Source organism: Misgurnus anguillicaudatus, unplaced genomic scaffold (genome assembly GCF_027580225.2).
Source record: "Misgurnus anguillicaudatus unplaced genomic scaffold, ASM2758022v2 HiC_scaffold_29, whole genome shotgun sequence".
Taxonomy (NCBI): domain Eukaryota; kingdom Metazoa; phylum Chordata; class Actinopteri; order Cypriniformes; family Cobitidae; genus Misgurnus; species Misgurnus anguillicaudatus.
The window spans coordinates 5,524,571-5,668,749 of NW_027395279.1; the positions used below are offsets into that span (position 1 = coordinate 5,524,571).

Consider the following 144,179-nt stretch of genomic DNA (forward strand, 5'->3'; position numbering starts at 1 on the left):
CTGTACCCCATATTGTATGCCATAAGCGGATGGGACAGACTGGCTTCTACCCCGCACCCCCCCTGGCATGCCTTCCCTTTCCCAACGAAGTGCTTCGCTGCGAACATCAAACAGAGTAGCGGTAGGTTGACGACGGACTAACTGTTTAAGCTCACGTCGGAGAGCACCATCACTAACATATTCAACAAACTGATCGCGCAACAGAACTTCCGAATTAGGCATACCATGAGGTGACTGACTTCTTATCCTCTCAAGAAGATTCATAAGAGCCAAGGAGAATTCCACTAAGGTCTCCCCATCCTGCTGTCTTCTGGAAAAGAAAGACTCCTGAAGGGCTACATACGACTTAGTACATCCATATAATTCATGTAAAATCTGAATAATTCGCTTTGGATCCTCCCTTTCGTTCTCTGATCGATATCGAATTTCTTCCCTAGCCTCTCCCTCCAAATGATCAAACAAAAAGAATGCTTGATCAGCAATAGAAAGGTGGCGGAGGCGCATACAAGCCTGAGCCTCCTCCACCCACTCATCAATCCCAATACCAGATCTACCACTGAATTTTGGACACCTCCGATCTCGAGGAATAAAAACAAGACGCTCCGCTGCCGAAGCACTGGCACCCACAAGTGGAGGCTCTGTGACTGCGGAAACTGGAGGGTTAGATGGACCTGGCTGTGGTTCAGGCACATGCTCCTGCCGCAGCTTTTCATTATCTGCTTTCAATTGGGCTACTAAATCACGCAACTCACGTAATTCGTCCTCCATTGTTATAAGCAAAAACAAACTTACCACCGATAGAGCACGCCAATTCAGCAAACAATGTGTGCTGGGATTCCAATACGAGACTGTCACTGTCTGGTTCCTACAGAAACAAAACAAACAAAACAAAAAAACCTACATACACCACAATACTCACGTCTCTGTACTCAAACTCAGAGGACCCTGCCGACTATACGCCAAAATGTGACGTGAGGGTATAACTTAGAACAAAAAGACAGATTTAATATTTGAACTCCAACTACGCCACCCCAGGACTTGCACCAGGGGAAATGCTAATAACACCCAGAAGGGTGGGAAAGCACACAGGTTCACTCCTCGTTTAAACAAAGAAAGAGTAGAGAGACGTGAGTACAATACAAAAATAGTTTTATTACTTAATCTCATTAAAATAAGCAGTTAATCATATAAGTTGTCACTCTACTTCAATTCACGGCAACCACACTGCAAACACACAAAACTGAAAGTTAAAGAAAAATAAATTAAGCAGAGCTGAGGTTCCCAACAGGATAGGGGGGTTCTTAATCTCGACTTGGGTCCACATAGACACACACGCACGCACACACACACCACGGTGCACTCAAATGAAATAAATCACACACTTCGTGTTAAACAGCACACAATGAAAAAGGAAAACCACCACCGGAAAGTTCCATCCACCCGTTGGGACCCCAGCTCCTGCAACAGATGGAAAACTGGATTAATACAGGATTAAATAATACTACAAAATATTACCAGTCAGCCTTAGCTGAAAGAAAAAAAAGAAATATCAAATGAAATGAAATTAAACTAACGACATCTTACATAATCAAAACAAATTCACAAGACCAAACACAAGTCATAACAGAATTGCAATGGTTGTACAATAAGTAAACCATTAACCGGTCACGTATGACCCAGTTCACTGGAGCAGAGAGTAAACAACAACAGTATAATACCAAAACACTTTAAAGAATAAAAAGGAGTAAATAACTAATCCATTGAATCCTATCAAAAACAATAACAAAATCAAAATAAACAAAACTAGAGAGGGTAAACAAAAGGAAACGCAATGCGTTACAGCAAAACAAACAAAAACCCAATAGAGAGGCTGCTAGTCGTCCCCCTACGCGTCAAGAAGACGCCATAGCTCTAATTTAGTAAGAAAGGGGGCAAGACACAGCTGAACCAGACAGTTTACGGTACTCGTTGTGTTGCGTGGAGAAGACCGTGATGCTTTTACGGCAATGCGAACGCCAGATCACAAACTCGGAATCACAACAAAGTGACACAGAGAACAAAAAGGGAGAATCCTAAAAACGAGCATAATGTTATCAAACCGCGATGGACGACATACAATAATGTTTAAATGTTTTAATAACAAACACTTACCAACCGATGGTATGATAAACATAACCTGCTACAGGCATGGGTTCAGCACAGCCTTATCAGCCGCCGGCAACTAGGGTACAAGAGACCACACATACGCATTTCATATTAGCACAAAATGCTACCCCACCCCGTCTATACCACAGCATGTTTAACAAACGTACCTGAGGGTGAGCAGTCGTAATATCCACTTAAACAGCGCAACCAGGGCACCACACACACAGGGCAAGAGACACGCTAAAAGCAACAACCGAGGTGTTTTAAATCCAAGCACGGAAAGTACGAGCTGCTAGCGTAAACACACAACAAACACTTACCCGTTGCTATTATCAACACGCACCAAGCGGAACATCGGACATGACGCATAACATACCGCAGCCAATCGATGCTTAAGAAGGGGCAGCCCCTCCCTGATAGGTGGCTTCAGGTGTCACTCACCGTTCGCCTAATCCGGTTACACTGGGAACAATATTCTCAGAAGACGAAGCACTGCTACTTGGGCAGAGTGATTAGCTCAATCTGACTTTACATTCACACAGGGCGTAAGCGTTAACGCTTCCCATTCACTTTTAATGGGTGACGTCATGCGTTGCTCGCTGTAGAAGTTGAACATTTCTCAACTTTTCAAGCGGCAAAGTGTGCGTCAGCCAATCAGATTGTCTTATGCAAATATCCTAGGCAGAGCCAGCCAATTAAGTTTATGGTAGACCGGAGCATGTGTTGCGGCCACGGTGATTGTCTTTTAGCCACGTTTCAGACAAGCTTTTCGTCATGCGTTAACGCTTCTGTCTCGTGTGATTGTATGGTGAGCGAACTCTCTGCTCCTTACCATGGGGCTTCTCAGGTGCTGCGAGCAATCACTCCACCCAAGTTCCTTTAACATGAAGCCATTCCTTTAACATGAAGTATTTCATGCCAAAGCCCATGATTTTAAATGTGAGGTAAGAAAAAGTTGCTATGCAATAGAAAATTAATTGAACATCGGCAAACATCGGGATCTTTTTATTTATTTTAACCAGGTGAAATGGAGTATGGCATATCAGGATGGTACTGGATTAACACTAGGAGAGGAGGTGGAACAGTGCAATGCCTTCCTCTCTAGGATTCCAGTGACCACAAAACACATTTCAAAAGCAGGTAAAACAACTGCACTAGCAGGTGTAATACTCCACTAGTTATATAATAAATAGGGGGAATATGTTGACATCATATTTTCTGTTTGCAGGACGCGCAGACATGCTGACTCTCATGGCCATGCACTGACATCAGCAAACGTTTAACAATTTAGCCATCTCAAATACTCTGCGATATCAGAAGGTAATGACGTCAGTAGAGTTTGTTTTAGATGTTTTAAATTGTGTGTTAGCAGTGTTTGAAGCTGTGCATTAAACATTTGTTTTTTGCTATCTGTGATTGTCTAATTGATGACAAACAATGACTCTTCTGACCAGCAAACATTTTGTTGCCTTATAGGGGCAGCCCTAATAAATATACTGTACACAACAATGATGTCTGTTTATTAAGTTTCTGATTAAAGTTATTGTGTTCCTCTTTTAAGATTCGCCAAGCAAGAGACTGTTACCTACAAGTTTTGTCGGGAGCCGAGAACATCAACTTCTTGTACAGTGCTTCAGCTGATGAGTACGACAGTGACTTTGACTTTCTGGTGATGGTCTGTAATCCACAAGACTGTGTTCCCTTCCATTATTCTGGACAAAGATTTCTAACTGTCAATATAAAGCAATTAATAAAATCTACTTTTCATAACCTTATGTAGCCTCTTTATTCACATAATAGACATGTACTGTATACATGTACAATATGCTTCTACAACTAGTCAGTGGTGGAAATTAAGTGCAATAATTACAGTGAGCGGGGCACAAACAAACATGGGATTGATTGTAACACAGCTACATATTTTTATACAGGGCCAGACAATCTGTGCTTCTGGTCTTTTTTCTAACAGAAGATGAATTTGTTTAATATATTAAACAAAGAGTGTTTTGGAGGCATGGAAGTAAGTGTTTTATGGTTTTTCAATTTCTGAGTTGGGTGTGTAAGTCACCAAATCCAACCTTATATTATTTGAATCACTAAAACATTTCAGCAACTCCTAGTAACTGATAGCTGGGATTGAAAACATTTTTACACAGCGGGGTTAGTCTTAATTGTGCGGCTCTTTTAAAAAATCTATTTGCATTGATGCATAATACAATTATGGTTAGATGAAGGATCATGGATGGATAGATATCCACACATTCATCTATTATAGGCATATACATAATAAACAACATCAACCTTTAGTATATAGACAGAATTGTATTTTATGATTTGTTTAAACTATTTTTAGCAGGTGTTACATCAAACCCTCTGTTTGATAAAATAAACCCCACCTATGGGGTAATGTGAGATGTGTGTGTTAAATGTGCAAAGAAATGATTAATCTAAATTTTAATATCTTTTAAATGATAAAGCCAAAAGTGCTTGGATGTCCCCAACTCTCAACCACTGTATTACATTAGAGATTTTCGGTATTTCTTCTCATCCGACTTTCTATTAATATTCCACTGCCATTAAGATTGGGAAAAACTTCACATGCGAAAGTTTATAAAATATTGATAAAAACAAAATGCCTCGGAAGAAACGTCATCTGCATGCAAAGTCATGTTCAAACATTTATTTTTTTATAAATAAATATTTATAAAAGAGTTTTCAACTGTTCACAGCTTTTATCAAGGTATTTTTGGGTTGTGTGTAATTGTGACTGCATTTCTTACAATGTTCATACCTTATACCAACCAAACGATTACTAATTGGCAGATTGATTCATAATGAAACTCATCATAGCTAAATAATTACACAACCTCAGCTAATCACCTCAACTACACCAACAAATAATCTTGGACGAGTAATAAAAATCTAAGAATAATTGACAGAGGGAAATGGGATGTTTGAACAGCTGGTGGCTGAGAATAAAATATTCTTTAGTTGAATTGTAGTGTGCTGTATAAAAATGGAATCCTGAAAATCATTATGATATGGACTCATTATTTTCAAAATTAGAATTAAATTTATTAAATGTATCTTTGTCACATGATGTTACAACAATTCCTATGTTAATGACATTTGTGACAATAATGCAGTAGTATTGTCTTTTATATTGTGATTGTTTGCATTGCATGATTTTTATGACTTGCCTGACTTATCTGTTGACTTTGTTTCTGTATTTCTGTATTCTGATTACATAGTCTCACAATATCAGCAAAAGTTAACACAATCAAGATATAAATTTGGAAAATGTGGGAAATAAAAATATTGTTCAGATAAAAATGTTACTCAGCACAGATTGTTATCCATGATAAAGAGGGTACATCTGTGTAGGGTTACTGTCCTCCCTTTCCCAGGGGCCCAGTAACAGCCCATGGAAATGCAAAAATAATGCACATTTCAAATGGCTGTAAAGCAAAGTCTGATTAGTGTGAGGATTTGCAGAACAGATGAACCCAAATGCAGACGATGTCGGGGAAAACAGAAAGACTTTATTTTTAGACACTAACAAAACAAAACCCACGAGGGGGTACACAACATGAAACACTAAACTGACAGATAACTTCACAACTTGACTGGGTAACTAGACTCTGAAAGACGTGGAACACGAGAACACGACACAACACAATGATCCTGCACAGAACTAAAGATACACTGACATTAAATAGAATAAACCAAACAAGATAACGAGCGGGGAACAGGTGATGGGAATAAGTGATAATTAACAATAAGTAGGAGGACGAGGGAGCGGGGACAAATGACAAGACACCGGAGGTACATGCCCAAACACAAAAACAAGGCATGAACCTCCACACAAGGCCAGGGACTGCCAGAACTCTGCCACCATGACAAAATACAAATTTAACAAGACTTCAAGGCAGAGTCCTGACAATTAGTTTATTAAAGAGAAAAATTGTTAGGACAACATTTTTTGATATGTTTACTAAATAATGTTGAACAGAGATTTCTGACATGCACGGAAAGCTGTTTAAAAAAGCATTTAAAAAAGTAATCACAATAAAATACCAAATTTCATTCTAACTCTTAAATATGCCATAGGGGTTTGTAAGATGAACATATTTACATGCCATTTTGTTCATTAAAGATTGCATGTATTTAGTTTCATTACTAAACGTGTTTAAACTACATTGCCCATAAGCCATTGTCATTCTATCGATGGGACGGGGAAACATGGCGCTGAAAATTGTAGTTCACAGAAGGGTGTAGTACACTATAGGGTTAGGGTTGGGATCTCGATAAACGGGTAATCTCTTTTAACATAGCAATACCTAACAACAACTGACAGTATAACTAACGTCCTAACCACAGCAAAACAAAGTTTGCAAAACGGATCACTTATTAATTTTGAATTATAGTTAGTCCAATCACAGCGTGTACTGCTAACGGTGTAAATCACTGTAGGTACGATTATGAATGTGTATATTTATTATACACGCACAAACACACACTTCAACGAAACGGGAAAAAAGGTTTTCTCAGTAATCTAAGCAAATAATTGGTTTCATTGATATAAACCTGAATGTAACTAATATTACATACTTGTTGCAGATCTATATACTGTATATGAAATAAATAATACAATATTTCAAAATGTTTCACGTTTGTTTACAAAATAAAATTAAGTTATTGTAGCATGCAGGCTGATATAAAAAGATGCTTTCTGTATAGCCAAATATAAAATTTGTTTGAATATGACTAAATTTTATTATTTTACTCTGAATAAATGTAAGTAAATAACACATTTTTAATAACAATTATAAATGTTAAAGTTACTCTTATCTAATAATTGGACATTTCAATCAGGACTGCAACATTTAAGAGGGATTTAAATAGCTTTGGGAGTTTTTGTGGTACTTATTCCTGGCTGGCATATCATAGTTCAAGTAGACTTACCTGTACTAAAACTGCACTCCAAAAATCTTTAAATATAATGCCTTTGGGAATTTCATTATGACAAACAGCACTAACTCTCTACCTTATGATCTTGCATGTTCATGACAAATAGTTTTTAAAAAGACAAAAAAACAAAAAACACTAAAAGAGACTGGGTACTGTGCAAAAACTTTAATAAAGAACAGCAAGCAAAGACAATCAAAAACAATTGAAAGGTGCTTGATAATAAAAAGGTGTAGGCCGTCATGCTGAAAGCTGGTTGGGATGTGGGACTTGTGTTGGAATTCGCTGGCGGTCTCCCATGTGTCATCCCAGGTTTTGCCACTGTAATATCAAAGTGCAGATAATGTCATTAGAACACATAGTACAAATGTGAGGTACTTGTACTTAACTGGCAGATTTTTCTCCACATTTTCTGGCGTCTGTTGTTAAAGTAGTAGTTACTTTTAATTAAAATATCCATACAGTTCTTTTATATTAAAAGCCATCACTGCTGAAAAAAAACAGCATAGACAAGCATCATTTCCATGCTGGTCTATGCTGGTGGTCACCAGCAAACCAGCACCAAAACAAAACATATGTGGGTCTAAATTACCATGATCTATATGTAATGTACAGATGTGAGTTTATAAATTTTTATTTATGTAGCTTCAATGTGTGAAATGAATAAACAGTGCCAATAAACAGCTGTTTAAATTGTAGTCAGCTGAGGCTTGGACCCGAAAAAATGTATTCCTTACGTCACAAGTTAACAAGCGGAGTACATTTTCATGAATGGAAACTGAAATTTAAAGCAACAAACAAAAATCTCTGATATTCCATGACTGACTTTCAATGTCTGTAAAAGACCTATAAAATTCCATAATATTCCAGAAATTCCATGAACCGTGAGAACCCTGACTGTATCCACTTCAATCACAAATTCCAAGATGTTAACAGAATATTCTAAATAGAGATAAGGTAGATCAATCTCTCATTTATCTAAAAAATTCTGGAATAGTCTTTCAAGCATTCCACATTCAGGCTCACTCTCTGTTTAAATCCAGACTAACATCAAAGGTTGATTTACTGCCAGGATGTCCAGGGAACTTTATCTTACAACCGACATCACTGCCTACACTGTATTGGTTATGGAATGGACTAATTTGCATTGCAATGGAATAAATGTAACAAGATAATAAAACATAACTTACCACACAGAGCACGGTCACCAGTGAACTTTCAATTCAGCTTTCCCCTACACACACAACACACACACACACACACACACACACACACGCACGCACGCACGCACGCACACAAAAGTAATGATTATTTTAACTCTTTAAGCAATTACTGGATATTATCTTTGAAAGGTCAGAATCAGTCACAGAGACAAGCAGCACTCAGCTTAATAAATAATATTTTACCTTATTTATCAATTCCCCAGTTATTTTATCGACAACCTGAAATGATGAAGAGACAAGTACATGTTAATAAGACATGAATGCCATGCTTTGTAACAATCACATGAGTCCATATTTATGTCAAATGATATACAGTTCTTTCCAGTGGTGTCAAATGAATTTGTGCTTGTTTTTGTCAATCAACCAAAATTTATTGGGTTGGTATTCCCAAAGACCTCTTAGCTTAAGTCAGGAATTTATATTGACCACAGCCCTTGGACAATGGCCTCTAAAACACTGTGAACTGGCTAACAATTACCTGGTTAGGTAAATTAATTCAATATACATGAAGATAGATTTGATTAGGAGCAAATTGTGGAGGAAGATGTAACAGGAAAAAAGTTACCCTTTATTCCAGGGTTCCCAAAATCTTACCCTGGAGGGCCGGAGCACTACAGAGTTTAGGTCCAACCCTAATAAATTTTACCCACCTGTGATTTTCCAGTGATCATGAAGACCTTGATCAGGTGTGTTTGATCAGGGTTGGAGCTAAACTCTGCAGTGCTCCGGCCCTCCAGGGTTAGATTTGGGGAACCCTTTATGGTATAGTTTGAAGCCATGGTATAGTTTGAAGAGGTAGATGTCTTTGTATTCCTCTTTCTCTGTGGCAAAGACGTGTCAGTGAGCATGTCAGAGGAGGTGGGGAAGAAAGTGGAGGAAAATAGTTGTAAAAGTAATAGGAGCAAGAGAGGTTGGAGAGAGTCTAGAGGACAGAGGAACAAGATTTAATGCAAATACAGCCTCAGACTCCTTGTTGAGATTCTCCGGCCGTTCCATGACGATGCTCTCCGGCAGCTCCATGGCGAGGCTCTCCGGCAGGTCCTTTTTTTCCCGTTTCCCAGTAAATACAATTGACTTGTATCCGACAGCCTCAAGTTTCCGCACCTGAAATGAAAAAGTAAATGAGCTGTAACCATAAAAGATTATTTTATAAAACATATGACTTTTGAACTGTAACCTTATTTTCGAAGATGTTTTTGAACAATTATTGTGTTTTTTGTTCACTAGCACTATGAAAGGTTTTACTGGATGGATGTGTGGATAAAGATCATGAGTGCACGTGTGCCACATACAACATTATGTTTTGTAGAGATTTACTGTGTTTGTATCAGCTATTATGGCAACCCCTAACTGTAAAAATTATACCGGTCTTCCTGAATTTCATAACAAACATTAAAAAGACAAAGTCAAAACAGCACACTTGTGTCCCTTGCAATACGATACCATAAAGATGGCGGCACAAACATTTACATCAAAAATAAGGTGGATATAATCAATGGTTAATTCCAGACTCATTCTACCATTGACATCATAACTTTCTTAATACTTGACAGCGAACACAACTTATTGATACTCTTCAACACAATTTAGGTAAATATGGATTCTTCCATGTATGAAATAAGCCTATGTTTGTAAAAGCCAGACCATATTGGTTAGGGATGCAATACCGGCCTCGATACCACATTTTCTAAAGTACTCGTTAAAAGTCCCCCGATACCATGGATCGATACCACGGTCTGAGAAATGTCTATATTTGAGCAGCGTGTAAGGGGTTAATGCCTCGTGTGTTGTCCAAAGAGGCAGAGTTTACAACAAACTGTAAAACTAGTCCCTTGTTGTAAATTTAAATCATGTTTTTTTTTATTATTAAGTACTCAGTATCGGTATCAGCAAGTACTGAAATGCAAATACTCATACTCATATTCCTAAAAAGTGGTATCGGTGCATCCCTAGTGCTAGTCTTATATTATGTGAAAAACATGCGCACTTCATTTAAAATATGAACACTTTCACTTACTGCAATACAGGCAGAATTAATTATACGCCCAGCATTTCTGCTTTTAAGGACAGATTTCTCCCACTGGCTATCCAGTGACTTGACTTTTTTTGGTGGACAAGCTTGCAAAGCAGACATGGAAAGTTTTCCTGCTTACCAGATATGGGCCTTGTCATGACTAAATATGCACAAAAATATGCACAAATACAAACAGATAGACAAAGATGACCAGACAAAACAAATACAAAGGTAAACATACTAAAAGAGAATTATACAGGGAGCTACAGAGAGACCAAAAAGTACACTACACTAGAGCACAGACAGGTTAAAAAGACAGACATGGCTCTTAAAAGTGCCTTTATTGTGTGTGTGTGTGTGTGTGTGTGTGTGTGTGTGTGTGTGTGTGTGTGTGTGTGTGTGTGTGTGTGTGTGTGTGTGTGTGTGTGTGTGTGTGTGTGTGTGTGTGTTGTAGAAGCTAAAGAGCAAGCAAATTTGAAGGACCTGATGAGAGAGAAAAAAAACTTTTCAGATTAATACATATTACATTTTCACAAGTATTCTTCATCAGTCTTGTAAAACGGGAAGTTTTGCAATTTGCACCCATTTGGTTGGTTTTGGGTTGTAGGCTACTATGTGCAATAAAAAGGGTTTGGGCAGGTGGAATTTTTAAATTATTAGGGAAAGGACAGAAATGGAAAATAATTTTACAGTTGCAATGTAAATTGTAGGTTCCTATGTAATCTCTGAAAGAGCAATTAAATTATTCATAATTTCATATTAAAACATGATTCCCAATAATGGTGCTGTTATGAATTAAGTTGACTTGTTTTATTATAGATCATATCTGACCGTTTATTGTATAATTTTGTGTGGATTTTAAATAATTACTTGGCTGGAAAACAAACCAATCTGGCAAAACTGTTCTTCGTCTGATCATGTTGGCTAAAATTGGTTTAATAGTTGCGAGCTAGTGTAATATAGGTAACATATCACTACTGAAATCTTGCATTTCCCTGAATCTTGCATGATTAGTTACCTTATTTGCGACAGAATGAATTATAGCTAATTTTGCTATTAGCAGCACCTACTGCATATGGTGCAACAAAGTTTATTTTTAATGACTTCTATTATTTACCATCCTAAGATTGCTACCGTATACATTATAATGTTCCAAACACAACTTATTGTTACGATTAAACATTTTTTTGCTGTGTAAATGTAAGAATTACCTTCATCTCAACTTCCGAGTTGAAATAGCCATGGACCTTCGTCTCATTCGATGACGTCACGGTTATTACAGGACTTTAAATAAACAAATTAATAATTAAACAACTTATTAATTAATCGAACACAAGTAAAATGTATATTTAGATCTATATTTATTAACATCAACGATCATTTGATAAAAATTATTTAACACCCAGCATGCATCACGTCTAATAAAGCACTACATGATCAGAAAACGCTTAAAATACTTAATCTCACGCGCCGTGGAGCGTTGTTAAACTCACCTCTGAATGTTGTCTTACGTGCAGTTAAACGCTGTTTTAATAAAACTCCTCTCTGAATGTTATTTTACCCACATTTGAGCGTTCTTAAACTCACCGCTGAATGCTATTGATCCTGCAGTTGACCTCACCGGAAACAGCTGTTGACTGCGAGGGACTTTTAACATTAAAAAACAGTTGAAAATGACCAGATAAATATTGACTTGCGCTGGCATAGATCGTTAATCGTTGCCGATTCCTATTTATTCTTATGTATTGCAGTCTTGATAAGATTTTGTTAATAAATGTTGATTAAACAGCTTCCCTACTGCAGCCCGACTGGCAGAAAAAATCGTGCTATATGCACGAAAGATGCATCCAATTGAAATACATTAGTTTAAAAAACGTGCTGGAATTACGAAAATAACGAAATAAACGTGTTCCTGGCACGAATAAATAGATTAAATTACGTGACCAAATCACGAAATGCCGTGAGACTGGGTTGACATTAAGACTGTTAGAAATACTCTTTATAACTTTATATAATTCATACAATTACAATACAGCTTGAAGTTCACACTGGGCAGTGATTCTTGTCTTCAGTCTTGTGTCATTAATTAAACTTTATGTTAAGTGTAATTCACACACATTTATCACTCTACACTGTAAATATGTTTAACACAGTTTTTAAATATAGACATAAAACACATAAAAACATCAATGTTATTTTAATAAATAATAAGCTAAATGTTTATGTATCTGAATTACTGTCAAATTAAATTAAATTAAATACAGGTGATTATAATGTGATTATTTATTAATATTTCATTAATCAAAAATGTTTTTATATTAACAATAAATTAATAAAATAAATAACCAACAGACAAAATTACCATTTTTTATTCTCCTCTCTTCCCTCTGTAGTCTCTCTTCCTCAATCTGTTTCTTTCTCTGTAATCTCTCTTCCTCAATCTGTTTCTTTCTCTGTAGTCTCTCTTCTTCTCTCTGTTTCTTTCTCTGTAGTCTCTCTTCTTCTCTCTGTTTCTTTCTCTGTAGTCTCTCTTCTTCTCTCTGTTTCTTTCTCTGTAGTCTCTCTTCTTCTCTCTGTTTTTTTCTCTGTAGTCCTGAAGAGAAAAAACATTCAACAGATATAATTATTACAGGAATAATAACTACAGACATCCAACATTTTTTTATAAAGATAATTTTCTGGTTTGAATTTGATTTGTCCACTTGACACTGTGATGTCTTTACAGGATAATGTAAAAAGTACAGTTCACACAGCACAGATCATAAAACTGTCTGAAAAATATAAAGTCTTGATTTTTAAGCACCACAGTATGAGAAGTGAAATCTCAGATCACGGTGTGTTCAGTTGAAGATGAAATAAATCTAAACCTGAAAAACTTCACACTGAACTCCACTAACTGATGAGATGTTCAATGTTGACAAAAACAAAATTTCTTTAAATCTAACTAACCTTAGGACACACTATATACAATACATACATTATAATAAATATAACAAAACAAACATGAATGTTACCTCTGTGTCTATAGATGAACACAGCGATCAATATTACAGCGATCACACTGAGCACAGATCCAACAGAAATCAAGATCACTGATGACCTCAAAGAGTTAAACATTTTACCTGTAAAACAAAACTCTCTTTATCTAATATCATTGATTATATTCACTTGAATTATGAATATGTTCATATATTACTGCATCAAATCATCATGATAGAAAATAAACAACATACTCAGAATCAGTGTTTGTGTACTTACTTGATGTAATAATCTCAGTCTCCATCATGTGATGTCTCAGTTTGACTCTACAGTGATATTTACTGTCTCTGTTATATACAGTGATCATGTGTTTCACTCTGAATCCATCTGTCTCTCTCTGTGTGTCTGTAGTTTCAGATGTCAAAGTGACTCCTTCACTGTCCAGCCACACAAGTTCAGGTTCAGGGTTCCAACCTTTAGATTCACACTGAAGATGAAGTCCACCAGAAACATCAAATCCATCTACAGTGATGAGTGGAGGACTTCCTACAGCTATACACAACAAGCATGAAAAAAAACATTAATTTAGTGATTATTTTCTGCCTATGAGCTTTTTCTTTTGAACTAAAACCAATACTGAACATCACTTATAAGAAAAATAAATCTGGTTCAATTTTAGTTTTCAATGGTTTGCTCACCTTCAACTCTGAGATCAACAGTGATGTCATCACTCCAGGATTTATACTCAATAAAACACTTATAGAGTCCTTCATCAGAGACTTTAACTCTTGAGAGTTTGAGTGATGTGTTTCCTTTCTGTAGTTCATCTTTAAACACTTCAGTTCTTCCTCTGTACGACTGAAGCTGATTTGTGTTTTTATCTTCATGATCTTCATAGAGATGAACTACTGAGTCTTTGAGATCAAGTCTAAACCACTCGACTCTCATGTTTACAGCACTGATGTTGGGTTTGAGAGAACAGGGCAGAATCACATCTTCACCAGATACAGCGAGGAGAGGAGCAACAGGTCCAACGACAACAAGCTGATCTGTAAGAGACAGAAAATATGTCTTCTGTTTTAGGTGATTTTATCATGTTAAAATTGTTTCTAAAGAAAAATTTTGCAACAAATTAATAGCATATCAATGACCATTATTACAATAACTCAGTTGTTTCCTGTCAGTCTTAGAAATGTAACTGGCAACTTTGGGATTACAAGCCAGATTCTCTAACAACTAAGCCACAACTTCCCCCCATGAGTTTGTTATAATGTGTGAATATTTACCTGCTGTTGAATCTGTGATTCCAATAATAAACATCAGAGTCACACAAATGAACTCCATCACTCCAAAACACAGCTTCTCAAAAACATGACAAAACAAAAAACAAATGTTTATGGACAAACACAAATTTAATCTTAATACCTATAATCACATTTTCTTACAATAAAACAGATTAAAGGTGCCAAAGAATGCATTGAAATAATCTGTTAAATTGTTCTCTGATATTTACACAGAAGGTATGTGGCTTCATTTATTGCAAAAATGATCCAGAAAAGGTTTAACATGTCCATTTACAACCCTAGGATTTCTCATTTGAATAAAATGGTCCATTATTGCCCTATTTGGAAGGGTCATGAATAATAATTTTGAGCTCTGCTCTGACCCAGATAGCAAAAAATATCCGCATGGCTTCTTTTTGCCGCCAGCCCCAAGCTGTCGGCTATAGGTGCCTCTTGCTGGCGGGGATGAAACGTTTGCCGCCGAATACGTCACTCCCATTTGTTGCCCGACTGCTTCATTTTCTCTGGCGGTTGCCTCCGTCTAAAGGACCGCGGCAGGCTGGCGGCAAGCCGCTTTGAATCTTCTCAAAATCGACCATATAAGTTAGAGTGTTACTGACAGCATTTTAACTACCTTTCACATTTGAAGTGGTTATAAAATCATAATAACCTATATGTGAATTATATCATATAGGATAGTTGTTTTGCTCCAAAGCAAAGATATGTAAGTAATGTTTATACCAGTGTGTTTTCAGGTTAGTTTCCTTTTTTACACCCTGAGTTCAAGCATGTTTTACATGCATCTTAAGCCATTATGGTTTATAACAGATTCTTGAAGGTTTAGGAAATGACATTTAAATTACTTTGAAACTCTGAAGCGATTATACAGAAACATGTAAAATATATCGAATTATATTATGCATGCACTTAGGTGAACATTTTTACATGTCTTTGATTTATGCACTTGACTGGAAATTTCGTTTATGTCTTGTCTTTCATTATTTTCCAAAATCGGTTTTAATTTATTTTACCTTTTACATGTACAAGGATTATTTTGCAATTGCGACATGTACAAATTAATGTTTAAAAAAGTGTTAAAGCACAAACAGAGAAGTACCGCCACCGGTTGACAGGGACAGCACCAAAAAAAGACGGAAGATGAATTATAAACCGGAAGATACTGAGTCCTGGCTGAGATGACTCGTCACATGTTTTCAGTGTTTGAAGGAAGGATCAAGATACAGATTTAAGACAAAAGTCATCAATTACGATCGTTTAAGTAAGTACATGTTTCATTTTTGTGTAATGCAATATTATGTTTATTTTTTACATTGTTTTTGTTTATCTTTTTAAAATCTCTAGTCATCTTTGTTCTTGCCTAACTAGTCGAGTTAAATTACAGTAGCGTTGTTTACAAAGTTGCAGCTAGTACTATTAACTTTCTGAAATAGCTACTTAGTTTCTTCCAGGCGTTGAATTTTGAAGATATGCAAGTTATTTTTATACGAGTGTGTTTTCAGTTAGTTTCCTTTTTTAACACCCTGAACTCAAGCATGTTCTACATGCATCTAACTACAGTACCCAAAGTTTTACATCTAAAAAGACTAAGTTTAACTTTTGGTGTTTTCTTACAAAAGTAACAATGTATATAAGTTGTTTAAAGTACTTTGTTTGTCTGAACAATAATGCTGCTAATCTACTAGCTAAAGTGGCTAGCAAGTGTTAGTGAACACATGCTGTTTTGCCTTTGTTACAGTACATACACAATGTTTTTAGTAAGACTATGTGGGTGATTCTCACGAAACCATTGAAACACCACTGCACTAATGATTTTAGCTATAAAATGTGTAATATAGTAATAATAAAAAGCATCAGAATTAACACAATACTGTGTTCTACCTTGCACAATGTGTGATTTTAACATAAGAATTTACAATTTGTCAATTTTATCTAATTTTCTGCTTAAATTCTCCTTACCGCAATGCGTCCGGCTATGTTTGAACATGCGTTATGTTGTAATTTAAACAAATTAACACAAAAATATTTAGAAAAATATAGCTGCAAGCAGCGATGCCGGGGTCAAGCTAAAAAGGGCACAGAATGAAGTATTGGTTGATGACCGTCATGATTTAAGATTTAAGAAGTTTTCAGTAGATTAAGGCAAATATAGCCATTTTTCAAATCTTGAGTGCTGTGTAGAAACAATGGGTTTTGCCTCAGGTCATGTTTGTGATGACACCCACCAAATTTAATATACATATGATTAAGCAATGTTGAGATATAGCCTCAAATGACTTGACCACTAGGGGGCACTGCACTAAAACAATAGATGGTGCCTCAGGTCACGATTGTGAAGACACCCACCAAATTTGGTGTACATACGATTAAGCAATGTGGAGATATAGCCTCAAATGACTTGACCACTAGGGGGCACTGCATCGAAACAACAGATGGTGCCTCAGGTCATGATTGTGATGACACCCACCAAATTGATATACATACAATTAAGCAATGTGGAGATATAGCCTCAAATGACTTGACCACTAGGGGGCACTGCACTAAAACAATAGATGGTTCCTCAGGTCATGATTGTGATGACATCCACCAAATTTGATATACATACGATTAAGCAATGTTGAGATATAGCCTCAAATGACTTGACCACGAGGGGGCACTGCCCCGAAACAACAGATGGTGCCTCAGGTCATGATTGTGATGACACCCACCAAATTGATATACATACAATTAAGCAATGTGGAGATATAGCCTCAAATGACTTGACCACTAGGAGGCACTGCACCGAAACAATAGATGGTGCATCAGGTCATGATTGTGATGACACCCACCAAATTGATATACATACAATTAAGCAATGTTGAAATATAGCCTCAAATGACTTGACCACTGGGGGCACTGCACCGAAACAATATGGTGCCTCAGGTCATGATTGTGATGACAAATCCAAATTTGGTGTACATACGATAAAGTGATCTAGAGATAAAGCCTCAAAACTCTTAACCAGTAGGGGCACTGAAAAGTTTACAAGGGCTTTCAAAAAATGTCACTGATGAACTAGGTGGTGCTGTAACAAAACATTCCATATACCCTCAGTTCATGACATTTACAAGTTGTGAAACATTCACCTATTCATACAGTGTCAGCCACACAAGAGCCATCCAGCTCATCGGGAGCATTTGGGGTTAGATGTCTCACTCATGGACACCTTATCACTTGGTCAGGTGGAGCTGGGGTTTGAATCACCAACCTTCCAATTTGTGGACAACCTACAGTAACCACTGAACCACTGCCAATACACACATCAATGTGCAAAACCTTTGCGAAGATATAGCCTCAAATCCATTTTTGTGCTCGCCATTATATTTGTTGATGTGCTATACAACAACTGACAAAAACTTTTTGTCTAGAGTCTAGATTGTGTGTACCAAATCCAAGCCAATCAAACGAACGCTGTAGGAGGAGTTTTGAAAAAGTTGGTATGCTATGTTATTGAAAATGGCAGACAGAAAACGTTTTGATATCATTTGACTCGGCATGCCTCAAGGAATCTAACAATAGCACTTTCATGAATTTAGACTCAATTTTGCAGTAGATATAAGCAAAAAAAATCACTTTTCAATGACTGTTATGACATATAACTCATGGACATCTTGCCACTTGGTCAGGTGGAGCTGGGGTTTGAACCACCAACCTTCCGATTTGTAGACAACCACCACTAACCCCTGAACCACTGAACCACTGCCAATGTGTAGAACTTTTGCGAAGATATAGCCGCAAATCCATTGCGGCATGCTCATCAACATGCTCAAACTAGGTGGCGCTGTACCAAAACTGTGCACGCACCCTCAGGTCATGACTGCCATCAAAACTACCAAATCTCATGTGAATATGTTTAACTTTGGCGAAGATACTGCCTCAAATCCGTTTGTTCCCAATCTGCGTAAAATTCGTTGACGTGGTGTACGGAAACGGATTGGCGAATCGACACGAATTCCATAACTTTTTGCCATGAGTGTCTCTAGATGCTACACACCCATTCTTTATGCAAATTGGACAAAAGCTCTAGGACGAGTTCGAAAAAGTAGGTTTTACAAACAATTCAAAATATCGAAATAATTAGCATGACGGAAATGATGTCATATGGTGCAATCGAATTGGCATGAGTCAAGGAATCAGAAGAAACAAGAATTGCGTTTCTATGATGTACGGGTCAGCAGTTATAACCAAAAATGTAAGTGAAAATTTGGACTGTTGGTGGCGCTATCGGGTTTGACATAGACACTCCAAATTCGGTGTGGGGACTATTTGGAATGTCCTCTTTGAGTGTGCCAAATTTCATAACTTTCCTACAAAAAAAGTTAAAATTGAAAATGTCCGACCCCCAAAATGGCCGACCGAAAACCTTTTGGTATCGTTTGACTCGGCATGCCTCAAGGAATTTAACAATAGCACTTTTATAATTTTAGACTCAAGTTTGCAGTAGTTATAAGCAAAAATAGCCATTTTTCAAATCTCGTGAACACTAGGTGGCGCTGTGACGAAACTGGGCATGGACCCTCAGGTCGTGACTGCCATCAAAACTACCAAGTTTCGTATGAATACGCTTAACTTTGGTGAAGATACAGCCTCAAATCCGTTTTTTCACGCTCTACGTAAAATTCATTGACGCGTTATACGGTAACGGATTGGTGAATCAACACGAATTCCATAACTTTTTGCTATAGATGCTACACACCCATTCTTTAAGCAAATTGGACAAAAGCTCTAGGACGAGTTCGAAAAAGTAGGTTTTACAAACAATTCAAAATATCGAAATAATTAGCATAACGGAAATGACGTCATATGGTGCAGTCGAATCGCCATGAGCCAAGGAATCAGAAAAAACAAGAATTGCGTTTCTATGACGTACGGGTCAGCAGTTATAACCAAAAATGTAAGTGAAAATTTGGACTGTTGGTGGCGCTATTGGGTTTGACATAGACACTCCAAATTTGGTGTGGTGACTATTTGGAATGTCCTCTATGAGTGTGCCAAATTTCATAACTTTCCTACGTACGGTTCTATGGGCTGCCATAGACGCAATGGCGGAAGAAGAAGAATAATAGATAATAATAATAATAAATATAGCTGCAAGCAGCGATACGGGGCCAAGCACAATCAGCGCAATGAGCTCCTGAAGCACAGCAAGAAAGATACAACTTATCAATCACTCAGGGCGCATTGAGCACCCAAGGTGCATCAAGAACACAAGGCTCAGCAAAGAACCCAAAGCGTAGCAATGACAGAGCAGAACCACCGCAGTGCAGAGCAGCAACAGAAAACATGGCAAAAATAGAACATATGTGAACTACAGACAGGTCAAAAAGAATAGGTGAGAAAGAACAAAACTATAATAGAAGAAATTAACACCTGGCTCAGGTGGGATTCGAACCCATGAACTCAGGATCTCTATGCAAACGACTTAACAGATGCGCTACTCAGTAGACACAGCTCAAGGGGCAGCAGAAAAGAGCTTACATGCCATAAAAAGAATTCAGAAGTTATAAGCAGTTCTATAAGAACTGTTATAGTTTATACCCCTAGGTGGCGCTGTTCTCTGATTTCCTCAGGACGTCATGCCGAAGCTCCCTACCGATTTTTGCGCCGATATATCCGATACTTCAAAAGTTATAGCAATTTATCACAGATTTCAAAATGGCGGACAGGCGGTTCGGTCAATCCCGGCATAATACATATCGGCAGATGCGGCATGAGCCAAGGAATCCGTAGACACCAAGATCATAATTTTCTGATAAACGATTCAGAAGTTATCCGCAAAAATAGCCTTTTTTCCTATCTCATGACCCATAGGTGGCGCTGTCACCAAATTTGGCATGGACCCCCATTTCATGGTCGACATGAAGCGTACCAAATTTCATCTCGATTGATCAAAGAATGACCGAGATACAGCTTCAGAACCAATTTTGCATCAATCTCGTTAAGTTCACGCATTAATTACTTTTGAATAAAGAAAAATATCAAAATTCTGTTCAGTCATTTCTATGCGGCTCACTCCAAAGATCACATGTGCCAAATCTCATAAGAATTTAACCAAATTTGAAGGAGGAGTAGCGAAAAAACGAAATACTGTACATTTCAAAATGGCCGATACTGTAATGGGAGGAGTCTTACTGTAAAGTATCAAATTCAATAAGCGGGATGAGAGCAATCATGTGTACTAAGTAGAATTCTCATAGATCTAATGGATCACCAGTTATAACCATTTGAACATTGAATTTTTGAGATGATGGTGGCGCTATAGAGTTACTGCTAGAGACCCCATTTTTGGCCAAATGACTATTTATGACCACCACTACAACTGTGCCAAATTTCATCATTTTCCTATATACGGTTCATAGGGCTCCCATAGACTCCCATTGGGGAAGCGGAAAAATAATAATAATAAATATAGCTGCAAGCAGCAATTGCGGGGTCAAGCACCTTCAGCGCAATGAGCACCCAAAGCACAGCAAAAACCACACGACGCAGCAAATGCGCAAAGCACAGAAAGCGCGCAATACAGAGCCCGAACCCGAAGCAAAGCAAATGCAGAGCAGGATCACTGCAGTGCGGAGCAACAACAGTAAAGATGGCAAAAATATAACACGTGTGGAAAACCAGACAGGTCGAGAAGAACGTGTTAAAGGAAACGCAAAAGGAAATCTCAATAAGTGAAAGTGAGAGTTGGGATTCGAACCCATGACCTCAGGTTCCCAAAGCATAGCAGTTAACGCATGCGCCACTGAGTAAACGGTTAAACCACTGAGTTGGTGTGTCCAAGCTATAGAATAGAGATATAGAGCTGTAAACATTGATATCCAGCAATTACCAAAAGTGCAGAAATGACAACAGAGAGCACAAATAACTGAAATACAATGTATTGTATGAAAATCAATAAACTTAAGTGAGACAAAAGTTAAGACCGAATATCACTGTACATGGGATTCGAACCCATGACCTCAGGATCTCATGGCATCTGGTTAACCAGATGCGCAACTCAGTTCACACAGCCCAAAGGGCAGCAAAAAACAGCTTAGGTGCTGCAAGGATTGACATATGCCAATCAACACAGATGCAGAACTGACAGTGCAGAGCAGAACTAACAGAAATACAATGTATATGAGAATCAAAAAGATCAAGTGAGATTAAAGAGACAAGAAGATCATTCTGTATAGTAATGCTATACAATGTAACATACAGTCACATTCATTTACTATGACAAATAGACAACGGCACAGGCACAGTCAACTTTGGAGTGGTATTTCTAAGAAAGAGAACAGAATATCAAAAATCTGTTCGGTCATTTCTGTGCGGATTGCTCCAAACATTATACGAGCAGCACCTGGCATAAAATAAACAAAATTTGTAAAAGGAGTAGCGAAAAAATCATGTACCAAATGCTTTACAATAACACATGAACAGAATGTTGGAAAATGACAAACGAGGTATCGTTGCAATCGGCATAAACCAGTGAATACAATTTCACAAAGAAATTAATATCAGACAAAGTATTCAGAAGTTATAAGCAGTTCCATAAGAACTGTTATAGTTTATAACCCCTAGGTGGCGCTGTACTCTGACTTCCCAGGTACCTTCAGGACATCATGTCGAAGCTCCTTACTAATTTTTGCGCGGATATGTCCAATAGTTAAAAAAATATAACAAATTATGTGAAATTTCAAAATGGCGGACAGGCGGTTCGGTCAAACCCGGCATAATACACATCGACAGATGCGGCATGAGGTAAGCAATCCATAGACATCAAGATCATAATTTTCTGACAAACAGTTCAGAAGTTATGGGCAAAAATAGCCTATTTTATTATCTCATGACCCATAGGTGGCGCTGTCACCAAATTTGGCATGGACCCCAAGTTCATGGTCCACATGAAGTGTACCAAATTTCATTTGAATTGATCAAAGAATGACTGAGCTACAGCTTCAGAACCATTTTTGCGTCAACCTCGTTAACTTTGCGCATTTACTACTTTTCAACAAAGATAAATATCAAAATTCTGTTCGGTCATTTCTGTGCGGCTCACTCCAAAGATCCTCTGTGTCAAATCTCATAAGAATTGAACCACATTTGAAGGAGGAGTAGCGAAAAAGCGAATTACTGTACATTTCAAAATGGCCGCTACTGTAATGGGTGGAGTTTTACTGTAAAGTATCAAATTCAATAAGCGGTATGAGAGCAATCACGTGTACTAAGTAGAATTTTCATAGATCAAGCGGATCACCAGTTATAACCATTTGAACATTGAATTTTTGCACTGCTGGTGGCGCTATAGAGTTAGTGCTAGAGACCCCATTTTTGGTCACTTGACTTTTCAGTACCACCTCTACAACTGTGCCAAATTTTATCATTTTCCTATGTACGGTTCATAGGGCTGCCATAGACTCCCATTGCGGAAAAATAATAATAAATATAGCTGCAAGCAGCAACACGGGGTCAAGCACCTTCGGCGCAATGCACACAAAGCACAGCAATTACACAAATCACAGCAGGCACATAAAGCACAGCAAGCTCACAAAGCACAGCAAGCACACAAAGCACAGCAAGCACACAAAGCACAACAAGCACACAAAGCATAGCAAGAACACAAAGCACAGCATTTACACAAATCACAGCCGGCACACAAAGCACAGCAAGCTCACAAAGCACAGCAAGCAAACAAAGCACAGCAAGCAAACAAAGCACAGCAAGCACAGCAATTACACAAATCACAGCAGGCACACAAAGCACAGCAAGCTCACAAAGCACACAAAGCACAGCAAGCACACAAAGCACAGCAAGCACACAAAGCACAGCAAGCTCACAAAGCACAGCAAGAACCACCATAATGCAGAGCAACAACAGCAAACATGGAAAAATAGAACACATGTGAACTACAGACAGGTTGAGAAGAATTGATGAGGAAGAACAAAACGTCATGACTCAGGTGGGATTCGAACCCAGGAACTTAGAATCTAAATGCAATTGGTTAACTAGATGCGCCACTCAGTTGACACAGTTCATGAAGCAGCAGACAAGAGATTAGAGAGCTGAAAGGATTAACATATGTCAATCACCAAAGATGCAGGAAAGACACAGCAGAAGCACCACAATGCAGAGCAACAACAGCAAACATGGAAAAATAGAACACATGTGAACTACAGACAGGTTGAGAAGAATTGATGAGGAAGAACAAAACATCATGACTCAGGTGGGATTCGAACCCAGGAACTTAGAATCTAAATGCAATTGGTTAACTAGGTGCGCCACTCAGTTGACACAGTTCATGAAGCAGCAGACAAGAGATTAGAGAGCTGAAAGGATTAACATGTCAATCACCAAAGATGCAGAATTGACACAGCAGAAGTAGAAATAACAGAAATACAATGTACATTAGTTCAAGTGAAATTGAAGACAAGCAGATCATTATGTATAGTGATGCTATACAATGTAATATACAGTCACATTAATTTATTACTATGACAAATAGACAACGTCACAGGCACGGTAAACTTTAGAGTGGTATTTCTAAGAAAGAGAACAGAATATCAAAAATCTGTTCGGTCACATCTGTGCGGATTGCTCCAAACATTATACGAGCAGAACCTGACATAAAATACACAAAATTTGTAAAAGGAGTAGCGAAAAAATCATTTACCATATGCCTTACAATAACACCTGAACATAATGTTGGAACATGACAAACAAGGTATCGTTGCGATCGGCATAAAACAGTGAATACAATTTCACAAAGAAAATGTATATCAGACAATGTATTCAGAAGTTATAAGAAGTTCAATAAGAACTGTTATAGTTTATAACCCCTAGGTGGCGCTGTACTCTGACTTCCCATGTACCTTCAGGACATCATGTCAAAGCTCCTTACCATTTTTTGCGCGGATATGTCCAATAGTTCAAAAAATATAACTATTTATTTGAAATTTCAAAACGGCGGACAGGCGGTTTGGTCAAACCCGGCATAATTCACATCGACAGATGCGGCATGAGGTAAGCAATCCATAGACATCAAGATCATCATTTTCTGACAAACAGTTCAGAAGTTATGGGCAATAATAGCCTATTTTTCTATCTCATGACCCATAGGTGGCGCTGTCACCAAATTTGGCATGGACCCCAAGTTCATGGTCCACATGAAGTCTACCAAATTTCATTTCAATTGATCAAAGAATGACTGACCTACAGCTTCAGAACCATTTTTGCGTCAACCTCGTTAAGTTTGCGCATTTATTACTTTTGAACAAAGATCAATATCAAAATTCTGTTCGGTCATTTCTATGCGGCTCACTCCAAAGATCATCTGTGCCAAATCTCATAAGAATTGAACCGCATTTGAAGGAGGAGTAGCGAAAAAACGAAATACTGTACATTTCAAAATGGCCGCTACTGTAATGGGTGGAGTCTTACTGTAAAGTATCAAATTCAATAAGCACGATGAGATCAATCACGTGTACTTAGTAGAATTTTCATAGATCAAATGGTTCACCAATTATAACAGTTTGAACATTGATTTTTTGGACTACTGGTGGCGCTATAGAGTTACTGCTAAAGACCCCATTTTTGGTCACATGACTATTTATGACCACCTCTACATCTGTGCCAAATTTCATCATTTTCCTATGTATGGTTCATAGGGCTGCCATAGACTCCCATTGGGGAAAAATAATAATAATAATAATAATACTAACAAAAACAATAGGTGTCTCAGCACCTTCGGTGCTTGACCCCTAATAATACTGACAATTCCAATAGGTGTCTCAGCACCTTCGGTGCTTGACCCCTAAATATAGCTGCAAGCAGCGATACGGGGCCAAGCACCATCAGCGCAATGAGCACCCGAAGCACAGCAAGAAACATACAACGTATCAATCACCCAGGGCGCATTGAGCACCCAAGGTGCATCAAGAACACAAGTCTCAGCAAAGAACCCAAAGCGTAGCAATGACAGAGCAGAACCACCGCAGTGCAGAGCAGCAACAGAAAACATGGCAAAAATAGAACATATGTGAACTACAGACAGGTCAAAAAGAATAGGTGAGAAAGAACAAAACTATAATAGAAGAAATTAACACCCGGCTCAGGTGGGATTCGAACCCATGAACTCAGAATCTCTATGCAAACGACTTAACAGATGCGCCACTCAGTAGACACAGCTCAAGGGGCAGCAGAAAAGAGCTTACATGCCATACAAAGAATTCAGAAGTTATAAGCAGTTCTATAAGAACTGTTATAGTTTATACCCATAGGTGGCGCTGTTCTCTGATTTCCTCAGGACGTCATGCCGAAGCTCCCTACCGATTTTTGCGCCGATATATCCGATACTTCAAAAGTTATAGCAATTTATCACAGATTTCAAAATGGCGGACAGGCGGTTCGGTCAATCCCGGCATAATACATATCGGCAGATGCGGCATGAGCCAAGGAATCCGTAGACACCAAGATCATAATTTTCTGATAAACGATTCAGAAGTTATCCGCAAAAATAGCCTTTTTTCCTATCTCATGACCCATAGGTGGCGCTGTCACCAAATTTGGCATGGACCCCCAGTTCATGGTCGACATGAAGTGTACCAAATTTCATCTCGATTGATCAAAGAATGACCGAGATACAGCTTCAGAACCAATTTTGCGTCAATCTCGTTAAGTTCACGCATTAATTACTTTTGAATAAAGAAAAATATCAAAATTCTGTTCAGTCATTTCTATGCGGCTCACTCCAAAGATCACATGTGCCAAATCTCATAAGAATTGAACCAAATTTGAAGGAGGAGTAGCGAAAAAACGAAATACTGTACATTTCAAAATGGCCGCTACTGTAATGGGTGGAGTCTTACTGTAAGGAATTAAAAACAATAAGCATGAGGAGAGCAATCACGTGTACTAAGTAGAATTCTCATAGAGCAAATGGATCACCAGTTATAACCATTTGAACATTGAATTTTTGAGATGATGGTGGCGCTATAGAGTTACTGCTAGAGACCCCATTTTTGGACAAATGACTATTTATGACCACCACTACAACTGTGCCAAATTTCATCATTTTCCTATATACGGTTCATAGGGCTGCCATAGACTCCCATTGGGGAAGATTAAGATTAAGATTAAGATTAAGATTAAGAAGAATAATAATAATACTAACAGAAACAATAGGTGCCACAGCACCATAGGTGCTTGGCCCCTAAATATAGCTGCAAGCAGCAATTGCGGGGTCAAGCACCTTCAGCGCAATGAGCACCCAAAGCACAGCAAAAACCACACGACGCAGCAAATGTGCAAAGCGCAGAAAGCACGCAATACAGAGCCCGAACCCGAAGCAAAGCAAATGCAGAGCAGGATCACTGCAGTGCGGAGCAACAACAGTAAAGATGGCAAAAATATAACACGTGTGGAAAACCAGACAGGTCGAGAAGAACGTGTTAAAGGAAACGCAAAAGGAAATCTCAATAAGTGAAAGTGAGAGCTGGGATTCAAACCCATGACCTCAGGTTCCCAAAGCATAGCAGTTAACGCATGCGCCACTGAGTAAACGGTTAAACCACTGAGTTGGTTTGTCCAAGCTATAGAATAGAGATATAGAGCTGTAAACATTGATATCCAGCAATTACCAAAAGTGCAGAAATGACAACAGAGAGCACAAATAACTGAAATACAATGTATTGTATGAAAATCACAAAACTTAAGTGAGAAAAAAAAGTTAAGACAAAAACCACTGCACATGGGATTCGAACTCATGAACTCAGGTTCCCAAGGCACAGCAGTTACCGCATACGCCACTGAGTAAACGATTAAACCACTGACTTGGTGTGTCCAACCTATGGAATAGAGATATAGAGCTGTAAACATTTATATCCAGCAATTACCAAAAGTGCAGAAATGACAACAGAGAGCACAAATAACTGAAATACAATGTATTGTATGAAAATCAATAAACTTAAGTGAGAAAAAAGTTAAGACAAAATATTACTGTACATGGGATTCGAACCCATGACCTCAGGATCTCATGGCATCTGGTTAACCAGATGCGCAACTCAGTTAACACAGCCCAAAGGGCAGCAAAAAACAGCTTAGGTGCTGCAAGGATTGACATATGCCAATCAACACAGATGCAGAACTGACAGTGCAGAGCAGAACTAACAGAAATACAATGTATATGAGAATCAAAAAGATCAAGTGAGATTGAAGACAAGAAGATCATTCTGTATAGTAATGCTATACAATGTAACATACAGTCACATTAATTTACTATGACAAATAGACAACGGCACAGGCACAGTCAACTTTGTAGTGGTATTTCTAAGAAAGAGAACAGAATATCAAAAATCTGTTCGGTCATTTCTGTGCGGATTGCTCCAAACATTATACAAGCAGCACCTGGCATAAATAAAACAAAATTTGTAAAAGGAGTAGCGAAAAAATCATGTTCCAAATGCTTTACAATAACACATGAACAGAATGTTGGAAAATGACAAACGAGGTATCGTTGCAATCGGCATAAACCAGTGAATACAATTTCACAAAGAAATTAATATCAGACAAAGTATTCAGAAGTTATAAGCAGTTCCATAAGAACTGTTATAGTTTATAACCCCTAGGTGGCGCTGTACTCTGACTTCCCAGGTACCTTCAGGACATCATGTCGAAGCTCCTTACTAATTTTTGCGCGGATATGTCCAATAGTTAAAAAAATATAACGAATTATGTGAAATTTCAAAATGGCGGACAGGCGGTTCGGTCAAACCCGGCATAATACACATCGACAGATGCGGCATGAGGTAAGCAATCCATAGACATCAAGATCATAATTTTCTGACAAACAGTTCAGAAGTTATGGGCAAAAATAGCCTATTTTATTATCTCATGACCCATAGGTGGCGCTGTCACCAAATTTTGCATGGACCCCAAGTTCATGGTCCACATGAAGTGTACCAAATTTCATTTGAATTGATCAAAGAATGACTGAGCTACAGCTTCAGAACCATTTTTGCGTCAACCTTGTTAACTTTGCGCATTTACTACTTTTGAACAAAGATAAATATCAAAATTCTGTTCGGTCATTTCTGTGCGGCTCACTCCAAAGATCATCTGTGCCAAATCTGATAAGAATTGAACCACATTTGAAGGAGGAGTAGCAAAAAAACGAAATACTGTACATTTCAAAATGGCCGCTACTGTAATGGGTGGAGTTTTACTGTAAAGTATCAAATTCAATAAGTGGGATGAGAGCAATCACGTGTACTAAGTAGAATTTTCATAGATCAAGCGGATCACCAGTTATAACCATTTGAACATTGAATTTTTGCACTGCTGGTGGCGCTATAGAGTTAGTGCTAGAGACCCCATTTTTGGTCACTTGACTTTTCAGTACCACCTCTACAACTGTGCCAAATTTCATCATTTTCCTATGTACGGTTCATAGGGCTGCCATAGACTCCCATTGCGGAAAAATAATAATAATAATACTGACAATTCCAATAGGTGTCTCAGCACCTTCGGTGCTTGACCCCTAATAATAAATATAGCTGCAAGCAGCAATTGCGGGGTCAAGCACCTTCAGCGCAATGAGCACCCAAAGCACAGCAAAAACCACATGACGCAGCAAATGCGCAAAGCGCAGAAAGCGCGCAATACAGAGCCCGAACCCAAAGCAAAGCAAATGCAGAGCAGAACCACTGCAGTGCGGAGCAACAGAAAAGATGGCAAAAATATAACACGTGTGGAAAACCAGACAGGTCGAGAAGAACGTGTTAAAGGGAACACAAAAGGAAATCTCAATAAGTGAAAGTAAGAGCTGGGATTTGAACCCATGACCTCATGTTCCCAAAGCACAGCACTAACCGCATGCCCACTGAGTAAACGATTAAACCACTGAGTTGGTGTGTCCAAGCTATAGAATACAGCTTTACAGCTATAAACATTGATATCCAGCAATTACCAAAAGTGTAGAAATGACAACAGAGAGCACAAATAACTGAAATACAATGTATAGTATGAGAATCACAAAACAAAATACCACTGCACATGGGATTCGAACCCATGACCTCTGAATCTCATGGCATGTGATTAACCAGATGCGCAACTCAGTTAACACAGCTCAAAAGGGAGCAAAAAAACAGCTTAGGTGCTGCAAGGATTGACATGTGCCAATCAACACAGATGCAGAACTGACAGTGCAGAGCAGAACTAACAGAAATACAATGTATATGAGAATCAAAAAGCTCAAGTCAGATTGAAGACAAGAAGATCATTCTGTATAGTAATGCTATACAATGTAATATACAGTCACATTAATTTACTATGACAAAAACACAACATCACAGGCACGGTCAACTTTGGAGTGGTATTTCTAAGAAAGAGAACAGAATATCAAAAATCTGTTCGGTCATTTCTGTGCGGATTGCTGCAAACATTATACGAGCAGTACCTGGCATAAAATAAACAAAATTTGTAAAAGGAGTAGCGAAAAAATCATCTACCATATGCTTTACAATAACACATGAACAGAATGTTGGAAAATGACAAACGAGGCATCGTTGCAATCGGCATAAGCCAGTGAATACACTTTCACAAAGAAATTAATATCAGACAAAGTATTCCGAAGTTATAAGCAGTTCCATAAGAACTGTTATAGTTTATAACCCCTAGGTGGCGCTGTACTCTGACTTCCCAGGTACCTTCAGGACATCATGTCGAAGCTCCTTACTAATTTTTGCGCGAAAATGTCCAATAGTTCAAAAAATATAACAAATTATGTGAAATTTCAAAATGGCGGACAGGCGGTTCGGTCAAACCCGGCATAATACACATCGACAGATGCGGCCTGAGGTAAGCAATCCATAGACATCAAGATCATAATTTTCTGACAAACAGTTCAGAAGTTAGGGGGAAAAATAGCCTATTTTATTATCTCATGACCCATAGGTGGCGCTGTCACCAAATTTTGCATGGACCGCAAGTTCATGGTCCACATGAAGTGTACCAAATTTTATTTCAATTGATCAAAGAATGACCGAGCTACAGCTTCAGAACCATTTTTGCGTCAACCTCGTTAAGTTTGCGCATTTATTACTTTTAAACAAAGATAAATATCAAAATTCTGTTCAGTCATTTCTATGCGGCTCACTCCAAAGATCATCTGTGCCAAATCTCATAAGAATTGAACCACATTTGAAGGAGGAGTAGCGAAAAAACGAAATACTGTACATTTCAAAATGGCCGCTACTGTAATGGGTGGAGTTTTACTGTAAGGTATTAAAAACAACAAGCATGAGGAGAGCAATCACGTGTACTAAGTAGAATTTTCATAGATCAAGCGGATCAACAGTTATAACCATTTGAACATTGAATTTTTGCACTGCTGGTGGCGCTATAGAGTTAGTACTAGAGACCCCATTTTTGGTCACATGACTTTTTAAGACCACCACTACAACTGTGCCAAATTTCATCATTTTCCTATGTACGGTTCATAGGGCTGCCATAGACTCCCATTGGGGAAAAATAATAATAAATATAGCTGCAAGCAGCAATTGCGGGGTCAAGCACCTTCAGCGCAATGAACACCCAAAGCACAGCAAAAACCAAACGACGCAGCAAATGCACAAAGCACAGAAAGCGTGCAATACAGAGCTCGAACCCGAAGCAAAGCAAATGCAGAGCAGAACCACTGCAGTGCGGAGCAACAACAGAAAAGATTTCAAAAATATAACACGTGTGGAAAACCAGACAGGTCGAGAAGAACGTGTTAAAGGGAACACAAAAGGAAATCTCAATAAGTGAAAGTAAGAGCTGGGATTTGAACCCATGACCTCATGTTCCCAAAGCACAGCACTAACCGCATGCGCCACTGAGTAAATGATTAAACCACTGAGTTGGTGTGTCCAAGCTATAGAATACAGCTTTACAGCTATAAACATTGATATCCAGCAATTACCAAAAGTGTAGAAATGATAACAGAGAGCACAAATAACTGAAATACAATGTATAGTATGAAATCACAAAACTTAAGTGAGAAAAAAAGTTAAGACAAAAAACCACTGCATATGGGATTTGAACCCATGAACTCAGGTTCTCAAAGCACAGCACTAACCGCATGCACCACTGAGGAATCATGGGTTGAAAGGCTGTGGAAAAGAGGCTTCAAAACTGCAAACATTGACATGCCAATCACTGAAAGGGCAGAAATAACACAACAAAGCAAAAATAAACAGAAACACAAAGTGTAGGGCAATCAGATAACTTAAATGGCACTGAATTCGTGAAGAACATTTTGTACAAAATGAACAACATGGGCAAATTTTGTCAGATTCTTTTTAATATGACAAAGGGACAGCATGACAGGCACGGTCCGCTTTACAGAGGTATTTCTCAAAAATTTGACACTCAGCAGAAAAATCTGTTCAGTCACGTCTGTGCGGATTGCTCCAAACATTATACAAGCAGAACCTGGCATAAAATAAACAAAATTTGTAAAAGGAGTAGCAAAAAAATCATTTACCATATGCCTTACAATAACACATGAACAGAATGATGGAAAATGACAAACAAGGTATTGTTGCGATCGGCAAAAACCAGTAAATAAAATTTCACAAAGAAAATGTATATCAGACAAAGTATTCTGAAGATATAAGCAGTTCTATAAGAACTGTTATAGTTTATAACCCCTAGATGGCGCTGTACTCTGACTTCCCAGGTACCTTCAGGACATCATGCCGAAGCTCCCTGACTATTTTTGCACGAATATGTCCAATAGTTCAAAAGATATAACAATTTATGATCAATTTCAAAATGGCAGACAGGTGGTGTGGTCAAACCCGACATAATACATATCGACAGATTCGGCATGAGCCAAGGAATCCGTAAACACCAACATCATAATTTTCTGACAAACAATTCAGTAGTTATGGGCAAAAAAAGCCATTTTTCATATCTCATGACCCATAGGTGGCGCTGTCACCAAATTTTGCATGAATCCCAAGTTCATGGTCCACATGAAGTGTACCAAATTTCATTTCAATTGATCAAAGAATGACCGAGCTACAGCTTCAGAACCATTTTTGCGTCAACCTCGTTAAGTTTGCGCATTTATTACTTTTGAACAAAGATAAATATCAAAATTCTGTTCAGTCATTTCTGTGCGGCTCACTCCAAAGTTCACCTGTGCCAGATTTCATAACAATTTAACCAAATTTGAAGGAGGAGTAGCGAATAAACGGAATACTGTACATTTCAAAATGGCCGCTACTGTAATGGGTGGAGTTTTCATGTAAGGTATTAAAAACAATAAGCATGAGGAGAGCAATCACGTGTACTAAGTAGAATTTTCATGGATCAAGCGGATCAGCAGTTATAACCATTTGAACATTGAATTTTTGCACTGCTGGTGGCGCTATAGAGTTAGTACTAGAGACCCCATTTTTGGTCACGTGACTTTTTAAGACCACCACTACAACTGTGCCAAATTTCATCATTTTCCTATGTACGGTTCATAGGGCTGCCATAGACGCCTATGGCTAAGAAGAAGAAGAAACAGCAGAATAATAATAATACTGACAATTCCAATAGGTGTCTCAGCACCTTCGGTGCTTGACCCCTAAATATAGCTGCAAGCAGCGATACGGGGCCAAGCACAATCAGCGCAATGAGCTCCCGAAGCACAGCAAGAAAGATACAACTTATCAATCACTCAGGGCGCATTGAGCACCCAAGGTGCATCAAGAACACAAGGCGCCGCAAAGAACCCATAGCGTAGCAATGACAGAGCAGAACCACCGCAGTGCAGAGCAGCAACAGAAAACATGGCAAAAATAGAACATATGTGAACTACAGACAGGTCGAGACAAATAGGTGGGAAAGAACAAAACTTTAATAGAACAAATTAACACCTGCCTCAGGCAGGATTCGAACCCATGAACTCAGGATCTCAATGCATATGACCTAACAGATACGCCACTCAGTAGACACAGCTCAAGCACTGCATGAAAAGAGGTGTATCCGTACTAGGAAACTCCTGTAAACACCACTGATTTTCGGAAGTATCTACTAGTTCCACTGAGGGTAAACTACTAATTCCACCAAGTTAGGAAACTCCCGTAATGATACCAATTCGGATGTATCTTGCTGAGGGGATATCCCCGTGGAATATGCAGCCATTTGTTGCCATGGCAAGTAATCCCATTGAAGATTTTGGCAGGGGCCACTTTCACACCTACAGAGGTACTGGAATTTCACACCTTTGCACAATTCTAGTGTCCCCATTGGTGTTTAATCTCAACACTGATTGGTTGCTTTTAAAACCCCCTCCCAAAACTCTGACAACTATTGGGACACAACTTTGAAACTTTCCAGTTGAGATGATTTGATTGGTTACACTTTGTTTTAAGCCCAACCCAAGCCCTCATAGCTTAGTGACTTGATTGGTTATTTGCCTGCTATGCAGATAGACTACAACCCCCCCCCCCCAGTATATACTACTATACATCCCCAAAACCCTTAAAAAAAATAAAAACTTGAATTGAGTTTGAAACATTTATTTAAATAATAAAAAAAACTGAATCCACAATTGTCACAATCACAAAATAATATAATACACAAATATTAAAAGTTGCATACATAAACAATACCATTTAAACTCATAAATATACAGACAGAGAAAGAAATATTAGAGTAAAATAAAACAAAATAAAAGCAACAATGAAAACTACATTCAAAGCAGTACAATGTAGTGTAGCAGTGGTGGCTCGTGACTGCTCATCCGAGGGTTGCAAATTCAAAATAAGTGTTCGGAGTGTCATGTGTGTTGCTTGTGTTTTTAAAATATGTAAACCACATGCATCACGTGTTTAGTCAAAACACGTGATTCACATACACTCAGAACACATATTTTGAAATTGGGAACCACACAAATGACGGGCTATATACATGATGTGACAAACTTCGCATCGAGTGCTCACAAAAAAAGTAGTCACCAGCTGCCACTGTAATGTAGTAAATATCTAAATAAAATGAACAACAACTATATTGATCTTGCTCTTAAGAAATCAGTCCTACACTGCAAAAAATGACTTTCTTACATAGTATTTTTGTCTTGTTTTCAGTAGAAATATTATTTAAATTAAAATGCTTTTTCTTGAGGAACAAAATGACCCAAGTCAAATAAGTCTAGTTTTAGACAAAATAAATAAATAAAATACACACACATTAAGTGAATTTGTGCTTAAAACAAGCAAAAATATCTGCCAATAGTGTGAGAAAAAAATCTTAAGTTTTCTTTCATCTTAAAAACTTAATTAAAACACAATTTTCTCACCCCATTGTTAGATATTTTTTCTTGTTTAGGCACAAATTATCTTAAATTGTATATTTTTGTCTAAAAACTAGACATATTTTCTAAGGTTATTTTGCTCATCAAGAAAATACATCTTGATTTAAGAATTTTTAGTTTTTCTACTGAAAACAAGATAAAAAGTGTTAGAAAGTGATTTTTTTGCAGTGTAGAATCAATCACAGAGCTCTGTCTTGGAATTATTCAAACATTTCTCACTGTAATTTCTCACATTTAAGAAAACCGGTTGCATTAAACCATTCAAGTTTTAAAACACATAGATTTGAGTACTGTGAACTTAAACAAATTGAGTCACATGCAGTTAAGCACTTATATTTAAGTTCACACTACCTAAATATAAGTGCATAATTGCACAAGACTTAAGTTCACAGTACTCAAATGTATGTTTTTTAAAACTTAATGGTTTAAGGCAACCGATTTCCTTAAATGGTTTGAGTTAAGTTAACTGCTAAAAGCATATACTTGTCAGCAAAGGTAACGTTGATGCACCCTCATCTGGACAGACATCTCGTTGGAGCCCTTTGGAAATATGAAAGTACATGTAAGTATTTGGCATAATACTAATACACATATACAGATACACACACACGACAAATCAAATGACATAAAGTTGTACATTTTAGAAAGTTTACATTAAACTGTACAAAGATACAACAATATATGATCAAAGAACTTCATAATGTCCATCTTCTTACTAGATTTTCTGTGTTGATGTCCTCAGAGTCTCTGTGTCGTTCTGCAGCTTCATTTCAGTAGGCTACTTCAATATAGTTGTCTATCAAACACAGAATAAAAATAGAATCACATACATCATAACACATCTATTTACTATTTAACCTCTTTGATTTAATAATTTTATTATTAAACTTACATCATTTTGGCCAGATTGCAGTGACATCAATTTCTTCAGTGTCTGGATCAGTCTGATGTTTTAGCTTCCACTGTTACTTCATTATATTTCTCTGTCAAACACAGAATTAAAAATCAATATCACATACATAACACATCTGTTTTACTATTTATTCATTCAATTTTAAAAATCAAACAGGTTAAACTTACATCATCTTTGCCCAGAAACCTCTTCAGCGTCCACAAAGTTGACCACAGTGAACATGACCTCTGTAAACACAAACATGGATAGACTTCATATTTAAAAAGGTGAAGAACAGCAAACATATAACATTAAAATATATTATGACTCCAAGCTTCTTTACAATTAGCATCTAGGTTCTCTCAAAGTGAAGCTGGCTTTGTTACAAATCAATATAAAGCTATTAAAACCGTCTTGAAAAATAAGCAGCATCTACCAGAACTAAAGCAATGAGCTTTTAAACAACAAAAGATCGTCTGTGTATCATTTAAAATAGCAGAGAGACACTTGCTAGCTGCTAACATTTCCAACACACAAGTTACTGTTGCTTTGTTTGTTTTAAGCAAAGAACGTCTCATCTTGGCTTCTTTAAAGTTTTGTTTTTAAAAACTTAAAGTGCAACTTTAAGGTTACATTTTTTTGTGAGATAAATATATAACCTTGTATGAAAGTACCATATGAAAATTAAATGCGAAAGCAAAAAACATTTACAAAACTCTAAGCTCATAAATTTAGTAAAAAAGCTGAAATTTTCTAAGACCGCTCTCAAAATCCCTGTTTTTTTCAACAACGCGTCATATTACGTAGTCAGAGGCGCTCGTCTGACAGGCTCAACATTGGCAGTGCTGCGGTTGTATTCAGCAAAAGCAGTCGCAAATTGATGTGATTCTCCGTAGTTTCAATTTAGCATCGTCATGGTTAATAATTGTGTTAGTGGAGGTTTTTCAAACTCCAGCCTGTCAGGACAATGAGTCCACAGGTTTCTTTTGAAGAATAAAGACCGCGCTATCTTCCGTGTCTGGGTGTGTTTAGCGCAGCACGAGGAAAGAGACGAGAGACGCGACTTCAGTTCACCATGTGCTTCAGAAAAACGCGGTGGTGTATAGCGTTCACGTTAGATCGGAGGATTATCATCCCGGCAATATGATGGAGTTAAACATTGGATGCCGAAGCAAGAACCACGTGAGGCCTGTGTTTTTGCCGCCGCGAGAAAACATGAATCGATCACGGTCCGTCTGAGATGCAGCTCGAAGATAACGTGAACTATGCACAGTAAGTCTTGTTTTTTAAACATTTGCTACTACCAAATCATTTAACATAATGGTTTCATTCAAGTTTCTTATAAATATGGAAATCAACTAACTGATAAGCTTAGATTGCAAATAGTATAACCATCAAATCGAGTTACATTTTATTTACTTTGTTTGCATAGCTAATTCGTAATTCGTTTTTTGTCATGTGGTGTGTTCATGTATGTACCTAAGAAGTGACATGCTGTTATACAATTATATAAAGGTGAATCTGTTTTAATTCTAGTTGTCCAGCTACAGATGAAGATGCTTAGTATGATGAATCATCCTCTGTTGTCATGGACGAACCTGGCGATGTGTTATGGAGGAGGAAAAAACAAAAAAGACTCATCTGATGAGAAACCACTGCAAGAATCTCATCCTGTTCACACAAGTAAGACTTATTCATGTCTGTCAAAGTCAAAAGTAATGTTTTTCTTTTTATTCAGGGCTGTTGGCAAGTTCATTGTTTGCTAAAGCCAGCTGATGTCTGTTGTACCATAACCTGTATTTTTGGTTTTATATGCTATGGTATAGTAATTTTCTGCTTTTTATATACATCTCTTAGGTCTGTGCAGCATGCATGTATCAGCATTTTTGGTGACCAGTGACTTCTCTTCTGAGGGACGTGAATTCCAAATGTGTGTTTGTTGTGACGTGTGTGAACCATGTGCATCATGCCTCTTGTCACAATACGTGCCTGCTGCACACGCGTTGAAAAGGTTTATGATAAAAGAAGCACTCATGTTCACAAAATACTCGCAAGACACTAACTTGACACTAAACTGTAATTACACAGGAGATTAAGTGAGTATCAGGCAAACGTGAGCATATCATTTATCATAAACCCTTTACATGCGTGTGCAGCAGATTTTGACATCACGTGTGATGCACATAAGTTTACATGACGCGCTGAACACATATTTTGAAATGACGAGCCACACACATGACAAGCTCAATGCATGTGACCAGCTTCGCAACGTGCGCCCTCGAAAAAGAAGTCACCGGCCGACACTGACCCAGATCATCAAGATGTTAAAGCTGTTTGGGCTTCAGAGCATCTTGTCAGCACCTTCTTCCACCATGTACACAATTTCTACCATCGTGAAGGCGTGGCAGAATGAGAGATTTGCAGTAAGCGGTTGTTTTTTGTTAAAAGATTGTAAATGTTTGAACAATAGCATTGTATATCGCTTTCAAAAAATAATATAAAGCTGACTCATCATCAAAACCACTTTGACTATACATTTTTTATCAGAACTGTATTACTTTGGTGTACACTGTTAACAGGGACAAATAAACTTAATCTATTTAAATATTCTGTTCTGGAATACTCCAGGTAACCACAGGCTCTACGAGAATGCAGCACTGTCCTGTCTTCCACTATACCTGCTCCCCTCTCCAGATCCATCCAGAGGATCAACAAGGCTGAAGCTGTTGGGATCTATTAATCACATCATTCACAATTTAACACACTTCAACACATTATTATAATACCCTGCACATATGATGGGAAAGATACTGAAAATTTGTTAAATGTTTTTAAATGGGTCAGATTGTATATCTTTTTTTCGGTGCTACATAAATAAAACTAAATCGAATTACAAATGCAGATCTACTTGGTATATATCTGATCTAAACTTCATAAACCAGTTTTTATACGGTAAGACAATTTGTGATTATTGTTTATTGATTGTCACAAAATGGGGCTATTCAAACCATTTATAAAGTCCTCCTTCCTCTGGAACCTGTCCTCGAATGGCTGACACATGCAGGTAAGGGCGCCTGCACAGAGTTCCTTAGACGCCCAGCGGATAACTTGCCTATGCTGTATTTAGTGGTATTGTCTGGAGATGGGAAAACTATTAATATTGTTAATTTGAATATCGACTAGTGCCAGCAAAAATTGTGACTTAGTCATGACCTATAGGCAACTTGTAATTAAAACAAATTCATTAAGATTGTTTAAAAACAAATTTATTAAGATTGTTTTAACATTCAAATCTTTAGTTTACTGTTCATTTATACATGGATATTAAATAAATTAGTAATAAATAATCTCTGCCATAAACATACTCATTTGTACTGGCCTGGCCTGTAGCACATATGGGTTTAGACAGCCCACCTCTCCTGCGGTGATGAGCAACATCTGTATCACGTAACGTAAGTGTGGATGGATATTAACATAACTTATAAGCATTAAAAAGACATAAAGTATCAATACTATCTTTGCTATTGCATGATATATGATAATAATCTGTACAATCTTGTGATCTGAGCACAGTATTACATCTCGCCAGATCACTGATCTCACCCACACATCTGTCCTTTTCTCCTCACATAACACTTCAATTTGTCTCCTCTGACCGTTCTGTTTAATCCTGACCAGTCCCTGCACTCTTGGCTGCATAGCAAACTCATAATTGTATGGCTGTAGTTCGCCATTCGAGTATGAATAAACATTTACTCGTTCCTCAGCGTCCGAAGAACTGTCATTGCGATGCAGCGTGCGCCTCTCGTGATGTCACTTCCGGTTTGGCGGTTTTTAGAGGCGGGTCTAAAATTTTCTTACAAAAATGACCCCAGAAGCCTAATTAGTGCATTTTGAAAAATATATATTTTTTAATCTATTTCCTACAGTATTTTTCTGTACTTTGAGTGAATGGGTGGTTTAACTTTCAAGTTGCTCTTTAAACATCGAATTGATTCTTTTAACAGCCCGGTTTGAATGTTACTTCGCGTATTTTTAACCTCATGTTTACCGCTGTGTACCATGTATACCCTTAATGTTTTACTGTTTGTGCTTTAAATTCAAACAGTTCTAGTATAAAGACAAAAACGAATCATAGTAAATAACATAATATGAACAAATAGGCAACCGATCAGCGCGATGCAGACAAACTAATTAAATCAAACTTACCTTACTGTTGATGAGGAAGCAAACAAAGAAACCGTAACGGTTCGCGATTTTGAATTTTCCCGTCAAGCCCACAGGTCAAGCAGTCGCACCTGAAGAGTGGGGGCAGATGAGTGGGTGCAGGTGCATTCTGGGAAATGTAGTCCTTTTCTTTGGCGTTGTCACTGCTGTAGCATATGCTGCTGTAGATGTAAACTACGATTTCCAAGGTGCATTGGATGCACTACAATCATTCCAGCCCAAGTTTGATTGATCCTCTGCTCGCACTTTATTATATACTTTTATATAATCTGCGTTTGCACACTATGCATTGTTCTTTATACTTGGTCATTAATAAAAAATAAAAAATATTTATATAAAGTTTATAACGTTGACAAAACATGTTTAGTTGACAAAACATGTTAACAGTTATTTTGAATGATGCTCAGATTTTCTTAAATATAAAATCTTTGTGAATCAGCACTTACTTGATGAAATACAAAACTCTTTAAACATGCCTCAGGAATTATCTCTGGGTTTAGTGGATTAACTGCTCATCATTGGAAACATTGAACGTATACCTAAATGAATTCTTACTTAAATATAAGTAAATATAAACGAATGCTGATTTAAGACATGTAACTTACTGAACTTACTTAATTACAACATGAACTCAAATTAATTTATTGTAAATGAATGCATTAACTAACAATGAAAAACATGTCATGTTAATGATGACTCTTCATTAGTTTATGATAGTATATGCCTTAACTCAGCATTAGTTCATGTTAAAGTAAAAATACATGTATGTCTTTTATCACTGTGATATATGGACCCTTATTATAATATAAAGTCCCCATCTCTTTTATTTAAATTGATTGAGTGAAGACAAACATGATAATATGTGGTCTGACTTTGTACAAGCACGCATTATCATATGCTAACAGTTACCTCCTCAGATAGACATATTACACATATATACACATTGATTGGTGCCCGAACATTTTCCTTACAAGGGCCAAACCTGACTGAGGGCTGTGGGCCAAAAGTAAATGTTGTTGTGTTATATTAAAATTAAAGTTGCTCTGATAACCCCTAATTTATAATTTTCTAATATTTTAAAAATAAATAAGCAAACATTACTCTGTTTATGCATAACTAATGCAGTTTTATTTTCCAAGGCTTTTTGTAAAAAAAAGAAATCATTTTGCCAATCAATTTTAAATATCCTTTTCTCTGTGTGCCACTGCCAAAACCTCTTCATTTTTAGCCTGTAGTACCCGAGTTCATTAAGTTTTGTGGTGCATTTTATACACCTTCAAGTATGCATGAAACATAAAAAAAATTCACTTTAATCCCTTGCATTTAATATTAATTTACATTTTTGTAATGTAAAAATACAACAAAAAATGATACATTTTAGAAAATGTTTAATTAAAAATATGAACATCTGCGTCAATGACTTTTATTCTTTTTCCTTATCTCACATGGCATGATGGGCCAAATTAAAGATCTATTGTGGGCCAACTTTGGGCACCTCTGGATTAGAAGTAAAGTAGCTGACAGGTATCTGCAGATATGTTTACCCAAGTTTGTCAGTCAGTATCACCGAACATGTTTTGCATTCACATGTGAAAGACTGTCTTTTAGATTATGGACCTGTCAATTGATATTTTTGTTTCTATTTTAAAAGATTTAATGAAATGTTAGGGTAGAATTATAATAACAATAGAAACAGTGAACTTCAAATCATGAGACATCAGCAAAATCAAGCAGCTTTACATTTCACTGACTAATTTATCAACATCCTAGCTAGCAAAAACGTGTTACATGATGTAATTTGAACGGCTTCTTTTAAACGATGTATGCTGCATTGAGAGAAACATGCACAATATTCTGACCTAGGGAAGTTGGAGACATGTTTTCAAAGTGTTGGAAATATATATTCTGGAATAACATTTGTTGCATTTCTCTTGAGTCAGAGACATAATTTTCACACATTAAAATTGTAATTGTGTCCATTGAATTTTAGTTATTTTGAATGATGCTAAGTTTCTTAAATAGACTAATTAAATTATATTAGTAATAAACGTATTTAGAAAACAGTTTTTATGTACCACAATACTGTATGTGCTGTCTTAAAGAGACATGGTTAACCCCCCACCCCACCCCACTCAGCTCTGAAAACAAAGAAGACACCTCTACCTGTGGGTCATTAACATATAAAAAGCCCTTCACACCTCACACCCACCTCTCCTCACAGGATTCTTGGAAACTTCCACCAGTCCCTATATACATCCACAAACGTAAAGTTTCTGGATGTTTCACAAGTTTACTTTGGTGTATTACCTTTCCAAGCACTCTGCCTCAAAAATCTGGCAAACCTAAAGTTTAGCAGGGATTTCCCATCCCGTATTTGTCCGTATACAGCTCTTTTCATGCAGTGAAGGGGCAGCAGAAAAGAGCTTACATGCCATACAAAGAATTCAGAAGTTATAAGCAGTTCTATAAGAACTGTTATAGTTTATAACCCCTAGGTGGCGCTGTTCTCTGATTTCCTCAGGACGTAATGCCGAAGCTCCCTACCGATTTTTGCGCCGATATATCCGATACTTCAAAAGTTATAGCAATTTATCAGAAATTTCAAAATGGCGGACAGGCGGTTCGGTCAATCCCGGCATAATACATATCGACAGATGCGGCATGAGCCAAGGAATCCGTAGACACCAAGATCATAATTTTCTGACAAACGATTCAGAAGTTATGCACAAAAATAGCCTTTTTTCCTATCTCATGACCCATAGGTGGCGCTGTCACCAAATTTAACATGGACCCCCATTTCATGGTCGACATGAAGCGTACCAAATTTCATCTCGATTGATCAAAGAATGACCGAGATACAGCTTCAGAACCAATTTTGCGTCAATCTCGTTAAGTTCACGCATTAATTACTTTTGAATAAAGAAAAATATCAAAATTCTGTTCAGTCATTTCTATGTGGCTCACTCCAAAGATCACATGTGCCAAATCTCATAAGAATTGAACCAAATTTGAAGGAGGAGTAGCGAAAAAACGAAATACTGTACATTTCAAAATGGTCGATACTGTAATGGGAGGAGTCTTACTGTAAAGTATCAAATTCAATAAGCGGGATGAGAGCAATCATGTGTACTAAGTAGAATTTTCATAGATCCAATGAATCACGAGTTATAACCATTTGAACATTGAAATTTTGAGATGATGGTGGCGCTATAGAGTTACTGCTAGAGACCCCATTTTTGGCCAAATGACTATTTATGACCACCTCTACAACTGTGCCAAATTTCATCATTTTCCTATATACGGTTCATAGGGCTGCCATAGACTCCCATTGGGGAAGATTAAGATTAAGATTAAGAAGAATAATAATACTGACAATAACAATAGGTGCCACAGCACCATAGGTGCTTGGCCCCTAATAATACTGACAATAACAATAGGTGTCTCAGCACCTTCGGTGCTTGACCCCTAAATATAGCTGCAAGCAGCAACTCGGGGCCAAGCACCTTCAGCGCAATAATGAGCACCCAAAGCAAGCACAGCAAGCACACAAAACACAGCAAGCTCACAAATCACAGCAAGCTCACAAAGCATAGCAAGCGCACAAAGCACAGCAAGCTCACCAAGCACACAAAGCACAGCCAGCACACAAAGCACTGCAGGCACACAAAGCACAGCAAGCTCACAAAGCACAGCAAGCTCACAAAGCACAGCAAGCACACAAAGCACAGCAAGCACACAAATCACAGCAAGCTCACAGAGCCCAGCAAGCTCACAAAGCACAGCAAGCTCACAAAGCACAGCAAGCACACAAAGCACAGCAAGCACACAAATCACAGCAAGCTCACAGAGCCCAGCAAGCTCACAAAGCACAGCAAGCTCACAAAGCATAGCAAGCACACAAAGCACAGTAAGCTCACAGCAAGCACACAAAGCACATCAAGCACACAAAGCACATCAAACACATAAAGCACAGCAAGCTCAAAAAGCACAACAAGCTCACAAACCACAGCAAGCTCACCAAGCACATCAAGCATAGCAAGCACACAAAGCACATCAAACACACAAAGCACAGCAAGCTCAAAAAGCACAACAAGCTCAAAAAGCACAACAAGCTCACAAACCACAGCAAGCTCCCCAAGCACAGCAAGCACACCAAGCATAGCAAGCACAGCAAGCTGACAAAGCCCAGCAAGCTCAAAATGCACAGCAAGCTCAAAATGCACAGCAAGCTCACCAAGCACAGCAAGCACACAAAACACAGCAAGCTCACAAATCACAGCAAGCTCACAAAGCACAGCAAGCACACAAAGCACAGCAAGCTCACCAAAGCACACAAAGCACAGCCAGCACACAAAGCACAGCAGGCACACAAAGCACAGCAAGTACACAAAGCACAGCAAGCTCACAAAGCACAGCAAGCTCACAAAGCACAGCAAGCTCACAAAGCACAGCAAGCATACAAAGCACAGCAAGCTCAAAGAGCACAGCAAGCTCACAGAGCACAGCAAGCTCACAAAGCACAGCAAGCTCACAAAGCATAACAAGCACACAAAGCACAGTAAGCTCACAAAACACAGCAAGCACACAAAGCACATCAAACACACAAAGCACAGCAAGCACAGCAAGCTCAAAAAGCACAACAAGCTCACAAACCACAGCAAGCTCACCAAGCACAGCAAGCACACCAAGCATAGCAAGCACACCAAGCACAGCAAGCTGACAAAGCCCAGCAAGCTCAAAATGCACAGCAAGCTCAAAATGCACAGCAAGCTCACCAAGCACAGCAAGCACACAAAGCACAGCAAGCTCAGAAAGCACAGCAAGCTCACAAAGCACAGCAAGCACACAAAGCACATTAAGCTCACAAAGCACAGCAAACACACAAAGCACAGCAAGCTCACAAAGCACAGCAAGCACACAAAGCACAGCAAGCTCACAAAGCACAGCAAGCTCACAAAGCACAGCAAGCTCACAAAGCACAGCAAGCTCACAAAGCACAGCAAGCACACAAACACAGCAAGCACACAAAGCACAGCAAGCTCACAAAGCACAGCAAGCACACAAAGCACAGCAAGCTCACAAAGCACAGCAAGGACCATAAAGCGCATCAAACACGCAAGGCTCAGGAATCATAGAGCAGAACCACCACAATGCAGAGCAACAACAGCAAACATGGAAAAATATAACATATGTGAACTACAGACAGGTTGAGAAGAATTGATGAGGAAGAACAAAACATTAATAGAAAAACCTAACACATGACTCAGGTGGGATTCGAACCCAAGAACTCAAAATCTCAATGCATGTGATTTCCTGGATGCGCCACTCAGTTGACACAGTTCATGGGGCCGCAGAAAAAGATTAGATATCTGCAAGGATTAACATATGTCAATCACCAAAGATGCAGAATTGACACAGCAGAAGTAGAAATAACAGAAATACAATGTACATGAGTTCAAGTGAAATTGAAGACAAGCAGATCATTATGTATAGTAATGCTATACAATTTAATATACAGTCATATTAATTTACTATGACAAATAGACAACGTCACAGGCACGGTCAACTTTGGAGTGGTATTTCTAAGAAAGATAACATAATATCAAAAATCTGTTCAGTCATTTCTATGCGGATTGCTCCAAACAATATACGAGCAGAACCTGGCAAAAAATAAACAAAATTTGTAAAAGGAGTAGCGGAAAAATCATCTACCAAATGCTTTACAATAATACATGAACAGAATGTTGGAAAATGACAAATGAGGTATCGTTGCAACCGGCATAAACCAGTGAATACAATTTCAGAAAGAAATTCATATCAGACAAAGTATTCCGAAGTTATAAGCAGTTCCATAAGAACTGTTATAGTTTATTACCCCTAGGTGGCGCTGTACTCTGACTTCCCATGTACCTTCAGGACATCATGTCAAAGCTCCTTACCACTTTTTGCGCGGATATGTCCAATAGTTCAAAAAATATAACAATTTATGTGAAATTTCAAAATGGCGAACGGGCGGTTTGGTCAAACCCGGCATAATACACATCGACAGATGCGGCATGATGTAAGCAATCCATAGACATCAAGATCATAATTTTCTGACAAACAGTTCAGAAGTTATGGGCAAAAATAGCCTATTTTCATATCTCATGACCCATAGGTGGCGCTGTCACCAAATTTGATATGGACCCCCAGTTCATGGTCAACATGAAGTGTACCAAATTTCATTTCAATTGATCAAAGAATGACCGAGGTACAGCTTCAGAACCATTATTGCATCAACCTCGTTAAGTTCACGCATTTATTACTTTTGCATAAAGATAAATATCAAAAATCTGTTCGGTCATTTCTATGCAGCTCACTACAAAGATCATCTGTGACAAACTTCATAACAATTGAACCAAATTTGAATGAGGAGTAGCGAAAAAACAAACAACTGTACATTTCAAAATGGCCACTACTGTAATGGGAGGAGTCTTACTGTAAGGTATTAAAATCAATTAATGTGAGAAGGGCAATCACGTGTACTAAGTTGAATTTTCATAGTTCAAATGTATCACCAGTTATAAGAGTTCGAACATTGAATTTTTGAGCTGATGGTGGCGCTATAGAGTTACTGCTAGAGACCCCATTATTGGTCACATGACTATTTAGGACCACCACTACAATTGTGCCAAATTTCATCATTCTACTACTTATGGTTCATAGGGCTGCCATAGACTCCCATTGGACAAGAGTAAGAATAATAATAATAATAAATATAGCTGCAAGCAGCAATTGCGGGGCCAAGCACCTTCAGCGCAATGAGCACCCAAAGCACAGCAAAAACCACACGACGCAGCAAATGTGCAAAGCGCAGAAAGCGCGCCATACAGAGCCCAAACCCGAAGCAAAGCAAATGCAGAGCAGGACCAATGCAGTGCGGAGCAACAACAGTAAAGATGGCAAACATATAACACGTGTGGAAAACCAGACAGGTCGAGAAGAACGTGTTAAAGGGAACACAAAAGAAAATCTCACTAAGTGAAAGTAAGAGCTGGGATTCGAACCCATGAACTCAGGTTCCCAAAGCACGGCACTAACTGCATGCGCCACTGAGTAAACGATTAAACCACTGAGTTGGTGTGTCCAAGCTATAGAATTGAGATTTAGAGCTGTAAACATTGATATCCAGCAATTACCAGAAGTGCAGAAATGACAACAGAGAGCACAAATAACTGAAATACAATGTATAGTATGAAAGTCACAAAACTTAGATGAGAAAAAAAGTTAAGACAAAAAAAAACACTGCACATGGGATTTGAACCCATGAACTCAGATTCCCAAAGCACAGCACTAACCGAATGCGCCACTGAGGAATCATGGGTTGAAAGGCTGTGGAAAAGAGGCTTCAAAGCTGCAAACATTGACATGCCAATCACTGAAAGTGCAGAAATAACACAACAAAGCAAAAATAAACAGAAATACAAAGTGTAGGGCAATCAGATAACTTAAATGGCAGTGAATTCGTGAAGAACATTTTGTACAATAATGAACAACACGGGCAAATGTTGTCAGATTCTTTTTAATATGACAAAGGGACAGCATGACAGGCACGGTCCGCTTACAGAGGTATTTCTTAAAAATTTGACACGCAGCAGAAAAATCTGTTCAGTCACGTCTGTGCGGATTGCTCCAAACATTATACAAGCAGAACCTGGCATAAAATAAACAAAATTTGTAAAAGGAGTAGCGAAAAAATCATTTACCATATGCCTTACAATAACACATGAACATAATGTTGGAAAATGACAAACGAGGTATCGTTGCGATCGGCATAAAACAGTGAATACAATTTCACAAAGAAAATGTATATCAGACAAAGTATTCAGAAGTTATAAGCAGTTCAATAAGAACTGTTATAGTTTATAACCCCTAGGTGGCGCTGTACTCTGACTTCCCAGGTACCTTCAGGACATCATGTCGAGGCTCCTTACCATTTTTTGCGCGGATATGTCTAATAGTTCAAAAATATAACAATTTATGTGAAATTTCAAAATGGCGGACAGGCGGTTTCGTCAAACCCGGCATAATTCACATCGACAGATGCGGCATGAGGTAAGCAATCCAAAGACATCAAGATCATAATTTTCTGACAAACAGTTCAGAAGTTATGGGCAAAAATAGCCTATTTTATTATCTCATGACCCATAGGTGGCGCTGTCACCAAATTTGGCATAGACCCCAAGTTCATGGTCCACATGAAGTGTACCAAATTTCATTTCAATTGATCAATGAATGACCGAGCTACAGCTTCAGAACCATTTTTGCGTCAACCTCGTTAAGTTTGCGCATTTATTACTTTTGAATAAAGATACATATCAAAATTCTGTTCGGTCATTTCTATGCGGCTCACTCCAAAGATCATCTGTACCAAATCTCATAAGAATTGAACCACATTTGAAGGAGGAGTAGCGAAAAAACGAAATACTGTACATTTCAAAATGGCCGCTACTGTAATGGGTGGAGTCTTACTGTAAAGTAACAAATTCAATAAGCGGGATGAGAGTAATCACGTGTACTAAGTAGAATTTTCATAGATCAAATGGTTCACCAATTATAACAGTTTGAACATTGATTTTTTGGACTACTGGTGGCGCTATAGAGTTACTGCTAAAGACCCCATTTTTGGTCACATGACTATTTATGACCACCTCTACATCTGTGCCAAATTTCATCATTTTCCTATGTACGGTTCATAGGGCTGCCATAGACTCCCATTGGGGAAAAATAATAATAAATATAGCTGCAAGCAGCAATTGCGGGGTCAAGCACCTTCAGAGCAATGCACACAAAGCACAGCAAGCACACAAAGCACAGCAAGCTCACAATGCACAGCAAGCACACAAAGCACAGCAAGCACAAAAAGCACAGCAAGCACACAAAGCACAGCAGGCACACAAATCACAGCAGGCACACAAAGCACAGCAAGCTCACAAAGCACAGCAAGCTCACAAAGCACAACCAGCACACAAAGCACAGCAAACCCCCAAAGCACAGCAAGCACACAAAGCACAGCAAGCACACAAAGCACAGCAAGAACCGCCACAATGCAGAGCAACAACAGCAGACATGGAAAAATAGAACACATGTGAACTACAGACAGATTGAGAAGAATTGATGAGGAAGAACAAAACGTCATGACTCAGGTGGGATTCGAACCCAGGAACTCAGAATCTCAATGGATCTGGTTAACTAGATGTGCCACTCAGTTGACAAAGTTCATGAGGCAGCAGACAAGAGATTAGAGAGCTGAAAGGATTAACATATGTCAATCACCAAAGATGCAGGAAAGACACAGCAGAAGCACCACAATGCAGAGCAACAACAGCAAACATGGAAAAATAGAACACATGTGAACTACAGACAGGTTGAGAAGAATTGATGAGGAAGAACAAAACGTCATGACTCAGGTGGGATTCGAACCCAGGAACTCAGAATCTCAATGGATCTGGTTAACTAGATGCGCCACTCAGTTGACAAAGTTCATGAGGCAGCAGACAAGAGATTAGAGAGCTGAAAGGATTAACATATGTCAATCACCAAAGATGCAGGAAAGACACAGCAGAAGCACTACAATGCAGAGCAACAACAGCAAACATGGAAAAATAGAACACATGTGAACTACAGACAGGTTGAGAAGAATTGATGAGGAAGAACAAAACGTCATGACTCAGGTGGGATTCGAACCCAGGAACTCAGAATCTCAATGGATCTGGTTAACTAGATGCGCCACTCAGTTGACAAAGTTCATGAGGCAGCAGACAAGAGATTAGAGAGCTGAAAGGATTAACATATGTCAATCACCAAAGATGCAGGAAAGACACAGCAGAAGCACTACAATGCAGAGCAACAACAGCAAACATGGAAAAATAGAACACATGTGAACTACAGACAGGTTGAGAAGAATTGATGAGGAAGAACAAAACGTCATGACTCAGGTGGGATTCGAACCCAGGAACTCAGAATCTCTATGCGTTGCCTTACTCGCCACGCCACTCAGTTGACACAGTTCAAAGGAAAGCAGAAAAGAGATTACAGAGATGCAGGATTGATATATGCCAATTACCAAAGATGTAGAAATGACACCACAGAGCAGAAATAACAGAAATACAATGTATATGAGAATCAAAAAGCTCAAGTGAGATTGAAGACAAGAAAAACATTCTGTAGAGCAACGCTATAAAATGTAATATACAGTAATTAACTATGACAAATAGACAACATCCCAGGCACGATCAACTTTACAGAGGTATTTCTCAAAAAACTGCCTAGGTGCCAGAAAAATCTGTTCAGTCATTCCTGTGCGGATTGCTCCAAACATTATACCAGCAGAACCTGGCATAAAATAAACAAAATTTGTAAAAGGAGTAGCGAAAAGATCATTTACCATATGCCTTACAATAACACATGAATAGAATGTTGGAAAATGACAAATGAGGTATCGTTGCAATCGGCATAAACCAGTGAATACAATTTCACAAAGAAATTAATATCAGACAAAGTATTCAGAAGTTATAAGCAGTTCCATAAGAACTGTTATAGTTTATAACCCCTAGGTGGCGCTGTACTCTGACTTCCCAGGTACCTTCAGGACATCATGTCGAAGCTCCTTACTAATTTTTGCGCGGATATGTCCAATAGTTCAAAAAATATAACAAATTATGTGAAATTTCAAAATGGCGGACAGGCGGTTCGGTCAAACCCGGCATAATACACATCGACAGATGCGGCATGAGGTAAGCAATCCATAGACATCAAGATCATAATTTTCTGACAAACAGTTCAGAAGTTATGGGCAAAAATAGCCTATTTTCATATCTCATGACCCATAGGTGGCGCTGTCACCAAATTTGGCATGAACCCCAAGTTCATGGTCCACATTAAGTGTACCAAAATTCATTTCAATTGATCAAAGAATGACCGAGGTACAGCTTCAGAACCATTTTTGCGTCAACCTCGTTAAGTTTGCGCATTTATTACTTTTGAAAAAAGTTAAATATCAAAATTCTGTTCGGTCATTTCTGTGCGGCTCACTACAAAGATCACCTGTTACAAATTTCATAACAATTGCCCCAAATTTGAAGGAGGAGTAGCGAAAAAACTAAATACTGTACATTTCAAAATGGCTGCTACTGTAATGGGTGGAGTCTTACTGTAAGGTATTAAAAACAATAAGCATGAGGAGAGCAATCACGTGTACTAAGTAGAATTTTCATAGATCAAATGGATCTGCAGTTATAACCATTTGAACATTGAATTTTTGCACTGCTGGTGGCGCTATAGAGTTACCGCTAGAGACCCCATTTTTGACCACCTGACTATTTATGACCTCCACTACAACTGTGCCAAATTTAATCATTTTCCTACATACGGTTCATAGGGCTGCCATAGACACCAATGGCTAAGAAGAAGAAAAAAGTACAATTCCAATAGGTGTCTCAGCACCTTCGGTGCTTGACCCCTAATAATACTAACAATTCCAATAGGTGTCACAGCACCTTCGGTGCTTGACCCCTAATAATACTAACAATTGCAATAGGTGTCTCAGCACCTTCGGTGCTTGACCCCTAAATATAGCTGCAAGCAGCGATACGGGGCCAAGCAAAATCAGCGCAATGAGCTCCCAAAGCACAGCAAGAAAGATACAACTTATCAATCACTCAGGGCGCATTGAGCACCCAAGGTGCATCAAGAACACAAGGCTCAGCAAAGAACCCAAAGCGTAACAATGACAGAGCAGAACCACCGCAGTGCAGAGCAGCAACAGAAAACATGGCAAAAATAGAACATATGTGAACTACAGACAGGTCAAGAAGAATAGGTGGGAAAGAACAAAACTTTAATAGAAGAAATTAACATCTGCCTCAGGCGGGATTCGAACCCAAGAACTCAGGATCTCTATGCATACGACTTGACAGATGCGCCACTCAGTAGACACAGCTCAAGGGGCAGCAGAAAAGAGCTTACATGCCATACAAAGAATTCAGAAGTTATAATCAGTTCTATAAGAACTGTTATAGTTTATAAACCCTAGGTGGCGCTGTTCTCTGATTTCCTCAGGACTTCATGCCGAAGCTCCCTACCGATTTTTGCGCCGATATATCCGATACTTCAAAAGTTATAGCAATTTATCACAGATTTCAAAATGGCGGACAGGCGGTTCGGTCAATCCCGGCATAATACATATCTGCAGATGCGGCATGAGCCAAGGAATCCGTAGACACCAAGATCATAATTTTCTGACAAACGATTCAGAAGTTATGCGCAAAAATAGCCTTTTTTCCTATCTCATGACCCATAGGTGGCGCTGTCACCAAATTTGGCATGGACCCCCATTTCATGGTCGACATGAAGCGTACCAAATTTCATCTCGATTGATCAAAGAATGACGGAGATACAGCCTCAGAACCAATTTTGCGTCAATCTCGTTAAGTTCACGCATTAATTACTTCTGAATAAAGAAAAATATCAAAATTCTGTTCAGTCATTTCTATGCGGCTCACTCCAAAGATCACATGTGCCAAATCTCATAAGAATTGAACCAAATTTGAAGGAGGAGTAGCGAAAAAACGAAATACTGTACATTTCAAAATGGCCGATACTGTAATAGGAGGAGTCTTACTGTAAAGTATCAAATTCAATAAGCGGGATGAGAGCAATCACGTGTACTAAGTAGAATTCTCATAGATCTAATGGATCACCAGTTATAACCATTTGAACATTGAATTTTTGAGATGATGGTGGCGCTATAGAGTTACTGCTAGAGACCCCATTTTTGGCCGAATTACTATTTATGACCACCACTACAACTGTGCCAAATTTCATCATTTTCCTATATACGGTTCATAGGGCTGCCATAGACTCCCATTGGGGAAGATTAAGATTAAGAAGATTAAGAATAATAATAATAATACTAACAGAAACAATAGGTGCCACAGCACCATAGGTGCTTGGCCCCTAATAATACTAACAGAAACAATAGGTGCCACAGCACCATAGGTGCTTGGCCCCTAATAATAATAAGAAAACTAACAATCCCAATAGGGGTCTCGCCCATTCTAGGCTTGACCCCTAACAATCCCAATAGGGGTCTCGCCCATTCTGGGCTTGACCCCTAAAAAATAAATGGATGTTTTGCTAGACTACTTAAGATGACAGAAAAATAATTTACTGAATATTCATGTATAATAATAATGAAGAAAAATTAGGAAAATGATGTGTCCATGCTTGATGTTCTCATCCTCCGCAACACTTTTTGAGAACAGTTTAAGCACACATACATAATTTTAATAAAGTTTGATTTTGAGTGACCAAGCACATGGACCAGTTACTTCAAGATGGCTACCAGGTAAGATCATCTCTTTATATCTTTTCAGTTAAATTTGAAATATTCTCTTGTCAGAATGCTTACACAACATTTTGATTATCATTACCGAAACAGGTAGTTTTCTACATTTCGAAAAATTTTTGATTTAAAATTTTTTTATGAAAATGTTCTTTATTAAAGTCTAATTATATGCACTGAATAAAAAATGAGCAAAGCCTTCATGGCTTCTCTATTTTTAGCAAAACATACTGGGGTACCTCATCCTCCGCAACACCATTCTCATATACCGCAATTATTTAATAGCAGTTGCGGTAAAGAGAACTTCTGTTTCGGAAATGAGAATTTAAGCATATTGTTTATTACTTTTATATATCTCTTATGAATTTAATACAAATTTAAAATGTAAATATAGCTGTAGACAGCGATACGGGGCCAAGCAACAATGGTCCTGCAACACGCAACGAAGCTGAAAGGACATGCAATTGAAGAATGCAATGTAGCAGATATGTATGGGAACTATCAGCACACTGGACTCAGAGATGAGAATGAACATAATGAAAAAATAAAAATTTTGAAGTATAATATTTATTTGCATGCTGAAAGAAGGACCGATTAGTCCAATGCTGACCTAGAAAACAATTGAACCACCAAAGCATCATACATGTTACACATGAGACTTAAACCAAAAGAGCACAAACAAAATAATACCTGTAAAAATAATAAAGTAAAATACAAATAATGAATTAAAGCTTTTTACTCTAAAGTAAGAGACTTCAATTTCTGCCCTAGCCAGGATTTGAACCCATGATCTCCAGGTTTCATGCCTGTCACTCATCTGGTTGAGCTACAGGGGAGACATACATACAGACAGCTGCTTAAGCTAGATTGCTGTAGTGACAATGTGTATGTTCAAGTTTGGAGAGATTTTTCTCAAGAACAGAATATTTTTTTAAATCCCCTGTAGGTAGTCAAACCTGTTCAAACATTTGACTCTACATGATATATCATTTGTATGAACCATTTTAATTGCTGCCCTACGCTGGATTTGAACCCGCAACCTCTGGATTTCATGCCCATCACGCATTTGGTTGAGCTACTGGGAAGGCATAGATTACCCCATCAAATATTCTCCGTAGAAGTTTAGTTGATTAAATGGTTTAAAAGTTATTCCTATTGACAAATGTATTATTTTGAACAAAGATAAATATCAAAATTCTGTTTGGTCATTTCTATGTGGCTCGGTCCAAAGATAATCTGAGCCAAATTGTGTAACAATTCAACAAACACTGCAAAAGTAGTAGCAAAAAAACTGAATACTGTACTTTTCAAAATGGCCGCTACTGCATTTTTGAACCGGTGATGATGCTTGGCCACCAAATTGCAAGCCGCGCAGAACATGGAAAACAGACTGGTTGAGAATAAAAGGTGAGAATAAACTCAAAACAAATATTAATAGAAAAACATAACACATGCATCAGACGGGATTCGAACCCTTAACCTCTGAGTTTTGATGCATGCGATTTAATAGACTGAGCTACACAGGCAGTGTAGCTAGCCAAGGTTTTCAGAGCTGCAAGCATTCAAATGGAGGAAGGAAGGTGCAGACATGACATTGCAGAGCAGAAATAACAAAATTACAATTTATATGGGAATCAGATAGTTTAAGTGAGAAGAGTTAAAGTTTAAGTCAAGAAAAACATGTTGTATAGGAATGCACAACATGTTATAATGCAGTCATAATAATTTAATATGACAAAGAGACAATGTCACAGGGACAGTCAACTTTGGACAGGTATTTCTCGGGAATGGCAGAGAATATAAAAAATGTGTTTGGTCATTTCTGTGCGGATTGCTCCAAAGTTTATGTGAGCAGAGCCTGGCATAAAATAGACTTAATTTGCAAAAGTAGTAGCGAAAAAACTACTTCACATATGCTATGAAATAAGATATGAACAGAATGTTGAAAACTGACAAATGAGATATCGTTGCAATCGACATAAACCAGTGAATAAAAATTCACAAAGAAAATGAATATCAGACAAAGTTTTCAGAAGTTATGGGCTGTTTTATATAGTTTATGAACCCTAGGTGGCGCTGTCTTCAGATTTCCCAAGTACCTTCAGGACATCATACCGGATGCTTCCTACCGATTTTTGTGCCGATACATTATATAGAATAATAGTTATCCCAATTTAAAACAAAATTCAAAATAGTGGACAGGCGGTTTGGTCATTTCCGGCATAATATATATCGACAGATTGGTCATGAGCCAAGGAATCCATAGACACTAAGATCATAATTTTCTATCAAACATTTCAATAGTTATGGGCAAAAATGGCAATTTTTCATATCTCATGACCCATAGGTGGCGCTGTCCTCAAATTTGGCATGGTACCCCAGTTCATGGTCCTTATGAAGGGTACCAAGTTTCATTTCAATTGATCAAAGAATGACCGAGATAATGACTCAGAACGAATTTTGGGTTGACATCGATAAATGTACGCAATTATTACTTTTGAACAAAGATAAATATCAAAATTCTGTTTGGTCATTTCTATGTGGCTCGGTCCAAAGATAATCTGAGCCAAATTGTGTAACAATTCAACAAACACTGCAAAAGTAGTAGCAAAAAAACTGATTACTGTACTTTTCAAAATGGCCGCTACTGCATTTTTGAACTGGTGATGATGCTTGGCCACCAAATTGCAAGCCGTGCAGAACATGGAAAACAGACTGGTTGAGAATAATAGGTGAGAATAAACTCAAAACAACAAATATTAATAGAAAAACATAACACATGCATCAGACAGGATTCGAACCCTTAACCTCTGAGTTTTGATGCATGCGATTTAATAGACTGAGCTACACAGGCAGTGTAGCTAGCCAAGGTTTTCAGAGCTGCAAGCATTCAAATGGAGGAAGGAAGGTGCAGACATGACATTGCAGAGCAGAAATAACAAAATTACAATTTATATGAGAATCAGATAGTTTAAGTGAGAAGAGTTAACGTTTAAGTCAAGAAAAACATGTTGTATAGGAATGCACAACATGTTATAACGCAGTCATAATAATTTAATATGACGAAGAGACAATGTCACAGGGACAGTCAACTTTGGACAGGTATTTCTCGGGAATGGCAGAGAATATAAAAAATGTGTTTGGTCATTTCTGTGCGGATTGCTCCAAAGTTTATGTGAGCAGAGCCTGGCATAAAATAGACTTAATTTGCAAAAGTAGTAGCGAAAAAACTACTACACATATGCTATGAAATAAGATATGAACAGAATGTTGAAAACTGACAAATGAGATATCGTTGCAATCGACTTAAACCAGTGAATAAAAATTCACAAAGAAAATGAATATCAGACAAAGTTTTCAGAAGTTATGGGCTGTTTTATATAGTTTATGAACCCTAGGTGGCGCTGTCTTCAGATTTCCCAAGTACCTTCAGGACATCATACCGATGCTTCCTACCGATTTTTGTGCCGATACATTATATAGAATAATAGTTATCCCAATTTAAAGCAAAATTCAAAATAGTGGACAGGCGGTTTGGTCATTTCCGGCATAATATATATCGACAGATTGGTCATGAGCCAAGGAATCCATAGACACTAAGATCATAATTTTCTATCAAACATTTCAATAGTTATGGGCAAAAATATCCATTTTTCATATCTCATGACCCATAGGTGGCGCTGTCCTCAAATTTGGCATGGTACCACAGTTCATGGTCCTAATGAAGGGTACCAAGTTTCATTTCAATTGATCAAAGAATGACCGAGATAATGACTCAGAACGAATTTTGGGTCGACATCGATAAATGTACGCAATTATTACTTTTGAACAAAGATAAAAATCAAAATTCTGTTCGGTCATTTCTCTGCGGCTCGGTCCAAAGATTCTCTGTGCCAAATTGCGTAACAATGCAATGAACGCTGCAAAAGTAGTAGCGAAAAAACGAAATACTGTACTTTTCAAAATGGCCGCTACTGTAATGGGTGGAGTCTTAATGTAAGGTGGTCATTGTAATGAGCGTGAGAAGAGGATTCAGATGTAGTAGGTAGAGTTTTTGTTGATCAAATGATTCTACAGTTATAACCATTTGAATATTGAATTTTTGAAGGGTTGGTGGCGCTATAGAGTTAATGCTAGAGACCCCATAGTTGGTCACATGACTATTTAGGACCACCACTACAAGTGTGTCAAATTTGTTTCATTTTCCTATGTACGGTTCATAGGGCTGCCATAGACTCCCATTGGGGAAGAAGAAATATAATAATAAATATAGCTGCAAGCAGCAATTGCGGGGCCAAGCACCTTCAGCGCAATGAGCACCCAAAGCACAGCAAAAACCACACGACGCAGCAAATGTGCAAAGCGCAGAAAGCGCGCAATACAGAGACCGAACCCGAAGCAAAGCAAATGCAGAGCAGAACCACTGCAGTGCGGAGCAACAACAGTAAAGATGGCAAAAATATAACACGTGTGGAAAACCAGACAGGTCGAGAAGAACGTGTTAAAGTGAACACAAAAGGAAATCTCAATAAGTGAAAGTAAGAGCTGGGCTTTGAACCCATGACCTCAGGTTCCCAAAGCACAGCAGTTACCGCATGCGCCACTGAGTAAACAATTAAACCACTGAGTTGGTGTGTCCAAGCTATAGAATAGAGATTTAGAGCTGTAAACATTGATATTCAGCAATTACCAAAAGTGCAGAATTGACAACAGAGAGCACAAATAACTGAAAAATACAATGTATAGTATGAGATTCACAAAACTTAAGTGAGAAAAAAAGTTAAGACAAAATATCACTCCACATGGGATTTGAACCCATGACCTTAGAATCTCATGGCATGTGGTTAACCAGATGCACAACTCAGATAACACAGCTCAAAGGGCAGCAAAAAACAGCTTAGGTGCTGCAAGGATTGACGCAGAACTGACAGTGCAGAGCAGAACTAACAGAAATACAATGTATATGAGAATCAAAAAGCTCAAGTGAGATTGAAGACAAGAAGACCATTCTGTATAGTAATGCTATACAATGTAATATACAGTCACATTAATTTACTATGACAAATAGACAATGTCACAGGCACGGTCAACTTTGGAGTGGTATTTCTAAGAAAGAGAACAGAATATCAAAAATCTGTTCGGTCATTTCTGTGTGGATTGCTCCAAACATTATACGAGCAGTACCTGGCATAAAATAAACTAAATTTGTAAAAGGAGTAGCGAAAAAATCATCTACCATATGCTTTACAATAACACATGAACAGAATGTTGGAAAATGACAAACGAGGTATCGTTGCAATCGGCATAAACCAGTGAATACAATTTCACAAAGAAATTAATATCAGACAAAGTATTCAGAAATTATAAGCAGTTCCATAAGAACTGTTATAGTTTATAACCCCTAGGTGGCGCTGTACTCTGACTTCCCAGGTACCTTCAGGACATCATTTCGAAGCTCCTACCTAATTTTTGCGCGGATATGTCCAATAGTTAAAAAAATATAACAAATTATGTGAAATTTCAAAATGGCGGACAGGCGGTTCGGTCAAACCCGGCATAATACACATCGGCAGATGCGGCATGAGGTAAGCAATCCATAGACAACAAGATCATAATTTTCTGACAAACAGTTCAGAAGTTATGGGCAAAAATAGCCTATTTTCATATCTCATGACCCATAGGTGGCGCTGTCACCAAATTTGGCATGAACCCCAAGTTCATGGTCCACATGAAGTGTACCGAATTTCATTTCAATTGATCAAAGAATGACCGAGCTATAGCTTCAGAACCATTTTTGTGTCAACCTTGTTAAGTTTGTGCATTAATGACTTTTAAACAAAGATAAATATCAAAATTCTGTTCGGTCATTTCTGTGCGGCTCACTCCAAAGTTCACCTGTGCCAAATTTCATAACAATTGAACCAAATTTGAAGGAGGAGTAGCGAATAAACGGAATACTGTACATTTCAAAATGGCCGCTACTGTAATGGGTGGAGTTTTACTGTAAGGTATTAAAAACAACAAGCATGAGGAGAGCAATCACGTGTACTAAGTAGAATTTTCATAGATCAAGCGGATCAGCAGTTATAACCATTTGAACATTGAATTTTTGCACTGCTGGTGGCGCTATAGAGTTAGGACTAGAGACCCCATTTTTGGTCACATGACTTTTTAAGACCACCACTACAACTGTGCCAAATTTCATCATTTTCCTACGTACGGTTCCAAGGGCTGCCATAAACTCCCATTGGGGAAGAAGATGAAGAATAATAATACTGACAGTTCCAATAGGTGCCTCAGCACCTTCGGTGCTTGGCCCCTAATAATAAATATAGCTGCAAGCAGCGATACGGGGCCAAGCAGCATCAGCGCAATGAGCACCAAAAGCACAGCAAGAAACATACAACGTATCAATGACCCAGGGCGCATTGAGCACCCAAGGTGCATCAAGAACACAAAGCGCCGCAAAGAACCCAAAGCGTAGCAATGACAGAGCAGAACCACCGCAGTGCAGAGCAGCAACAGAAAACATGGCAAAAATAGAACATATGTGAACTACAGACAGGTCAAAAAGAATAGGTGAGAAAGAACAAAACTATAATAGAAGAAATTAACACCTGGCTCAGATGGGATTCGAACCCATGAACTCATGATCTCTATGCAAACGACTTAACAGATGCGCCACTCAGTAGACACAGCTCAAGGGGCAGCAGAAAAGAGCTTACATGCCATACAAAGAATTCAGAAGTTATAAGCAGTTCTATAAGAACTGTTATAGTTTATACCCCTAGGTGGCGCTGTTCTCTGATTTCCTCAGGACGTCATGCCGAAGCTCCCTACCGATTTTTGCGCCGATATATCCGATACTTCAAAAGTTATAGCAATTTATCACAGATTTCAAAATGGCGGACAGGCGGTTCGGTCAATCCCGGCATAATACATATCGGCAGATGCGGCATGAGCCAAGGAATCCGTAGACACCAAGATCATAATTTTCTGACAAACGATTCAGAAGTTATGCGCAAAAATAGCCTTTTTTCCTATCTCATGACCCATAGGTGGCGCTGTCACCAAATTTGGCATGGACCCCCATTTCATGGTCGACATGAAGCGTACCAAATTTCATCTCGATTGATCAAAGAATGACCGAGATACAGCCTCAGAACCAATTTTGCGTCAATCTCGTTAAGTTCGCGCATTAATTACTTTTGAATAAAGAAAAATATCAAAATTCTGTTCAGTCATTTCTATGCGGCTCACTCCAAAGATCACATGTGCCAAATCTCATAAGAATTGAACCAAATTTGAAGGAGGAGTAGCGAAAAAACGAAATACTGTACATTTCAAAATGGCCGATACTGTAATGGGAGGAGTCTTACTGTAAAGTATCAAATTCAATAAGCGGGATGAGAGCAATCATGTGTACTAAGTAGAATTCTCATAGATCTAATGGATCACGAGTTATAACCATTTGAACATTGAATTTTTGAGATGATGGTGGCGCTATAGAGTTACTGCTAGAGACCCCATTTTTGGCCAAATGACTATTTATGACCACCACTACAACTGTGCCAAATTTCATCATTTTCCTATATACGGTTCATAGGGCTGCCATAGACTCCCATTGGGGAAGATTAAGATTAAGATTAAGAAGAATAATAATACTAACAGAAACAATAGGTGCCACAGCACCATAGGTGCTTGGCCCCTAATAATAATAATAAGAAAACCATCAAACGCAATAGTGGCCTGCCGCCCTGCGGGCTTGGCCCCTAATAACTGTTGATATTTTGCTTTATGATGCTTCATTGTAGACAATCAGCAAGTGAGAAAAAAGCTTAAGCAAAGGCCAGGTTGACAAAGTTCAGGGAGAAACTTTACAACAACCCAGAATGGCTCGAGGAGCACAGAAGGAAGGAGAGAAAGAGGTTAGGTTTGGAGATATTACTAGCAGGTGTATTTAGCAAAAAACACACTACAGTGTTAGGAAATGTACATGACACACACACAACACAACGCAACAAGTCTATAATATATTATGATGTGTACATACATTTTTTTCTTCCAATGTTGTGAGACATGCTAATTTAATGTAATGCTTTCCTTCCACTTTCAGGTATCAAAGACAACCTAGCGATAGCACGCCACGCATCTAGGCGCTGCAACAGCAGTTGCTTCACAAGATCCACAAAGTTGGATCCCATGTGTGCCAGCATCTCAGCTCCCTGCGACCGCACAACGCGCGCTGTCTGCAGCGTCAGATTGCTGCCTGGGGGCGAGGGACAAAGGGAGACTACCTCCTTTCTGCGCAGTGCGTGAGTCACAGACACCAGAGAGGATGGCCTATAAGCGCCCGGCGCTGTGACAGAAAGGGGGTTGCCGCACAATTCATTAGAACTGTGCATTAACCCTTTCCGCCTCTGCTGTCTTCGCAGCATGTGGGTTGTGTTCGAGAGTGGGGAGGGCGTGTTGTAGACGCTTATGTGAGGACGGGCCCTGGGGCGAGCAACACAAAACCAACTGAAGAGAAAAATGCTCTGTTTTTGACAAAATAACAATCTTTATTACATTTAACACACAAACATTTCAACATAAAGTCCCTGCGTCGCCCGCAACAGCCAGGGGGACATCCAACAAGACTCTCATTCTTTTCCGCCGCTCAGCGTTCTCTCCTTCACAGCACTCTCGTCAGGAATGCGGCTTCGTTCCGGACGGCAGTCCCCCAGGACCCGGTTTCTTGCATCATATACTGGATGATTTGTGCCAGGGACTCTTGCGATGCACCACCGGTTGTGGTCCATGAGACACAGGGTGGCGAGGTAGGAAGTGGCTCATAGCCTTAGAGCTTTTCACCGCTTCCGAGAAATGCTCCGTGATTGTCCCCACCGTGTCCCCACACAGGCCGGATAGAGAAACAGGCATGACTGTGCATGAGCACCATGAGTGGTCTTCGTGGCCCTTATCGCCATAGTGTGCAATGCAGACAGAGCCTCTCCCAGCGCGGGTATGTTTTTTCGGACAGGTGTGCTGTCATGAGGCTTCACTACCCTCAAAGCTGTGCCACACCAGCCAAGGACAAGGACCAGAGGTGAGCAGCCACAGCGTCCTTGATGGGGGGAATACACAGGTAGCCTACCTAAGAAAAAAAAATGGGGGGAGGGGTAGCCCACGCTTTGGTGACTTTCCTCCGAGCGGCAGTGGGGCGGCCCGAGTGAAGAAAACAAAAGTCAAGCTTGCTTCTCTGGGAATCTTGTGGGGTGCTCCACTTCAATCTCCAAGTCCTGCATGGCTTTAAAGAGAATGCGCACCAGTTCCTTGTAGAAGGAGGGCTGTGTGGCTGATGCACCACGTGGAGCCTGGTACCAGTTTCCGTCCAACGCTGTCAGAGACATCTCATCTTCCTCCGCTGGAAACCCAAAGGAAACAGACACCTGTGGCTTTTTGCTGGCAGTGGGACACTGCAGTAAGAAACATCCAAGGGCGATGTTGAGCCGGGTCCTGAGCACCTTCATCGGGAAATCCTCACAATAAGGGACACCCTGAGCCAACAATTGCCGCCTTTGGGTGGAGAACCCCAAGCAGAGCACACAGAGCTCGTGTGAATTGGGTGGGTCCATCAGACCTCCGCACCACAAGCAGATTTGCGACATCCCGGAACATAGAGAGGGCTGCTTACATTTTAACCTAAATACAATTTTGCTGCCTATGAAGTCTGTCCTAAAGCATTTCTCATTGTCAGTGTCTCATAAGGCAGCGAGTCAACAAGTCAGCTGTCTAAGCTTTCAGACACAGCCTCTCTCTCTCGCGCATTAATGGAAACAGATACAGAATGATAAAAGGTCAGAAGACCAAATCATATCCAGCAAGGAAATATTTTTCATCTTATTTACACAAATGTTTTGTGATATCCAGCTGACATTAGCTAGCCAATTCTCAATCCGATGGTTGCAGCCTTCAGAGCTCGCATTTGTAGGCAGCATATGTCATCAAGACCATCTTATTTCAGTATGTTAAATGCATAATGGGGACTTAAATATGACACAAAGGGATATTAATATAGGCCTTCCTGTTCTCATGTTTTTTCTATAATATTTTTTTCAAAGACTACACAATAAAACAGTTTTGAACTTGAACGCATGATGCTGTAAATATTATCAGTTTTTTCTACTTTATAATTTGTTTTTAACAAAATCTCAGGCTAGTATATGTATTCTCATTACCGAAATAATTAACCTCATTTCCGAAACCTATGTATCATTACCGCAACAGATACTTATTAAATGTTAATTTCATTAATAGAAGCATAATACTTTTAATTTAAATGCATGTGCAGAATCTCCAAATTATGTTCTTTCAGGTTTGTCATGTCATTTTGAAAATGTGTCAGGTTTCTTAAAAATATTAAAAAAAAAATAGTTGCAAATTGTGGAAGGTGTTGCGGTATATGAGCTAAATAAAACAAAATAAAAAAAAAACGTTAAATTTAAAATAAATATTATTTCAGAATTTCAATTAACTGTGCATGACTATTAATAATCCATTTTTAAAAATTTGAAATTATATTAGCTTTTCTAACAGTGTTGATGTTTTCTGACAGTTGCGGTAATGAGATTTTTTAGGACTTACTTTTGAAATTATGCTACAAAAAGTGTTAAATGATAAGTAAACTTTTTTAAATTAATGTTCCCATATACTCCAGACTTTGTTTCTAATGTCTGGTGGGAAAAAAAGTAAATTTAAGCAATTTTTACATTTTCATGCTTGACATTTTTCAAACCAAGTTTTCGTGAGAATCACCCATGTATGCTGTATGCTACTAATCCAGTAGCTGAAGTGACAATAACAATGTGGTTTTGTTCATTCTTGCAGATAACTTGCCCAGAGCACGGCATCTCGTGTACAGCATGAAGTTTTCAGCTATGAAGGTATATTCTAGGCCTATATGTCTTAATGTGCAGTGTTTTAACAGTATTGGAAATAGTGCCTTTAGTTATTGTTTTTTTTTCATAATGTAGATTTCTAGAGACTCCAGAATTAAAAAACAAGCCCTGAAGGGGGAGAACCAAGCCCTGCACTGCAGAAAAAAATGAATGTCTTGCTTAGTTTGAAAATTCTTAAATTGAGATACACTGACTTTGTAAACAAGTGGTTTAAGATATTAAGTCTTGTTTATTGAAATAAATAATGAAAATCAAGAGTTTTTTTAGTCAATATATCTGCCAGTGCAGTAAGAAAAATAAACTTAATTCCAGTTTCAACTTAATTCAATCAACTTAATTTAAGTTTATTTTTCTTACTGCACTGACAGATATTTTAACTTGTTTTAAGTAAAAAGAAAAACTCTTTTCATCATTTATTTTAATAAACAAGACTTATTCTTAGACAAGACTAAAGCCACTTGCTTACCAAGTCAATGTATCTCTATTTGAGAATTTTTAGATATTTATATTAGAAAACAAGACAAAAATTAGGTAAGACAATAATTTTTTGCACTGTGAGGGAGAAGAACCAAGCCCTGAGGGAACGTAGTGAACGAGCAGGTGAGAACATGCACTCTTTCTTAAATTTTACTTTTTTTGTCTGTGATGTAGGTCCAAAATTACCATGTGCCTTTCATTTTGTAGCTTCAGATGACAGCTGCTCACTTTTGGCGTTGCTTGACAACACTTTGAGGCAGGATAGACAGGAGCGATTTGTAAGTGTGCTAATTTCGCCATAGGGTAGTCTAAAAAGTAAAATTAAGATTTTACACTGCATATACAGTCTGAATCCACACCCTGTTTCACATTTATGTATGAGAAAATTCAGAGAAATGTAATTTTTAACACTTTTTTTGAATTTTCAGCTTAAGAGTATTTTCTCTAATCACCTTTCCATTACAACCTGGACTGGTGTAGGGAATCAAGCATGTTTTAGAGACCTGTTCCTGAAGACCATTGTTCAAAGTAAGTTTGATTTTTATATTTAAGTAGATGTGTATGGCCTTATGCTATTCAAATGAAATGACAGTTCTGTATTTTTTACAGGAGCCATCCGGAAGGACCCGGCAACCCAGGATGCCACTGATGGGGCTGTCCAGGTTAATGTTACGCGTAACCTGAAAGACCATCTGAAGGCGGAAAAAGGCGGGGCTGACTACTGACACCCCAGCATCACTGATAACTGGAACCCTTTCTTTATCCTGCAGTCAGTAACATCAAGAAGCCTGAAGTGTCACACTACACTCAACCAATCCACACTTCACTGTGAAAATTACTTTTCTTTTTTTTCCAAATTCCCTGTGACCCTGCCTTGAGGGCACCTCCTCGGAAAGATACGTAATGGCGAGGTTGTTTGTCCTTTATACAGGTGCACCAGATAAAGTACTGGGCTGCATTCTCCGAAACTACCTTAACGCTACGTCGTTCTTAAGTTGTACCTTAAGCTGTACCTTATCGTTAATACGTGTTTCCCGAAACGTTCTTAGTTACGTATCACTTCTGTAAGTCATATGTTCGTAAGGTTGGTCTGGAGCACTCTTAGCTATACCTTATCCCACATGACTCCACTAGGGGCCATCACTTTCATAAAAGCTTACATTGCAGTCTATAGACCCTTTTACAGTTGGTAAACATTGTGACGTATTTGTGTGGGCGGGGCTTAGCTGGAGGCAAAAAGAGCCGCAGAGGCAATGTTGACAAGCTTAAGATAGCACGTTTTAGGAGGGATTTATTAAACAAGGATGCAGAAGCAGTTTGGGAAGTGTCTGAATATGTACAGTCACTGATTCTGCGGGACCGTGACAGGTATTTTTGTAAATTAACTCTTGCGATTTTAACCAGGTTTTAGATATTTCCTAGACAACATATGAATTACTTTTAGGTGGTTTGGGTAATTTTGTTTAGGCTTACTGTCTTATGTAACCTATCGCTGGGCTAACTATGATTAGCAATGTGGATTATTTTAAGAGACTATTCAAACGATGGCATACACATCTATAGCTGTATGTTTGTTTAACATTTGAGCTAAACAATAGCGCGGTTGGCGACTTTTCACCTATAAAACCGAAACTTGCTGATTTGTACTAGATAAAACCAACACAACAGTACATATGCATAGATTATTTTACCTGATATGAAGTGTGCACTGCAAACACGAGCATTATTTACGATCGTCTCCGTCTAGTCTGTACGCCGTATTGCATTCAACCACAATTTGTCTTCTTGATTTCTGTGAAGAAATGTCTGCCGGGATTCGGTAAAACTTTATATTTGAACCAAAAGTGCTGTTCCTTCTAATCTGGCAGCCAAAAACACAAGGTGACATTTTGATGTCAAAAACTCAAACTTTTAGCGCGCCTGCTATGAGTTTAGATTAATTTTGTGTGTGCGTGTGTGGGGGGGGGGGAGCGCACGTTGATGCATATAGGTCTTATACATAATACACATACATATTTTTTGAAATATAAAAATGTAAACGTTGATCAGATATACAGTTCTTAACCAACTTGCGTGTTTATATAGGCGCCAAATTCTTTCTCCGCCGGTGGGTGCTCATCACAGCGTCAAGCAATGCTTAGGGCTTTCGTTACTTAGCAACGAAAGACGCTCTGAAGCGCCCACGCGCTTTGAAGAGGAGGGAAGCAGCGCGGTCACGTGAAGCAACTGTGCGTATGTGCTGAGCCGAGCCCCGGAGCACACAGGAGATCGGCGCATTTCTGCGTGTTTATTGTAGCACTTCCACTCTTGAAACAGCAAGTGAGAAACCTTTTTGGGGTTATAATGTTTCCAGCCGCGCTGAAAACGCGTTATGATGGTGTACTGGTAGCGCAGATTGATACTTTTTCGTGACCAAGAGAGAACAGCCGTTTCTCAATCTGAAGGCTGCGGAGGTCGCGGCTGCATATGTCATCAAGCCTGCTTTATTATTTTCAGACATTTGCAAGTCATAAGCATATTACAACAATGTATGATTAACAAACAATAATAGTCAACTTTATAATTGTTAATGTAATAAGTCTTGATGACGTATGCAGCTTGCAAATTCGACCTCCGGAGGCTACAGTCTTCGGATTGAGAAACGGCCAATATCTTTCCTCATTGTTCCGCCCCCAAGCCACTGATATCAGTTGCCTTCCCTTGCAAATTAGCGCATTAACTCCGCGTCTGCGGCTGTTTGCGTGAACACGAACCTGAAGACATCTCACTGAGGTCTGTATCTAGAGGTGATTGTGATGTTTCAAAAAGAAAGTCGGTTTTCTCTCAATCAGCCTTTTCGTATAAAGCCGCTAAGGAATGGAATGGTCTTCCGGACACTATAAAAACAATGCAGATTTTTATAGTTTTTCAAAGGCAGTTAAAGACTGGCTTTTAGAGCACCAGTCCTGCTCTCACTAATTAGTATTTTAAATTATTGTACTTAAATTATTGTACTTTTTTATATTTATGTATTGGATGCTTGTGCTCAACAGCATTTTATTGTATTGATTGTTCTTGTTATATGAATATTTTCTATACTTAGTGTTTTGTTAGGTATTTTTAATTGTGTGATGTAATTTTAACTGTGTAGGACAACAGATGGAAAGTAGCTTTATGCTAAATCTGGTGCAGCCATCTTTTTAATGTAACTGCACATTGTCATGAATAAACAAACTCAAACACTGGGCGAGATTGTACTTTATATTTTTCATAATTTGTGACGTGCACACCACCGCGGGGCGCACTTCCGACCGCCGGTTGACTCCACCACCGCGGTGGTGCGGTGGTAATTACAACCGTCCCAGCCCTAATTTAAAGAATAAAAAATTCACATAATTAGACATCATTGCATTGATGGTTGTAAGATTTTTTTTTTTTTTTTTTTAAGGGACATCAGCTGCGAACTATTAACTGCTACAGGCTTAAGAAACTATTTAAAAAATATATTTTGGGTGTTGGAGTTGGTGAAACTATGGCAGCTATACAGCGAATCCTACTATTTCATTTGTGCATTTCAAATTCGTTAAATCTTAGTATTTTAGCTGCATAAATAAATCGGGTAAAATAAAAAAAACTAATTATGATTAATAATGTTAATTCGACTTTGCATCGAAGTTTTTTGACGTTTTATAACTTTGAGGCAACCGCATGCCATATTCTTTATAAACATTCAAAATAAACTGCTCCACTTGATTACGGCTCCTAAGGTCAACAAAATTTCCACATTAAAACTAATCAAGCTAAAATCTAAAGCAATCATACTATATATTTATAAAGGCTATTATATAGTGTATATTTTTATATGTTATATTTGAGGTAGACAGACAGGCTCCAGAAATGCGTTCATTAAGCTTTATCCGCATTGTAACCACGCTGCTTGCGCATCCAGTGTCCAAGCACAATAAACGTGTGAACTAATGAACAACAACAGTTTGTTTTTATATATTTTAAGTGTAATGCACAGCCAAGTACTTGCACGACCCACTTTATTCCCCTGTGCAACGCACTTATTGGGAACCCCTAATATAAATTATAATTTCAAGTGAAGGCATGGCGGATGCAATTGAGCAGTTTATGCATGATACGTTTGGAAATAAAGTTGCGGGTTTTGCACGGGTTTGAGATAAAATTTAGATGGTTGAATTTAGTTGTTTGCAATTTGAAATATTTTTACCAGATATTCCTAATAAATTTAACTTGAACTATTTCTAAAATGTTTCTTTAATAAAGAACACCGCTATCTCATAACGCAGCGAAACCTATTACATGAAGTGAATAATTGATTGTCGAGCAATCGATATCAACCTATTCAGCACCTCCACAATAGACAGCAACCGCTAAGGTCGAACTTAAGAAGGTTTACCTTAAGCAACATCCTAAGGTATAGTTCGGAGAACACACGTAGGAAAGGTATACCTGTAGTTAAGGTGTACCTTTTGAGTCTTCGTAGCGTGCTAAGAGACAACGTGATCGGAGAACGCAGCCCAGATCATAAGCGCCTCATGCTTATACATTACATTCATGGGGATCCATGTTTTAATATCTTTTGTCTTTTACTGTTTTTTTTAAGTCATTAGGATTTTTTTTTTAATCATTCTGTTTATGTTGATGTGTGTGTCACAAGCCAGGGGCTGGCTGCTAGTGGTTAAGCCACGCCCCTTCTCAATTTCCACCTCGAGGAGGTCCCCAAAACCAACCCAATGACCAAACAACAACGAGGACAGGCAAGTATAAAAAAAAATTCTTTATTTATTTAAATATTTAAAATGTAGTGGGAATTGGGGAAAGGGAAATTAAAAACTAATGTCAGGCTCTGCCCTCCAGGGGGGCCACGACCAAATGAGGGACAGGGGGTGGGGGTTGCGTCGAGGAACAGGCTCCCGCCTCTGGTTCCCTCTGCCCGTGGCGCGCTCCTCTTCCTTCCTGGAGGCAGAATAAATCAGAATCAGTGTTGGTATAGATTTTTACTGTCCGTGTACCTGCAGATAGCTCACGGCGGTTCACCGCCTATCTCACACAGCTCCTTGCTTGTCGACTCACTCTCCTTCCCTGTTCTCTCTCTCTCCACAGACTACAGCTGGGCACGAGGACACGGTGGATCGATCTCAAAGGGTTCTCTCACCTCTTCACCGACTGCAGCTTCTTGGTAAGTATGGGTTTCCTTCCTAGCTCGTTCCTTTAACACTCACATTTGTTCTCTCTCTTCCTCCACAGATGACAGCTGGGACACAAAGGCACAGTGAATCGTTTTCAATTGTCTCTCTCACCTCCGCGCTGACTACAGCTTCTGGGTAGGTATGGCTCTCTTCACAGCTCAGTATCTCAGCGTTCACGCTGGCTCTCTCTCTCTCCACAGACGACTGCTGGGACACAGGGACACAGTGAATCGTTTTCAACGGTTTCTCTCACCTCTGCGCTGACTACAGCTTCTGGGTAGGTATGGCTCTCTTCACAGTTCGGTATCTCAGCGTTCACGCTGGCTCTCTTTCTCTCCACAGACGACACCTCTGCGCTGACTACAGCTTCGGGGTAGGTATGGCTCTCTGCACAGCTCTCGCAACACACTCCTCTTCCCTGTTGTTCGGCAGATTTAACAGGTTATGTGATATTCTACAGGGTGGCGGACTTACGATAGCTGGCTACGCGATGCGTCAACTGGACAGTGGTCTCCTATGTGACGCCGGGGACCAAGACCCTCTCGGCGAGCTCGTTGGTCTACAGAGGGGCGAGAAACGTCACGCCGGCACACCGGGTCAAGCGCTGCCCTTTCCTCGAGACCCGTTGGTCAATCGAAAGCTGGACCGGGGCGCCCTTTCGTCGAGACCTCTGGGCGGCGGATCTCCTTCGCCTCTAGCTCTGTGATGATGAAAAGACACAGGTAAGGTAGCAATATTATATGTAGTACTCACACACCGCCGATAGCACAGTTCTTCACCGCCACTCCTAACACAAGTCCGCCGAGCGTTTGGCTGTGAAAATACTTCGAGATGCCACTCCGTGATTTTAAGACTGAAACACACTCACAGCATGATCATGTACAGGTTTTACTCTAGGACCGCTTTCCTCTTCGTCGTCCCGGGACGAGTGACTGGAGGCGGGGGTACGTCTGACAAGACACAGCAACCTCACTGCAATACACAGCATTACACAGCACCACTTCAAGTGAAAATTTCTACATCCAAGACTCACCCACCACGCTCAGTGCACACAATAGACACCCGTCTTCCTTCACTTCGCTCTGGACGAGAATATGGAGATGGTGACACAGCCTAGTGTTTGTTTTTGTCACTGTAGCCGTTTCAACACAGGGACCCTTCGGCTCACCCACCACGCTGGTTCAGGGGTAGGGCCACCCACTCTCTCTTGGAGACACTCAAAAAGATATACAGGTCAAATACAGGCAAAACACTTCCATAAAGGGATTCTGTTACTCACAACAACTGTACTTTCTTCGTCCCACGTTCCCCTAGGTTGATTTCACACTGTAATGGCTCCAGATGCAAAGACAGGGCGGTTTCCAGCCACCAACACCACTTTTCCACAGATATATACTCACAATGGTACGTTTCCTCTTCCTTCGTTTCTCTTATCCAAAAGCAGTATCCGTTTAATCTTCAACCTATAAGGTCTTCGACATCTTCTTCAAACGTAAGTCTACGATCCAAAACGAGAGAGAGAGCAGATGCAGCAATCCAAATAGCGTACCAGGCCAGCCCAACTCAGCGCTACGATACACACAACCAACAGGGATAACAAGCACGATTTCGGGGTGCTCCTTTTAAAAGATCCACGGCTTGCCTTCCTTTCGCCTCCTGTGGCTCTGTCCTCTTTCCGCTCGCTTCAGCGATCCCCGGATCAACAGAGCCTTTGGGCTCTTCAAAAGGTGCGTGTCTTTGTTTGCCTTTGGCAAAGGAGCTTCCCCCGTGTCAAACGCCTCTCGTGTACATCGCTCCTTTACTTGTGTTCCTTTAGAGCTATTTATGTGTCTCATCAACCCCCAGCCTCCAATCACAGTTTGCTTTATTGATGATTCACACCTGTGGCTCGTAAAGCCCTGTTAGCATTGCCCTGGAAACCAGGAAGTAAACTGGTGCATTAAAAAAAAATGTCCGGGCGGAACCTCTCCTCTCCATTTTTGGTTCCGCCCGAAGTCACCCTGTGACATGTGTTGTGCTATAAGCTGCTGGGACCTTGAATTTCCCATTGAGGATCAATAAAGTATCCATTCATTTTTCATTCACAAGAGACAGATCTTATTGCAGTGAAAATATTGTGTCCCAGGTCAGCAATGCCATTATAATAGTCTATTCTAGTCCAGAGCTTTACTCTAAATTACTACCATTTATCCTACTGTTAGAAATGACGATTCTTTGGTATGCTGCACATTCTTTGTTACCAAATATCCCCATAACTTAATATAATGTTTACTTGTAGCCTAATTCTTTTCATCCCAGAGCTGACCTTTTTAAATTATTAACAATTATTGTAAATGTTCTAATTTCCTTGTAACGTTTTTCTTTTTCTTTTAAAGGAATAGTCTACCCTTTTGCCATATTAAACTATGTTATTACCTTAACCTAGACAATTAATACATACCTATCTTTTTTCAATGAGTGCACTGTTCAACGCGTTGTGAATGTGTTAGCATTTAGCCTAGCCCCATTCACTCCTATGGTACCAAAAAAAAAGTTTTATTTTGTGGCACCATACTTACTAGTATAACTCCTCATGTGACAGTCTTTAAATAGAGAAAACACGTAAGTGTTTGGTGGCTTCCCTGATTGGTACCATAGGAATGAATGGGTCTAGGCTAAATGCTAACACATTCACGACGCGCTGTACAGTGCACACATTGAAAAAAGATAGATATGTATTAATTCGTCTAAGTGGAGGTAATAACATAGTATAATATGGCAAAAGGGTAGACTATTCCTTTAACTAAAATGTATTTGGAAATCTGGATTTTCTTTAGTAGCCTACTTTTTTACTTTTCAGTTATTTATATTTCAGTGCTCTTACATATCTTGTTTCAATGAATGTTACTGTACTTTGAAATGTGTAATAAAACTCCAAATGGGAATTTGTCTGGTTTGATCAATCATTATTCTTGATAAACTGCATGCTAGAAATATATAAATATTAATATATAATATTTATATATTAAATAACTGGCGGAAAATCGCTTGAAAATAGCGTTTGCCTCCGACGGGCCGCGAAAGAGCCGCCTTCAATATAAGGGCGGCCGAACGGCGATTGATGTTTCTGAGTGGTAAGTTTGTGTTTTTTTACAATATTGACCTACAAAACGTAACTGTAATGTCAATAGTACACTGTAAAAAAATATTATGTGCCTTACTAAATTTAACTGTAAAAAGTAAAAATAACACAAAAAATTTAAGTAATTCTAAATCAACACATTATTACATTTAACTTAATTTTATCATGTAAAATCCACACAAATGTGCAAGAAGGACATTAACTTAATAATTTTGTATTGAAACTACTTGAATTATTTAAGTTAATATAATTAACTAGGCAGTTGACTTGTACTTCCCAGCATGATTTGCATTGGACTGAATTTGGAGAGTAAAATTTAAAATTAAATGCTATTTTATGTGTTTTTAACAAAAAAAAAGACTTATTATCTCTGAGATTTAGAAGAGTTTCTGTTTTAAGTTTCTGGCACTCTTGTTTGGGAGAGCAAAAATCTCTTAATAAAGTAAGAGTGGGTTTGCTTATTTTTCTGAATATTAATGAACCATTTCACAAGTTGCATTAACATGTAATCGAAAGGGAATGATATAAACCATATTTTGCGTGCTGTCCAAGGAGAGGGCTCCGAGCTCGGAATTTTAGCCTGAACCCAGAGTACTCCCCCCTCTTTAACTGTTATAAATGAATCTAGATGAGAGTGAGGTGATGGGGTGGAGGAGGGATGCTGCAAAAAATCTGTCATGGGACAGATGTGAGGGACTGCTATTTATAGGCACCTCTTTGCACTGATTGGTTGGATCACATGACCATGTTCCTCCCGAACTTAGTCAAATAAACTTCATTAAATTGATCTGGTTGCACATAATGTTAATAATGATAATTTAAGTGTACTGAACATAAACAAATTGAGTACATTCTAATCAAAATAGTTATTTTACTAGTTATTACTTATAAAATATAGGTACACTCAATTTTTAAATTATAAGTACACTCAACATAAAGAATATATCTGGATTTAGATAAATTTATTGTGTGCATCTTCTTGCCATAATAAAATTAATTAAAGTCAACATATTTTTTTTCAGTGTAGAACTTACAGTTTTTCTTGATTGCTATAACACTATAACCAGGCTTTTGAACTAAAATTTCAAAACCATAACACAATTTTCAAGAAGTACAATCATTTTGCTAAACTATAAACACTACTCCAATGCTTTAACACATGAGTCAGATTTGGTGAACTGTTACTTCAAAACTCTACACACAAATCCCTACATTTCTCCGAACTTACACCATCTGGTCATATGAAAAGCACTAGCATTCAATACTGTTCACTCAATTCAGCACAGCTTAAGCTCAATTAGCAAACAATTACCAAGGTCTAAACACTAAGAGTCAAAATTGAACACACATCAATCAGATACTTCAATAGATAGATAAAAGAACCTGAATCAGTTCACTGAGCTTTGGAACAATGGATCCACAGAGAAATGAAGGAATAGGTCGAGGTGAAGGAGGAGGAGGAAGTGGAGGAGGGAGAAGAAGAAGGAGGGAAAGGAGGAGGACATGGTGAAGGAGGAGAGGACATGGTGTAGGAGAAGGAAGAGGAGGAGGACGTGGTGAAAGAGGAGGAGGGAAACGTAGGGCAAGGTGACAAGCAGTCTCAGATAAAACTCGAGCCACTTTAGTTGACCATGTCCTTGTCCATGGTATGACCTTGAGGCTGAGCAACGAGTAAAGCCTAATTTGAGTCGCTTCACTGTTGCCTCCATCTTCAGAGCCTTCAGAGTGGAAACAGATCGGTGTACTTACAGTAAGACTGCTCTGTACAGTAACTTTAGTGTGCATACACTATTGGACTATGCTACTGGAATAAAGAAATGAATCAAATTGCCTTCCATACAGATCGACATATCAGTAGATGAATGCCAGGGGTGGATCATGCAGTAGGATTTTACCCTTGATTCTTGGCTAGGATCAATATAGCTTGTGATGTGGACAAGATTCGCTGCCCTGACCCAGAACAAAGACGGGATGTTGAGGCGTAATAATAATAAAAAAAAATTACAGTGGTGCTGTGTAGCACATGAATGAATAAAAATGGGCTAATGCATATACTGATTGTGTCTTTTTTGGTCATGTAAAAAGGTTTTTGAAGGGGAGAACCACAAGCAACTTGCAACTTACCAGTTTTGGAAATATTGTTTTGAATTTATTGCACCAGTGTGTAATACTATGTTGTAGTGTGTGTGCTTTTGAAAGCATTTGTGTGTTGTCTGAGGGAAAATGTTGGTTTTTCATTAAGAGTGAATGGTTTTGAGTGTAGAACTTCATTTTGACCTGAAAATATGATGTTTGGAGTATTGGGTGAGGCGTTATGATATTGTGTTTTACTGTTTTGAGAATATGAGGCATAGTTTCAGGAAATGTGTTTAAGCAACCGAGAAAAACTGTAAGCCTAACGTTGGTATATAGCATTAACTAGCATATAGCACTAACTTGGCAGTCACAATTTTATTTTAGCATTGTAACAACATTGTACTTAATTTAATGTGTAATTTAATGTTGGGGTGTACATCACGACTGTAACGTCACAGTTGGTGTTATGTTGAGATTTGTCTGTTTTCCAGCAGTCTTTTGCATGCACAAAGTTTAGATAAGAAAGAGGAAACAATCTCATAGCTGCCAACTCTCACGCATTCGCCGTGAGACTCACGCAATTGACCCCATTCTCACGCTCTCACGCCACACATTCATTTTCTCACGCAGGCTCGTGCCCACCATTTAGATTCCCATTGAGTTTAATAAAAGACATTAAATAATTTTATAAAAATACCTAACTGTAAATACTGTAAAACGCCTATCTCTATCTGGCGTGCCTCCAACAGCATAAAGCGCTCGTCAAAGTCAAAATGATGCGAAGGCGAATCAAATCAAAGAAGGTGGAGTTATTGTCTACAAATGCCGAAGCGCCAGCTACAAACTACAGAGAGCGAGTGCGCGGCTGCGCGATGGTGAAAGAGCAACGCACGATGTAAGTAGCTAAACCAGTGCTCGCAGTACTGACACTTTTATATTTTAGCGTACCTTCACTGTCTTATGTGCCACCACTTCTCATGGTGCTGGTACTTTGCTGCAAAGAGTCAAAGAGCATTTCACTTTATGTGGCGCTGCGCAGGAAGTTCGGCAGCGAGGACATCAGAGTACCGCGAGAGCAAGTCGAAATGTTACAAAAGGGTCCGCCTTTACCTTTGCTCTCGCGTGACTCTGATGTCATACGCCGATCAGTCAGCTCCGCACCAGTCGAACACACAAAGCGTCAAGGTCTGGATGAAAAGCAGAGATTCCACGCACGCAGATACCCTCAGAAAACAGCAATTTTAATCAACCATCACTCGCGTCACGTGTGTATGTTTGCAAGCAGTACAAGCCTGCGTGATGTTTGCGGTGACAGGTTTTAATAAAAGAGAAAAAGGTCAATTTATATTTGACATCTATAAACAATAATATATACGAAATATAATTATATGGTCTTGACGTACACATTATCTCTTGCTTTAGTTTAATATTAAACTACTCATTTGGTTTATTTGATTGTGACAGTCCCTCTATCACCAATCACAAATCATCACTTTACGCTTCTCTTTCTCACTGGATAAACTGAATCAAAGCTGCTGTCATCTGCAGTTATACATTTTACAGAGACCAGTATTCATTAGATTTTAAGAACTTTTTTGGCACTTTTATCAGAAGGAAAGCATAATAGAAGTGTATAAAATAATAATAAAGACTCTAATCTCAGGCATTTAAACTCAGTAAAAGCTTTTATTTCAATTTAATTTCTAAAATATGATTCGATTTGTATTGAAACATTTTAACGCAGTCTTTTCCAACTATTTAACACAGAAATAGCTAAAATCCACACTATTATCTATTGGCAAATGGTTAGGACTTATATAAAAAATTATTACCACAACCCCCCCCCCCCAAAAAAAAAAAATCTCACTCCAAGCTGAACTCAGAAGTTGGCAGCTCTGCAATCTGTTTGAGGCTCACAATATGTCATTACCATGTACACAACTCGTATTATTAATCTATGCCTAAAAACATTTTACATTCTACGGCACCTTTAACATGTAAATAACTAACATCTGAAGGAAAACATTTGTCAGTGAGATGGAGGCATAATGAAACTGTTAGTTAAAAAAATGAATAACTTTGTATTTAGTCAGATTTAGTTTGGCATGACAGCTTGGCAATCAGGTGGTACACGCACACACACACGCACGCACGCACGCACGCACGCACGCACACACACACACACACACACACACACACACACACACACACAAGCATTTTGGTTTCCATGTTTTGTGGGGACATTCCATAGACGTAATGTATATTCTATTCCCCTTACCTACCCCATTCCCTAACCCCAACCATCACAGAAACCCTTGTCCTACTTCACATTTTCAAGAAACATCATTCTGTTTGATTTATAAGCTTGTTTCCTCATGGGGACCCCAAAATGTCCCAACACTTGTAAAGTCTTGTAATGAAATCTTTCTCTACCTATCAGTCTCATATTAGACTCAAGATTATCCATCTTTTCTTACAAGTTCTTCCTGTAATGCTCTGTAATCTTTTATTCAATCCTGATCATATGGACAGACTGAAATAAATTCATCATTCTTACCTTCAGATCAGCATTAAGTTTGTTCACAATCGTCTAAAGCGTCTGAATAAATTCTGTTCATGAATGTTTGTATAGAAGGATCAAGAAGTACTTCACTAATTTTACTTTCATTTGTGAATTTATAGACTGGAAGTGCTCACATGACCCCCATCATTCTGATAAACAAGAAGCTGGATTCATTTCCTCTTTCTCTGTGTGGACTGAAATATTGAGGGTTTAACAGGAAATTGTTGTATTTCGGATGGGGTTGTCATATTTTACTGCTTTAAAGGTCATAACCAGCAGATAATATCAGGTTGGATCTCAAATAAAATCATCTAAATGTTCAGGTTTCATTTTAGGTTTCTTTTTTAAATGAAATAACATGAATTATATTTAGCAGAAAGTAAATTAAGAATAATTTAGAAGCATTAGGATTTTATGTGTTGTGACATTTTCAATATTTAGCTTCAGATATCATGAATACAGTGACAGTTTTAATTTTCATTACCACAAAAAAACGACCATTTGACTGCACACAGATTCAATGTGAAGCCCACAGCTGAAGTGAGATTCAGTTCATCTTCAGAGACTCCAGGAGGAGGAGTGTAGTAAAAATACTGAAGGAGAGAAGTGAAGAACAGAAAGAGCTCCATCCTCACCAAACTCTCTCCTAAACAAACCCTGAGACCTGAGTTTAAACTTCAAGGCCTTTTGCACCTCTTCGTTCAATAAATAATTTACAGTACCAAATTCTGGGGCAATTTAAAAAAAATTCCAATTTCAAGGTAGAATTAAAAAAGTATTTGCATTGAATTTCTGCCTAAAAACATTTGAAGTGTCCCCATAACCACATACAATGGAATAAATGCAATATCTTTAAATCATTTTGCAGAAAATCCTTTGAGGTTACATAAAAAGTTGCTGTTTGTGACAAATATTAATTATGTTGTTTTTCATATGATAAATGTATTTGAAAGTGAATAACTCTGGTTCTGTGTATTCTAGCAGACTGTAGACCATTATGGTTGTTCTGCTGTTGTGGCAGTAAACACTCAAAAAAAGAATGATCTCTTTACCATGTGGAATTCAAAAGTTATTCTTATTTTACTGAAGGGAGTGAAAATAAATGTTTCATATAAAAGTAATTTGTTTTGTTTTGCACATATAATAAATAGCAAGGGATTATTCATGCGCACAACCAAATGAGTCCATTAACACAACTGTTAATGGACTCATTTTGTAGAGTAGGACCTAAGATAAAAGTTGATGTATCATTTGTGGCTATCTGTGCTATCTGAGGCAGTTCACGCTCAAGTTTCACGTAAATTTACAAAAGACTGTTTTTACCTCATTATTCATTCAACGATTGTTGGATATGTGATGATAATAGAACAAAAATAACGCTGTAGCCTTATTCCTGAGAGTGAGAGCTTTCATTTGATATAAAACTAGCCCATGTTTGTCATACTTGAAAAATATGAAATATGTAAATATTAAATGATATAAAAATGTTGGAGGGGAGGGTGATAGTGTAAATTTAGGGGCTGTCCACACGGAGATGCGTATCACTGTATACGTATAAATTTGTTATCGTATTGGCGTTTCATCCACATGGATCCGGCGTTTTGGGAGACTGAATCCGCTATTTTTTGAAACCGGGTCCTAAAGTGGATAAATCTGAAACCGACACCCTTGCGGTTTCGTCTGTACAGCCAATCCGTATATTTTGTGAAGCAAAAATGTCATCACATCACGTATCGAAACTGTCACACGTAACAGCAACAACAATAACGGCGGACTATGTGATTGTGTTCGTGCTACAGAAGCTACTAAAGCCTACTAGCTTTATTACAGCAAAATCTATTGCTTCTATGCAATTGTGGTGAGCAACAAGCGATAATGGACAACACCATACGTTGGTTATGCGCATGCTCAAAGTCTTCTTCTCCGTGTATAGTGTATATCTGTGGCAGAATTACAGCGCCCCATACTGGTCCGGCATATATACTACACCGCTTTCAGTCGGTTTCAGTGGTTTCGTGTTTACGGATAATTTTTTTAGAGCAAGGAAAAAAAAATTATCAGATAGGGAATGCACCGGCTTCGTGTGGACATAGCCTAAGTGTAAATAACTTTCTTAAAATATATGTCAAAGTGATGCATATCTGCAGAAAGTAGAGATTCTAAGCTTTCAAACAGTATCTCATATGGGGTACTGGGTCAATGACAGACCAAAAATTAAAGGACTATTTTATATTAATGACATGAGGTATCAGCAGGAAGAATATTATTAGAAAAGTACAAGACATACTGTAGGTATTACAGAATTCACAATAGGTAATTTTAAATGAAGGGTCAAAAACGGATATGTTAATAATAGCAATAATGATGTTCTTAAAAACACCGCGTTAATTAATAGAATTTAACCAGTATCATGCAGATTATCATTGTCACACTCCAGTAGGTGGCGGTATGCACCTTTAAAGTCGGTTTACAACCCGCCAGTAAACCCACAAAAGAAGACGAGACGAGACGAGACGAGACGAGAGAACTCTCTCAGTTCTGCACGTGACCAGGGGGGCAGGGTTTCATATTTTATTGAAGCTTCCCCGGACGCCACCATTGCTTAGCAAACACCCACCTGCTGTTAGCATCCCATTGACTCCCATTCATTTTGGCGTCACCTCGACAGCGAATAACTTAACATCTGATGCGTTTAAAGACTCCATTTGTCCATTAATTATTTCTAAAGAAACACGAAAATTTATAAAAGGCTCCATTACTATGTATCTTACGTTATGGCCCAGTAGAAGCAGTTTTTGTAAAAATAGGCTAACGATTGCGTCATAACCTGCGACTCTCTGTCGCACAGTAGAGAAATTACCGTATGGACTGGAGGAGAAGCTCACAGGCAATCTTTTACTGACTATGAGGTAGTCAGAATAGATCAGAATACTTACCAAAATTTGCTCCTGTTCACGCTCATGGTCTCTGCAAGGTGGGTGATTCAGATTTCCCGTGGCACGGCTATTAGAAGACTTACAATTTTCAGATAGGTTGCTCACGTGACATCTACGCCATTAAGCTCAGTTTGAGTCTGCGCAGTACGCTCGACACCCAGGAAGTGCGTGCTTCTATTTGACTTGTCTCCGTTGAATCCAATGGGGTCACTGTGTCTTTTTCTTTTACTGTCTATGCACTTGACTGGAGAGAGTCGATCAGGTTTGCTTTTGGATTTTATGGAATAAATTTCCCGCCTAATGTATTGAGGTCACGGTTCAAAAAATAATATGCGTGAATGAAAAAATAATAAGCGCAAATTTGATCTTTAAACAGAATTAAATTAAATTGCACAAAACTGAAAAACGAATGCAAATTGCATACAAAATGACATTTTCTTTGTTTATATTACTCCTTTATTTCTTCTCTCTAATATTTTCTGCTCATATTAATTTGTTTTGTATGCTTGTGCTGTTTTTTCTCTCGCTCTTATTTCCACACTCTGCGCTTGCTTTTCCAAAAGTTGCAGTTAGAGTTTCATGCAAATCAGGGCGGACTTAAGCGTCACCATTGGTCCGCTAGTTGTAGATTGACAGCTCCTTTAGCCAATCAGTTGAAGAGGAAGTTGACGTCACTCCAGTGCGACTCCCGGCTGCATAGTCGTGCAGGAGAGGATGGATAACCGTCAGCTGGCAAATATTAGACAATTAAATATCATTAAACAAAATATTGTTAGTGTTTGACAGAAATACACTTATGTCTGTTGTGAGTACTCTTTGTCAGTTCTTTAAGATAATGTGTCATCCAAGTAAATGAAAGTCTGTTAACACGAATCCTTTTAGCTAGTTTAGGTTTAGGCAGTGGAGTTAGTCTTTGCAGTTTAAGGCTAAAATGAATTACATACATTGGCTTTACACATTCTATGCTCAGTACACTATAATGATAAAGTGATAATAGTTAAGTTATCTGCAAACGTATACAGTATAAAACAAAAAATATTACGATATCATAGGCATTCAGACCTTTCATAGATGGCTGTCTGCTTTTTAGGACAAATACATTTATGAAATTACCATTGGTAGACTTCAGCCAAGTTGTACATCTGAACGATCTTGACAAAAAAAAAACATAATAGTAAACAGCCTGAATATCAGTGTGGTGCTTCAGGTTTTTATTTTGAATAAATGTACAGTAGTTTTAACATGTTATAAAAGGAAGCTTTATGTTTACTGTAGGGGATTTCCCAATATTGATAAGAAATAAAGCATTTTCAAACCAATTGCTTTTGTTTTATTTTAAGACCCATTGTGTTTACTCGGGCATTACATTATTTGTATTAATACAAATAAATAATAAATAATACAACTCAACAATACAGAAAAGGCTTTGTTTATTATCTGTGCTAGGAACTGCATAACCGTTAAATGACACAAATTAAAATAACTGTATGTTAAATTTACATAAATTATAAACTGATGCTTTAAGCTCCAATCCAGCAAGCTGCACAAAATAAAACTAAATATATCTGCCAACAATCTCTGAATTGTGAATTTCCATTAATAGTCCTTTATTGAGCCAATATTCATATTATGACAGCATACAAAGAAAATAAGTTTAAATTGTTACGTTTCCCCCATGGTCTAGGGCACACCCGTCGCTATGGGCGGGCCTTAGGGGGCCGGGCCCGCCCTCAAGGACGCTTGTGCCCTCCCCAGTATTTAAAAAAATACTGTCATTTTAAATTATTAATGTTGCTAATTTTGTGTTGCATTAATGTTGTATTCTTTATAATTAAAACATTAAAAATATAAAAAACAATGGTGTGATTTTGTTTGATTGATGGGAATAGCTACACTGCAACAGCCTATCACGAGGCTACGTACGGCACGTACGTGACGTAGCCTACGTCAGTGTAGCCGCTCAACAGTTACCGCACTTTTTTTAAACTGGATGAGTTTTCGCATGGTTTTCGCTTAGCTATACTGCTTTAAGATGGATATTATCCGCAAATGGTTAAAAGCCCAAAAACAGTCTCCAAAAGACGCGCAGCAGTCGGACAGAAAGAAACTCCGGTGGCCTTGCAACCAATTTGGCGAGCTGCTCCATTGGTTTTACTTTGTTATCTGACGACGACACCAACGTAACCGCTAAAATGTACATTTATAATTGACTAACATGTTTGTCTCAACGAAAATGAACCTTCCGACAACCACACAATGTCGCAAGCGCTCTTGGCAAACAGATTAGAGGTTTGAAAAGGACATTGACGCACACAGGCGAGAGAGTTCGGGTCCGTTCAGAAAAAACACATTCATTTTTAAATTACCCGAGACCCGATGCCGCTATTGTTGTACCCGACCCGTGTCCGAGGCACATGTGAAACTTTTAGACCCAAAACCGGTCGGGTCTCGGGTCGGACCTCGGGTTTTCGGATCTAAGTGGACCCGTGAAGACCTCTACCGCGGAGCCCGACCACGGGCCTAACAGACTACTACATTCAGAAGATATGGAATTGTTCACTGCGGTGATTCAGCTTGCTTCTGAAAAGGACATCACTCACAAGCTTATTTCCGAGTGGACACTTTATTAGACACTTTATTAATGAGGAGCTTCTGCTCGGAGAAACGCCGCCTGCCGCTGTACTGACAGGAGGGAAGGGAGAGACGACAGCGCTGCCTCCACAGTACCGTAGGTTAAAAGTCTGCGTGCGTGTGTGTGAATGTGTGTGTGTGCGCACGTGTCTCATGGCAATGCATATCCATCTGTTGACTGCTTTAAAATGCAATGTTTGAGAGATGTCTCTGGTGTTACATGTAATATGTTGTATAGATTTATGGATATTCATAAAATTGTTTCTATATGTAATGTGGTGTGTAGGCTATAGGCTATCTGGTCATATTGCTGATGGTTGTTTAACGTGATGATTACGTGCTTTGCGAATAGAGTATATTATAAGTATACATACTGTAGGCTAATAATAAGTGTGCCCTCCCATGCATTTCATATGCCCCCCTTAAGACTGAGGTCTGGCGACGGGTCTGGTCTAGGGGTTGGGGAAGGTAACTGTTTTTGGTGAAGAGAGAGAGAGAGACCTCTGGTTCTAGGTCCCAAGGCACACACTCAGTTAAAAGAAAACACAAGTCAGGATTAAAGCCCAAATTGATTTTTTTTATTTTCTTAGGTATTCAGGGCTTAAAGCAAAACTTGAAGGATACAGCCAAAATAACAAACAAAAAAGGAGTCTTCCTAATTTTAAACCTCTGCCTTCCCTTAGAACAAAAATAAATTAACACAAACAAAAAACAATGTACTTCCCTGACTCCCTCTCTAAAAATTAAACAGGAGAAAAGGATTAAAACTAAAAGTGAATGGCTTCTCCCTCCTTCAATAGGGTCAAATCTTTGTTAAATAGTACAAAGTATAATTACTAAACAGAAGCAAACAAACAAAATGATAACTATTCTGAATCACAACTGTTTTCAGGCTCACCAGCCCTTTTACACAACTTTTAGCACTTTAGGGTAATGCTGCACATGGTAAGCATGAAATTCACACAACTCTTTAAGTTAGGATCACCTACTACTACTATGTTTATATAACACTGAAGAAAACCACTGCTTTTGCGTTGGGACCTCAGAGTGCAGACCAGGAACACCTCCAGCCTTTCTCTCTCTCACACTCTGGGCCTGGAGAACTCAGGATTAAATAGTCTCCTTAACGAGCACACTGATGATTTTCAGGTGGCACTGCTTACCCTGCAAGCAGACAGTGGGAGGAGTGGAAAACAAGCAGGAGAAAACAGCACATTATCAATGATAAAATAAAAACACCACCTTTAACAATATAATAAACGTCTTCAAGGACGTAACACCCCCACCATTAAGTGTTTTTGTTTCATCGTCAAAAACAGGATCAAAAAGAAACAAGACATGTCATCTGACCAACAGTATATTGTACTCAAGTTACTTTTCAGCACCCTCAACACGGGACAGCGCATCAGCGATCACATTCTCTGATCCTTTTACATGGTGTATATCAACATTATATTCTTGAATAATTAAAGCCCAATGCATCAAGCGCTGGTTTGAATTTGACATCTGGGATAAGAACGTCAAAGGGTTGTGATCAGTATAAACAAGGAGAGGAGTAGCACTACCTCCTACATACACATCAAAATGTTGTAACGCTAGCAGAAGTGCAAGAGCTTCTTTCTCAATCGTACTATAGCGTTTCTGACACTTTGAAAACTTCTTTGAGAAGTAAGCAACTGGGTGATCAATTTTGTATTTATCCTCCTGTAATAAAACTGCCCCTACACCCGTAGCGCTGGCATCGACTTGTAGTTTAAAAGGTTTGTCAAACTCAGGAGCAGAGAGGACAGGAGCGTTGCTTAAAAGATCTTTAGCTGCATCAAAAGCGAGCGAGCATTCGCTACACCATTTAAACTTCCTAGAAGTACTTAGATCTGTGAGGGGAGACACTATTACAGAGAAGTTTTTACAAAATGCCCGATAATATCCCGCCATTCTAAGGAATCGGCGTAGCTCTCGTTTGTTAGTGGGTGGTGGAAACAGTAGAATTGCTTCCACTTTTGCCGTGACAGGTTTTACACATCCCTGTCCTACACATTTTCCCAGATAGGTTACTATCGCCTTTCCAAATTCACATTTTTCCACAGAGTTAGCGAGGCTGCTTCTAACCTTCTGAACACTTCATCAAGCGTCTTCAAATGAGCTTCCCAACTGTGGGAGTAGATAACGACATCATCGATGTAGATCTCACAATTCGTAATACCAGCTAGGACTTTTTGCATTAGACGCTGGAAAGTTGCGGGTGCGTTACGCATGCCAAAAGCTAAAACTTTATATTGCATGAAATGGTCTGGTGTCACAAAGGCGGATATTTCAGAGGCACGGGTGGTTAGATGCACTTGCCAATACCCTTTGAGAAGATCTAGTTTGGTTACATAATTTGCAGAACCCACCCGGTCTACACAATCTTCCATGCGTGGCAAGGGAAATGAATCAGCCTTCGTTACTTTATTTACCTTACGGTAGTCAGTGCAAAAACGAAATGAAGAATTTGGCTTAGGCACAAGGAGACAAGGTGAACTCCGTGGGCTATGACTAGGAATAGCAAGATCATGCTGTAACATATACTCAACCTCGTCCTGCATTATTTTGCGTTTTTGAGGATTAACCCTGTATGCATGTTGCTTTATTGGTGTAGAATTACCAACATCAATATCGTGGGTTAACACAGAAGTTCTCCCTGGTAAGTCAGAAAAGACAGAGGGATGTTTGTAGATGCACTGTAATAGCTCATTACGCTGACAATCAGTTAAATGTGAAATTATTTCGGGTAACTTTTGCAAGCTGGCAGAGTTTTTGAGTTTTACCTCTAAGCTAGTTGGGAGTTTATCTCTTAAACCATCCTCAATAGGACAATAAGTAGCAATGGAGGCAGGAACAGCAGCAGTGGGAGCAACACTCGAACCCGTTTCACTCGCTTTCACACTACGAGTTAAGTACCGCTTCATCATGTTAACGTGACACACACGTTTTCGCCTCTGCCTGTCTGGTGTACTGATTACATAGTCAGTGTCGCTTAACTTTTGTTCAACGGTGTAGGGTCCTGAAAATTTTGCATCAAACACTGAACCTGGAACTGGTAGAAGGACAAGAACATGATCACCAGGACTAAATGTTCGATTAACACTTTTCTTGTCATAGCGTGATTTCATTTTCGTCTGGGTAGTCTGTAACTGCTTCTTGGCAACCTCCCAGGCCTTATGAAGACGTTCTCGAAAAGAACTGACATAATCTGTAACCAATACAGGTGCCCGTTTAACTGACAGCATTTGCTCGCTTAACAACTTTAACGGACCACGAATTGCATGCCCAAAAACAAGGTCAGCTAGACTGAATCCAGTCGATTCCTGCACAGCCTCTTGTACTGCGAACATGAGGAAAGGAAGCCCTTCATCCCATTCCTTTCCTGTCTCAAGACAATATGCACAAATCATGCTCTTTAAAGTTTGATGATGTCGCTCGAGCGCGCCTTGTGATTCAGGATGGTATGCGCTCGACATACGGTGAGACACACCCATTGCAGCTAAAGTTTGCGCAAACGCTTTAGATGTAAAATTAGACCCTTGGTCTGTCTGGATCTCTTTTGGCAGACCAAACGTGGTGCAGAACTTTACAAGCGCTTTAACAACAGCATGTGATTTAATCGTGCGCAGGGGAACTGCTTCGGGAAATCTAGTGGCTGTGCACATAATAGTTAACACATACTGGAAACCAGTCTTTGTTTTGGGCAATGGGCCCACACAATCTAAAACTAACCTTTCAAAAGGCTCATCCATTACCGGCACAGGGTGTAAAGGAGCAATTGGGACCTTTTGATTCGGTTTACCGGCTTTTTGACATACAGTACATGTTCTACAAAACTCAACAACAGAAGCTTTGCAACCTGGCCAAAAGAAGTATTTGGTTACACGGCGAAAGGTTGTGTTAACCCCCAAGTGACCAGCAAGCGCATTTTCGTGTGCAAACTGAAGCACCTGCTGACGATACACCGAAGGCAGAACTATTTGACGGACCTCGCCATACTCAGCAGCATCATCACCGACAGGTCTCCACTTTCGCATAAGTACGCCATCTTCACAAAAATAGGCTATTCTTTCACCAGATAATTGCTTGTAATCAACTGCAGCTTCAAAACAGGAAACTAGCGTAGGATCGGTTTTCTGTGCCTCACCTAATTGATCCTTACCAAAATAAAGCTTCTCCTGTATGGTTTCAATTTTGTCACTGGACTGGGCAATCTCAGGCTTAACTAGCAACTCGCAGGTGACAGGTTCAGTAGGACTTTGCATAAATGAGTCCGCAAGATCGATAACATCCTCTAATTTCTTTGCTTGGGCACGGGTTACAGCGCATGCAGGAAAGGTGGTTGTCAAATGTGGTAAATTAGAGACATTCACAGGGTTTTCGTTAATCACAACAGGTCTAGGGAAAACTTGGCCTCCTGCTAAATCGTTACCCATTATTAGACCTATCCCTTCTACTGGTAACTGGGAACGTACCCCAAGGTTAACAATTCCATTCACAAGATCAGATTTCAGATTTACTCGATGGAGAGGAACACTTTCACATCCCATTTCAATGCCTCATATAAGGACGTCTGTACCAGTATATGAACTCTGCGAAAACGGAAGCAAATCCTGAAGGATAAATGATTGTGCTGACCCAGTGTCGCGTAAGATTACTATAGGGAGATGTTCAGTATCAGGTAAAGATACGGACCCAGAAAAAAGAAAAGGCAATATTGATTTATCCTTTACTCCTGACATGGTCTGCACAAGTGAGACTTTCTTAGTTTTGCTCTCAGCATTTTTGTTCTTCCACGCCTGACAGTCAACAATTAAATGTCCTGGATCAAGGCAATAGAAACAAACCCGTTTATCTTTACCACTTAAAGGAATGGGTTTACCGTCTGCACGAGTACTCTCTTTAGACGTGCGAGAAAACCCACGCGTAAACTCTCGTGTCACCGGATTTCGAAGAGGGGCATTAGGTGAACGGGCAGAAGGAAAAACATTTTTGTGCGTCAGGACAAATTCGTCCGCCACTATAGCAGCATCTACTAACGCCAGTACCTTTTGTTCATTAAGGTGTACAACTACTGCCTCCGGTAGACATCCTTTAAAGTCTTCTAGCAAAACCAACTCCTGCAATTGTTCAAAAGTATTAACTTTGCTAGAGAAACACCATTGCAGCAGCAATGCCCACATGTCGACTGGCCATCTTAGCTTTGAAGCGACGCGCTCAAAGGCTGTAAAATACGCATCTACTTCTGACTCTCTAAAAGGAGGTACAAGCTTAATGTACTTGCTAACGTCAAAGTCAGCATGACCTCCTACAGGAGCAGAGTTAGGACTAGGAATTATAGGTTTACCCATCTCTTCCGCCTGTAATTGTAAAGCGCGAAGTCTATCTCGCTCAGTTTCTGCTTCCAGAACTCTGAGTTTTAAATGCAGGTTTTCATTTTCCTTGGCTTTAAGTTTTAGCAAGATTTCTAGCTCTTTCAAACGCATTGGGTCACTGGGTTCTTTACTGTCACCCCCTTTAGGGGAACTCAGCCCAGATGCAGCTCCCTCCACATCTTCAGCTGATTCGTCCTCATCATCTCCAGGCAGAATTTGAGCACGTACCAACTGATCATAGAGAGATTCTTTGATTACCTTCTTGTCCGCCTCCTTTGCAACTCTTAAGTTATAGAAATCAGCGATTACAAGTAAATCTTTCTTTCTACACTTTTGAAAGACTTCAATACTAGGGGAAAGAGTAAATGATACTAAATCAAATTCCATCTTAAACACTTCAAAGACATTGACTACCTCCTCCTGCGCACAAGTGTGAAAACATCAAAACAGACGTTACGCGAGAAAAGAGAATTGTACTCACCACATCGCATAAACGTTAGCAACGTATGACGAATGTTTAAAGAGAATGGACGAGCCCCCAATTGTTACGTTTCCCCCATGGTCTAGGGGTTGGGGAAGGTTTTTGGTGAAGAGAGAGAGAGACCTCTGGCTCTAGGTCCCAAGGCACACACTCAGTTAAAAGAAAACACAAGTCAGGATTAGGCCCAAATTGATTTTTTTTATTTTCTTAGGTATTCAGGGCTTAAAGCAAAACTTGAAGGATTCAGCCAAAATAACAAACAAAAAAGGAGTCTTCCTAATTTTAAACCTCTGCCTTCCCTTAGAACAAAAATAAGTTAACACAAACAAAAAAACAATGTACTTCCCTGACTCCCTCTCTAAAAATTAAACAGGAGAAAAGGATTAAAACTAAAAGTGAATGGCTTCTCCCTCCTTCAATAGGGTCAAGTCTTTGTTAAATAGTACAAAGTATAATTACTAAACAGAAGCAAACAAACAAAATGATAACTATTCTGAATCACAACTGTTTTCAGGCTCACCAGCCCTTTTACACAACTTTTAGCACTTTAGGGTAATGCTGCACATGGTAAGCATGAAATTCACACAACTCTTTAAGTTAGGATCACCTACTACTACTACTACTACTACGTTTATATAACACTGAAGAAAACCACTGCTTTTGCGTTGGGACCTCAGAGTGCAGACCAGGAACACCTCCAGCCTTTCTCTCTCTCACACTCTGGGCCTGGAGAACTCAGGATTAAATAGTCTCCTTAACGAGCACACTGATGATTTTCAGGTGGCACTGCTTACCCTGCAAGCAGACAGTGGGAGGAGTGGAAAACAAGCAGGAGAAAACAGCACATTATCAATGATAAAATAAAAACACCACCTTTAACAATATAATAAACGTCTTCAAGGACGTAACAAAAAACACTGCATTACTTTCTTGCATATGACGTGTGTGAATAAATAGATACACATAATATACTTTAAATATTGGACATATGTGACCAGTCACGGAAACTAGGGACACAAGTCGCAGCGCAAGTTTCGAGATAATGAGCAACAAAGTGTTTATTTTCAAAATTTGTGATTTTCGTTTTATTGCCGAATCTGTTAGTTGAGATCACGAAGAAGCCTCTCTATGTTTAAGATAGCAGTTTTTGTATATTTAAAAACGTAAATTTTGCTGTTGAAATAGGCTTGTTTTTCCGGAGATTCTAGCGGGCAGCGGGGGGCGTCATTGTCTGTGTGTATTTACATACTGTATAAGCAGCTTGGTTTTCGCTCCCGCCCGCAAAGGGAACAGCGTGACTACTAAATAAGGATAGTTTGCCCAAAAATGAAAATAATGTAAGTAATGACTTACCCTTATGTCGTTCTAAACTCAAAAGACCTCCGTTCATCCTCGGAAAACAGTTTAGGATGTTTTAACGTTAGATTTAGTCCGAGAGCTTTATGTCTCCTCCATTTAAAATCTATGTATGGTTTCCATGTCCAGAAAGGTAACAAAAACATCATCAAAGTAGTCCATGTGACATCAGTTGGTCAGTAAGAATGTGTTAAAGCATCGAGAATACAGTTTGGTCCAAAAATAGCAAGAATTACAACTTTAATCAGCATTGTCTTCTCTTCCGGCTCGAGTGTGAAGTCACGTGACTGTAGTTCCGTGTCACTGACTTTATGCGGCGCCGTAGTCGGATGATGTCAAAGTACCGCGAGAGCTCTTTAAGAAATCTTATGGAGTAGTTTAATTCGACTCGCTCTCGCGGTACTTTGACGTCAGTTCTTGCATCACAACATGAAGACACACATACACAAAAAGTCACATAAGGCTTGTTCGACTTCATGCGGCGCTGCAAAGATCGACAGCCGGGTGACGTCAAACTACCGCGAGAGTGATCCACGAAATCATATGGAGGAGTTTGCTTTTAAATCGCTCTCGCGAAACTCTGACGTCATTCGGCTGCCGGTTCTTGTGGCGCCGCATTAAGTCGAACAAGCCTATAGACATTGTTGAATACGTTATCTAATTGGCTACATGTTTTGTCTATCAATATTTTCAATGAAGTCATTGGCTGCTGGAGGAACGAGCGAGCGATTGGTTTCATTAAAGTGTAATATCATATACAGTGCTACATTTTGCTGTTGAGAACGGGTTGTTTTTCCCGAGATTCTAGCGTGCAGCGGGGGGCGCGGTCATTGTCTGTGTTTATTTACATGCAGCGGCTTTTGATACTTTAGTTATGGACCCGCCTCCCAAGAGAACAGCGTGGCTACTTAAGCAGCACTCTGGCAGGCTCAATCTGATATCATTGATATCACAGTGCAAACTTCGGAAATGATAACACCCTCAAAGACACCGACAAAGAGAGGTGTGCCCGAACAACTTATTTCATTGGAGGGAACAAGATCTGCAAGAACAGTTTTCTGTTTCTTATGGGGTGAGTTTCCATAAACATTAAAGTTTGTTGTTTTTTGTTCATTGTAAGAACACGTACACGTAGAGTCTCACATTTAGTGCAATTGTTATTAGCTAGCTCAGGTTTCGATTGCCAAAACCCAAAGTTGTTGTTAACTCAGGACTGTGGTTTCGATTGCCAAAACCCCTATTGTTATTAGATAGCTCAGGACTGTGGTTTCGATTGCCCCCATTACTATACTGAGCTTTTAGATGGCAATGTGAGCATCTGTTATTAATTTGAATAATGCCTGAATTGACCGATGTTAATGACTTAGCTCACATATGAAGTATGTAAAGCCGTTAAATGTGCATTATAAGTCAAAACTTAAAATATTTTTACGTTTTTTTAATCAGACTTAAACCAGGTCTAACCACAAACTTTTACAGTGAATTAACAGTAAAAGGTATTGGTAAAAATTTACATGGGGGAGCTTTACAGAGGGTATGGCTTATCTCAATGAGATGTAAATGAGCCCTATTGTCCCTCCCAGCAGCTGAGAGGGGTGAAAAAGCACAAACTTTAACCCTCTGGGGTCCAACCATTTTGGGACACTCTCAGAGGTTCTGGCATGCTCTTACATTTGGTCTTTTTTCAGTTGCTTTAAAACATGATAATGGCAAGTGTCTCATACCACTGTGTTCAGCACAAACTGGGCTAAAATATTATATGAGCTACATGTATGTACATGTTTGTATTTTTGCATTTTTTTTATGCGTGGTTTTTAAAAAAGCAAAATTTTTAAGTCACTGATATAAGTTCACAAAACCCATACTAAACATGGTTTAACAAGACTTTCCTAAACATAATCTAGTAGTCTAGAGTTTTTTCTTTAAAATGATGTGAAAATCATCCTGCCTACTCATTCACATAAACCAATATATTATTTTAGAAATTGTAAGACACTTTTTGTTTAGAGTGGCCGTATGCGAGAAGGGTTGATTGACAGCTAGCAAACAAAGGCTTGCATAATGAGCTGCATAATAATGAGGCAGGAGGGAACTACAGTAAAGAATGTGAGGACAAATGGACATGTTTGTTTGAGGTTTATTAAGAAGTTAACAATATAATCAAAATAGAAATGAAGGTCAGTAGGACATTTTCAATTTATTTGGAAACAAACCCTATTAAAACACTGAACTTGTATAAGAAACTGATAAACAACAGAGCTGTAAACCTCATGTGGCTCATGTTACCATATAACTTTATGTCCAAAGAGTGTGAATATGTTTTTCCACTTCATAGTTTTGTACTGATGAGAGGGATGCAGACCTCTAAGAGAGTTATGAACAGCTGTTAGCACAAATTGTCCACAGAAATACCCTTACATACATAACTGATGGGTAAATGATAGCACTACATTCAGATAAACTATTATAAACTAAATTAGTATCTCAAATAAACATCTGCAATGATTAGTTATATAAATATAGCTGCAAGCAGCGATGCCGGGGTCAAGCTGAAAAGGGCACAGAATGAAGTATTGGTTGATGACCATCATGATTTAAGATTTAAGAAGTTTTCAGTAGATTAAGGCAAATATAGCCATTTTTCAAATCTTGAGTGCTGTGTAGAAACAATGGGTTTTGCCTCAGGTCATGTTTGTGATGACACCAACCAAATTTAATATACATATGATTAAGCAATGTTGAGATATAGCCTCAAATGACTTGACCACTAGGGGGCACTGCACTAAAACAATAGATGGTGCCTCAGGTCACGATTGTGAAGACACCCACCAAATTTGGTGTACGTACGATTAAGCAATGTGGAGATATAGCCTCAAATGACTTGACCACTAGGGGGCACTGCATCGAAACAATAGATGGTTCCTCAGGTCATGATTGTGATGACATCCACCAAATTTGATATACATACGATTAAGCAATGTTGAGATATAGCCTCAAATGACTTGACCACTAGGAGGCACTGCACCGATACAATAGATAGTGCATCAGGTCATGATTGTGATGACACCCACCAAATTTGGTGTACATATGATTAAGCAATGTGGAGATATGGCCTCAAATGACTTGACCACTAGGTGGCACTGCACCGAAACAATAGATGATGCCTTGGGTCATGATTCTGATGACACCCACAAAATTTGATATACATATGATTATGCAATGTTGAAATATAGCCTCAAATGACTTGACCACTGGGGGCACTGCACCGAAACAATATGGTGCCTCAGGTCATGATTGTGATGACAAATCCAAATTTGGTGTACATATGATAAAGTGATCTGGAGATAAAGCCTCAAAACTCTTAACCAGTAGGGGCACTGAAAAGTTTACAAGGGCTTTCAAAAAATGTCACTGATGAACTAGGTGGTGCTGTAACAAAACGTTCCATACACCCTCAGTTTACGACATTTACAAGTTGTGAAACATTTACCTATTCATACAGTGTCAGCCACACAAGAGCCATCCAGCTCATCAGGAGCATTTGGGCTTAGACGTCTCACTCATGGACACCTCATCATTTGGTCAGGTGGAGCTGGGGTTTGAACCATCAACCTTCCGATTTGTGGACAACCTACACTAACCACTGAACCACTGCCAATACACACATCAATGTGCAAAACCTTTGCGAAGATATAGCCTCAAATACATTTTCGTGCTCGCCATTATATTTGTTGATGTGCTATACAACAACTGACAAAAACTTTTTCTCTAGAGTCTAGATTGTGTGTACCAAATCCAAGCCAATCAAACAAACCCTGTAGGAGGAGTTTTGAAAAAGTTGGTATGCTTTGTTATTGAAAATGGCAGACAGAAAACGTTTTGATATCATTTGACTCGGCATGCCTCAAGGAATCTAACAATAGCACTTTCATGAATTTAGACTCAATTTTGCAGTAGTTATAAGCAAAAAAAAAATCACTTTTCAATGACTGTTATGACATATAACTCATAGACATCTTGACACTTGGTCAGGTGGAGCTGGGGTTTGAACCACCAACCTTCCGATTTGTAGACAACCACCACTAACCCCTGAACCACTGAACCACTGCTGATATGCAAAACTTTTGCAAAGATATGGCCGCAAATCCATTGCGGCATGCTCATCAACATGCTCAAACTAGGTGGCGCTGTACCGAAACTGTGCACGCACCCTCAGGTCATGACTGCCATCAAAACTACCAAATCTCATGTGAATATGTTTAACTTTGGCGAAGATACTGCCTCAAATCCGTTTGCTCCCACTCTGCGTAAAATTTGTTGACGCGGTGTACGGAAACGGATTGGCGAATCGACACGAATTCCATAACTTTTTGCCATGAGAGTCTCTAGATTCTACACACCCATTCTTTACGCAAATTGGACAAAAGCTCTAGGACGAGTTCGAAAAAGTAGGTTTTACAAACAATTCAAAATATCGAAATAATTAGCATGACGGAAATGATGTCATATGGTGCAATCGAATTGGCATGAGCCAAGGAATCAGAAGAAACAAGAATTGCGTTTCTATGACGTACGGGTCAGCAGTTATAACCAAAAATGTAAGTGAAAATTTGGACTGTTGGTGGCGCTATCGGGTTTGACATAGACACTCCAAATTTGGTGTGGGGACTATTTGGAATGTCCTCTTTGAGTGTGCCAAATTTCATAACTTTCCTACAAAAAAAGTTAAAATTCAAAATGGCCGACCCCCAAAATGGCCGACCGAAAACCTTTTGGTATCGTTTGACTCGGCATGCCTCAAGGAATCTAACAATAGCACTTTTATAATTTTAGACTCAAGTTTGCAGTAGTTATAAGCAAAAATAGCCATTTTTCAAATCTCGTGAACACTAGGTGGCGCTGTGACGAAACTGGGCACGGACCCTCAGGTCGTGACTGCCATAAAAACTACCAAGTTTCGTATGAATACGCTTAACTTTGGTGAAGATACAGCCTCAAATCCGTTTTTTCGCGCTCTACGTAAAATTCATTGACGCGTTATACGGTAACGGATTGGTGAATCAACACGAATTCCATAACTTTTTGCCATGAGTGTCTATAGATCCTACACACACATTCTTTAAGCAAATTGGACAAAAGCTCTAGGACGAGTTCGAAAAAGTAGGTTTTACAAACAATTCAAAATATCGAAATAATTAGCATAACGGAAATGACGTCATATGGTGCAATCGAATCGGCATGAGCCAAGGAATCAGAAGAAACAAGAATTGCGTTTCTATGACGTACGGGTCAGCAGTTATAACCAAAAATGTAAGTGAAAATTTGGACTGTTGGTGGCGCTATTGGGTTTGACATAGACACTCCAAATTTGGTGTGGTGACTATTTGGAATGTCCTCTATGAGTGTGCCAAATTTCATAACTTTCCTATGTACGGTTCTATGGGCTGCCATAGACGCAATGGCGGAAGAAGAAGAATAATAGATAATAATAATAATAATAATAATAATAAGAAAACTAACAATCCCAATAGGGGTCTCGCCCATTCTGGGCTTGACCCCTAAAAAGCTGTTTTCAGATGACTGTTTTCAGATGCCCATCCCCTTATCGTCTAGCTTCTGTTTTAAACGCGTTTCTGTAAGCGAGTATGAACTTTAAAAACACATCGCAAATGGATGTGCGCGAGCTCGCGTCTCCGTGTAAACAACGCGGAGCTCATAATAAAATGGTGTCGCGTGTAAAGCGCAATGTATGGAATGCGTTGCATGTAAACAATATCATATTACAGCAGACCCCCCCGGTGCAGTATTACTCAAAGTTGCCATGAAGGATACGAAAGTGAATAACTGCGTCTAACACTGTACACAGCATGTACCAATGAAATCCGCCATTACGTGATCACGCGCGTAACTTACTCGTTTGTAAACAAGCATGTAAACATGGAATCATATTACAGCACACACTTAAAAGATACAGCAGTGCAGCTGCATTACTCAAAGTTGCCATAAAGGAAAATCCGCATTACGTGAAATCACGCGCCCTCGTTTGTAAACAATGCGAACGTTTTTAAATCCGAAGCGTCCAGTCTGCTAATGTTGCTTATGTAGGCTGAACTGCACAAGCCATAACATATTACATGATAGCAAATATAAATGAAGACAAATGACTTACAGTTTCTTCAGGAATAAGTTATATCCTTCTCCAATGCGTCTTCCATCGTTCCTCTTCTTAGGTAACGTTAAAGATAAACGCTTCTCTTCCTCAATGTCCAGACATAAATGAAGATATTCCTCACGTGTGTGTATAAAGTTTATAATCCAAACATGCGGTAAAGTCTTTAAATCTGATAAAACTTTACGCTTTGTTTATTATTGTTGGAACTGCTGTCTCTTCATTACCATGTCAACAGCCTGAGGGCGTGGCCGCATTAGAGATAATGAGCTCAGCCATGAAAAACTGTACTCTCTTTACTTCAATGCAGATTATATAAACAGGAAATATTTGTTTTCGATTATATTTAGCTTGTTTAAAAGTAGACATTTCAGGCTTTCTTTGGATATGTGTATTATGTTTATGTGACGAGTATTCGCGGAGTTTCAACTGATTTTTGTTACGTGTTTTAAGAGACAGCTGGCGGAGACAGAAATGTCTGAATGCGCACCCTGTTTATTTTCTTTATTTGACAAAAACACAAAGATCTCTTGTTATTGTGAATGTGAACTAATTAAAGAGGACCCTTCAGAGTTTCAAATGATGTCAAACACGTAAGTGTTTGATTATTAATGATGGAGTATTTTAAGTTGATTCTGCTATGATAAGGAGAAAACACGTCAAAACGCGTCCCCGCGTTTTTGGACCCCTGGGGGTTAAAAGCCGTTTTCTCAGCATTAAGAATTTTGGAGTGCCTACCTTCAAATGGCCACAACTTCTCCAATTCTTATCAGATTTCCATGTGTTACATATCGTTGGAAAGCTTAGAATCTGCACTTTCAGGATCTGTGAATACCTCAAAATGTCCCAGTCCAGATCCGACTTGTGTCCCTACTTTCCGTGACTGGTCACATATATAAATATTGGATATAAGGAGATTGGTTTAAAGATGTTTAAAATCTCCAGCATGTCTCTTGGAGTGTCAGAGCCAGAACACAGAAATGGATCAAAGTAGCCAGATTTAGTGCAAAGGTTTATTTATCTCCACATATATTAAGATTATTAGGTGACAGGCAGGATTGTAGAAAGGCTACATGTGTTTCAAACTATACACGGGAAGGCACGTGTACAGTGAACAGTTTTATAGGACCTGTTGCAATAAGACCACGTAATATTGTGCCAAAAAGTTTGCAATATAAACGTAAAAACAAATATATAAACATGCATTTAAATCCAGCACAAAAATTCCACTGTGAGTGTATAATGAGCACATTAAAAGCAAAAGTATTCATATAACGTCATTTAATGTCTCGTATTACAATAAATTTAGCTCTCATGACTTCACATAACAGCATAAATTCATGAATAAACATAAAGAAGCAGGATTGATATGCAAACTGTACTATTATTACTTAAATAAAGGTAATATTACTGAAGTAAACTTTGAGGTAAATACGCTAAGCGCTAACCGCTAAGTGTAAATAAGCTCAATAACAGTAGAAAAATTCAATTTTCTCTCAAAACGGACTCTATAAATGCCAATAATTATATTTAAAGAAACTGTACATGCATACTTCACTACCTCTGAATATACAAAAAGTTATCTGAAATTATCAAAGCCCATCTGACGGTTATCCATCTTCACCTGCACGATCGCCTGCTTTGAGTCGCACCGAAGTGACGTCAACACCCTCTCTTCGAGCTGTCAATCTAAAACTAGCGGACCAATGGCGACACTTAAAGTCTGCCCTGATTTGCATGAAACTCTAACTGCAACTTTTGGAAATGCAAGCGCAGAGTGTGGAAATAAGAGCAAGGGAAAAACAGCACAAGTATACAAAAAAATTAATATGAGCAGAATATATTAGAGAGAAGAAAAAAATGAAAAATATAAACAAAGAAAACGTCATTTTGTATGCAATTTGGATAACTTTGCATTCGTTTTTCAGTTTTGTGCAATATAACTTTAAATCTGTTTAAAGTTCTGATTTGCGCTTATTATTATTTTATTCATGCATATTATTTTTAAATCCGTGACCTCAATACATTAGGCGGGAAATTAATTCCATAGGATTTTTCTATAACGATGGATAAAACGTTAAACAGAGTACAAATATTAGTCAATATCAATGTCAGAAGTGCTATAAAGATGGATTGATGGATATATATATATGATTTTCGGGTAAAAGTGAAGCGCATTTATCAAGTTTTAGAAGCGGTTTTAATGCGTTTGTTTAATGTTGCCGCCCATGTGCAAATTTAGAGGGCGAGTTTTCCTGTTAACTTGAGTTTTATATTTAAATGATTGAATGAATGTGTTCTCTGGGAATTTATCAATGCAATGCTCTATTACAGTTAAACTACAAGAGCAGAAATTGACAATAAAAATGACATAATGTACTTCACATGAAAGATAACACATAACAGATACATGACACGCTGCTTTAGTCATACAATCTCAAAAGTGATTTGCATTATGGTTTATCAGTTTTAACTATTTACTGTCTTCATTTTAGATATGATTGGAATAAACACAGACCATCTAATTGAAATGAGTAAGATGGATGAAAAACATCAGAATGTAAAAAGAAAACGTAATGTTTCACAGAAACGATCTTTGTACAAAAATTGTAAAAAGAGTTTCAAAAAAGATGGACGCCCTGCTGATCACAAGAGGACTCACGGCGAGGAGAAGACATTCAGATGTCAACACTGTTCAAAAAGTTTTGGAACAAAAGGTAACCTTAAAGTACATATGAGGATTCACACCGGAGAGAAACCGTTCACATGTAAACAGTGTGGAAAGAGTTTTACCACAGGCGGTAACCTTAATGAACACATGAAAACTCACACGGGAGAGAAACCGTTCAGATGTAAACAGCGTGGAAAGTGTTTTACCACGGTTGGTAACCTTAATGAACACATGAAAACTCACACGGGAGAGAAACCGTTTACATGCAAACTGTGTGGAAAAAGTTTCACAAGTAAGCATAACCTTAAGATGCACACAAGTGTTCACACTGGAGAGAAACCATTCACATGTCATCTGTGTAAAAATAATTTCAAACGTAAAGGTCACCTTACAGTACACATGCGAATTCACACAGGAGAGAAACCATTAGCATGTAATCATTGTGGAAATCATTTCAAACTGAAGTGTATCCTTAATAAACACATGAGAATTCACACAGGAGAGAAACCGTTCACATGTCATGAGTGTGGAATGAGTTTCAGAATGAAAGGTCATCTTGATGCACACATGACAGTTCACAATGGAGAGAAACCATTAAAGAGTAACTAAACCCTAATCCAACTTTTTTTAGTTACTGATCTGTAAGAATGATGGTTTATTAGTGCTGTTCGTTGATTTTAGTAATTTTTTTGACATTTGGATATAAAGTGTTTCAATACTACAATATATGGTGTAAAAATGTCTGAGTGCTGCCCTCTTCAGGTTGAACGGTGGCTACAGCAGTTGAATTTTCCTATTGGATGTTGGGTCCAAAAAATGACTCGTGACGTAAGCAGGTTCAAGCCTACCACGCCCTTGTTACGATCTCACCACACACTTGGTACGAGCTTAGTTCGTCCCCTCTATCTGTTAGGATTTGCCCACTTTTCTAGCATTTTTCAAATATTGCCAGTGGGTGGAGTCAGGCTCTGACCAGGGGTTTAGTTACGCTTTAACATGCCAACACTGTGGAAAGAGTTTTAAAAGAAAATCTTCCCTTAATGCACACGCGAGGATTCACACTGGAAAGAAACCTTTCATCTGTTAACAGTGTGGACATAATTTTTACACGGGACAAAGCTCTCAGAAATCACCAGCACAGATTTCATTCTAGAGAAAAGCATTTCACCGATCAGTGCAGTAAAGAGTTTACTTTGGCATAAAGATACACACGGCACTTCAAATGTGAGTTTTTCACAGCACACATTTGAAAACTCACAAGAAGATAAACCTCGACGTGAGATCACACTTGAGAAAAAAAATAATCATGGAGAAAACAAAGGTGACACAATGAGCAAACATCTGTTACACTGTCAGCTGTGTTGATCTTCAGAAAAGTTTCTACATTCAAGAATTTTTTTTCTTTAACTTTTAAAACTCATACTAGATCATTATGATTGTTTTTAATCAGTATTGTACCTTATAACAGATTCTATACAAGTGATCAAACTTTTCAAAGCCATACAGTGTTATCTGGTTACACACTTTTATTGGTCTACATTTTTGTAAATTTGTTTTTTATTTGTAGTAAACATTTTTTTTATGGCCAGTGGCTGAAATGTCCAATACAACAATAAAAACATAGATATCAGAATCACAGTAAAACATGTACTGTATTTTTTATAAGAATGATCTCTAGTTCTGAAAAGTAAACAAATAGAATTTGAGAATGTTACATATACGGGTGATTCTCGCTTATGAGGTGTCATCAAACATTTTGATAAAAAAAGTAAATGCAAAGTAAGAGTATCAAAATAAGAATCATACAGTTACAAACATCTCTTTATGTACTATTTTGCACATGATTTCAAATGACATCATACAAACCAATTTTGTTGTTTTTTCCACATTTAAGGGGAAAATGTTCATTACCATAACGTGTCCATGACTGGATTTGGGTTCTTTGACATGGAAAAATTATAATTAAAAAATCTAAAAAATAAAACATGTGGTATTTGGTGATCATTGGTAAATGTAGAGACAATAATAAGGAATATAAATGTGTTCAAGACCAATTTTCTCACCCTCCGCAACAATTTTCAATCTTTGTTTAAGCCCTCAAAGAACTAACATTTTTAAAAAATATATTGTTGGAAGGGATATAATTGACTGTGACACTCAAGATGGCTACCAGGTAAGTAGTTCTTATTTTTCTCTCAGATAAAAGTTGAAATTAGGGGCCAAGCCCGCAGGGCGGCAGGCCACTATTGCGTTTGATGGTTTTCTTATTAGGGGCCAAGCCCGCAGGGCGGCAGGCCACTATTGCGTTTGATGGTTTTCTTATTAGGGGTCAAGCACCGAAGGTGCTGTGACACCTATTGGAATTGTTAGTATTATTATTATTATTCTGCGTCTTCTTCTTCTTAGCCATAGGCGTCTATGGCAGCCCTATGAACCGTACATAGGAAAATGATGAAATTTGGCACAGTTGTAGTGGTGGTCCTAAAAAGTCATGTGACCAAAAATGGGGTCTCTAGTACTAACTCTATAGCGCCACCAGCAGTGCAAAAATTCAATGTTCAAATGGTTATAACTGCTGATCCGCTTGATCTATGAAAATTCTACTTAGTACACGTGATTGCTCTCCTCATGCTTATTGTTTTTAATACCTTACAGTAAAACTCCACCCATTACAGTTGTGGCCATTTTGAAATGTACAGTATTCCATTTACTCGCTACTCCTCCTTCAAATTTTGTTCAATTGTTATGAAATTTGGCACAGGTGATCTTTGGAGTGAGCCGCACAGAAATGACCGAACAGAATTTTGATATTTATCTTTGTTCAAAAGTAATAAATGCGCAAACTTAACGAGGTTGACGCAAAAATGGTTCTGAAGCTGTAGCTCGGTCATTCTTTGATCAATTGAAATGAAATTTGGTACACTTTATGTGGACCATGAACTTGGGGTTCATGCCAAATTTGGTGACAGCGCCACCTATGGGTCATGAGATATGAAAATAGGCTATTTTTGCCCATAACTTCTGAACTGTTTGTCAGAAAATTATGATCTTGATGTCTATGGATTGCTTACCTCATGCCGCATCTGTCGATGTGTATTTTGCCGGGTTTGACCGAACCGCCTGTCCGCCATTTTGAAATTTCAAATAAATTGTTCTATTTTTTGAACTATTGGACATATCCGTGCAAAAATTAGTAAGGAGCTTCGACATGATGTCCTGAAGGTACCTGGGAAGGCAGAGTACAGCGCCACCTAGGGGTTATAAACTATAACAGTTCTTATGGAACTGCTTATAACTTCTGAATACTTTGTCTGATATTAATTTCTTTGTGAAATTGTATTCACTGGTTTATGCCGATTGCAACGATACCTCGTTTGTCATTTTACAACATTCTGTTCATGCGTTATTGTAAAGCATATGGTAGATGATTTTTTCGCTACTCCTTTTACAAATTTTGTTTATTTTATGCCAGGTACTGCTCGTATAATGTTTGGAGCAATCCGCACAGAAATGACCAAACAGATTTTTGATATTCTGTTCTCTTTCTTAGAAATACCACTCCAAAGTTGACCGTGCCTGTGACGTTGTCTATTTGTCAGAGTAAATTAATGTGTATATTACATTGTATAGCATTACTATACAGAATGATCTTCTTGTCTTCAATCTCACTTGAGCTTTTTGATTCTCATATACATTGTACTTCTTTAAGTTCTGCTCTGCACTGTCAGTTCTGCATCTGTGTTGATTGGCATATGTCAATCCTTGCAGTACCTAAGCTGTTTTTTTGCTGCCCCTTGAGCTGTGTTAACTGAGTTGCGCATCTAGTTAACCATATGCCATGAGATTCTGAGGTCATGGGTTCGAATCCCATTAGCGTGGGTTTTGTCTTGACTAATTTGTTGTTTGAGTTATCTGATTCTGTTATTCATTGTATGTTTTATTTCTGATCAGTGGTGTCATATTTGCACCTTCAGTGATTGCCATATGTCAATGCGTGTATCTGTAAGCTCTTTTCTGCTGCCACTTGAACCATGTCAACCGAGTGGCCTATCTAGTTAATCATATGCCATGAGATTTTGAGGTCATGGGTTCGAATCCCATGAGCGTCGGTTTTGTCTTGACTAATTTGTTGTTTGAGTTATCTGATTCTGTTATTCATTGTATGTTTTATTTCTGATCAGTGGTGTCATATTGGCACCTTCAGTGATTGCCATATGTCAATGCGTGTATCTGTAATCTCTTTTCTACTGCCACTTGAACCATGTCAACTGAGTGGCGCATCAAGTTAATCACATGCCTTGAGAATCTGAGTTCTTGGGTTCGAATCCCGCAAGGGGTATGTATTAAGTTCATCTATTAAAGTTTTGTTCTCTCTCACCAATTCTTCTCAACCTGTCTGTTGTTCACATATGTTTTATTTTTGCAGTGTTTGGCGTTGTTGCTCTGCACTGCGGTGGTTCTGCTCTGTGATTGCTGTGCCTTGTGTTCTTGATGCACCTTGGGTGCTCAATGCGCCTTGGGTGATTGCTGCGTTGTATGTTGCTTGCTGTGCTTTGGGTGCTCATTGCGCTGAAGGTGCTTGACCCCGCAATTGCTGCTTGCAGCTATATTTATTATTATTATTATTATTATTAGGGGCCAAGCACCTATGGTGCTGAGGCACCTATTGGAACTGTCAGTATTATTATTCTTCATCTTCTTCCCCAATGGGAGTCTATGGCAGCCCTATGAACCGTACGTAGGAAAATGATGAAATTTGGCACAGTTGTAGTGGTGGTCTTAAAAAGTCATGTGACCAAAAATGGGGTCTCTAGTACTAACTCTATAGCGCCACCAGCAGTGCAAAAATTCAATGTTCAAATGGTTATAACTGGTGATCCGCTTGATCTATGAAAATTCTACTTAGTACACGTGATTGCTCTCCTCATGCTTGTTGTTTTTAATACCTTACAGTAAAACTCCACCCATTACAGTAGTGGCCATTTTGAAATGTACAGTATTCCGTTTATTCGCTACTCCTCCTTCAAATTTGGTTCAATTGTTATGAAATTTGGAACAGGTGAACTTTGGAGTGAGCCGCACAGAAATGACCGAACAGAATTTTGATATTTATCTTTGTTCAAAAGTAATAAATGCGCAAACTTAACGAGGTTGATGCAATAATGGTTCTGAAGCTGTAGCTCGGTCATTCTTTGATCAATTGAAATAAAATTTGGTACACTTCATGTGAACCATGAACTTGGGGTTCATGCCAAATTTGGTGACAGCGCCACCTATGGGTCATGAGATATGAAAATAGGCTATTTTTGCCCATAACTTCTGAACTGTTTGTCAGAAAATTATGATCTTGATGTCTATGGATTGCTTACCTCATGCCACATCTGTCGATGTGTATTATGCCATGTTTGACCGAACCGCCTGTCCACCATTTTGAAATTTCACATAATTTGTTATATTTTTTGAACAATTGGACATATTCGCACAAAAATTAGTAAGGAGCTTCGACATGATGTCCTGAAGGTACCTGGGAAGTCAGAGTACAGCGCCACCTAGGGGTTATAAACTATAACAGTTCCTATGGAACTGCTTATAACTTCTGAATACTTTGTCTGATATTAATTTCTTTGTGAAATTGTATTCACTGGTTTATGCCGATTGCAACGATACCTCGTTTGTCATTTTCCAACATTCTGTTCATGTGTTATTGTAAAGCATATGGTAGATGATTTTTTCGCTACTCCTTTTACAAATTTTGTTTATTTTATGCCTGGTACTGCCCGAATAATGTTTGGAGTAATCCGCACAGAAATGACTGAACAGATTTTTGATATTCTGTTGTCTTTCTTAAAAATACCACTCCAAAGTTGACCGTGCCTGTGACGATGTCTATTTGTCATAGTAAATTAATGTGACTGTATATTACATTGTATAGAATTACTATACAGAATGATGTTCTTGTCTTCAATCTCACTTGAGCTTTTTGATTCTCATATACATTGTATTTCTGTTAGTTCTGCTCTGCACTGTCAGTTCTGCATCTGTGTTGATTGGCATTTGTCAATCCTTGCAGCACCTAAGCTGTTTTTTGCTGCCCTTTGAGCTGTGTTAACTGAGTTGCGCATCTGGTTAACCACATGCCATGAGATTCTGAGGTCATGGGTTCTAATCCCATGTGCAGTGTTATTTTGGTTTGTGATTCTCATACTATACATTGTATTTCAGTTTTTGTGCTCTCTGTTGTCATTTCTACACTTTTGGTAATTGCTGGATATCAATGTTTATAGCTGTAAAGCTGTATTCTATAGCTTGGACACACCAAGTCAATGGTTTAATCGTTTACTCATTGGCGCATGCGGTTAGTGCTGTGCTTTGGGAACATGAGGTCATGGGTTCGAATCCCAGCTCTTACTTTCACTTATTGAGATTTCCTTTTGTGTTCCCTTTAACACGTTCTTCTCGACCTGTCTGGTTTTCCACACGTGTTATATTTTTGCCATCTTTTCTGTTGTTGCTCCGCACTGCAGTGGTTCTGCTCTGCATTTGCTTTGCTTCGGGTTCGGGCTCTGTATTGCGTGCTTTCTGCGCTTTGCGCATTTGCTGCGTCCTGTGGTTTTTGCTGTGCTTTGGGTGCTCATTGCGCTGAAGGTGCTTGACCCCGCAATTGCTGCTTGCAGCTATATTTATTATTATTATTATATTTCTTCTTCCCCAATGGGAGTCTATGGCAGCCCTATGAACCGTACATAGGAAAATGAAACAAATTTGGCACACTTGTAGTGGTGGTCCTAAATAGTCATGTGACCAACTATGGGGTCTCTAGCATTAACTCTATAGCGCCACCAACACTTCAAAAATTCAATATTCAAATGGTTATAACTGTAGAATCATTTGATCAACAAAAACTCTACCTACTACATCTGAATCCTCTCCTCACGCTCATTACAATGACCACCTTACATTAAGACTCCACCCATTACAGTAGCGGCCATTTTGAAAAGTACAGTATTTCGTTTTTTCGCTACTACTTTTGCAGCGTTCATTGCATTGTTACGCAATTTGGCACAGAGAATCTTTGGACCGAGCCGCAGAGAAATGACCGAACAGAATTTTGATTTTTATCTTTGTTCAAAAGTAATAATTGCGTACATTTATCGATGTCGACCCAAAATTCGTTCTGAGTCATTATCTCGGTCATTCTTTGATCAATTGAAATGAAACTTGGTACCCTTCATTAGGACCATGAACGGTGGTACCATGCCAAATTTGAGGACAGCGCCACCTATGGGTCATGAGATATGAAAAATTGATAATTTTGCCCATAACTATTGAAATGTTTGATAGAAAATTATGATCTTAGTGTCTATGGATTCCTTGGCTCATGACCAATCTGTCGATATATATTATGCCGGAAATGACCAAACCGCCTGTCCACTATTTTGAATTTTGCTTTAAATTGGGATAACTATTATTCTATATAATGTATCGGCACAAAAATTGGTAGGAAGCATCGGTATGATGTCCTGAAGGTACTTGGGAAATCTGAAGACAGCGCCACCTAGGGTTCATAAACTATATAAAACAGCCCATAACTTCTGAAAACTTTGTCTGATATTCATTTTCTTTGTGAATTTATATTCACTGGTTTAAGTCGATTGCAACGATGTCTCATTTGTCAGTTTTCAACATTCTGTTCATATCTTATTTCATAGCATATGTGAAGTAGTTTTTTCGCTACTACTTTTGCAAATTAAGTCTATTTTATGCCAGGCTCTGCTCACATAAACTTTGGAACAATCCGCACAGAAATGACCAAACACATTCTTTATATTCTCTGCCATTCCCGAGAAATACCTGTCCAAAGTTGACTGTCCCTGTGACATTGTCTCTTCGTCATATTAAATTATTATGACTGCATTATAACATGTTGTGCATTCCTATACAACATGTTTTTCTTGACTTAAACTTTAACTCTTCTCACTTAAACTATCTGATTCTCATATAAATTGTAATTTTTTTGTTATTTCTGCTCTGCAATGTCATGTCTGCACCTTCCTTCCTCCATTTGAATGCTTGCAGCTCTGAAAACCTTGGCTAGCTACACTGCCTGTGTAGCTCAGTCTATTAAATCGCATGCATCAAAACTTAGAGGTTAAGGGTTCGAATCCCGTCTGATGCATGTGTTATGTTTTTCTATTAATATTTGTTGTTTTGAGTTTATTCTCACCTATTATTCTCAACCAGTCTGTTTTCCATGTTCTGCATGGCTTGCAATTTGGTGGCCAAGCATCATCACCAGTTCAAAAATGCAGTAGCGGCCATTTTGAAAAGTACAGTAATCAGTTTTTTTGCTACTACTTTTGCAGTGTTTGTTGAATTGTTACACAATTTGGCTCAGATTATCTTTGGACCGAGCCACATAGAAATGACCAAACAGAATTTTGATATTTATCTTTGTTCAAAAGAAATAATTGCGTACATTTATCGATGTCAACCCAAAATTCGTTCTGAGTCATTATCTCTGTCATTCTTTGATCAATTGAAATGAAACTTGGTACCCTTCATAAGGACCATGAACTGGGGTACCATGCCAAATTTGAGGACAGCGCCACCTATGGGTCATGAGATATGAAAAATGGCCATTTTTGCCCATAACTATTGAAATGTTTGATAGAAAATTATGATCTTAGTGTCTATGGATTCCTTGGCTCATGACCAATCTGTCGATATATATTATGCCGGAAATGACCAAACCGCCTGTCCACTATTTTGAATTTTGTTTTAAATTGGGATAACTATTATTCTATATAATGTATCGGCACAAAAATCGGTAGGAAGCATCCGGTATGATGTCCTGAAGGTACTTGGGAAATCTGAAGACAGCGCCACCTAGGGTTCATAAACTATATAAAACAGCCCATAACTTCTGAAAACTTTGTCTGATATTCATTTTCTTTGTGAATTTTTATTCACTGGTTTATGTCGATTGCAACGATATCTCATTTGTCAGTTTTCAACATTCTGTTCATATCTTATTTCATAGCATATGTGAAGTAGTTTTTTCGCTACTACTTTTGCAAATTAAGTCTATTTTATGTCAGGCTCTGCTCACATAAACTTTGGAGCAATCTGCACAGAAATGACCAAACACATTTTTTATATTCTCTGCCATTCCCGAGAAATACCTGTCCAAAGTTGACTGTCCCTGTGACATTGTCTCTTCGTCATATTAAATTATTATGACTGCATTATAACATGTTGTGCATTCCTATACAACATGTTTTTCTTGACTTAAACTTTAACTCTTCTCACTTAAACTATCTGATTCTCATATAAATTGTAATTTTGTTATTTCTGCTCTGCAATGTCATGTCTGCACCTTCCTTCCTCCATTTGATTGCTTGCAGCTCTGAAAACCTTGGCTAGCTACACTGCCTGTGTAGTTCAGTCTATTAAATCGCATGCATCAAAACTCAGAGGTTAAGGGTTCGAATCCCGTCTGATGCATGTGTTATGTTTTTCTATTAATATTTGTTTTGAGTTTATTCTCACCTTTTATTCTCAACCAGTCTGTTTTCCATGTTCTGCACGGCTTGCAATTTGGTGGCCAAGCATCATCACCGGTTCAAAAATGCAGTAGCGGCCATTTTGAAAAGTACAGTATTCAGTTTTTTTGCTACTACTTTTGCAGTGTTTGTTGAATTGTTACACAATTTGGCTCAGATTATCTTTGGACCGAGCCACATAGAAATGACCAAACAGAATTTTGATATTTATCTTTGTTCAAAAGTAATACATTTGTCAACAGGAATAACTTTTAAACCATTTAATCAACTAAACTTCTATGGAGAATATTTGATGGGGTAATCTATGCCTTCCCAGTAGCTCAAACAAATGCGTGATGGGCATGAAATCCAGAGGTTGCGGGTTCAAATCCAGCGTAGGGCAGCAATTAAAATGGTTCATACAAATGATATATCATGTAGAGTCAAATGTTTGAACAGGTTTGACTACCTACAGGGGATTTAAAAAAATATTCTGTTCTTGAGAAAAATCTCTCCAAACTTGAACATACACATTGTCACTACAGCAATCTAGCTTAAGCAGCTGTCTGTATGTATGTCTCCCCTGTAGCTCAACCAGATGAGTGACAGGCATGAAACCTGGAGATCATGGGTTCAAGTCCTGGCTAGGGCAGAAATTGAAGTCTCTTACTTTAGAGTCAAAAGCTTCAATTCATTATTTGTATTTTACTTTATTATTTTTACAGGTATTATTTCGTTTGTGCTCTTTTGGTTTAAGTCTCATGTGTAACATGTATGATGCTTTGGTGGTTCAATTGTTTTCTAGGTCAGCATTGGACTAATCGGTCCTTCTTTCAGCATGCAAATAAATATTATACTTCAAAATTTTTATTTTTTCATTATGTTCATTCTCATCTCTGAGTCCTGTGTGCTGATAGTTCCCATACATATCTGCTACATTGCATTCTTCAATTGCATGTCCTTTCAGCTTCGTTGCGTGTTGCAGGACCATTGTTGCTTGGCCCCGTATCGCTGTCTACAGCTATATTTATTATTATTAGGGGCCAAGCACCGAAGGTGCTGAGGCACCTATTGGAACTGTCAGTATTATTATTCTTCATCTTCTTCCCCAATGGGAGTCTATGGCAGCCCTATGAACCGTACGTAGGAAAATGATGAAATTTGGCACAGTTGTAGTGGTGGTCTTAAAAAGTCATGTGACCAAAAATGGGGTCTCTAGTCCTAACTCTATAGCGCCACCAGCAGTGCAAAAATCCAATGTTCAAATGGTTATAACTGGTGATCCGCTTGATCTATGAAAATTCTACTTAGTACACATGTTTGCTCTCCTCATGCTTGTTGTTTTTAATACCTTACAGTAAAACTCCACCCATTACAGTAGCGGCCATTTTGAAATGTACAGTATTCCGTTTATTCGCTACTCCTCCTTCAAATTTGGTTCAATTGTTATGAAATTTGGCACAGGTGAACTTTGGAGTGAGCCGCACAGAAATGACCGAACAGAATTTTGATATTTATCTTTGTTCAAAAGTAATAAATGCGCAAACTTAACGAGGTTGACGCAAAAATGGTTCTGAAGCTGTAGCTCGGTCATTCTTTGATCAATTGAAATGAAATTTGGTACACTTCATGTGGACCATGAAGTTGGGGTTCATGCCAAATTTGGTGACAGCGCCACCTATGGGTCATGAGATAATAAAATAGGCTATTTTTGCCCATAACTTCTGAACTGTTTGTCAGAAAATTATGATCTTGATGTCTATGGATTGCTTACCTCATGCCGCATCTGTTGATGTGTATTATGCCGGGTTTGACCGAACCGCCTGTCCGCCATTTTGAAATTTCACATAATTCGTTATATTTTTTTAACTATTGGACATATCCGCGCAAAAATTAGTAAGGAGCTTCGACATGATGTCCTGAAGGTACCTGGGAAGTCAGAGTACAGCGCCACCTAGGGGTTATAAACTATAACAGTTCTTATGGAACTGCTTATAACTTCTGAATACTTTGTCTGATATTAATTTCTTTGTGAAATTGTATTCACTGGTTTATGCCGATTGCAACGATACCTCGTTTGTCATTTTCCAACATTCTGTTCATGTGTTATTGTAAAGCATTTGGAACATGATTTTTTCGCTACTCCTTTTACAAATTTTGTTTTATTTATGCCAGGTGCTGCTCGTATAATGTTTGGAGCAATCCGCACAGAAATGACCGAACAGATTTTTGATATTCTGTTCTCTTTCTTAGAAATACCACTCCAAAGTTGACTGTGCCTGTGCCGTTGTCTATTTGTCATAGTAAATTAATGTGACTGTATGTTACATTGTATAGCATTACTATACAGAATGATCTTCTTGTCTTCAATCTCACTTGATCTTTTTGATTCTCATATACATTGTATTTCTGTTAGTTCTGCTCTGCACTGTCAGTTCTGCATCTGTGTTGATTGGCATATGTCAATCCTTGCAGCACCTAAGCTGTTTTTTGCTGCCCTTTGGGCTGTGTTAACTGAGTTGCGCATCTGGTTAACCACATGCCATGAGATTCTGAGGTCATGGGTTCGAATCCCATGTGCAGTAATATTTTGTCTTAACTTTTTTCTAACTTAAGTTTTGTGATTTTCATACTATACATTGTTTTTCAGTTATTTGTGCTCTCTGTTGTCATTTCTGCACTTTTGGTTATTGCTGGATATCAATGTTTACAGCTCTAAATCTCTATTCAATAGCTTGGACACACCAACTCAGTGGTTTAATCGTTTACTCAGTGGTGCATATGGTAACTGCTGTGCTTTGGGAATCTGAGTTCATGGGTTTGAATCCCATGTGCAGTGGTTTTTGTCTTAACCTTTTTTCTCACTTAAGTTTTGTGATTTTCATACAATACATTGTATTTCAGTTATTTGTGCTCTCTGTTGTCATTTCTGCACGTTTGTTAATTGCTGGATATCAATGTTTACAGCTCTAAATCTCTATTCTATAACTTGGACACACCAACTCAGTGGTTTAATCGTTTACTTAGTGGCGCATGCTGTAAGTGCTATGTTTTGGGAGCCTGAGGTCATGGGTTCGAATCCCAGCTCTTACTTTGACTTATTGAGATTTCCTTTTGTGTTCATGTTAAAACGTTCTTCTCGACCTGTCTGGTTTTCCACACGTGTTATATTTTTGCCATCTATGCTGTTTTCATTCCGCACTGCAGTGGTTCTGCTCTGCATTTGCTTTGCTTCGGGTTCAGGCTCTGTATTGAGCGCTTTCTGCGCTTTGCGCATTTGATGCGTCGTGTGGTGTTTGCTGTGCTTTGGGTGCTCATTGCGCTGAAGGTGCTTGGCCCCGCAATTGCTGCTTGCAGCTATATTTGAGATTTCCTTTTGTGTTCCCTTTAACACGTTCTTCTCGACCTGTCTGGTTTTCCACACGTGTTATATTTTTGCCATTTTTACTGTTGTCACTCCGCACTGCAGTGGTTCTGCTCTGCATTTGCTTTGCTTCGGGTTCAGGCTCTGTATTGCGCGTTTTCTGCGCTTTGCACATTTGCTGCGTCGTGTGGTGTTTGCTGTGCTTTGGGTGCTCATTGCGCTGAAGGTGCTTGGCCCCGCAATTGCTGCTTGCAGCTATATTTGTTAGTATTATTATTAGGGGTCAAGCACCGAAGGTGCAGAGACACCTATTGTTTTTGTTAGTATTATTATTATTATTATTATTATTATTATTATTATTTTTCCCCAATGGGAGTCTATGGCAGCCCTATGAACCGTACATAGGAAAATGATGAAATTTGGCACAGATGTAGAGGTGGTCATAAATAGTCATGTGACCAAAAATGGGGTCTTTAGCAGTAACTCTATAGCGCCACCAGTAGTCCAAAAAATCAATGTTCAAACTGTTATAATTGGTGAACCATTTGATCTATGAAAAATCTACTTAGTACATGTGATTGCACTCATCGTGCTTATTGAATTTGATACTTTACAGTAAGACTCCACCCATTACAGTAGCGGCCATTTTGAAATGTACAGTATTTCGTTTTTTCGCTACTCCTCCTTCAAATGCGGTTTAATTCTTATGAGATTTGGCACAGATGATCTTTGGAGTGAGCCGCATAGAAATGACCGAACAGAATTTTGATATTGATCTTTGTTCAAAAGTAATAAATGCGCAAACTTAACGAGGTTGACGCAAAAATGGTTCTGAAGCTGTAGCTCAGTCATTCTTTGATCAATTGAAATGAAAATTGGTACACGTCATGTGGACCATGAACTTGGGGTCCATGCCAAATTTGGTGGCAGCGCCACCTATGGGTCATGAGATAGAAAAATATGCTATTTTTGCCCATAACTTCTGAATTGTTTGTCAGAAAATGATGATCTTGATGTCTATGGATTGCTTACCTCATGCCGCATCTGTCGATGTGAATTATGCCGGGTTTGACCAAACCGCCTGTCCGCCATTTTGAAATTTCAAATAAATTGTTATATTTTTTGAACTATTGGACATATCCGCGCAAAAAATGGTAAGGAGCTTCGACATGATGTCCTGAAGGTACATGGGAAGTCAGAGTACAGCGCCACCTAGGGGTTATAAACTATAACAGTTCTTATTGAACTGCTTATAACTTCTGAATACATTGTCTGATATACATTTTCTTTGTGAAATTGTATTCACTGTTTTATGCTGATCGCAACGATACCTTGTTTGTCATTTTCCAACATTATGTTCAGGTGTTATTGTAAGGCATATGGTAAATGATTTTTTCGCTACTCCTTTTACAAATTTTGTGTATTTTATGTCAGGTTCTGCTCGTATAATGTTTGGAGCAATCCGCACAGATGTGACCGAACAGATTTTTGATATTCTGTTCTCTTTCTTAGAAATACCACTCTAAAGTTCACCGTGCCTGTGACGTTGTCTATTTGTCATAGTAATAAATTAATGTGACTGTATATTACATTGTATAGCATCACTATACATAATGATCTGCTTGTCTTCAATTTCACTTGAACTAATGTACATTGTATTTCTGTTATTTCTACTTCTGCTGTGTCAATTCTGCATCTTTGGTGATTGACATGTTAATCCTTTCAGCTCTCTAATCTCTTGTCTGCTGCCTCATGAACTGTGTAAACTGAGTGGCGCATCTAGTTAACCATTTGCATTTAGATTCTAAGTTACTAGGTTCGAATCCCACCTGAGTCATGATGTTTTGTTCTTCCTCATCAATTCTTCTCAACCTGTCTGTAGTTCACATGTGTTCTATTTTTCCATGTTTGCTGTTGTTGCTCTGCATTGTGGTGCTTCTGCTGTGTCTTTCCTGCATCTTTGGTGATTGACATATGTTAATCCTTTCAGCTCTCTAATCTCTTGTCTGCTGCTTCATGAACTGTGTCAACTGAGTGGCGCATCTAGTTAATCATATGCATTGAGATTCTGAGTTCCTGGGTTCAAATCCCACCTGAGTCATGATGTTTTGTTCTTCCTCATCAATTCTTCTCAACCTGTCTGTAGTTCACATGTGTTCTATTTTTCCATGTTTGCTGTTGTTGCTCTGCATTATGGTGGTTCTTGCTGTGCTTTGTGAGCTTGTTGTGCTTTGTGAGCTTGCTGTGATTTGTGTAATTGCTGTGCTTTGTGTTCTTGCTGTGCTTTGTGTGCTTGCTGTGCTTTGTGTGCTTGCTGTGCTTTGTGTGCTTGCTGTGCTTTGTGAGCTTGCTGTGCTTTGTGAGCTTGCTGTGCTTTGTGAGATTGCTGTGCTTTGTGTGCCTGCTGTGATTTGTGTAATTGCTGTGCTTTGTGTACTTGCTGTGCTTTGTGTGCTTGCTGTGCTTTGTGAGCTTGCTGTGCTTTGTGTGCTTGCTGTGCATTGTGAGCTTGCTGTGCTTTGTGTGCATTGCGCCGAAGGTGCTTGACCCCGTGTTGCTGCTTGCAGCTATATTTATTATTATTATTATTATTATTATTTTTCCGCAATGGGAGTCTATGGCAGCCCTATGAACCATACATAGGAAAATGATGAAATTTGGCACAGATGTAGAGGTGGTCATAAATAGTCATGTGACCAAAAATGGGGTCTTTAGCAGTAACTCTATAGCGCCACCAGTAGTCCAAAAAATCAATGTTCAAACTGTTATAATTGGTGAACCATTTGATCTATGAAAATTCTACTTAGTACACGTGATTGCTCTCATCGTGCTAATTGAATTTGATACTTTACAGTAAGACTCCACCCATTACAGTAGCGGCCATTTTGAAATGTACAGTATTTCATTTTTTCGCTACTCCTCCTTTAAATGCGGTTCAATTCTTATGAGATTTGGCACAGATGATCTTTGGAGTGAGCCGCATAGAAATGACCGAACAGAATTTTGATATTGATCTTTGTTCAAAAGTAATAAATGCGCAAACTTAACAAGGTTGACGCAAAAATGGTTCTGAAGCTGTAGCTCAGTCATTCTTTGATCAATTGAAATGAAATTTGGTACACTTTATGTGGACCATGAACTTGGGGTCCATGACAAATTTGGTGACAGCGCCACCTATGGGTCATGAGATAGAAAAATAGGCTATTATTGCCCATAACTTCTGAACTGTTTGTCAGAAAATTATGATCTTGATGTCTATGGATTGCTTACCTCATGCCGCATCTGTCGATGTGAATTATGCCAGGTTTGACCAAACCGCCTGTCCGCCATTTAGAAATTTCAAATAAATTGTTATATTTTTTGAACTATTGGACATATCCGCGCAAAAAAAATGGTAAGGAGCTTTGACATGATGTCCTGAAGGTACATGGGAAGTCAGAGTACAGCGCCACCTAGGGGTTATAAACTATAACAGTTCTTATTGAACTGCTTATAACTTCTGAATACATTGTCTGATATACATTTTCTTTGTGAAATTGTATTCACTGTTTTATGCCGATCGCAACGATACCTTGTTTGTCATTTTCCAACATTATGTTCAGGTGTTATTGTAAGGCATATGGTAAATGATTTTTTCGCTACTCCTTTTGCAAATTTTGTGTATTTTATGTCAGGTTCTGCTCATATAATGTTTGGAGCAATCCGCACAGATGTGACCGAACAGATTTTTGATATTCTGTTCTCTTTCTTAGAAATACCACTCTAAAGTTTACCGTGCCTGTGACGTTGTCTATTTGTCTAAGTAATAAATTAAAGTGACTGTATATTACATTGTATAGCATCACTATACATAATGATCTGCTTGTCTTCAATTTCACTTGAACTAATGTACATTGTATTTCTGTTATTTCTACTTCTGCTGTGTCAATTCTGCATCTTTGGTGATTGACATGTTAATCCTTTCAGCTCTCTAATCTCTTGTCTGCTGCCTCATGAACTGTGTAAACTGAGTGGCGCATCTAGTTAACCAATTGCATTTAGATTCTAAGTTCCTGGGTTCGAATCCCACCTGAGTCATGATGTTTTGTTCTTCCTCATCAATTCTTTTCAACCTGTCTGTAGTTCACGTGTTCTATTTTTCCATGTTTGCTGTTGTTGCTCTGCATTGTGGTGCTTCTGCTGTGTCTTTCCTGCATCTTTGGTGATTGACATATGTTAATCCTTTCAGCTCTCTAATCTCTTGTTAGGGGTCAAGCACCGATGGTGCTGAGACACCTATTGGAATTGTACTTTTTTCTTCTTCTTAGCCATTGGTGTCTATGGCAGCCCTATGAACCGTATGTAGGAAAATGATGAAATTTGGCACAGTTGTAGTGGTGGTCATAAATAGTCAGGTGGCCAAAAATGGGGTCTCTAGCAGTAACTCTATAGCGCCACCAGCAGTGCAAAAATTCAATGTTCAAATGGTTATAACTGCAGATCTGTTTGATCTATGAAAATTCTACTTAGCACACGTGATCGCTCTTCTCATGCTTATTGTTTTTAATACCTTACAGTAAGACTAGGGATGTCCCGATCCGATCACGTGATCGGAAATCGGCCCCGATCACGTGGTTTCAGACTCGATCGGAATCGGCCGTTACCTCCCGATCAGGACTCGGATACATATGCAGGGTTTAAAATCCATTAAGGTCTCGCTCTGCTCCACGCCAGTGTACGCGCTGCGCTGGTGCTTGTGAACTGATAAGAAGAGAATAGGCTTGTTCGACTTCATGCAGCGCCACAAGAACCGGCAGCCGGATGACGTCAAAGTTCCGCGAGAGATTTAAAAACAAACTCCTCCATATGATTTCGCGGATCACTCTCGCGGTAGTTTGACGTCACCCGGCTGTCGTGTTGCGGCGCCGCATGAAGTCGAACGAGCCTGTTGACGTGCTTTCATTCATAGGCTTCACACTCGTGCGTGCAAGGAACCCACGGCAAAACCGGATTTTTACCGCTCATTTAAACGACGCGTTGATCGTTTTTGTCACCATGTGCTCAGACGCAGCTCCGCGTCTCACTCAGAACCTCAAGAACGCGCATTCGCGCAGGATACTGTAGAGAGAGAGATAGAGAGAGAGGTTAGAATGGTGCCCACGTCGAGAAAACTATAGAAGTCTAGAAACAAAGTATTAAAGTATGTATAGCCATGTCACTCATCTCATTACAATATGTTAACTAGATAACTGGATGCTGATTGTATAGTTTAATAAAATAATATATTTTGATTATACAGATTAATTACGACCTAACTATAGGTATTTTATAACTAACTGCTGACCAGCTTAGGGAATCTTATAAGATATACTGTATTGCTGAATCAGTATGTTGTTTTTCTTGTTAATTGAGTCTTTTTGGGTAGTCTATCTTATGCATAGAATTAGTCAAGGAGGTTGATTCTTATAACTTCCTTCCAAGTTTGATCAATTGTGCATAATGACATGTGCAACAAATGCATATAGGGTGTCAGACTCATAGATTTGCATAATTTAAAGTTCAGTTTTTAAAGTTTGGGTCAACATGTGGCACAGCTTTAAAACTGAAACTTATAAAATCCTATCAGAGGTCCAAAATGTCATTGAAACACACCAGTGGCTTTGCTGTCAACATGTTACCCCTCAAACCCTCCATCCCAACAGAGCATACCCACAAAACAAATCCCAATTTAACCCCTGTACATATACTATATATATTCTCATTATTTTTTAACACATCTATAGTTATGCGCTGGCACAGAGTTAGACTCTTTTGACTCCACACAGAAACAGCAATGCGTGCAGCATGACATAAGGAACATCCTGGTTCTGTTTTTTCGCTCTTATTTATTCTTTTTTTATGTATTATAGAAGTATCGGATCGGGACTCGGTATCGGCAGATACTCAAAATCAAATGACTCGGACTCGGACTCGAGGGCAAAAAAACCTGATCGGGACATCCCTAAGTAAGACTCCACCCATTACAGTAGCAGCCATTTTGAAATGTACAGTATTTTGTTTTTTCGCTACTCCTCCTTCAAATTTGGTGCAATTGTTATGAAATTTGGCACAGGTGAACTTTGGAGTGAGCCGCATAGAAATGACCGAACAGAATTTTGATATTTGTCTTTGTTTAAAAGTAATAAATGCACAAACTTAACAAGGTTGACGCAAAAATGGTTTTGAAGCTGTATCTCGGTCATTATTTTATCAATCGAAATGAAATTTGGTACACGTCATGTCAAGCATAAACTGGGGGACCATGCTGAATCTGGTGACAGCGCCACCTATGGATCATGAGTTATGAAAAAAGGCTATTTTTGCCCATAACTACTGAATTGTTTGTCAGAAAACTATGATTGTGGTGTCTACGGATTCCTTGGCTCATGCCGCATCTGTGGATGTGTATTATGCCGGGATTGACTGGACCGCTTGTCTGCCATTTTGAAATGAGTCATAAATTGCTATAACTTTTGAAGTATTGGCTATATCGGCGAAAAAATAGGTAGGGAGCTTCGGCATGATGTCCTGAAGGTACCTGGGAAGTCAGAGTATGGGGCCACCTAGGGGTTATAAACAATAACAGTTCTTATAGAACTGCCTATAACTTCTGAATACTTTGTCTGATATTAATTTTCTTTGTGAAATTAAATTCACTGGTTTATGCCGATTGCAACGATACCTCATTTGTCATTTTCCAACATTCTATTAATGTGTTATTGTAAGGCATATGGTAAATTATCTTTTCGCTACTCCTTTTACAAATTTTGTTTATTTTATGCCAGGTTCTGCTCGTAGGTTCTTTGGAGAAATCCGCACAGAAATGACTGAACAGATTTTTCTGGCACCTAGGCATTTTTTTGAGAAATACCTCTGTAAAGTTGATCGAGCCTGTGATGTTGTCTATTTGTCATAGTTAATTACTGTATATTACATTTTATAGCGTTGCTCTACAGAATGTTTTTCTTGTCTTCAATCTCACTTGAGCTTTTTGATTCTCATATACATTGTATTTCTGTTATTTCTGCTCTGCAGTGTCATTTCCACATCTTTGGTAATTGGCATATGTCAATCCTTGCATCTCTGTAATTTATTTTCTACTGTTCCTTGAACTGTGTCAACTGAGTGGCGTGGTGGGTAAGGCACACGCAATGAGATTCTGAGTTCTTGGGTTCTAATCCCGCCTGAGGCAAGTGTTCATCGCTTCTATTACATTTTGTTCTTTCTCACCTATTCTTCTCGACCTGTCTGTAGTTCACATATGTTCAGTTTTTGCCATGTTTTCGGTTGCTTCTTGGCACTGCGGTGGTTCTGCTCTGTGATTGCTACGCTTTGGGTTCTTTGCAGCGCCTTGTGTTCTTGATGCACCTTGGGTGCTCAATGCGCCCTGGGTTATAGATACGTTGTATGTTTCTTGCTGTGCTTTGGGTGTTTGATGTTCTTTGTGTGCTTGCTGTGCTTTGAGTACTTGCTGTGCTTTGTGTGCTTGCTGTGCTTTGTGTGCTTGCTGTGCTTTGTGAGCTTACTGTGCTTTGTGTGCTTGCTGTGCATTGTGAGCTTGCTGTGCTTTGTGTGCTTGCTGTGCTGTGTTTGCATTGCGCCGAAGGTGCTTGACCCCGTGTTGCTGCTTGCAGCTATATTTAGGGGCCAAGCACCGAAGGTGCTGAGGCACCTATTGGAACTGTCAGTATTATTATTCTTCATCTTCCCCAATGGGAGTCTATGGCAGCCCTATGAACCGTACGTAGGAAAATGATGAAATTTGGCACAGTTGTAGTGGTGGTCTTAAAAAGTCATGTGACCAAAAATGGGGTCTCTAGTCCTAACTCTATAGCGCCACCAGCAGTGCAAAAATTCAATGTTCAAATGGTTATAACTGCTGATCCGCTTGATCTATGAAAATTCTACTTAGTACACGTGATTGCTCTCCTCATGCTTGTTGTTTTTAATACCTTACAGTAAAACTCCACCCATTACAGTAGTGGCCATTTTGAAATGTACAGTATTCCGTTTATTCGCTACTCCTCCTTCAAATTTGGTTAAACTGTTATGAAATTTGGCACAGGTGAACTTTGGAGTGAGCCGCACAGAAATGACCGAACAGAATTTTGATATTTATCTTTGTTCAAAAGTAATAAATGCGCAAACTTAACGAGGTTGACGCAAAAATGGTTCTGAAGCTGTATCTCGGTCATTCTCTGATCAATTGAAATGAAATTTGGTACACTTCATGTGGACCATGAACTTGGGGTTCATGCAAAATTTGGTGACAGCGCCACCTATGGGTCATGAGATATGAAAAATGGCTTTTTTTGCCCATAACTACTGAATTGTTTGTCAGAAAATTATGATGTTGGTGTTTACGGATTCCTTGGCTCGTGCCGAATCTGTCGATATGTATTATGTCGGGTTTGACCACACCACCTGTCTGCCATTTTGAAATTGATCATAAATTGTTATATCTTTTGAACTATTGGACATATTTGTGCAAAAATAGTCAGGGAGCTTCGGCATGATGTCCTGAAGGTACCTGGGAAGTCAGAGTACAGCGCCACCTAGGGGTTATAAACTATAACAGTTCTTATGGAACTGCTTTTAACTTCTGAATACTTTGTCTGATATTAATTTCTTTGTGAAATTGTATTCACTGGTTTATGCCGATTGCAACGATACCTCGTTTGTTATTTTCCAACATTCTGTTCTTGTGTTATTGTAAAGCATATGGTATATGATTTTTTCGCTACTCCTTTTACAAATTTTGTTTATTTTATGCCTGGTACTGCTCGTATAATGTTTGGAGCAATCCGCACAGAAATGACTGAGCAGATTTTTGATATTCTGTTCTCTTTCTTAGAAATACCACTCCAAAGTTGACCGTGCCTGTGACGTTGTCTATTTGTCATAGTAAATTAATGTGACTGTATATTACATTGTATAGCATTACTATACAGAATGATGTTCTTGTCTTCAATCTCATTTGAGCTTTTTGATTCTCATAAACATTGTATTTCTGTTAGTTCTGCTCTGCACTGTCAGTTCTGCATCTGTGTTGATTGGCACATATCAATCCTTGCAGCACCTAAGCTGTTTTTTGCTGCCTCTTGACCTGTGTTAACTGAGTTGCGCATCTGGTTAATCACATGCCATGAGATTCAGAGGTCAGGGGTTCGAATCCCATGTGCAGTGGTATTTTGTTTTGTGATTCTCATACTATAAATTGTATTTCAGTTATTTGTGCTCTCTGTTGTCATTTCTACACGTTTGGTAATTGCTGGATATCAATGTTTACAGCTCTAAATCTCTATTCTATAGCTTGGACACACCAACTCAGTGGTTTAATCGTTTACTCAGTGGCGCATGCGGTTAGTGCTGTGCTTTGGGGACCTGAGGTCATGGGTTCGAATCCCAGCTCTTACTTTCACTTATTAAGATTTCCTTTTGTGTTCCCTTTAACACGTTCTTCTCGACCTGTCTGGTTTTCCACACGTGTTATATTTTTGCCATCTTTTCTGTTGTTGCTCCGCACTGCAGTGGTTCTGCTCTGCATTTGCTTTGCTTCGCTTCGGGTTCGGGCTCTGTATTGCGCGCTTTCAGCGCTTTGCGCATTTGCTGCATCGTGTGGTTTTTGCTGTGCTTTGGGTCCTCACTGCGCTGAAGGTGCTTGACCCCGCAATTGCTGCTTGCAGCTATATTTAGGGGTCAAGCACCGAAGGTGCTGAGACACCTATTGGAATTGTACTTTTTTCTTCTTCTTAGCCATTGGTGTCTATGGCAGCCCTATGAACCGTATGTAGGAAAATGATGAAATTTGGCACAGTTGTAGTGGAGGTCATAAATAGTCAGGTGGTCAAAAATGGGGTCTCTAGCGGTAACTCTATAGCGCCACCAGCAGTGCAAAAATTCAATGTTCAAATGGTTATAACTGCAGATCCGTTTGATCTATGAAAATTCTACTTAGTACACGTGATTGCTCACCTCATGCTTATTGTTTTTAATACCTTACAGTAAGACTCCACCCATTACAGTAGCAGCCATTTTGAAATGTACAGTATTTAGTTTTTTCGCTACTCCTCCTTCAAATTTGGGGCAATTGTTATGAAATTTGTCACAGGTGATCTTTGTAGTGAGCCGCACAGAAATGACCGAACAGAATTTTGATATTTAACTTTTTTCAAAAGTAATAAATGCGCAAACTTAACGAGGTTGACGCAAAAATGGTTCTGAAGCTGTACCTCGGTCATTCTTTGATCAAATGAAATGAATTGTGGTACACTTAATGTGGACCATGAACTTGGGGTTCATGCCAAATTTGGTGACAGCGCCACCTATGGGTCATGAGATATGAAAATAGGCTATTTTTGCCCATAACTTCTTAACTGTTTGTCAGAAAATTATGGTCTTGATGTCTATGGATTGCTTACATCATGCCGCATCTGTCGATGTGTATTATGCCGGGTTTGACCGAACCGCCTGTCCGCCATTTTGAAATTTCACATAATTTGTTATATTTTTTGAACTATTGGACATATCCGCGCAAAAATTAGTAAGGAGCTTCGACATGATGTCCTGAAGGTACCTGGGAAGTCAGAGTACAGCGCCACCTAGGGGTTATAAACTATAACAGTTCTTATGGAACTGCTTATAACTTCTGAATACTTTGTCTGATATTAATTTCTTTGTGAAATTGTATTCACTGGTTTATGCCGATTGCAACGATACCTCATTTGTCATTTTCCAACATTCTATTCATGTGTTATTGTAAGGCATATGGTAAATGATCTTTTCGCTACTCCTTTTACAAATTTTGTTTATTTTATGCCAGGTTCTGCTGGTATAATGTTTGGAGCAATCCGCACAGGAATGACTGAACAGATTTTTCTGGCACCTAGGCAGTTTTTTTGAGAAATACCTCTGTAAAGTTGATCGTGCCTGTGATGTTGTCTATTTGTCATAGTTAATTACTGTATATTACATTTTATAGCGTTGCTCTACAGAATGTTTTTCTTGTCTTCAATCTCACTTGACCTTTTTTATTCTTATATACATTGTATTTCTGTTATTTCTGCTCTGTGGTGTCATTTCTACATCTTTGGTAATTGGCATATATCAATCCTGCATCTCTGTAATCTCTTTTCTGCTGTCCCTTGAACTGTGTCAAGTGAGTGGCGTGGCGAGTAGAGCAACTGCATAGAGATTCTGAGTTCTTGGGTTCGAATCCCACCTGAGTCATGATGTTTTGTTCTTCCTCATCAATTCTTCTCAACCTGTCTGTAGTTCACATGTGTTCTATTTTTCCATGTTTGCTGTTGTTGCTCTGCATTGTGGTGCTTCTGCTGTCTCTTTCCTGCATCTTTGGTGATTGACATATGTTAATCCTTTCAGCTCTCTAATCTCTTGTCTGCTGCCTCATGAACTGTGTCAACTGAGTGGCGCATCTAGTTAACCAGATCCATTGAGATTCTGAGTTCTTGGGTTCGAATCCCACCTGAGTCATGACGTTTTGTTCTTCCTCATCAATTCTTCTCAACCTGTCTGTAGTTCACGTGTGTTCTATTTTTCCATGTCTGCTGTTGTTGCTCTGCATTGTGGTGGTTCTTGCTGTGCTTTGTGTGCTTGCTGTGCTTGCTGTGCTTGCTGTGCTTTGGGAGTTTGCTGTGCTTTGTGTGCTGGTTGTGCTTTGTGAGCTTGCTGTGCTTTGTGAGCTTGCTGTGCTTTGTGTGCCTGCTGTGATTTGTGTGCTTGCTGTGCTTTGTGTGCTTGCTGTGCTTGCTGTGCTTTGTGTGCTTGCTGTGCTTTTTGTGCTTGCTGTGCTTTGTGTGCTTGCTGTGCATTGTGAGCTTGCTGTGCTTTGTGTGCTTGCTGTGCTTTGTGTGCATTGCGCCGAAGGTGCTTGACCCCGTGTTGCTGCTTGTGGTCATTGTTTCTGTTAGTAAATTTTTCTTCTTCCCCAATGGGAGTCTATGGCAGCCCTATGAACCGTACATAGGAAAATGATGAGATTTGGCACAGTTGTAGTGGTGGTCATAAATAGTCATGTGCCCAAAAATGGGGACTCTAGCACTAACTCTATAGCGCCACCAGCAGTGCAAAAATTCAATGTTCAAATGGTTATAACTGCTGATCCGCTTGATCTATGAAAATTCTACTTAGTACACGTGATTGCTCTCCTCATGCTTGTTGTTTTTAATGCCTTACAGTAAAACTCCACCCATTACAGTAGTGGCCATTTTGAAATGTACAGTATTTCGTTTTTTCGCTACTCCTCCTTCAAGTTTGGTTCAATTGTTATGAAATTTGACACAGGTGATCTTTGGAGTGAGCCGCACAGAAATGACCGAACAGAATTTTGATATTTATCTTTGTTCAAAAGTAATAAAGGAACAAACTTAACGAGGTTGACACAAAAAGGGTTCTGAAGCTGTAGCTCGGTCAATCTTTGATCAATTGAAATGAAATTTGGTACGCTTCATATGGACCATGAACTTGTGGTCAATGCAAAATGTGATGACAGCGCCACCTATGGGTCATGAGATATGAAAGTAGGCTATTTTTGCCCATAACTTCTGAACTGTTTGTCTGATATATATATTCTTTGTGGGATTAGTTTCACTGGTTCATGCCGATCGCAACGATACCTCGTTTGTCATTTTCCAACATTCTTTTCATGTGTTATTGTAAGGCATATGGTAAATGATCTTTTCGCTACTCCTTTTACAAATTTTGTTTATTTTATGCCAGGTTCTGCTCGTATAATGTTTGGAGCAATCCGCACAGAAATGACCGAACAGATTTTTTATATTCTGTTCTCTTTCTTAGAAATATTGCTCCAAAGTTGACCGTGCCCGTGATGTTGTCTATTTGTCATAGTTAATTACGGTATATTACATTTCATAGCGTTTCTGTACAGAATGTTCTTCTTGTCTTCAACCTCACTTGAGCTTGTTGATTCTTATATAGCCTACATTATATTTCTGTTATATCTGCTCTGCTGTGTCATTTCTGCATCTGTGGTGATTGGCATTTGTCAATGCTTTCATCTCTGTACACTCTATTCTGCTGCCTCATGAACTGTGTCAACTAAATGGCGTAGTGTGTTAGTCACATGCAAAGAGATTCTGAGTTCTTGGGTTCAAATCCTGCCTGGGGCAAGTTTTAATTTGTTCTATTAAAGTTTTGTTCTTTCTCACCTATTCTTCTCGACCTGTCTGTAGTTCACATATGTTCTATTTTCGTCATGTTTTCTGTTGCTGCTCTGCACTGCGGTGGTTCTGATCGGTGATTGCTACGCTTTGGGTACTTGTGTTCTTGATTCACCTTTGGTGTTCAATGCACATTGGGTTATTGATACCTTCTATGTTGCTTTTTGTGCTTTGGATGCTCATTGCGCTAAAGGTGCTTGGCCCCGAATCGCTGCTTGCAGCTATATTTAGGGGCCAAGCACCGAAGGTGCTGTGGCACCTATTGTTTCTGTTAGTATTATTATTCTTCTTAATCTTAATCTTAATCTTAATCTTCCCCAATGGGAGTCTATGGCAGCCCTATGAACCGTATGTAGGAAAATGATGAAATTTGGCATAGTTGTAGTGGTGGTCATAAATAGTCATGTGGCCAAAAATGGGGTCTCTAGCAGTAACTCTATAGCGCCACCATCATCTCAAAAATTCAATGTTCAAATGGTTATAACTGGTGATTCATTTGCTCTATGAAAATTCTACTTAGTACACGTGATTGCTCTCCTCATGCTTATTGTTTTTAATACCTTACAGTAAGACTCCACCGATTACAGTATCGGCCATTTTGAAATGTACAGTATTTCGTTTTTTCGCTACTCCTCCTTCAAATTTGGTTCAATTCTTATGAGATTTGGCACATGTGATCTTTGGAGTGAGCCGCATAGAAATGACTGAACAGAATTTTGATATTTTTATTTATTCAAAAGTAATTAATGCACGAACTTAACGAGATTGACGCAAAATTGGTTCTGAGGCGGTATCTCGGTCATTCTTTGATCAATCGAGATGAAATTTGGTACGCTTCATGTCGACCATGAAATAGGGGTCCATGCCAAATTTGGTGAAAGCGCCACCTATGGGTCATGAGATAGGAAAAAAGGCTATTTTTGCGCATAACTTCTGAATCGTTTGTCAGAAAATTATGATCTTGGTGTCTGCGGATTCCTTGGCTCATGCCGCATCTGCCGATATGTATTATGCCGGGATTGACCGAACCGCCTGTCCGCCATTTTGAAATCTGTGATAAATTGCTATAACTTTTGAAGTATCGGATATATAACGACGCAAAAATCGGTAGGGAGCTTCGGCATGACGTCCTGAGGAAATCAGAGAACAGCGCCACGTAGGGGTATAAACTATAACAGTTCTTATAGAACTGCTTATAACTTCTGAATTCTTTGTATGGCATGTAAGCTCTTTTCTGCTGCCCCTTGAGCTGTGTCTACTGAGTGGCGCATCTGTTAAGTCGTATGCATTGAGATCCTGAGTTCATGGGTTCGAATCCCGCCTGAGGCAGGTGTTATTTTCTTCTATTAAAGTTTTGTTCTTTCCCACCTATTCTTCTCGACCTGTCTGTAGTTCACATATGTTCTATTTTTGCCATGTTTTCTGTTGCTGCTCTGCACTGCGGTGGTTCTGCTCTGTCATTGCTACGCTTTGGGTTCTTTGCTGAGCCTTGTGTTCTTGATGCCCCTTGGGTGCTCAATGCGCCCTGAGTGATTGATAAGTTGTATCTTTCTTGCTGTGCTTTGGCAGCTCATTGCGCTGATTGTGCTTGGCCCCGTATCGCTGCTTGCAGCTATATTTAGGGGCCAAGCACCTATGGTGCTGTGGCACCTATTGTTTCTGTTAGTATTATTATTAGGGGCCAAGCACCGAAGGTGCTGAGGCACCTATTGGAACTGTCAGTATTATTATTCTTCATCTTCCCCAATGGGAGTCTATGGCAGCCCTATGAACCGTACGTAGGAAAATGATGAAATTTGGCACAGTTGTAGTGGTGGTCTTAAAAAGTCATGTGACCAAAAATGGGGTCTCTAGTCCTAACTCTATAGCGCCACCAGCAGTGCAAAAATTCAATGTTCAAATGGTTATAACTGCTGATCCGCTTGATCTATGAAAATTCTACTTAGTACACGTGATTGCTCTCCTCATGCTTGTTGTTTTTAATACCTTACAGTAAAACTCCACCCATTACAGTAGTGGCCATTTTGAAATGTACAGTATTCCGTTTATTCGCTACTCTTCCTTCAAATTTGGTTAAACTGTTATAAAATTTGGCACAGGTGAACTTTGGAGTGAGCCGCACAGAAATGACCGAACAGAATTTTGATATTTATCTTTGTTCAAAAGTAATAAATGCGCAAACTTAACGAGGTTGACGCAAAAATGGTTCTGAAGCTGTATCTCGGTCATTCTCTGATCAATTGAAATGAAATTTGGTACACTTCATGTGGACCATGAACTTGGGGTTCATGCAAAATTTGGTGACAGCGCCACCTATGGGTCATGAGATATGAAAAATGGCTTTTTTTGCCCATAACTACTGAATTGTTTGTCAGAAAATTATGATGTTGGTGTTTACGGATTCCTTGGCTCGTGCCGAATCTGTCGATATGTATTATGTCGGGTTTGACCACACCACCTGTCTGCCATTTTGAAATTGATCATAAATTGTTATATCTTTTGAACTATTGGACATATTTGTGCAAAAATAGTCAGGGAGCTTCGGCATGATGTCCTGAAGGTACCTGGGAAGTCAGAGTACAGCGCCACCTAGGGGTTATAAACTATAACAGTTCTTATAGAACTGCTTATATCTTCAGAATACTTTGTCTGATATACATATTCTTTGTGAAATTTTATTTACTGTTTTTTGCCGATTGCAACGATACCTTGTTTGTCATTTTCCATCATTCTGTTCATGTGTTATTGTAAAGCATATGGTAAATGATTTTTTTCGCTACTCCTTTTACAAATTTTTATTATTTTATGCCAGGTTCTGCTTGTATAATGTTTGGAGCAATCCGCACAGACGTGACTGAACAGATTTTTCTGCTGAATGTCAAATTTTTGAGAAATACCTCTGTAAAGCGGACCGTGCCTGTCATGCTGTCCCTTTGTCATATTAAAAAGAATCTGACAAAATTTGCCCATGTTGTTCATTATTGTACAAAATGTTCTAAACGAATTCAGTGCCATTTAAGTTATCTGATTGACCTACACTTTGTATTTTTGTTTATTTTTGCTTTGTTGTGTTATTTCTGCCCTTTCAGTGATTGGCATGTCAATGTTTGCAGTTTTGAAGCCTCTTTTCCACAGCCTTTCAAACCATGATTCCTCAGTGGCGCATGCGGTTAGTGCTGTGCTTTGAGAACCTGAGTTCATGGGTTCAAATCCCATGTGCAGTGGTTTTTTGTCTTAACTTTTTTTCTCACTTAAGTTTTGTGATTTTCATACTATACATTGTATTTCAGTTATTTGTGCTCTCTGTTGTCATTTCTACACTTTTGGTAATTGCTGGATATCAATGTTTATAGCTGTAAAGCTGTATTCTATACCTTGGACACACCAACTCAGTGGTTTAATCGATTACTCAGTGGCGCATGCGGTTAGTGCTGTGCTTTGGGACCATGAGGTCATGGGTTCGAATCCCAGCTCTTACTTTCACTTATTGAGATTTCCTTTTGTGTTCCCTTTAACACGTTCTTCTCGACCTGTCTGGTTTTCCACACGTGTTATATTTTTGAAATCTTTTCTGTTGTTGCTCCGCACTGCAGTGGTTCTGCTCTGCATTTGCCTTGCTTCGGGTTCGGGCTCTGTATTGCGCGCTTTCTGCGCTTTGCGCATTTGCTGCGTCGTATGGTGTTTGCTGGGCTTTAGGTGCTCATTGCGCTGAAGGTGCTTGGCCCCGCAATTGCTGCTTGCAGCTATATTTATTCTTCTTAATCTTCTTAATCTTAATCTTCCCCAATGGGAGTCTATGGCAGCCCTATGAACCGTATATAGGAAAATGATGAAATTTGGCACAGTTGTAGTGGTGGTCATAAATAGTAATTTGGCCAAAAATGGGGTCTCTAGCAGTAACTCTATAGCGCCACCATCATCTCAAAAATTCAATGTTCAAATGGTTATAACTGGTGATCCATTAGATCTATGAGAATTCTACTTAGTACACGTGATTGCTCTCATCCCGCTTATTGAATTTGATACTTTACAGTAAGACTCCTCCCATTACAGTATCGGCCATTTTGAAATGTACAGTATTTCGTTTTTTCGCTACTCCTCCTTCAAATTTGGTTCAATTCTTATGAGATTTGGCACATGTGATCTTTGGAGTGAGCCGCATAGAAATGACTTAACAGAATTTTGATATTTTTCTTTATTTAAAAGTAATTAATGCGCGAACTTAACGAGATTGACGCAAAATTGGTTCTGAGGCTGTATCTCGGTCATTCTTTGATCAATCGAGATGAAATTTGGTACGCTTCATGTCGACCATGAAATGGGGGTCCATGCCAAATTTGGTGACAGCGCCACCTATGGGTCATGAGATAGGAAAAAAGGCTATTTTTGCGCATAACTTCTGAATCGTTTGTCAGAAAATTATGATCTTGGTGTCTACGGATTCCTTGGCTCATGCCGCATCTGCCGATATGTATTATGCCGGGATTGACCGAACCGCCTGTCCGCCATTTTGAAATCTGTGATAAATTGCTATAACTTTTGAAGTATCGGATATATCGGCGCAAAAATCGGTAGGGAGCTTCGGCATGACGTCCTGAGGAAATCAGAGAACAGCGCCACCTAGGGGTATAAACTATAACAGTTCTTATAGAACTGCTTATAACTTCTGAATTCTTTGTATGGCATGTAAGCTCTTTTCTGCTGCCCCTTGAGCTGTGTCTACTGAGTGGCGCATCTGTTAAGTCGTATGCATTGAGATCATGAGTTCGTGGGTTCAAATCCAACCTGAGCCAGGTGTTAATTTCTTCTATTAAAGTTTTGTTCTTTCCCACCTATTCTTCTGGACCTGTCTGTAGTTCACATATGTTCTATTTTTGCCATGTTTTCTGTTGCTGCTCTGCACTGCGGTGGTTCTGCTCTGTCATTGCTACGCTTTGGGTTCTTTGCTGAGCCTTGTGTTCTTGATGCACCTTGGGTGCTCAATGCGCCCTGGGTGATTGATACGTTGTATCTTTCTTGCTGTGCTTTTGGTGCTCATTGCGCTGATGGTGCTTGGCCCCGAATCGCTGCTTGCAGCTATATTTATTATTATTTTTCCCCAATGGGAGTCTATGGCAGCCCTATGAACCGTACATAGGAAAATGATGAAATTTGGCACAGTTGTAGTGGTGGTCTTAAAAAGTCATGTGACCAAAAATGGGGTCTCTAGTACTAACTCTATAGCGCCACCAGCAGTGCAAAAATTCAATGTTCAAATGGTTATAACTGCTGATCCGCTTGATCTATGAAAATTCTACTTAGTACACGTGATTGCTCTCCTCATGCTTGTTGTTTTTAATACCTTACAGTAAAACTCCACCCATTACAGTAGCGGCCATTTTGAAATGTACAGTATTCCGTTTATTCGCTACTCCTCCTTCAAATTTCGTTCAATTGTTATGAAATTTGGCACAGATGATCTTTGGAGTGAGCCGCACAGAAATGACCGAACAGAATTTTGATATTTATCTTTGTTCAAAAGTAATAAATGCGCAAACTTAACGAGGTTGACGCAAAAATGGTTCTGAAGCTGTAGCTCGGTCATTCTTTGATCAATTGAAATGAAATTTGGTACACTTCATGTGGACCATGAACTTGGGGTTCATGCCAAATCTGGTGACAGCGCCACCTATGGGTCATGAGATATGAAAATAGGCTATTTTTGCCCATAACTTCTGAACTGTTTGTCAGAAAATTATGATCTTGATGTCTGTGGATTGCTTATCTCATGCCGCATCTGTCGATGTGTATTATGCCGGGTTTGACCGAACTGCCTGTCCGCCATTTTGAAATTTCACATAATTTGTTATATTTTTTGAACTATTGGACATATCCGCGCAAAAATTAGTAAGGAGCTTCGACATGATGTCCTGAAGATACCTGGGAAGTCAGAGTACAGCGCCACCTAGGGGTTATGAACTATAACAGTTCTTATGGAACTGCTTATAACTTCTGAATACTTTGTCTGATATTAATTTCTTTGTGAAATTGTATTCACTGGTTTATGCCGATTGCAACGATGCCTCGTTTGTCATTTTCCAACATTCTGTTCATGTGTTAATGTAAAGCATATGGTAGATGATTTTTTTGCTACTCATTTTACAAATGTTGTTTATTTTATGCCAGGTACTGCTCGTATAATGTTTGGAGCAATCCGCACAGAAATGACTGAACAGATTTTTGATATTCTGTTCTCTTTCTTAGAAATACCACTCCAAAATTGACCGTGCCTGTGACGTTGTCTATTTGTCATAGTAAATGAATGTGACTGTATATTACATTGTATAGCATTACTATACAGAATGATGTTCTTGTCTTCAATCTCATTTGAGCTTTTTGATTCTCATAGTTCTCATTTGATTCTGATAGTTCTGCTCTGCACTGTCAGTTCTGCCTCTGTGTTGATTGGCACATGTCAATCCTTGAAGCACCTAAGCTGTTTTTTTGCTGCCCCTTGAGCTGTGTTAACTGAGTTGCGCATCTGGTTAATCACATGCTATGAGATTCTGAGGGCATGGGTTCGAATCCCATGTGCAGTGGTCTTTTGTTTTATGATTCTCATACTATACATTGTATTTCAGTTATTTGTGCTCTCTGTTGTCATTTCTACACTTTTGGTAATTGCTGGATATCAATGTTTATAGCTGTTAAGCTGTATTCTATAGCTTGGACACACCAACTCAGTGGGTTAATCGTTTACTCAGTGGCGCATGCGGTTAGTGCTGTGCTTTGGGAACCTGAGGTCATGGGTTCAAATCCCAGCTCTTACTTTCACTTATTGAGATTTCCTTTTGTGTTCCCTTTAACACGTCTTCTCGACCTGTCTGGTTTTCCACACGTGTTATATTTTTGCCATCTTTTCTGTTGTTGCTCCGCACTGCAGTGGTTCTGCTCTGCATTTGCTTTGCTTCGGGTTCGGGCTCTGTATTACGCGCTTTCTGCGCTTTGCGCATTTGCTGCTTCGTGTGGTTTTTGCTGTGCGCTGGGTTCTCATTGCGCTGAAGGTGCTTGACCCTGCAATTGCTGCTTGCAGCTATATTTATTAGGGGCCAAGCACCTATGGTGCTGTGGCACCTATTGTTTCTGTTAGTATTATTATTATTATTAGGGGCCAAGCACCTATGGTGCTGTGGCACCTATTGTTATTGTCAGTATTATTATTCTTCTTAATCTTAATCTTAATCTTCCCCAATGGGAGTCTATGGCAGCCCTATGAACCGTATATAGGAAAATGATGAAATTTGGCACAGTTGTAGTGGTGGTCATAAATAGTCATTTGGCCAAAAATGGGGTCTCTAGCAGTAACTCTATAGCGCCACCATCATCTCAAAAATTCAATGTTCAAATGGTTATAACTCGTGATCCATTTGCTCTATGAAAATTCTACTTAGTACACGTGATTGCTCTCCTCATGCTTATTGTTTTTAATACCTTACAGTAAGACTCCACCCATTACAGTATCGGCCATTTTGAAATGTCCAGTATTTCGTTTTTTCGCTACTCCTCCTTCAAATTTGGTTCAATTCTTATGAGATTTGGCACATGTGATCTTTGGAGTTAGCCGCATAGAAATGACTGAACAGAATTTTGATATTTTTCTTTATTCAAAAGTAATTAATGCGCGAACTTAACGAGATTGACGCAAAATTGGTTCTGAGGCTGTATCTCGGTCATTCTTTGATCAATCGAGATGAAATTTGGTACGCTTCATGTCGACCATGAAATGGGGGTCCATGCCAAATTTGGTGACAGCGCCACCTATGGGTCATGAGATAGGAAAAACGGCTATTTTTGAGCATACCTTCTGAATCGTTTGTCAGAAAATTATGATCTTGGTGTCTACGGATTCCTTGGCTCATGCCGCATCTGTCGATGTGTATTATGCCGGGATTGACCGAACCGCCTGTCCGCCATTTTGAAATCTGTGATAAATTGCTATAACTTTTGAAGTATCGGATATATCGGCGCAAAAATCGGTAGGGAGCTTCGGCATGACGTCCTGAGGAAATCAGAGAACAGCGCCACCTATGGGTATAAACTATAACAGTTCTTATAGAACTGCTTATAACTTCTGAATTCTTTGTATGGCATGTAAGCTCTTTTCTGCTGCCCCTTGAGCTGTGTCTACTGAGTGGCGCATCTGTTAAGTCGTTTGCATAGAGATTCTGAGTTCATGGGTTCGAATCCCACCTGAGCCGGGTGTTAATTTCTTCTATTATAGTTTTGTTCTTTCTCACCTATTCTTTTTGACCTGTCTGTAGTTCACATATGTTCTATTTTTGCCATGTTTTCTGTTGCTGCTCTGCACTGCGGTGGTTCTGCTCTGTCATTGCTACGCTTTGGGTTCTTTGCTGAGACTTGTGTTCTTGATGCACCTTGGGTGCTCAATGCGCCCTGAGTGATTGATAAGTTGTATCTTTCTTGCTGTGCTTTGGGAGCTCATTGCGCTGATTGTGCTTGGCCCCGTATCGCTGCTTGCAGCTATATTTAGGGGCCAAGCACCTATGGTGCTGTGGCACCTATTGTTAGGGGTCAAGCACCGAAGGTGCTGAGACACCTATTGGAATTGTACTTTTTTCTTCTTCTTAGCCATTGGTGTCTATGGCAGCCCTATGAACCGTATGTAGGAAAATGATGAAATTTGGCACAGTTGTAGTGGAGGTCATAAATAGTCAGGTGGTCAAAAATGGGGTCTCTAGCGGTAACTCTATAGCGCCACCAGCAGTGCAAAAATTCAATGTTCAAATGGTTATAACTGCAGATCCGTTTGATCTATGAAAATTCTACTTAGTACACGTGATTGCTCTCCTCATGCTTATTGTTTTTAATACCTTACAGTAAGACTCCACCCATTACAGTAGCAGCCATTTTGAAATGTACAGTATTTAGTTTTTTCGCTACTCCTCCTTCAAATTTGGTGCAATTGTTATGAAATTTGTCACAGGTGATCTTTGTAGTGAGCCGCACAGAAATGACCGAACAGAATTTTGATATTTATCTTTTTTCAAAAGTAATAAATGCGCAAACTTAACAAGGTTGACGCAAAAATGGTTCTGAAGCTGTACCTCGGTCATTCTTTGATCAATTGAAATGAAATTTGGTACACTTAATGTGGACCATGAACTTGGGGTTCATGCCAAATTTGGTGACAGCGCCACCTATGGGTCATGAGATATGAAAATAGGCTATTTTTGCCCATAACTTCTGAACTGTTTGTCAGAAAATTATGATCTTGATGTCTATGGATTGCTTACCTCATGCCGCATCTGTCGATGTGTATTATGCCGGGTTTGACCAAACCGCCTGTCCGCCATTTTGAAATTTCACATAATTTGTTATATTTTTTGAACTATTGGACATATCCGTGCAAAAATTAGTAAGGAGCTTCGACATGATGTCTTGAAGGTACCTGGGAAGTCAGAGTACAGCGCCACCTAGGGGTTATAAACTATAACAGTTCTTATGGAACTGCTTATAACTTCTGAATACTTTGTCTGATATTAATTTCTTTGTGAAATTGGATTCACTGGTTTATGCCGATTGCAACGATACCTCATTTGTCATTTTCCAACATTCTATTCATGTGTTATTGTAAGGCATATGGTAAATGATCTTTTCGCTACTCCTTTTACAAATTTTGTTTATTTTATGCCAGGTTCTGCTGGTATAATGTTTGGAGCAATCCGCACAGGAATGACTGAACAGATTTTTCTGGCACCTAGGCAGTTTTTTGAGAAATACCTCTGTAAAGTTGATCGTGCCTGTGATGTTGTCTATTTGTCATAGTTAATTACTGTATATTACATTTTATAGCGTTGCTCTACAGAATGTTTTTCTTGTCTTCAATCTCACTTGAGCTTTTTGATTCTCATATACATTTTATTTCTGTTATTTCTGCTCTGTGGTGTCATTTCTACATCTTTGGTAATTGGCATATATCAATCCTGCATCTCTGTAATCTCGTTTCTGCTGTCCCTTGAACTGTGTCAACTGAGTGGCATGGCGAGTAAGGCAACTGCATAGAGATTCTGAGTTCTTGGGTTCGAATCCCACCTGAGTCATGATGTTTTGTTCTTCCTCATCAATTCTTCTCAACCTGTCTGTAGTTCACATGTGTTCTATTTTTCCATGTTTGCTGTTGTTGCTCTGCATTGTGGTGCTTCTGCTGTGTCTTTCCTGCATCTTTGGTGATTGACATATGTTAATCCTTTCAGCTCTCCAATCTCTTGTCTGCTGCCTCAGGAACTTTGTCAACTGAGTGGCACATCTAGTTAACCAGATCCATTGAGATTCTGAGTTCCTGGGTTCGAATCCCACCTGAGTCATGACGTTTTGTTCTTCCTCATCAATTCTTCTCAACCTGTCTGTAGTTCACATGTGTTCTATTTTTCCATGTCTGCTGTTGTTGCTCTGCATTGTGGTGGTTCTTGCTGTGCTTTGTGTGCTTGCTGTGCTTTGTGTGCTTGCTGTGCTTTGGGAGTTTGCTGTGCTTTGTGTGCTGGTTGTGCTTTGTGAGCTTGCTGTGCTTGTGAGCTTTGTGTGCCTGCTGTGATTTGTGTGCTTGCTGTGCTTTGTGTGCTTGCTGTGCTTTGTGTGCTTGCTGTGCATTGTGAGCTTGCTGTGCTTTGTGTGCTTGCTGTGCTTTGTGTGCATTGTGCCGAAGGTGCTTGACCCCGTGTTGCTGCTTGCAGCTATATTTTCTGTTAGTATTTTTCTTCTTAATCTTCTTCCCCAATGGGAGTCTATGGCAGCCATATGAACCGTATGTAGGAAAATGGTGAAATTTGGCACAGTTGTAGTGGTGGTCATAAATAGTCATTTGGCCAAAAATGGGGTCTCTAGCAGTAACTCTATAGCGCCACCATCATCTCAAAAATTCAATGTTCAAATGGTTATAACTGGTGATCCATTCGATCTATGAGAATTCTACTTAGTACACATGATTGCTCTCATCCCGCTTATTGAATTTGATACTTTACAGTAAGACTCCTCCCATTACAGTATCGGCCATTTTGAAATGTACAGTATTTCGTTTTTTCGCTACTCCTCCTTCAAATTTGGTTAAATTCTTATGAGTTTTGGCACATGTGATCTTTGGAGTGAGCCGCATAGAAATGACTGAACAGAATTTTGATATTTTTCTTTATTCAAAAGTAATTAATGCGTGAACTTAACGAGATTGACGCAAAATTGGTTCTGAAGCTGTATCTCGGTCATTCTTTGATCAATCGAGATGAAATTTGGTACGCTTCATGGCGACCATGAAATGGGGGTCCATGCCAAATTTGGTGACAGCGCCACCTATGGGTCATTAGATAGGAAAAAAGGCTATTTTTGTGCATTACTTCTGAATCGTTTTTCAGAAAATTATGATCTTGGTGTCTACGGATTCCTTGGCTCATGCCGCATCTGTCGATATGTATTATGCCGGGATTGACCGAACCGCCTGTCCGCCATTTTGAAATCTGTGATAAATTGCTATAACTTTTGAAGTATCGGATATATCGGTGCAAAAATCGGTAGGGAGCTTCGGCATGACGTCCTGAAGAAATCAGAGAACAGCACCACCTAGGCGTTATAAACTATAACAGTTCTTATAGAACTGCTTATAACTTCTGAATTCTTTGTATGGCATGTAAGCTCTTTTCTGCTATCCTTTGAGCTGTGTCTACTGAGTGGCGCATCTGTTAAGTTGTTTGCATTGAGATCCTGAGTTCATGGGTTTGAATCCCGCCTGAGGCAGGTGTTAATTCTCCTTTTAAAAGTTTTGTTCTTTCCCACCTATTTGTCTCGACCTGTCTGTAGTTCACATATGTTCTATTTTTGCCATGTTTTCTGTTGCTGCTCTGCACTGCGGTGGTTCTGCTCTGTCATTGCTACGCTTTGGGTTCTTTGCGGCGCCTTGTGTTCTTGATGCACCTTGGGTGCTCAATGCGCCCTGGGTGATTGATACGTTGTATCTTTCATGCTGTGCTTTTGGTGCTCATTGCGCTGATGGTGCTTGGCCCCGTATCGCTGCTTGCAGCTATATTTATTATTATTATTTTTCTTAATCTTCTTCCCCAATGGGAGTCTATGGCAGCCCTATGAACCGTATATAGGAAAATGATGAAATTTGGCACAGTTGTAGTGGTGGTCATAAATAGTCATTTGGCCAAAAATGGGGTCTCAAGCAGTAACTCTATAGCGCCACCATCATCTCAAAAATTCAATGTTCAAATGGTTATAACTCGTGATCCATTTGCTCTATGAAAATTCTACTTAGTACACGTGATTGCTCTCCTCATGCTTATTGTTTTTAATACCTTACAGTAAGACTCCACCCATTACAGTATCGGCCATTTTGAAATGTACAGTATTTCGTTTTTTCGCTACTCCTCCTTCAAATTTGGTTCAATTCTTATGAGATTTGGCACATGTGATCTTTGGAGTTAGCCGCATAGAAATGACTGAACAGAATTTTGATATTTTTCTTTATTCAAAAGTAATTAATGCGCGAACTTAACGAGATTGACGCAAAATTGGTTCTGAGGCTGTATCTCGGTCATTCTTTGATCAATCGAGATGAAATTTGGTACGCTTCATGTCGACCATGAAATGGGGGTCCATGCCAAATTTGGTGACAGCGCCACCTATGGGTCATGAGATAGGAAAAACGGCTATTTTTGCGCATACCTTCTGAATCGTTTGTCAGAAAATTATGATCTTGGTGTCTACGGATTCCTTGGCTCATGCCGCATCTGTCGATGTGTATTATGCCGGGATTGACCGAACCGCCTGTCCGCCATTTTGAAATCTGTGATAAATTGCTATAACTTTTGAAGTATCGGATATATCGGCGCAAAAATCGGTAGGGAGCTTCGGCATGACGTCCTGAGGAAATCAGAGAACAGCGCCACCTATGGGTATAAACTATAACAGTTCTTATAGAACTGCTTATAACTTCTGAATTCTTTGTATGGCATGTAAGCTCTTTTCTGCTGCCCCTTGAGCTGTGTCTACTGAGTGGCGCATCTGTTAAGTCGTTTGCATAGAGATTCTGAGTTCATGGGTTCGAATCCCACCTGAGCCGGGTGTTAATTTCTTCTATTATAGTTTTGTTCTTTCTCACCTATTCTTTTTGACCTGTCTGTAGTTCACATATGTTCTATTTTTGCCATGTTTTCTGTTGCTGCTCTGCACTGCGGTGGTTCTGCTCTGTCATTGCTACGCTTTGGGTTCTTTGCTGAGACTTGTGTTCTTGATGCACCTTGGGTGCTCAATGCGCCCTGAGTGATTGATAAGTTGTATCTTTCTTGCTGTGCTTTGGGAGCTCATTGCGCTGATTGTGCTTGGCCCCGTATCGCTGCTTGCAGCTATATTTATTATTATTATTTTTCTTAATCTTCTTCCCCAATGGGAGTCTATGGCAGCCCTATGAACCGTATATAGGAAAATGATGAAATTTGGCACAGTTGTAGTGGTGGTCATAAATAGTCATTTGGCCAAAAATGGGGTCTCAAGCAGTAACTCTATAGCGCCACCATCATCTCAAAAATTCAATGTTCAAATGGTTATAACTCGTGATCCATTTGCTCTATGAAAATTCTACTTAGTACACGTGATTGCTCTCCTCATGCTTATTGTTTTTAATACCTTACAGTAAGACTCCACCCATTACAGTATCGGCCATTTTGAAATGTACAGTATTTCGTTTTTTCGCTACTCCTCCTTCAAATTTGGTTCAATTCTTATGAGATTTGGCACATGTGATCTTTGGAGTTAGCCGCATAGAAATGACTGAACAGAATTTTGATATTTTTCTTTATTCAAAAGTAATTAATGCGCGAACTTAACGAGATTGACGCAAAATTGGTTCTGAGGCTGTATCTCGGTCATTCTTTGATCAATCGAGATGAAATTTGGTACGCTTCATGTCGACCATGAAATGGGGGTCCATGCCAAATTTGGTGACAGCGCCACCTATGGGTCATGAGATAGGAAAAACGGCTATTTTTGCGCATACCTTCTGAATCGTTTGTCAGAAAATTATGATCTTGGTGTCTACGGATTCCTTGGCTCATGCCGCATCTGTCGATATGTATTATGCCGGGATTGACCGAACCGCCTGTCCGCCATTTTGAAATCTGTAATAAATTGCTATAACTTTTGAAGTATCGGATATATCGGCGCAAAAATCGGTAGGGAGCTTCGGCATGACGTCCTGAGGAAATCAGAGAACAGCGCCACCTATGGGTATAAACTATAACAGTTCTTATAGAACTGCTTATAACTTCTGAATTCTTTGTATGGCATGTAAGCTCTTTTCTGCTGCCCCTTGAGCTGTGTCTACTGAGTGGCGCATCTGTTAAGTTGTTTGCATAGAGATTCTGAGTTCATGGGTTCGAATCCCACCTGAGCCAGGTGTTAATTTCTTCTATTATAGTTTTGTTCTTTCTCACCTATTCTTTTTGACCTGTCTGTAGTTCACATATGTTCTATTTTTGCCATGTTTTCTGTTGCTGCTCTGCACTGCGGTGGTTCTGCTCTGTCATTGCTACGCTTTGGGTTCTTTGCTGAGCCTTGTGTTCTTGATGCACCTTGGGTGCTCAATGCGCCCTGGGTCATTGATACGTTGTATGTTTCTTGCTGTGCTTTGGGTGCTCATTGCGCTGATTGTGCTTGGCCCCGTATCGCTGATTGCTCTCATCCCGCTTATTGAATTTGATACTTTACAGTAAGACTCCTCCCATTACAGTATCGGCCATTTTGAAATGTACAGTATTTCGTTTTTTCGCTACTCCTCTTTCAAATTTGGTTCAATTCTTATGAGATTTGGCACATGTGATCTTTGGAGTGAGCCGCATAGAAATGACTGAACAGAATTTTGATATTTTTCTTTATTCAAAAGTAATTAATGCGTGAACTTAACGAGATTGACGCAAAATTGGTTCTGAAGCTGTATATCGGTCATTCTTTGATCAATCGAGATGAAATTTGGTACGCTTCATGTCGACCATGAAATGGGGGTCCATGCCAAATTTGGTGACAGCGCCACCTATGGGTCATGAGATAGGAAAAAAGGCTATTTTTGCGCATAACTTCTGAATCGTTTGTCAGAAAATTATGATCTTGGTGTCTACGGATTCCTTGGCTCATGCCGCATCTGCCGATATGTATTATGCCGGGATTGACCGAACTGCCTGTCCGCCATTTTGAAATCTGTGATAAATTGCTATAACTTTTGAAGTATCGGATATATCGGCGCAAAAATCGGTAGGGAGCTTCGGCATGACGTCCTGAGGAAATCAGAGAACAGCGCCACCTAGGGGTATAAACTATAACAGTTCTTATAGAACTGCTTATAACTTCTGAATTCTTTGTATGGCATGTAAGCTCTTTTCTGCTGCCCCTTGAGCTGTGTCTACTGAGTGGCGCATCTGTTAAGTCGTATGCATTGAGATCCTGAGTTCATGGGTTCGAATCCTGCCTGAGGCAGTTTTTAATTTGTTCTATTAAAGTTTTGTTCTTTCCCACCTATTTGTCTCGACCTGTCTGTAGTTCACATATGTTCTATTATTGCCATGTTTTCTGTTGCTGCTCTGCACTGCGGTGGTTCTGCTCTGTCATTGCTACGCTTTGGGTTCTTTGCGGCGCCTTGTGTTCTTGATGCACCTTGGGTGCTCAATGCGCCCTGAGTGATTGATAAGTTGTATCTTTCTTGCTGTGCTTTGGGAGCTCATTGCGCTGATTGTGCTTGGCCCCGTATCGCTGCTTGCAGCTATATTTAGGGGTCAAGCACCGAAGGTGCTGAGACACCTATTGGAATTGTCAGTATTATTATTATTCTGCTGTTTCTTCTTCTTCTTAGCCATAGGCGTCTATGGCAGCCCTATGAACCGTACATAGGAAAATGATGAAATTTGGCACAGTTGTAGTGGTGGTCTTAAAAAGTCACGTGACCAAAAATGGGGTCTCTAGTACTAACTCTATAGCGCCACCAGCAGTGCAAAAATTCAATGTTCAAATGGTTATAACTGCTGATCCGCTTGATCCATGAAAATTCTACTTAGTACACGTGATTGCTCTCCTCATGCTTATTGTTTTTAATACCTTACATGAAAACTCCACCCATTACAGTAGCGGCCATTTTGAAATGTACAGTATTCCGTTTATTCGCTACTTCTCCTTCAAATTTGGTTGAATTGTTATGAAATTTGGCACAGGTGAACTTTGGAGTAAGCCGCACAGAAATGACTGAACAGAATTTTGATATTTATCTTTTTTCAAAAGTAATAAATGCGCAAACTTAACGAGGTTGACGCAAAAATGGTTCTGAAGCTGTATCTCGGTCATTCTTTGATCAATTGAAATGAAATTTGGCACACTTCATGTGGACCATGAACTTGGGGTTCATGCAAAATTTGGTGACAGCGCCACCTATGGGTCATGAGATATGAAAAATGGCTTTTTTTGCCCATAACTACTGAATTGTTTGTCAGAAAATTATGATGTTGGTGTTTACGGATTCCTTGGCTCATGCCGAATCTGTCGATATGTATTATGTCGGGTTTGACCACACCACCTGTCCGTCATTTTGAAATTGGTCATAAATTGTTATATCTTTTGAACTATTGGACATATTCGTGCAAAAATAGTTAGGGAGCTTCGGCATGATGTCCTGAAGTTACCTGGGAAGTCAGAGTACAGCGCCACCTAGGGGTTATAAACTATAACAGTTCTTATAGAACTGCTTATATCTTCAGAATACTTTGACTGATATACATTTTCTTTGTGACATTTTATTCACTGGTTTTTGGCGATCGCAACAATACCTTGTTTGGCATTTTCCATCATTCTGTTCATGTGTTATTGTAAAGCATATGGTAAATGATTTTTTCGCTACTCCTTTTACAAATTTTGTTTATTTTATGCCAGGTTCTGCTTGTATAATGTTTGGAGCAATCCGCACAGACATGACTGAACAGATTTTTCTGCTGAATGTCAAATTTTTGAGAAATACCTCTGTAAAGCGGACCATGCTTGTCATGCTGTCCCTTTGTCATATTAAAAAGAATCTGACAAAATTTGCCCATGTTGTTCATTATTGTACAAAATGTTCTAAACGAATTCGGTGCCATTTAAGTTATCTGATTGCCCTACACTTTGTATTTCTGTTTATTTTTGATTTGTTGTGTTATTTCTGCCCTTTCAGTGATTGGCATGTCAATGTTTGCAGCTTTGAAGCCTCTTTTCCACAGCTTTTCAACCCATGGTTCCTCAGTGGCGCATGCGGTTAGTGCTGTGCTTTGAGAACCTGAGTTCATGGGTTCAAATCCCATGTGCAGTGGTTTTTTGTCTTAACTTTTTTTCTCACTTAAGTTTTGTGATTTTCATACTATACATTGTATTTCAGTTATTTGTGCTCTCTGTTGTCATTTCTACACGTTTGGTAATTGCTGGATATCAATGTTTATAGCTGTAAAGCTGTATTCTATAGCTTGGACACACCAACTCAGTGGTTTAATCGTTTACTCAGTGGCGCATGTGGTTAGTGCTGTGCTTTGGGAACATGAGGTCATGGGTTCAAATCCCAGCTCTTACTTTCACTTATTGAGATTTCCTTTAGTGTTCCCTTTAACACGTTCTTCTCGACCTGTCTGGTTTTCCACATGTGTTATATTTTTGAAATCTTTTCTGTTGTTGCTCCGCACTGCAGTGGTTCTGCTCAGCATTTGCTTTGCTTTGGGTTCGGGCTCTGTATTGCGCGCTTTCTGCGCTTTGCGCATTTGCTGCGTCGTGTGGTTTTTGCTGTGCTTTGGGTGCTCATTGCGCTGAAGGTGCTTGACCCCGCAATTGCTGCTTGCAGCTATATTTAGGGGTCAAGCACCGAAGGTGCTGAGACACCTATTGGAATTGTCAGTATTATTATTATTCTGCTGTTTCTTCTTCTTCTTAGCCATAGGCGTCTATGGCAGCCCTATGAACCGTACATAGGAAAATGATGAAATTTGGCACAGTTGTAGTGGTGGTCTTAAAAAGTCACGTGACCAAAAATGGGGTCTCTAGTACTAACTCTATAGCGCCACCAGCAGTGCAAATATTCAATGTTCAAATGGTTATAACTGGTGATCCGCTTGATCTATGACAATTCTACTTAGTACACGTGATTGCTCTCCTCATGCTTATTGTTTTTAATACCTTACATGAAAACTCCACCCATTACAGTAGCGGCCATTTTGAAATGTACAGTATTCCGTTTATTCGCTACTCCTCCTTCAAATTTGGTTAAATTGTTATGAAATTTGGCACAGGTGAACTTTGGAGTGAGCCGCACAGAAATGACTGAACAGAATTTTGATATTTATCTTTGTTCAAAAGTAATAAATGCGCAAACTTAACGAGGTTGACGCAAAAATGGTTCTGAAGCTGTATCTCGGTCATTCTTTGATCAATTGAAATGAAATTTCGTACACTTCATGTGGACCATGTACTTGGGGGTCATGCAAAATTTGGTGACAG

The 144,179-nt window shown here is 39.0% G+C and overlaps 1 protein-coding gene and 3 long non-coding RNA genes across 6 annotated transcripts; 1 reads left to right on the forward strand and 3 right to left on the reverse strand.

The window, feature by feature from the left end:
• Positions 1-7,266: 7,266 nt before the first annotated feature.
• Positions 7,267-12,082, reverse strand: LOC129454209 (uncharacterized). 3 transcript variants are annotated; one of them, XR_012368350.1, is made up of 5 exons: positions 11,844-12,082; positions 11,562-11,634; positions 8,520-9,440; positions 8,304-8,347; positions 7,267-7,434 (listed from the first exon to the last, which is right to left on the reverse strand). It is a non-coding gene; the product is annotated as an uncharacterized lncRNA (long non-coding RNA). The 3 variants fall into 3 exon arrangements; XR_012368351.1 differs by having other exon boundaries at positions 11,938-12,068; XR_012368349.1 differs by having other exon boundaries at positions 11,562-12,081.
• A 395-nt stretch (positions 12,083-12,477) lies between these two features.
• Positions 12,478-78,010, reverse strand: LOC129426061 (butyrophilin-like protein 10). The gene is made up of 7 exons (XM_073864965.1): positions 77,868-78,010; positions 14,616-14,691; positions 14,028-14,378; positions 13,609-13,881; positions 13,365-13,472; positions 12,713-12,943; positions 12,478-12,482 (listed from the first exon to the last, which is right to left on the reverse strand). Exons 2-7 carry the CDS (start codon positions 14,671-14,673, stop codon positions 12,478-12,480), a joined length of 1,026 nt encoding a protein of 341 aa, XP_073721066.1. The 5' UTR covers positions 14,674-14,691; positions 77,868-78,010.
• On the reverse strand, positions 34,200-40,925 carry LOC129417663 (uncharacterized). Its single transcript, XR_012368398.1, has 5 exons — positions 40,100-40,925; positions 36,079-36,138; positions 35,891-35,981; positions 35,715-35,794; positions 34,200-35,538 (listed from the first exon to the last, which is right to left on the reverse strand). It is a non-coding gene; the product is annotated as an uncharacterized lncRNA (long non-coding RNA).
• Positions 36,495-38,787, forward strand: LOC129423940 (uncharacterized). Its single transcript, XR_012368397.1, has 4 exons — positions 36,495-37,162; positions 37,427-37,573; positions 37,748-38,313; positions 38,519-38,787. It is a non-coding gene; the product is annotated as an uncharacterized lncRNA (long non-coding RNA).
• Positions 78,011-144,179: the final 66,169 nt, after the last annotated feature.

Coding starts and splice junctions, on each gene's coding strand:
- LOC129426061 (XM_073864965.1), bottom strand. CDS start 14,673: ATGGAGTTCATTTGTGTGACTCTGATGTTTATTATTGGAATCACAGAT. Junction 14,379..14,615: donor AATCACAGATTCAACAGCAG/GTAAATATTCAC, acceptor TGTCTCTTACAG/ATCAGCTTGTTGTCGTTGGA. Junction 13,473..13,608: donor GACTGAGATTATTACATCAA/GTAAGTACACAA, acceptor TTTGTTTTACAG/GTAAAATGTTTAACTCTTTG.